General features: G+C 40.6%; 2 protein-coding genes, 1 non-coding gene and 1 pseudogene across 6 annotated transcripts; 2 read left to right on the forward strand and 2 right to left on the reverse strand.

Annotated features, from left to right (window-relative positions):
* Positions 1-8,226: 8,226 nt before the first annotated feature.
* On the reverse strand, positions 8,227-8,298 carry TRNAE-UUC. Its single transcript has one exon. It is a non-coding gene; the product is annotated as a tRNA-Glu (tRNA).
* Positions 8,299-18,779: 10,481 nt separating this feature from the next.
* LOC118622951 lies at positions 18,780-19,390 on the forward strand (annotated as a pseudogene).
* Positions 19,391-32,366: 12,976 nt separating this feature from the next.
* On the reverse strand, positions 32,367-89,340 carry NUFIP1 (nuclear FMR1 interacting protein 1). The gene is made up of 10 exons (XM_036250076.1): positions 88,956-89,340; positions 86,806-86,888; positions 85,540-85,638; positions 84,747-84,809; positions 83,578-83,654; positions 75,027-75,119; positions 67,037-67,230; positions 58,619-58,735; positions 35,093-35,304; positions 32,367-32,732 (listed from the first exon to the last, which is right to left on the reverse strand). The coding sequence occupies exons 1-10, from the start codon at positions 89,335-89,337 to the stop codon at positions 32,616-32,618; spliced, it is 1,437 nt and encodes a 478-aa protein (XP_036105969.1). The 5' UTR covers positions 89,338-89,340; the 3' UTR covers positions 32,367-32,615.
* A 143-nt stretch (positions 89,341-89,483) lies between these two features.
* On the forward strand, positions 89,484-117,185 carry GPALPP1 (GPALPP motifs containing 1). 4 transcript variants are annotated; one of them, XM_036250529.1, is made up of 9 exons: positions 89,489-89,661; positions 91,870-91,999; positions 95,248-95,352; positions 97,467-97,575; positions 104,153-104,284; positions 104,987-105,157; positions 108,682-108,780; positions 115,795-116,013; positions 116,605-117,177. In XM_036250529.1, exons 1-8 carry the CDS (start codon positions 89,574-89,576, stop codon positions 116,011-116,013), a joined length of 1,053 nt encoding a protein of 350 aa, XP_036106422.1. In that variant the 5' UTR covers positions 89,489-89,573; the 3' UTR covers positions 116,605-117,177. The 4 variants fall into 4 exon arrangements, with proteins under 4 accessions (XP_036106425.1, XP_036106422.1, XP_036106423.1 ...); XM_036250530.1 differs by having other exon boundaries at positions 116,891-117,175; XM_036250531.1 differs by having other exon boundaries at positions 89,493-89,661; positions 104,987-105,151; positions 116,605-117,175.
* The last annotated feature ends 26,994 nt before the right edge of the window (positions 117,186-144,179 follow it).

Consider the following 144,179-nt stretch of genomic DNA (forward strand, 5'->3'; position numbering starts at 1 on the left):
TCTCCTACTGCAGGATCCTTTTTCCATTTTAGTTATTTTTAATGCTAGATGATGCTGTAAGGAGAAACATTCTTGTTCAAAAATCTATATGTTTGTCCTTCTCTGATTCTTTCCTTGATGTAGATTTCTAAAAGTAAAGTTACCAGATAAGCCCTGGCCGGTTTGGCTCAGCAGTTACGGAGCGTCAGCCTGGGACCAAAGAGTTGCAGGTTCGATTCCGGCCAAGGGCACATACCTCAGTTGTGGTTCGTCCCCAGCCCTGTTGGGGTCGTGTGCGTGGCAACCAGTCTATGTGTCACTCTCACTTCGATGTTTCTCTCTCTCTCTCTCTCTCTCTCTCTCTGTCTCTCTCTCTCTCCCCCGCTCCCACTCTGTCTGAAGATAAATGTAAAAATATCCTCTGGTGAGGATTATAAAAAAAATTACCAGATATAAGGAAGAAACGTGTATAGTTCTTGATATGCAAGATACACTAAACGGTTTGAAATGTATACCGACTCACCTTTCCAGCGTGTCCCACAATCACACACAAAGCATATGCAAGAAGCTAGGTGCCAACATTGAAACACCCGATTTACAATAGTAGCTCTGGGTCTTTGACTGATTCTTCACATAATGTAGCAAGACCAGAAGGGACTGGAAAATTTGCAGGCTATATTCACCAAGACTTACTTGAAAAGTAGCCTAACAAGCTCCCCAGAGCCTCTACTAGCTATAATACAGTACCTTTGCACAAATCAGAAAAGTCACACCTTCCTCAAGACCCTTTGCTGCCATCGACCAGAAAATTATAATACATATCAGGTCTATGATAACTTCGATGGGCTCAGTGCACGATCGGTGCGCGTAAGATGTCTGTCACTGCAGCGCTACAGGTTTACATACAGAAGTCTGCTTCTGTCACTGCGGGCCAGGTACACGGCAGCACGTCTCACCTTCCCGCCGTCACACGCTCATCACTCTCCTTTCTTCTCCTCGCTCACTGCTTGAAACAGCCAGGCACTGCTCAGTTAGAAACCCCCAAGCCTCCTGTGTGCCTGAAATTACAATTGCCCTCGTAGGTGTCTGCTTTCACAGGTGTTCCAGCCTGGATTTCCTGTGCTCTTAGGTTGCTCCATTTAGATGTCCCTACAGTGCCTCGAATTTGTCAGAGGAGACAAACCTCATTCTCTCTGCCCCACTTCTTTGTCTCTCTGGGGATGCTTATCATCGCGGGGTTGTCAACAAATCATCCCTTCCCTGAACACCCCACCACCGAGCTGTTGCCAAATTCTGATTATTCCTTCTTCACTTCCCTCAGTGCATTGTTCTCTCCGCCTCCTGTGAATCCATTAACCCCAATCAGAACATTAATGAGCACAGGTTATGGAAAATTACTCCAGTTTCTGATAACTGTCAGCTTCATTGTTCCCACCCTGACTCAATGAACGCATCTTCTGCCTTCCTCTACCTGACCCAACACCATGACCACCAATTCCTATATTAGAGCTTAGAATGGAAAACAGCACTGGATGGAGAGGCACCCAGGGGCAAGAAATGGTGGGGGTCGCTGCCTTTGGCAAATGGACTTGCTAAGTTTACACCCAATGAGCGAGTCAGGGTAAAAGGCGATGCAAGCAGACTGCGGCAGGTGTGGGACCAACGTAACTAAAGCCCAGAGGGTGGGGACGGGTCCCTGATAAGAAGGCGGAGTCCTCAGATCCACTGTCAAATGCTGCAGGATCTGGCCTAGATCCTGATAGGCATCCGTTTTCTGCCATCCTGTAACTTTGCTTTTGCGCTTCCCGTGGAATTCCTAGTGCAGGTGGCATCCTTCAAACTAGCCTGCTGTTCTGATGAGGCAGAAATCCTCAGCATCAGACATACCCCGAGGGCCCACTGTTTCCGTCTTGGATCAGAGGCGGTGCTAAGCGGCAGCCAGCCCGAGTGCCAGCCTCAGAGAGAAGCTGCCGTTCCCACGACCACTGCTCGCCCTTCTTCCTGGAACTTCCTCTTAGAAAGTCAGGAGAAGGAAAGGCAGGGCGGCCAGAGCGGTGGGAGCCTCTGCCCTGAACGCTTGCAAACTGTTGGCAAACAGTTTGTGGCAATAACCAACCCCGTCTCCTCCAAGTCCTTTGAGAAGAAAACTAGAGGAACATGGCATAGTCAAGATGAGGAGCTTCCCTTGGACTCTGGGAAGTAATCTGTCATACCTGATAGGAGCGTCTTTGTTCAGGGCAGGGGCTGGCCACACCTCAGAGTGTTAGAGCGGTAGCTGGCCCAGCCAGAAAGACCAACCCTGTGACTTAGGATGAGGTCTCTGAGTCCCTTGTTATCAGTCAACCTAGAGATTGAGTTCAACCACATGGACAATCAATCAATCATGCCTATATACTGAAGACCCAATAAAAGCTTCGATGAGCTTCTCAGGTCGGCAATATTCCATACATATTGTCACACATCACTACTGGGAGGGTAATGTAATCAGACTCAACAAGGAGAAAGGATAACAGAAGTTTGGTATTTGGAACCCTCCCAGCCTCTGCCTATGTATCTCTTCCTCTGGCTGATTTTAATCTGTATTCTTTCAGTGAGTTCTGTGTGTCCCCCTAGCACATCATCCAACCTGAGGGTGACTGGGGAACCCCCACCCCTCCAAACATGCAGTTGGTGTCACAAATGAAGGAATCTTTGGACTATGCTCTCAAACTTTGTGATTCGGCTAACTCTGGGCAAATGGTCTGAAAGTAAAGTATAATGTGATTGAGGTTAGTCCACAGGGAAACTTTATTGTATGACAGTTTCCAAATTCTGAACATGAAGTCATGGAAGCCATGTGAAATATTCTCACCTTCCTGTGAAAGTGTGCTTGGTACTGAGCACAAGCAGAGGACCGGACCAGAGGATTGTCAAAGCCCCTGCAATCCACGGTCCCCTCCTGCGGGTGGGATTCTCTCTGTGCTTAAATCCCCAGAGGTTTTCTATCACACAGAGAATGAAATTCAAACTCCTTACCTTATTTATGTGTGTGTGTGTCTCCCCAACTAAAATGTAAATCGAGATCAGTGCTGGCACACAGTAGGCACACTACAAATGTTTGTAGAATAAATGAATAACTCCAATGAAAGGAATATAAAAATGCTTATTTTGCTAATAAGACTTTATCTCTAGCTTAATTTTTTCATCATTTCTTTATTGAGATATAATTCATATCCCATAAGATTTAGGCTTTTATAATTCGAGGAGGGGGGTTAGTATATTCACAAAATTGTGCAACCATCACTACTATTTAATTTCTCTCGCTCAGTTGTAATCCCTGTTCCTTCCTCTCCACCATGTGCTTCTGCCGAGGACAGCCAATCAGAATACCCAAATGCTGCACCCCTAAGAGAGCACAGGACCCAGGTGAGGCCGCCTTCCTCCCCAGCGCTTCCCAACAGAAGCTGAGAAAGGAAAGACCTGCCCTCTCCCTGGGGCAGCTGTGAGGAATTACCTGGAGCTGTTGGTGCCCAGATCCCCTGCCGTGTGGAAGCAGCTGGTCCATCACAGGTGAGAAGAAATCTGACACACAGAGGGAGGGGACACTGGTTCTGGTCGTCCCTGCGGTCAGCCACACCACTGCACTTCCCACAGCATGGTTCTGTGAGCCAGTGACTCTCTCCTGGGCCTGAACTAGTTCCAGTGGTTTTCTATGACTTGGAAGCTAAGGTGTTCTGTGGGATAGTACCGTTCTTGTCTGGCTCATACATCCCCTCAACACCTGTTTTTTAAGTATGTGTGCAGAACCCTGGCCCTGGAGTGTGCAATCTAGTGGGCCACGGTGTGTGGTAAATTCAATGAGAGGGAAGCGTGAGAGCGAAGCGTCTCATCCCCCGTCAGTGGGTAGGAGAGACTTCCAGAGGAACGTCTAAGCTAACCCCTGAGGTGAGAGAAGAGTTTGTATCAGAACAAAAGTGCCCAGGATGCTAAGGGGAATCAGAAGAGGGTCCCATTGGCTGGAGAGGTCATGGAAGCTACATGAAGTATGCAATGTTTGAATTAAGCTTTAAAGCATGGGAATATGGTGCAGATGCTTAGAGAAAGGGCATAAGAGCATTTCAGTGGGAAAAAAACTGAGAAAAGGCCAGATACAGGACACAATGAGAAATTAACTGGAGTCTAGGGTTCATGGAGGGAAGAGGGAAGAATTCAGCTGCAAAGGTAGGTTTGAAGCGCATGGCCGGCCGAAGTCCTGAATGTTTAGGTGCAGGGAGCAGCATGCTCCGCTCCAAGCGGAGATAGCAGAATGTGACAAGGAAAAGCGGGTTGGGTGGGGGGACAGAGGAACTAGTTTGGTTCCTATTGCAACAGTCCAAGGAACAAAGCAATCTGACTCAGCACAGCGGCAGGGGAAATAGATAAGAACATAGATGTTGAAGGAGACTTGACTTGGTGTGGTGAACACACAATATAATACACAGATGATGTATTATAGAATTGTACAGCTGAAACCTATATAATGTTATTAACCAATGTCACCCCGATAAAGGCAATAAGAAGAAAATATGTGGGTGCCATGGAAGAGGTAGAAATGATCAAACTTGGCACTGTGATTAGAAGTACAGGAAAAAGAGGAACTAAACATGATGATGATGATGATGATGATGATGATAGCAAATAGCATTCACTGGGCCAAACACTTTATAAGCATCTGTCTCCTCTAATCTTCACCACTCTATGAGGTATGTCCGATTATTACCCCCATTTTAGAGTTGAGGAAACTAGGGAACAGAGAAATGAAGTAATTTGTGCAAAGAGAACCTGATTGATACTTTAAAAAATACGGAATCCAGGAAAAAAGGCTTGGGAAGAAAGATGAGGTCAGTTTTGCACAGATTCAGTGGATGCTGCCTCTCTGAGTGAGGCTGACCCCTGAACTTTGGTTTAAATGTGTTATTGCCAGAGGGCAATAGCCTTACCTACGTTTTCTTCATGAGTATACAACAAAATAGCAAACCCCAAGCTTTCTTAGGTTATCTGGACTGCTCCCCCATTCTCCAGGCCCAGTCCTAACAGATTATCTTTTCTTTATTTATTTAATTAATTTATTTATTTTTGTTACAGATGTTTCTCTCCCCCCCCCCCCCGATTCCCCCCTCCCCAACCCTTCCTGCCCTGTCCCCAGCTTTGTTGTCCATGTCCACTGTCCATGCACACATGCATATAAGTTCTGTGGTTTATCTCTCCCCCACCACCCCCTCTTCCGGGGATTGTCAGTCTGTACCCCACTTCCACGTCTCTGGGACTACCCCATTCCTCAGACTGTTATGTTCATTATATTCCACAAATAAGTGAGATCATATGATACTTGTCTTTGACTGCTCCCCCAACCACCATGCCACTCTGTGACAAAAGGAAATTAGATTTATCTGATAAGCTTTGTTTTTCACAAAGCGATGTGGGATGATTACCCAGTACCCTGTGGTCTTTTAGGTGTTTGCAAATTGTTTTTTTTTTTGGTTATTTGTTTCAGTGATTTTCCAAGTATTCAGTGTTTTTCCAAGGTCTTCAGCTTTACAATATGAATGAGTCAAAATTCATATTTGCCTTCTCTTTCCTGTGTTAATATGAAGTTTTAAGGTTGCAGTTATTTAGGATATTTTTTGCATGAAGTATAGATCTCTGAGGGAACATACAAATATATAGAACTATAAATACATATATGGATGGGTATAAGGTGATCTTCACGCGGAATCCTTCCGAATTTATGACTGTATGCAGAAATGGAAACATATTGAGAACATATGGCTATTTCAAATGTCCCAAATAAATGAAGATTATCACTTTCTAGAAATGTTTATATGGTGATTAAAAATAAAAACAACTCAAAACCTCAAAAATAAAAATTGTTGTGTGTTCATGTAGCTATTTTGTGAACACTAACCAAAAGCAACATACAACAGAATTTTTAAAATTTATCTTCTCTCTATGCAATCCCCTTCCCTGGAGCCAGGATTTGGAGGGAGTGGTATCTGGCCAGGACACCATTCAGAGGTTCCATTTTTTTGGTGGATACAATCTAAAGTCCAGTGCCAGCAAATCGGAGGAATAAAATCTAAGCCCTGATGCTTCATGAGGGGCTCTATTAAATGACTGTTAAGGGCCTTTGCAGCTCCAATAGTCCATGCATCTAAAGACTGATTATGAGGATGATTAATGAAAATTATGGCAAAATGTTTTGCAAAAATGCAATACTGCAAAAATCCCAAATATAACTCAAGCAGTCATCTCCCCACAAAGTTAAAGTTTTTAAGTACGTGTCTTTTATGCTCTGAGTCTCAAGTATCATAGGCACCCAAAGTAAGCCTTTGTCCAATCTTTGAAGCCAAGAATCTATTGTATGAGAATGAATGATTAATAGGATGAATGGATTTGACAGCTTTTGTGTGATTGAAACTCACCTGCCATATGAAAGCAAATGCAAGTTTTAAAACAAACAAACAACAACAAAATGCACAGCTCCTTGGTAGCAGCCTCTTTATCAGCTATCCTCTCTCCCCATTAGGCCCTGGAGCCCTGAAGATGGCATTAGTGCTGCTGCTTCCCTAAACACTACATAAACCCTCAATAGTCCCTTTGTTAAACTCTGCTAAGAATGTGTCATCCATTTCCTACTAGGCCCCTGATTAATACAGACATAATAATATTACTTAATAACAAAATAAAGACCAAATTGAGAAAAGGTCTGTAAAGCATTTAGCCTGCTTCGTAGTACATGCTCAGTAACTACTACCTATTATTATTTTTTGTTGTTGTTAATCCTCACCCGAGGATATTTTTCCATTTGTTTTGTTTTTTGTTTAATCCTCACCCAAGGACATGTTTACATTAAAATCTTCAGATAGAGCTGGAGGGAGAGAGTGAGGAAGGGAGAGAGAGAAACATGGATGTGTCTATTGATGTCTCACATTGATTGGTTGCCACCTGCACAACCCCAACTGGGCTGGGGAGGAACCGCAATCAAGGTATGTGTCCTTGGCTGGAATTGAACTCAGAACTCTTTGGTCCCAGCGACACTCTTACCACTGAGTTACGAGGGCAGATGCTCTAACCGCTGAGCCAAACTGGCCTGGGCAAATTATTATTATTATTATTAGTTTTTTATTTTCCTATCAATTCTGTCCTATTTGATTGGATAAATACAAATTACCAACTGATGATCAATTTCTCTTCCAAGCTCTTTATTAGGAATTTTGAACGAGCATATATTTAGCCTAGAATTTGTCTCATGAAGAATGACTTTTGTTTTTGTGTCCCTTAAAATCCCAAAGGACTTAAAAAGACAGCAATTTTCAAACAAAGTTATATGACACCAAGTTTTTTCACAGTCATTTCTTGGTGTTAATGGCAGTCTAGGAAGAAACTGGGAGAAACTTCAAAAAGTCTAACACCAGTGGGAAAGAAATGTGGCTTCCAAACACCTGGAAGTTTTTCCTAATACCAGCTGTTTGGAGAGGTAAGTAAGATAAATGATTATAGCAGAGGCTGCACTTATTTGGGTAACAGTTTGAAACTGACTCGTTGCATCGGTACTAAGATTTCTCATTCTAATTGAGCATATCATGAATTCTTGCCACCCCTCAATATTTGTAATAACTTAATTTTGTTTTTCCTCCCCTGCCGCTGTCGCTCCCCCCCCCCCCCCCATTAACTGGCTTAGTGATTTCTTTGAATTGCAACCACAGAGATTGTACACTGAACTACTCTGCCTGTAACTGTGTGTGTGTGTGTGTGTGTGTGTGTGTGTGTGTGTGTTCTTTTTTCTGGAAATGTTGCTGTCCTTCTCAAAGGAATGGCTTTAGGCAACTTAAGAAGCTCTACAATATCCTAAAATGCATCTCCTTTCAAAGAGGAGCATTCTTTGATCATTTGCCACATATCAACAATAGAAGGACAAATTACTGCAGAAAAAAACAACTGGAACATATATTTTAGCACAGTTCTGGTTGTTTCCCCGTTTTTTCATCTCAGATTTAATTCCTTATTTCAAAAGCTATCTTCACACTGTTTGGAGTTACTACCTTTCCGTCTGGAACTGTCACTCCCGCCCCAGAGGCGGACTGATGCCCTTGGACTCCCTTCGCCTCCACCCCTTCCCGCTCCCGCGCGGCTGCTCTGAAACGGAGTTACAGCCTTTTCCAAAAAGACCAGTGTTTGCCATGCTAAGCCTAAATTAGTGCTTTAAAAAATAAAGGAAAACGTTTGGCGTTCCCACACCGGGAGTCGAACCCGGGCCGCCTGGGTGAAAACCAGGAATCCTAACCGCTAGACCATGTGGGAGACGACGAGAGTGAGCTCCAGCTTAGGCAAATTGAGTCTTTCTCAACTGCTTCCGCCCGCCGCCGCCCTGAGTCAGACGCGCTTCTGCGCCTGCGGGAACCCGGGCGCTTTAACCTGTTCCTGTCCGTTCGCGGCCCTCGCTCCTCGCGGGCCCTGAACCTTCCTACTCCGCCCGTCTCCTGGTTGCAGGCTCCGCGTGCGCGCCGACGGAGACTCCCGCTTGGACGAGTCACCGTTCAGAATGCCTCACAGGAAGCCCTCGGAGTACAAAGGGTGGTGTCTGGCTTTCAGACTCATGAATAAGAAACGGGGGCCGCGTGCGGTCCTGAAACCGCACGGCTGAGGCCCGGAGGTGGCTGGGCCCGGCCCGACGGCGGGCGGCCCCCGAGCGCACCGACTCTCGGCCCCGGTGCGGCCCCGCGCCCGCCAGCCCGGCCGCCCTGGGGAAACGCCCCCGCGGTCCCCGAACGCCCGGGCTGGACCCAGGCCCCAGGCCCCAGGCCCCAGGCCCCAGGCCCGTCCCCGAGTTTGTCTTCCCCGAAGCAGGGCGAGGGCGCGGGAGCCTGCGCGTCCCGGGTTCTGTGGCCTCGGCGGCTGAGGCGGGGGTGTGCTGAGGGGCCTGGAAGCCGGACCGTCCCTCCTGCGGGCAGCGGGGACCGAGGGCGTGCCGGTGGCTTCCAGGCCGCGCTTCTCGAGCAGTTCTGCGGGCCGACGAGCTGGGGTTCGGGACGTGCACGCCGAGGCCGGGGGAGCTGCGCCCGGGGCCGCGCGGCCCGAGCTCCACCGGCGCTGCTGCACCGGCGGCGGGCCTGGAGCCCGGTTAAAAGCCGGTTCTGATTCTCGTTTCTCCCTCCTCACTCCCCACCTGCCAAAGCGACTTAGAAGGTCCTCGCCTTCTCCTGTACCGAGGCCCCCTAAGGCTTCCGACGTGACGTGTGCCAGCAAGAGGAGAGGAGACCCGAGAGAGGAATGATTCTGTTCATTCTCCTCTTGCATCTAACACGGAGGAGAGGCCCTGAAGGGAGGGAGCATGATCCACACCCCTGAAACAATTCAACTCTGAAGAAAAACTACATCCTACTGGTTATAAACCTACTGTGTGTATTAGACACAAGTATGTTTGCTCACTTAATACTCACCTTGTACTTGTGAGATGTCAGTGTGACTGTCTTACCCACATCTTTGGTGGTTCTTCCTGGGCTATCGTAGCATCTTTGAACAGTTCCATTTGTTTGGTTTTAATCACTGAGACAGCTGCCTTCCTCTGGGGGACATCTGGTTTGGAACACTAAGGAAAACTCTCCAAAATAAACCTCATCAACTACAGAATACCCCACATCTGTGGTTCTCAATTTAGGGACTGGGATTTCACATGGACCTTTCAGTTTTGTATCTCCACTTGATGATAATTCTTTTCAAAAGCATCTTAACAGTTTTAAAGATACAAGTTGTCAATGTGACCCATACATTAGACAGGCACCATCCTTAGGATATTGCCAAAATACAACTTTACTTTTGTCTCTTATTATCCCCAAACTGAACTTTGTTCACTTTCTCCCTTGCCACTGGATGAAAACTTGAACAATAACAGGAAGCCCTATGATCACTTTAAATAATAAAGCATAGTCAAGGACAATATACTGGTTTTTTTTTTTTCCTTCTTTATTGGTTTTAGAGAAGGTGGAAGGGAGAGGGAGAGAGAGAGAAACATCCATGAGAGAGAATATCAATTGGCCACCTCTTGCATGAGCCCTACTGGGGATTTTGCCCACAACCTGGGCTTGTGCCCTGACCAGGAATTGTACCAGCAATCTCTTGGTGCATGGGTGGACACTCAACCACTGAGCCACACCGGCTGGGCTAGGACAATGTACTCGAACAGCTTAATCTTTATTCTAGTTCTTTTCTATCACTCCAGCTTGGGCATGATTTCAGGCTAGGAACAATGGTGAGGAGGATGGGATTCTTATTGGTTCACAATTGTGGGCTTCTTTTCCCAACTCTGTTCAGTGACATAACTGGTAGCCTGAGGTGGCCATGATGGGAGCATTTACACCCCAGGAATAGGCAATTGCTCCAAGGCGGCTTTTTTTTTTTTTTTTTTTTTTTTTTACCTTGGAGAGTTGGTGTGCTGGTTAAAAAATAGGATGTCCTGGTTAAATATTTATCAGCACAACACAGCCAGGGTCTGCTGTCTAGGAAAGAGGGTGTGATCCATTTCTCATTTCTTCCTTCTCCTTTTCTCCCTTCAGGGCTCTAAGGTCCTCCAAGATTGGAGTGTAGAGAAAGGGGAATCAAAGTTCTCAGTGGACTGGTGCTGTCAAAAATCAGCTTCTTGCTTTCTGGGCCTGAACATATTTTAGGGCTGACTCTTTTTCCCACTGGGTTCATCAGAGGCCTCCCTGCTTGGACCCCTTAGGCAGTGCCTTCCAGGGGCCAGCAATGTGCTCCCAGTGTGGGTTTCACGCCAGTGATACCAGGACCAACAATGTCCTTAACTGCAAGTTCACTTAGTTTGATTGCACAGTCTGCAAATGAGAACTTCTCGGAACAGGGCCTGGGAGTCTGAATTTTAACAAGCACTTTCCCCCAGAAATTATTCTGTTGTCATCAGAGTTTGAGAAACACTGAACTGCATGATGGTAAGTTCCCTTTGATCCCTAAAAGACTATGATCCCTGAAGCAGCATTTCTATCATTTCTCTTCCTGAAAAAAATAGTTTCTGGTTGCCTGCTGATTAAAATCTAAACTCCCTGGACAAGCCTTCCAGGCTTTCCATAACCCAGCCCTCATGTAGCCTGCTCGTACTGTCCCCCTCAGAGACTACATTCCAAGTCAACCCACTTTTTCTCTGTCCCACTTGTCCCTCGTGCTTTCCTGCTCGGATCCCTCTGTTCCACCTATTTCTGTACCGCCCTCCCCACTCTTCTTTCCAAATCTGATCCCAACCCTAGTGCCAGCTCAGACCCATGAAGCCACTTAGGGTCTTTCTGGTCACAGGTCACTCCCGTTTTCTCCGAATCCCAACATGTGATGGGCTTATGCCTTGCCACCCTTATTACTTAAGTTATTTAATAAGAAAGTCCAGGAATAAAAATCAGATTCCATAATCCCCCTGGGAACCCAGTCCTGCACTCAATCATTTTGCCAAGTTGTCCTTCCTTTTATCTAACGTAAATACTTCCTGCTGTACTTCTGTGTGAGAGCTGCCCCCTTTTAACCACCAGCATGAACAAAATGTTCCTGGGAGGAGGAAAAAAAAATTGTTGAAGTTTAGCCAGACCAGTAAGTGAGCTGCATTTCTTTAGTTCTGCACACACAAAGAAAGCCTCCTTGTTGACACAAGGAACAGCGATTCCTTTCCCATGCATCTCAGACTGACTCTCACCGGGCAGCTCTCCCATTTCATCCACCATTTGATACTGGAGTAAAGCCCCAAACATATTGGACTTGCCTGGCATCTACATTAGCTCAAGTGGTGGGTGCGATTCAGGCCCTTGCCTGCCAGTCGTTTAGGAGTTAGATGGTTTCCATTTCAGTGAGCTGAGGAATCACTCTTTATAAGGGCATCAAAAATAAGCACCAATTAAATTCCACTCTCCCAAGGAGAGCTCCGGCCAGCACAGACCCAGCCTACGGCACGAAGTTAACCTCAAAGCTCTTTTGGGTAACAGCACCTGCCCCAGTTGGGGTGAGTTAATCTTCATGGCCTAACACTAGGCTTAGTTTCTAAAATTGGATCTGAGCTCTGGAGGCCACTGGGATGACAGAGCTTCCTCAGGGCTTGTTTAGATGATATAACTCTGTCCTTCACCTCTCCCCCAAGTCTAGCACCTCCTACTCATCCTATGACTCAGGGAAAATATGCTTGAACTCCCCAAACTGGGTTAGGTTTTGTGGACCTGCCCATCAATCATTGGGCTAGACGAATTTCCCAGCGTCCCTCTCCTATAAGCTCCTAATGTCAGAGTCTGCGTCTCATTCTGTTGTAGCTCAGTTTCCAGCACAGTGCTTGGCACAGATAATCATTTACTGAATGAATCAATCTCTTAAAATATCTTCGCTTCTTTGAGGACCCTCCTATAAAAGTTACTTTTTCCCTTAAATCAGCAAATAACAAGAAGAAAATATTACTCAGCCAGGTACAAAATATCTCCAAAGTGTGGTATCTTTCCTGACACACATCAGCAGTATTCAGTAAATGTTTGAGTGATTGCTTACTCGACTCATTCATTCAGTAATCAATCAATCAATCAATCCCAGAGGAATAGTCTTGGTTTCCACTTGGCACCTGAATGGCAAAGTGACTAACTGAGAGTCTCAGTGGGCCATGATTTTAATATCTGAGCAACTGTAATATAGAACAAGAAACCACATTGTCTCCTAATAGCCTTCTCCACCCCACAGACACTCTCTTTATCCCCCCATACCTTCCCTTCATCTGCTCTGATCACAAAAGACAGGAATTGCTTTGGCAGATCGTCTCCATATTCATCCCTGTTTGTTCTACCAGGGCTCAGCCCTGGGGCAGAGACAAGCTTTTCTCCTTCTCCTGGGGGACCCGCTCTGGAGCTGTGTGAGTCCAGAAACTCCAAGACCTGGCACCTGGACAACATGCCCAGCATTATAGTTTCCTGTACCACATGGCAATTGCTGAAATATTAAAGTATGGCCCTCTGAGACCCTCAGTTAGTTTGCTTTGCCACTTAAGTGCTACGTGGAAATCAAGTTAGACCTTGTATGGGAGGTTAAAACTATTTCTGGTTCATTTCCAGACTTCCCACCAGCAGTTCTGAGTTCAGTGAGCTTTCTAAACTTATTTTCTTTTTTGCCCTGTGAGATAATGTCTCGATTATCACCAATAGATTCACAGCCATCAATAGATTCACAGTCATTAAGGAATTATGTCAAATTCAGTGTTGATCATGTCACCCAGTATATATTTGACAGTGCTTGACATAAAAACAACAGCTATTGCCCAGCCGGTGTAGCTCAGTGGATTGAGCATCATCCCTTGGACTGAGAGGTCCCCATTGGATTCCTGGTTGGGGCACATGCCTGGGTTGCATGCAGGAAGCAGTTGATCGATGTCTCTCTCTCATATCGATGTTTCTATCTCTCTCTTCCTTCACTCTCTCTAAAAAATCAACAAAAATATTTTAAAAAATAATAATAGCTGTCACATATAAGAGTGACTGTGCACCAGACAATCTAAACACTTTACTATATTAACAATTTACTCTCACAATGACCTACTGAGATAGGTACTAATATTATTCCTATTTTACAGATTAGAAAACTGAAACACAGGAAGGTTAAATAAGTTGCTAAAGTCTTACAACTTATTGTTAATAGAAGCAGGATTCAAACCCAGGCATTTTGTCTGTCTGTAATTCAAACGATTAATATCAAACTGGCTCTACTGTTACACATGTTGCATAAAATAGGGGACTGTTTTGACAATAAAAATGATAATGCCTTTAGCAACAATGACATCACACATTCTGAGGCCTGGTGACAACCTCAGGGGAGAAGGCAGATGTTATGGACTCTCTGAAACCAATGGAAATAAACATTTCATGATCTAAGACATCATAGATGCTGACACTGGAACAGAGAAGATGCCCTTGGTCTCTGTTTCCTCATCATCTACCAGTTTTCAAAAATACCACCTTCTTCATGATTGTCCAAAAATACATAAATGTTTTTCCTCTCCCAACCCAGTCTAGGGTTAGAAATCTCATAACTTGCCCCCCTAACTTCTACTCAGAAAAGTCTTCATTATTGTTTACCGGTTGATTGATTGGCTGATTGATTGAGGCAATCAACAAACCAGGCATGAAGATTCATAAGGCGTAAGACATTCTGCCCTTCGAAGATACAACCTACTTGCCATCTGCACATGGATGACTAATGAGCATCTCAAATAAAACATGTTTGAAACATGTCTTGAGAGTCCACCACCCTCACTTCCCCAAACCAGATCCTTCTAGAGTCTTCTCCATTTCCATTCATAGCAGCTCCATTCTCCCAGGTGCTTCAGCCACAAATTCTGGAATCAACCGTAACTCCATTCTCCCTCTCATTCTACTTCCAGTAACTGAGGAAACCCTATTGACTCTATCATGAAAATACATCCAGAACTTGACCTCTTGTCCCTCTTCCTCTTGCCCACTCCCCATCACCTCTTACCTGGAGTCATCTCATTTCTGAAATCATCTCATTTCTGCTTCTGCCTACAAGCCTCCACCCTCTGAGCCTATTCTCAGCACTGCAGCCAGAGGGATTCTTCTAAAACAAATCGGATCCTGTCATTTCTCTCTTCAAACTCTTCCAATGGCTTCCCATCTTACTCAGAATAAAGGTCAAATCCTGACTATGATCTACAAGACCTTACATGACAACCACCTCCTTTGATTAATTATTCCAAACCACTAGACATCCTTGAACAATAATAATATTTCTTTGGAGTTACTCTCAGGATAATAAAACCTTTTTAAAGAGAACAAGGATGTAATACTGAGTACAGGTTAAGTCAACCACTGGTTCCTGATCCAAGACGAGCTAAATATACTCTTAGCAATATCCCCTTAAAATTAAAAAGCTATTTAGACTACATCAAAACAGCACTCTCTCATCGCCTGTTCTATTGAAGCTCATGTTCTTTCCACTGTACCTAAAAGGAAACACTCACCAGCATTTCCTAGTGACCCTCAAAAAACAGACACCCATGGGCATTGCTGTTAATCTCTTTTTCTGATATGTCCCTGGGCAAAGTGCCGAGCAAAGAACAAACAATGTTTGTTAAAGTCGAAGCAGAAATGTAAGGGGGAAGCTCTATGGCAGAGTAATCAGAACCAGCAGCAGCACAATCCCTGTGGAAATAAATGAAGACCAACTAAAGGAGAAAAGCAAAAGCTATTTGTTCAGAGTTGCTAGAGCAAGGGAATCAGCCACCGTCACTGGTGCTGTGGTGGAGACTCAAAGGCAGGCAGAGGAGTGGGAAAGCTCTGGTGGAAAGGGGGAGATCTTCAGGTGTGCCCCGATTGGAGGCTGCTGGCCCGGGGAGGCTGTAGGTGGGCCCACTAGAAGCAGGACATTCTATGTGATTGGTTAAGGGTGTATATTTGGTTTTGTCTGGTTGGTCCCAAGTTGGAAATTGGGATAAAATAGGAAAGTTGTCCGTTAAGAACCAAGTCCTGGCCATTTGGAGGTGATTATTACAGCAGTTGTTGTTTAGCTTCCTGTGTTGTCACTAGACAGGTGTCTGACTTCCAACAGGCTGGCTTCCTGGGTAGGTGATTGGAGATCATGGTTGGGTTTCCCGGGCAGGCTGCCGCAGGTGGTGGGTCGGAGAGTTCTGTTTATGTATGGTCTGGCCATGGCCCATTTGTATAGTGCCTCTCAGCTTCTCCTCGCTCCTTCCTTCTGCTTGCCAGACTGGCCCTCACTAAGGCGGGCTCTTCCCTTGCTCTTCCTGAAACATCCCTCCTACCTTGCCTACTTGAGCGGGAGCTCTCCTTGCACTCAGAGTCACTGTGCAGTCACCCCGTGCAGTCTCTGAGGACAGGCCTCCGGACGCTCCAGTTCCTTCTCTTTCGGCAGTGTTTCACATCGTTTATCTGTTTACAGCACACGTACGTACGTATCGTTCGGGATTAACATAAATAGCAGTTAGGATGCTCTCTCAGGACTGCCTGGGCCTGCAGTGGGCCACACCCAGAGCGGTGTTCAGTGCGGGTTCTGGCTGAGGACTCCAGCTGCCCTCGGCCAGGCAGAGAGCATTTCCAGTCACCCCGGCAGGGAGTTCCCGCTAACCTGTTAAGGTGGGGTGGTCTCTTTCTGTCCTCAGGCCCTCTTTCCTTCTAAATTTTTTTTTATTTTTTTATCCTCACCCGAGGATATTTTTCCATTTTTTGTACAGATAGAGTGGGAGGGAGAGAGAGGAAGGGAGAGAGAGAGAGAAACATCGACGTGAAGGGACACATCGAGTGGCTGCCACCCGCACAACCAACCAGGGCCAGGGACCCACCCACACAACCGACCAGGGCCGGGGACAAACTGCAACCGAAGCACGCGCCCTTAGCGGGAACCGAACCCCGGTCTCTCCAGACCGCAGGCCGACGCTCTAACCGCTGAGCCAAACTGGCCAGGGCTTTCCTTCTAAATTTAGAAACACAGTAAAAGCATCTCAAAAGTGGGTGTACTCACTGTTTGGCAAAAAATTTCCTCAGCCTTGTATGACAGCATAAAATTATTTTATGTACATATCTCATCCATATACTGATTTAATTAAGTGGTTATGATAACTATTAAAGTAAAAGCCATAATAATTAAAATAAAACAGGCCTTCCACGCTCACAGTCAGAACAAAATAAACTGGGTAAGTATGATAAAGGATGATTAACAGCATCCCATTTGACAGTGCCCCTCACTGGGATCAGACTGATGTCTGGGGCACCGCGGACCTTGTCGTCCACCCTGAAAGCCTAATGTGGCATGAGCCTTTGTCCAGTCTCCAGTTCAAGGATGTAAATAAATTCCATTCGGTTAAAATAAGCGGATTTTGATTTTTAAAAATGTTCATTACAAAAATTTGAAATACTTACATGATCAAAGTCAGTCACTGCTATTTCATTTTATTTTCAATATGTTTGTATTGAATTTTTAGAGAGAGAGAGAGAGAGCAACATCGATGTGAGAGAGAGACATCGATCGGCTGCCTCCTGCACACCCTGGGGATCAAGCCTGTAACCCATGTGCCCTGAACTGGGAATGGAACCAGGACCTCTCAGTCCATGGGACAATACTCAATCAACTGAGCCACACAGCCGGGCCAGTCACTGCTATTTTATTTATTTATCCTCACTCGAGGACAAATTGCATAGAGTGGGAGGGAGAGAGGGAGGAAGAAAGAAACATCAATGTGAAAGAGACACATCAACTGGCTGCCACCCACACGACCCCAACCAGGGCCGGGGACAAACTGCAACGGCGGTATGTGCCCTTAATTTTATTTTACTTATTTATTTATTTTATCCTTACTCAAGGACATTTTTTTTTTTCTTCATTTTTTTTGTTCAGAGAGAGTGGGAAGGGGGGGGAGAGAGAGAGAGAGAAACATCGATGTGAAAGGGACACATCAAGTGGTTGCCACCTGCACGACCCAACTGGGGCCGGGGACAAACTGCAAACGAGGCACATGCCCTTAGCTGGAACCGAACCTGGGTCTCTCTGGACCGCAGGTCGATGCTCTCACCGCTGAGCCGAACCGGCCTGGGTGGCACTGCTATTTTAAAACAGCACCAATACATGGCCTCGTGCTCTCTATTGAGATATTTGTCCAATATCTGGGTCTGAATTCTGGCTTCCAAAGGAATGAATGGTCAGGAGGGCCATTATTTGTAAATACCAAATCTTAAAAGTATAAAACTACTCTGTTGATTTTGTAGGCTCAGAGCTTTTACTCTGTTCTTTCTCTCCTCTGAAATCCTCCCTTGGGTACAGAAACCCATCACCTCCCTGGACCTCAGCGAAGAATCAGACAGGATACAAATAATAAATATAAATACTACAGTCGTCCCTGCCACTTTGCCCTTTGACTTTCGTAGCTTCACTCTATCGGGTTTTTTCCAAATATATTCATTAAAAAGTTGATCGAGACAGTGAAACTGATACAGTGCTCGCTCGGTTGTCTGAGTCAATTATACACCCCTGTATTACAATTACAATTAAAATTACTGTACGTATGGACTGTAGGCCTATGTATTCGAGCACCCCAGGAATCCTTCAACACCAGGTGCACCCGCTAGTCTGGAACGGATTAACCGTGATAAAGGAGGGCCGACTGTACTTCTCATCTGCATCGTGCTTTACAGTGTACAAATCAGCTCATATACAGTGAAGCCAAGTGAACCACAAATTGTGGGTGAGATATAATCGAATTTATATAGTGTTCTATCTCTTAAAAGATATCAGTCATTGTGAGGGTGTGAGACAAACACACGAATTTTCACAAGTCTTGGGAGAAGCCCATAAAATTGTACGCAATCTAATCAAGTTGCCAGTGGGTCTGTCCCCCTGGATCGTATCAATTTGCTTCTTCCTGCTTCCATGCAGCATACCCTACAAAAGCCAGGTGCCTGTTATAATACACGATTTCCAGACAGCTGCCATGGCTACCCCTCCCCCCTACTAAAGAAAGATACCAAGTTCAAGTTAATGTCAGAGACTCCTCAGGCTCCGGCCCAACTGCCCCCAGGTAATGAATTGTTCCCTCCTCCCACATTCTAAGCTCTGGTCTAACAGCCTTTGAACAACCCTACACCACGGCAGTGCGACCTGGAGACGCTCACAAAGGCCCAGAGGAGCCATTGCCGAGATAGGCGAAACGCTTTGGGGTTTTTTAATTGACTTTAAGAAAAGTCCAAAACAGACTTGAGGCTAAAAACAGACGCCGCAGGCACGGGGGATTCAGTGCCATGTATCAACAAAAACCACAGCCAGAGTCAGTGGAAGGAAATCTTCCTGCCTTTGTGTTTCCCACGGAGCTAATATTTTATGCAGTTGACTGGTCAGCACAGAAGCAAGTGTTGACTGTATATGACCCCTGGGAGTTTGCCTTGGAGTGCAAGGTTGTGTGTCCTACTCCAAATGAGGTGGTCGTCGATGCGGCAGGTGCTCGGTGTTGATGCTGTGGTGTGGATCTTCAGATTCGTCACAGAGATGTTCCATCCTGTCACTAGGGTGTCACAGACAAATTCCATCTCCAAATTTCCGAGCAAAGCCAGAGGAAATCTTTAGGAAAGAGAGAGGTTGTGGCTACTCCTCTCCCTTCTGCAAAAGAGCAACAAAAAGGAGAAGAGGAAAAAGGAATAAAGGAACCAGCAAAAGCTTCCTTTGGGAGCAGTCTTTTCAACCAGAAAAGAAGTGTCTCCTCAGGACCGAGCTGGCTGACTTCCTGGGAGGGCTGCACTGCAGCCCCAGGCTTCCCGACCCGGGAGCTGCCGCTCTACCTCCGCTAAGTGTGAACCAAAACCCACCGGTTGCTTACATCTTAGGTCTTATCACAATGGCTATACTTAGAACGTGAGCAAGGACTTCAATTGACTTCTGAAGTGAATTTATCTTGAAAATACGAGAAAAAAAAAATCCTAAATGGGTTATTTCTATCCTCAGCGCAGTCCCTTTGCCAGTGGGCTCCCTGTTGGGCTCTGCCAATAGGGGGCACTAGGAGACTGGGAGGCTATTTGCTTTCCGCCCCTGACTCACCATGACCATAACACTTCATGGGAGCAGCAGCAATTGCTTCCACCACTTCCGGAAACAGATGATCACCACCTCCCCTCCCTGATCAGACACCAGCACTAACTGGCCAGCATCTGCCCATCGGGTCTGAGAGCCAGCTCCATTGTCTCCCCATTAAGTTCCTGAGGAAGCAGGACCAGCCGCACAGGATGGCTCCTAGCCCAGAGGTCTGAGTCCTGACTCTGCAGGGCCCTGTCCAAGCTTGTGTCTCAAAAAATACAAAAATAAGAAAGGAAAAAAAAACAGCCTCTTACCTTTGTTCCCCCAGCTTAGAGGTCATTGCTGTTTTCTGTCATTCTAACCTCTGTGTCACCTCAATACCCTCTTTGCCTTTTCTCTTCCCTAATTCCTGGCTAACAGTCTTTTATATTAAGTTCCCTGCCAAAATACATGTGTGGTTTCTGTCTCCAGACTGGCCTCTGATAAAAGGCCAGTTTGGGAATGCCCACTCTGCCCTTCCCACTCTGTTTGTAAGATAGGACCCCATTCATTGCCAGGCACAGTACTTGTGGCTGGAACATGACAGAAAAAAAAATGATAAGGTTTTTACACTGTAAATCCCAGAGCTTACAGCCTGGTGGAGAGAGGCAAATTAAATGATCACACAAGTAAATATGACTACAACTGGGCCAGTGCTGAGAAGGCAGGAACATGGTGCTGAGTGGGCACAAAGCGGGGCCCGACCTAGTTAGGGAGGTCAGGAGAGGCTTTCCTGAGGAGTGATGATCGATGACGATCCACGTTTAAGCAACAACAAGACATTAGGGAAAAGGGAAGCGCACAGGCCCAGGCTGCAGGCTCTATCCCCAGTAGGGGGTGTGCAGGAGGTGGCCAATCAATGTTTCTCTCTCTCTCTTTCTTTTTCTCTCTAAAAAAATCAATAAAGCCCTGGCCAGTTTGGCTCAGTGGTCAGAGCGTCAGCCTGCGGACCAGGGAGTCAGTCCCAAGTTCAGTTCCCGCTAGGGGCATGTGCCTTGGTTGCAGTTTGTCCCCGCCCTGGTTGGGGTTGAATGGGTGGCAGCCAGTTGATGTGTCTCTCTCACATCGATGTTTCTCTCTCTTTTCCTCCTTCTCTCCTTCCTGCTCTATCTGAAGATAAATGCAAAAATGTCCTCGGGTGAGGATAAATCAATAAATCAATAAAAACACACTAAATAAACAAACAGGGTCAAAGAATCTGCACACTGCTTGGCCATGTTCATTAGACTACCGAGCCACCCTAGCCAGCAACTCTGGTCTTCTCTCCACTCAAAACTTTCCACAGGGACAGAGATCCATCAATTGACGCTCACTCCAAAGGAAGAAAATCACAAACATGAAAAAGAAGTACTAAAGCTTGAGCCACAGGAACTGAAGACCTTGTCATGGAATTCAGGTTGTTGTTTCTCTGTGGAGTGTGCCCGTCGGGGCCTGTGGAGTCTCGGGGATGGCCCGTATCAGTAGTACTGAGTGTGGTCCCTCGACCAGCAGCAGCAGCATCTCCTGGGAATGAATTGCACAACCTCAGGCCCCACCCAAGACCTCTGAGTGAGAAATGTGGGAGATGGGGCCTGGTAGTCTGTATTTTAATAAGCACGAGGGTTTCTACTGCTCATACAGTGGTCTATACCAGTGGTTCCCAAACTGCCTGACCATTCTCACCACTGGTGAAATTTGTTAAAATATTCCTGTGCTACACCCCAATATCTACAACAATCAGAATTTCGGGGTAGAAACCTATATTCAGATGATCAGCTTAGTGTGGGAGCCAGTGGTCTACATCAAAGTAATACAGTGTCTGACACAATGAACAATTAATTTTCAAATGCCATTTTTTCCTTGCCAGGTAATTAAGAGTAATAAGTGCTACAGGCTCTACAAGCCAGAGCCAGTACATATCCAGATTGATATCTTCTATCTTCTCAGCCCTCCAATTGTAAAACATTCTCTTTTACAGATTTGTTTTGATGTTTTTTGTGAATATCTCCATCTCAGTCTCATATCATCATATCCAGCAAAAAACCATGAGATCTAATAAGTGCTTATCAGATTCAAATCTTATTTTAGTTGTGCTTTAAAGACCTGTTCTTGAAAATATCCCCAAGTTTCAAAATATCCACAAGAAAAGCACTCAGCCGTGTAATACAAATAAGCATCTTTCTTTTTCCTATTTTGCAAGGAAATAAATTTTCTATCATAGTGATTCAGTATTGTTTTAAGTGGTCATACAAATAAACATGGGAGGAATTAAGACAATATTATGTCTAAACAAAAAACAGGAAATACTTCCAGAAATGAAAGAATAGATATTATCCTAGGATCATCTTCAGACAACTGTTTTAAAGGATTTTTTCCATATCTTAGAATTTATGCAGCTCATCTACAAATAATATTGACTGGCTCACTGTAGGTAAAGCAAGATGAGAATATATGACTTATGTCCCTCAAAGGCCACATTCCCAGAAAAGGAACAAAAAAAAAAGAGTGATGGCTATAACATTTAAAAAAAAAAAAAAAACACCCCTAGCCCTGGCCAGTTTGGCTCAGTGGTTGGAGGGTCAGCCCATGGACCAATGAGTGGTGGGTTCAATTCCGGTCAAGGGCACGTGCCTTGGTTGCAGTTAGTCTCCATCCCTGGTCTGTGTAATGCGGGAAGCAGGCAGTTGAAGTGTCTCTCTCACATCAATGTTTCTCTCTCTCTTTCCCTCCCCCCCTCCTACTCTATCTAAAAACCAATGGAAAAATGATTAACAAAAACAAACAAAAAACGAGGAAGCAATTTCAATAGTTCTAAGAAAATGGAAAAGAGCATAGGAAGGCAGAAAAGGTAGCCCTGGTTAAATAAGTCTTCTCCTGAAGATATTAAAAAGAAACCACTAACTGTAAAATTGCATCATCATCATCATTGAGAAACCCTTTTATAGAGCATGAAACCTGGAAGGCAGCATCAAGAAGGTAAACCACTTTACCTGCAAAAATAAAGGAATTAGAGAAAAAGTCTAAGGTCCTCATCTACAGTTCTACAGATTAGAAAATTTAAAAAAATAATAATAACAGAGCCTGCCCGGCCAGTGTGGCTCAGTGGTTGAGTACTGACCCATGCACCAAGAGGTCGCTGGTTGGATTCCCAGTCAGGGCACATGTCTGGCCCGGGCTGTGGGCCTGATCCCCAGTGGGGGGCATGCAGGAGGCAGTCAATCAATGTTCTCATTGATGTTTAGCTCTCTCTCCCTCTTCCTTCCTCTCTCTCTAAAATCAATAAAGAAAAAAATTTTAAGTAATAAATCCTTATAATATGCAAAATAGATTAAAAACCAAAATATAACATCACAAAAGTATTAGAAGAATGTACATACATATATATGGACGACACAAAGCCCCAAAAGCCATCAAAGAAAAATAGGTCCAACTTCCCCAAAAGTTAAAATATTAGCAAGAGATTGAAATATTTAACAAAAAAATTGAGATCTGTAACAAAATGTTTATACAAATAAAAAAGGAAAAAGACAAGCAAATAACAGGAAAATAAAGGACTAGAACAGACAATGCACAGAATATAATGGCAAAAAAAGGGGGGACGGGCACAACAAAGTGCTTAGCCTCATTAGCATCAGGAAAATGCAAAAAAAAAAAAAAAAAATCCTTTCTTTTACCTGACAGGAACAAACATTACTGTATTTGCTTTTTCCACATTCTCAACAATGTAACTAAATATAACCTATGTTACATTTGAAAGGTCCAACACTGGGGACCCCTGTGCTACTGCTCCAGACGGGCTGCTGAGCACCCTCTCGGTGGGGTGTTCTAAGGACAGCCGCAGCTCCCTACCAACGCCATACCGGGTGTGAAAAGGGAATCCTGAGCTTCACATCCTCCTCCGGCACCTGAATGATAAGCCCCAACTGAACTCTGAGGAAATGTTTACTTTTTTTTTTAAGTCTTACACACTGGCACATTTCATGTATTAGCAAAACCAGGAAAAATATTGGTAAGACATTGGTAAGAGCGTGGGTCAAAAGACATGCTCATGGAGTTGTCAAAGAATAATTTTCGAACAGTTGGAAACATAACATAGTAAGGACAGGTCAAACGATTTATTTAACTTATTAACAAAGGACCTCCAAAGGACAAAAGATACCAGAAAAGAATGCTGGGATAAGATTACAGTCATATGCTGAAGTCGTTAATATACTACAAGGCTAAACAACTGTAATCCCCTTTCTACTAGAGAAAAATAATATGTCAATCTACCAAATAAAAATCATTTGCAGCTTATCGATACTGTATAAGTTAATATCTGGCTTTACAGAGTCTGGGCCCCAATCACTTCCAAACAAAAAGTGTCAGTGAAGCCTTAGATGGTTTTGTTAGACAATGCTCCAGTACAGTGCTTCCCCAAACATTTTGGTCTCAGGACTCCTTCACACTCTTAACAATTGAGGATCTCCAACAGCTTTTGTTTATATGGCTTATATCTATTAATATTCACAGAATTAGAAATTAAAATCAAATTTAAACAGCAATTCACTTAAAAACAATAAACCCATTTACATATTTAAATACATATTACTTTCTAATACAAAAAAAAAATAGTGAGCTCAGTGGCATCATTTAAGTTTTGTAAATTACTGGGATTTCAAAATAATTAACTGATGATCATTAGAGAGGTTACAGAGTCCATAGCAGGCAGGGTAACAAAAAATAGGTAATAAGTACAGCAAAAGTACTGAGAACAACCTGAGTCAATCTCTAAAAACTCATATGTATATCCTCAACCTGCCACCTTGGAAAATTCTAGAAAACACAATAGCCAAGTACACTTCCCATGAGCTGTTAAATAACAGCATTACACATCATGTAGCCTTTGGAAAGCTCTATTGTACATTCATAAAAGAAAGAAAAGTGAAGGCAAATAATGTCTTAGAATTATAAAAATAGTTTCAATTTCACAGATTCCATGAAAAGGTCCAGAGGTTCCTGGACCACGCTTTGAGAACCACAGCTCTAATATGACATTGAATGAGCTCACAGTAATTCACTTTCCTTATTTCAAGTCTCAATAGTTTAAAAAAAAACAAAAAACATTTTAAATAAGAATGTAATTTGATATAGCTTTTTATTTTTTGATTGATTTTAGAGAGAGAGGAAGGGAGAGATAAAAACATCGATGAGAGAGAATATCGATTGGCGGCCTCCTGCATGTCCCCCACTGGGGATCAGGCCCACAACCTGAGCATGTGCCCTGACCGGAAACGAAACCGGCGACCTCTTGGTGCACGGGTCGATGCACCACCAAGCCACGCCGGCCGGGCTGATACAGCCTTTTAAAGGCCATTTGATCTTTGAGCCTAAGACTCTTTCCTACAGAAATATTCATAGGTGCACAGAGACACACAAGAGTGTGTATCATTGTAAATTCAGCAGTGTTTGCAGTATTGTCATCAGAGAAAAATTGGAAACAAACTTCCCCATAGGTGAAAGCATACATATACATACATACGTGTAATGCATACAAATATATTTATATACACATGCACAAATATTCATGACATTGTCAAGTAAAAAATATCTGCAAAGCAGTATCTATGATGTGTCTATTTAAAAACAAAATTGAGCGCTGGCCAGTGTGGTTCAGTTGGATGGGCTTTGTCCTGTGCACCAAAAGGTCACTGGTTCAATTCCTGGTCAGGGTTCATGCCCAGGTTTAGGCTCAATCCAGGTTGGGGTGTGTGTGGGAAGGCAGCTGATTGATGTTTCTCTCTCTCCCTCCTCCCCCCTCTCAAATCAATAAAAACATATGAGCATATTTAGACACTTATAAATATATGTATTTGAAAAGTCTGGAAATATGAGACAAACTGTTAACAGTGGTGTCTCTGGGGAATATGATGAGAAGAGAACAGAGCAAAACAAACCTTACTTTTTAATTTTATATACTACTGGATTATTTGAATTTTCACAATAAGCATATTACTTTTTAAAAATAAAAACAAGGTAACTAAGAGACACAGTGACTAAATGCAATGTGGTATCCTGCACTAAAGGACATTCATGAAAAAAACTGGTGAAATCCAAACACAGCCCATAGTTTAGATTTACACATGAAATAAAAACAATCAGGAAAACATGTAGACACAAAACTGAAAATGCCTGGCCCTACAGTGGCATTACTCGCTAGTAACCAGGGCAGAAGACGCCAGGAACTGGAATGTGGAAACCTTCACACAACCTTGAACGGTCCTGAAGTGAAGACATCGCTTCTATGGGTGCGTACAGACTTCTCAAGTCACCTGGGTACAGATCAGTAGAAGACACCTGTCGCTCTCCTTGAGAAGCCCCAGAAAGTGTTCTGACAGCCACAGTCGGCGTGTCAGAGTCCATGTGCACCGCAGGGCACAATCTAGGGCAACAGCTACAAAGGGCAGAATTGCAATTTGGGGTGCATTCTGAATATCCGTCTTACTACTCCATTCATTCACATTTACTGACTTTCTCTTATCCCAATTTTAAGGAAGAGATTACTTGTTCCCAACGGCACTCTCAAGAAGCCCCCGTCTGTGCCATGCCAACAGGAGACTGTTCTGGAACCAGCCTGCCCCTGAAGCTCCTGCTTCCACCGCGGTTGAAATGGCTCCTCCCTTCCAAGTCACCATTCAGTCCATTTTAGCCTCAACAGTTACTGGACAAAGGACATGGACAGGGCACCTTTAAAATGCTAATTCGGAGTGTGGCTGTGGCGGGTACAAACCATCACAAGAAAACTGCCCTGCCCTGCCCTGCCCATGGCCAGAGCTGCCCCCTCTCCCGACTGTTCTGACCACCTAGCAGCAGTAGTGAGCTGGGCACCACCGCTTTCACATTTAAAATACATTTTTCATTTCAGGACTTAAATGTCTTATTTTTAACGGGGAAAAATAATAGTAAACACAATAAATGAGTTGAACTTTTAAATATGTCCAAAATATAGTTTTCCAATATGGCACTTTTGGTACACGAAACAAGGCACAAGTGGAATGTACACAATGATCTTATTAACTATGTGATCTTCAAAAGTTGCAGAAACTTGCCTTGCTGGTTTTCTCAGTGGTTAGAGCATTGGCCCGAGGACTGAAGGGTCTCGGGTTCAATTCCCAGTCAAGGGCATGTACCTGGGTTGCAGGTTCAATCCCCAGCCCTGCTCGGGGTTATGCAAGAGGTAACCCGTGTTTCTCTCTCTGTCCCTCCCTTCCACTCCATCTAAAAATCAATGGAAAAATGTCTTCAGGTAAGGATTAAAAAAAAAAAAAGTTATAGAAACTTAATTTGTCTGATTGGATCATTGATGACCTTAGGGAATTATTTCTTAAAGGTATGGTGTGTTTTTTTTTAGTCCTTATCTTCTAGAGACATGTACTGGAGTATATAGGGATAAAATGATGACTGAGTATTTGCTTCAAAATACTCTCAGGTGGGTGGGGGACGCTGAGGGGGATGGGCGAGGTATCAGGGAAACAGACAAGGGCGAGCCTGCATGATGGAAAGGCAGTGTTATCCCATTACTCTCCATACTTTTGCCTATGTTTGAAATTTTCCTAAATAAAACTTTTTTAAAAAGGAGAAAAAAATTTAAACAAAGTTGCGTACTTAAAAAACTAAGGAATATAACAAGTGAAGAGATTCAGTTATGCATCTAGATTAAAACAGTATATTACCTCTCTCCTTTGCTCCAAATTCCTTGAAATGATATATTTTAGAAGAACTGAAGAATCACAACAGTGAAAGAATACAAGATTAAGGGTGGTATTAGGATAGGATAACAGTGGTTTTGACAAACTCCTCGTAGGTTCCTCAAAAGGGTTCTCAAAATGTGGTCCCTCAGATAAACATCAAGAACGTCCCCTGGAAACCTGTTAGAAATACAAATTCTCAGGCCACATCCCAACCTCCCTCGGGTGGGGTCACGCAGTCTGGTTGTAACAGGCCCTCCTGGGGATTCTGAAGCACACTGGCGTCTCAGAACCACGTAAAGCTGGTGAGACTGACGGGAAACAGAGGAAAGCCTTGGCGCGCACCAGACCCAGCGACAAGCAGAAAGGTAAAGGCAATTACAGGGCTACTCTAAGCTCAGGGTCCACAAGGGACAGAGAGCTCAGGCCCCCGGCTGTGACAGCCAAGTCCTACCCTGCCCACCTCCAAAACCAGTGGTTGGTGGGAGCGGGCCACAGTTCGGCCTTCGGCCAGGCGCGAAGCGGTCCATCCTCAGAACAAAGAGCTCCTACTCTGGCGAAGAGATGGCAGTGAGGGACAAGCGCCTGGCTCCCCCACCCACTCCCCACCTGCGTATTCTGGAAGGTCTGTGTGCACGAGCCCCCTTTCTCAAAGGAAACCTCTTTTGGAGAAAGGAAGGCGATACAAATGTGGGAAAAATCCACACCAACTACCAATACATCAAGTAAAACTTTCACATGTAAGAGTGATGCTTCAAGAACAACAAATACCGGTGCAGATAATCAGTAAACTGAACAAACAGAAGACTGACAATGAGAAAAAAAACACAGAAATAATTCGAGGAATAGAAAAGAATGTGAAAATTCTCACTGGTATTCTCATGTTACATTTATGAAAAAAAGCAATTAGAACAAGAAAGCAATCAGCAAATTACTAAACTTAAAAAAACTAAACAGCGCCCAGCCAGTGTGGCTCAGTGATTGAGCATCCTCCCACGGACTGAGAGGTCCTGGTTCGATTCCTGGTCAGGGCACATGCCCAGGTTGTAGGCTTGATCTCCAGAGCGGGGCATGCAGGAGGCAGCTGATCAGTGTGTCTCTCTCACATTGATGTTTCTCTCTCCCTTCCTTTGTCTCTAAAAAAAAAAAAAAAAAAAAAAAAATCAATAAAAATGTTTTTAAAAAAACCAAACAGAAAAATTAGATAATGATGTAATAGACACATCTGAGAGGGATTAGTAATCTGGAAGATAGTATCTGAAGAAATCTTTTAGAACAGAGGAAAAACACCAAGACAAAAAATAAAAGTGAACTGACAGAGGCCAGAGTCAGGTCCCAGATTCACTTGGTAAGAGTTCCAGAAAAACAAAGCAGATAAAATGGAAAGAAAACAATTAAAGAAATGATTTTCAAAACTGTCCTTAATCCAAGAATGGTACAATTCTTCAGTCAAAAAACCATGAGTACCCGGCTGGTGTGGCTCAGTGGCTGAGCATCGACCCATGCACCAAGAGGTCAGGGGTTTGAATCTCGGTCAGGCACACGCCTGGCTCACAGGATCAGTCCCCAGCAGGGGCAGCAGGGGCCATGCAGGAGGCAGCTGATCAATGTTGATGTTCCTCTCTCATCAATGTTGTACTCTTTCTCTCCCTCTCCTCTCCTCTCTCTAAAATCAACTAAAAAAAAGAAACCCATGGGGTAAGCAGAATAAATGACAAATGTCCCACATATGTAGCCACATACTGGTGAAATATTAGGGCTCCAAGCACAAAAAGTCCTAAAAGTTTTTCATGAGGAAAAAGAAAAGGTTTTTACCAATTAATAGAATCAGATTGGTGTGTCTGACTTTTAATCTGCAAAACTGGATGCTAGCAAACAATCACTTTACAGCTTCAAAATTCTGAGGGGAAATTATTCTGAACCTAACACCCTAAACTCAATTTTTAAAAATTAATGGAGAAGTCAACATTTAATTATTGATGATATGCTGCAGTAAACCAAAAAATCAACCCTGGGTCCAGCCAGTGTGGCTCAGTGGACTGAGCATCATCTCATAGACTGAGAGGTCCTGGTTCGATTTCTGGTCAGGGCACATGCCTGGGTTGTGGGCTCGATCCCCAGTAGGGGGCATGCAGGAGGCAGCTATCCATGGTTCTCTCTCACATTGATGTTTCTCTCTCCCTCCCTTCCTCTATCTCTAAAAAAACCAATTAAAATACATTAAAAACTAAAAACTAACCCTAGGATGAAAGAAAAGGCAGTAAGAAGGAAACAGTAAAACTCATAGCTGTCTAAGTATCTATGGTATGCATAATGTTAAAACACACAAACCAACACAACAGAGATTAATGTGAAACAAATCCCACAAGATTACACCAGAAGAAGAGGTCTGGGTGGGGAAGTGAAAGAATGTTAAGGTTGCTGAGTTAATTGGGACATTAATTCTAAATAGATAAAAAGGATAACCACTGATAGCAGTAAGTTTAATTAAGCTCCAAAGAACTAAGAGGAAAAACAAAAAAAATACACGATCCTGCCAATAAAATGCTGACTAAAAACAAGCACAATATATGCCCTGGCCCGTTTGGCTCAGTGGTTAGAGCATCGGCCTGCGGTCCGGAGAGACCCGGGTTCGGTTCCTGCTAAGGGCACATACCTTGGTTGCAGTTTGTCCCGAGCCCGGGTTGGGTTGTGTGGGTGGCAACCACTCGATGTGTCGCTTTCACGTCGATGTTTCGCTCTCACTCTCTCCCTCTCACTCTATCTGAACAAAATATCGAAAAATGTCCTCGGGTGAGGATAAAAAAATAAAAAATAAAAACAAGCACAATATAGAAAACACAAAAAAAGATGGCAGAAATAGTCCAAACAATTCAACAATTTGAATGAATATGAATGGATTCAATTTCCCACAGACTTAAAATAAATTGCCCAAAAGCTGTTCTGACATTAGTTGGGGAAAATAAAAATCAATGCAGAGTGTATTGAGAACAAACAACAACAACAAAAACATTTCAGTTATAAATTGCACAACTCACCAACATTTACATATACTTTCATATCTCAGAAATCAACTTATTAACTAAACATTAAAATAAGAATGTAGGTTTGAACAAATAACAAGCTAAATCCAAAACCACATTGTGGTCCCGAGTAGGTAGGAGCACACTTGCCCTTTCCACCGAAGGATGGAGATGCCATCTCCCCGGCTGAGCACCGAAGATGTCGCCAGAGCAGAGCAAAGCAGACCATCGAGGGGTGCAGCAGACCATCGGTCCAGAGCAGATCAGCACAGCAGAGCAGGCCACTGAGGGGCAGACCAGAGCAACCTAGCCAGGGGGGCCTGGCCCCCAGCTGCCAGCCAGAGCCGTCTGGTGCTGCATCACGACCCAGCTGTTCCTTGGTCGTGCTGTTTTCACAGCTACGCGGTGTCACCACTGAGCTGTTGGCACCGAATAAAGTTTCCTTCTTCACTGCACCCCCCCCAAAACAGAATAGCACTCCTCCACCCCCAAAACTTATAGAATACTTACAAATATTGAGCATACATTCCATAAAATAGAAATCACACATAATCTATCTGCTTGAAAATTTTAAACACTTATATAATTCCTGGGTTAAATATAAAGGCAATTGAATCTGAAATTACCCATTAGAAATAAATTACAAGAGTCACCCCAGCTAAAGATTGCCAGACACAGTCAAGGCCATGCTTCATTTATTAGAAAACAAGAAAGACTGAAAATAAAACCTTGCACAATACACCTTGAAGCAATGATTGTCAAAACCTCTGGGGATACGGTGGTGGTTCATGAAAGTAGCCTAGAAGTCTGAATTCATTTATATATTTAAGGCCTGTGGAATCTGCATGCTAACTAGTGATAACCTACAAACTAAGTCAAATTTTAGAATATCAACTCAGTTTATAATACTGGTCACTTCATCCTGATGAGGTGAATTGGGTCAGGAATCACATCTTTGAATAATATAAAAGTTAGACTGAGTTCCCTTTGATGTGTTTAACCTATGCACAGTGGTGCCACATAAGCAAGCACTCAAGAGTATTATTATGAACTGAATTAATGTACTAGACAGATAATTTTCCAAAATGTGGGGCTCGCCGAAGAAACAGTGAAACAGAAGAAAAAGGTCTGTGTGGTGGTTATAAGGTTGGGAAACTGACCTACCCAGGAACTTTAACCTCAGGTCTATGATGCCACAGTGCTACATGACAGGTGTTCCAGATTCAGGGTAGGACTTATGGATGTAGAGGAGTAACAAGAGGACTGAGAGCCGTTATCAAATTCTTGCGTTCCTTCTTGCAAGCAAGATCCATGGACTTCAATAATCATGTCAGATAAAATTAATTTTTCAAATATAAAAAGACTAATTTTTTAAAACCTAGTCCCTTTTTGCTGTATGTGAAAAGGGTAGAGTTCAGCACAGGTGACTAGAACATACCATCAAAGTCTCTGGTAGTATAGAGGACAAAAAGATCTCAGTAGCTTTTATATGTTTAAAATATTTTAAAAGGATTCAATTACTATCTTCATAGAATGAATGCTAACTAAACCTAAAACTGAGGTAACTATTTATTTCACAAACTGTTTCTGCTATAAGAAATTAGTTGAATCTCATCAAGTACTATACTTTACAAACTTTTTCACAAAAATAGGAAAAGGTCCAATCCTGAACCATACCAAAAACAAGCACTTTAATTGAATATAAACATACACAGAAGCTGCATCAATATTAATATTTCAAACGTTCAATATTTGAGCTACTTCAGTAGTAGCAATATGGATTTCAAAATGTTCTTTGAAATAAACAGAGAAAAATGAAATTTCAAGACCTTCTAATTATATTAATTTAATCTGGTTTATTTTTAAAATACTTCCTCCTACAGTTTAAAAAATGATACTTCCTCTCTTGAATAAATAAAAAAATAACTATTTCTCTCTCTAATCTACGGCTTTGCTCAGCTGAAGTAAACATTTTTAAAGCTTTTTTCTTTACTAGTAAACCAGTATCTTCAATTTTTAACTGGTCCAAGAGCAGACTTCCTTACATGACAGCAATACATACAAATAAAAAGAATTCTGCCAGCAAACATCATGTTCAATACCAACAATAAAGACACAGTCTTAAAAATGAGCTACATATTTATTTGCATAGGTTCATAGGAAAGATCTGAAAATCCAACGTAGTATCACATGAAGCTTACCATTTAATTATTAATCCAGTTTAAAAATAAGTTTTCCTCCACTAACTTGAGCATGGCACTATTTTACATGCTTCAGTTATGAGTGCTGAAATACCAGACACCTACACATCTTCAGTTTTTGTAGAAGTACTATTAAGTCCAAAAAAGTCTTTTTTAATGATGTACCGAACACACTGCAAAATCACATTTCTTTCATGCCGAATGTCTGGAGCTAAAAGCTAAAAAACAATGAATACAGAGATTAGCTAGCAAATAAAATATATGCAAGAAATATAATCTAAAAACTAAAATATTATGTGTGCCTTTCCCATATGAAAACAGAACAATAAATATGTACATTATATTTATTAATTATTTTGCTAAAAAATTATGCAAGAACATTCCCTCTTAATTTATAGCAAGACTGTCTAGCTTTTTAAAAAAAATCTTCACCTGAGTTTATTTTTCCATTTATCTTCAGAAAGAGTGGGAGGGAGAGAGAGAGAGAGAGAGAGAGAGAGAGAGAGGGAGGGAGGGGGAAACATCAATGTGAGAGAGACATATCAATTAAGGCTGTCTCCCTCACAACCCCGACCAGGGCCGAGGACGAACCGCAACCAAGGTACATTCCCTTGACCAGAATCGAACTCTTGGTCTGTGAGTTGATGGTCTAACCACTGAGTAAACCAGCCAGGGCTTTTTAAACAGCACAAATACTAACATATGGGGTCCTCTCTAGGAGCATCTAACAAGGGACAAGAAAAATAGGTTTAAAAGTCATAATTCTTGACCTGGTCAGTTTGGCTCAGCAGTTAGAGCATTGGTCAACGGACCAGAGTCCAACGGACCAGAGAGTCCCGGGTTCGGTTTCCACTAAGGGCACGTACCTCGGTTGCAGTTTGTCCCCGGCCCCAGATGAAGTCGTGTGGCGACCACTCAATGTGTCTCTCTCACATCGATGTTTCTCTCTCTCTTCCTCCCTCTCTCCCTCCCATTCTATCTGAAGATAAATGCAAAAATGTCCTCAAGTGAGGATAAAAAAAAAAGTCATAACTCTTTAATATAAAAACCATGTCAAAGAGGAACTTACCAGGCCTGGCCGGTTTGGCTCAGCGGTAAGAGCATCGGCCTGTGGTCCCGAGAGACCCGGGTTCAGTTCCTGCTAAGGGCATGTACCTCAGTTGCAGTTTGTCCCCGGCCCTGGTTGGTCGTGCGGATGACAGCCACTCAATGTGTCCCTTTCACATCTATGTTTCTCTCTCTCTCTCTCTTCCTCTCTCTCCCTCCCACTCTACCTGAACAAAAAAAATGGAAAAAATGTCCTCGGGTGAGGATAAAAAAAAAAATTATGCCTGGCCGGTTTGGCTCAGTGGTTGGAGCGTTGGCCTGCGGACCAGAGAGTCCCGGGTTCGGTTCCCGCTCGGGGCATGTACCAAAAAAAAAACACACACACACACAAAAAGAGGATCCTACCAAACCCAAATCCATAAACAGTATAGAAACTGATAAGTAGATATACTAAAGATAGTAATAAAACTAGTGGTTAAAAATCCAAATATTCCTGGACTTTTATAACTTTCCATTTTTGTGCAAAAGCTAAAAATCCCTGGTATTTGAATAGGTATATAATCAAGGAGTCATACATAATTTGTCAAAAAAAAAACAGAGTAAGCTCAACTTATTTTCTGATGTCCTTAATGTAGTTTGGAAACAACATATAGGAACTTTCAGTAGAAAAATGATTTAATTTGCCCTTATAAATAGGTAAACATTTTAAAAATGCAATTTATGCCCAGATGATGTGGCTCTGTGGATTGAGCATCATCCCATGGACTGAGAGGTCGCAGTTGGATTCCCAGTCGGGCACATGCCTGGGTTGCAGGCTCAATCCCCAGAGAACGTTTGGGAGGGAGCAGATCGATGTTTCTTTCTTACATTGATGTTTCTAGCTCTCTCTCTGAAGATACATGCAAAAATATCCTTGGGGTGAAGATAAAAAACAAACAAAAAAACTCGTGTTGACCTGCACACTGAAGTTTCTAGTTTGATCCTCGGCCCTGGCTGGGGCACGTGCAGGAGGCAGCCAATCAATGTGTCTCACATTGATGTTTCTCTTTCTCTCTCACTCTCCCTCTCTCCCTCCCTCCCTCTCTTTCCCCTCCCACCCCTCTCCCTTCTACTCTCTCTAAAAAATCAATGAAAAAAATATCCTCAGATGAGAATTAACAAATTAAAAATTTTAATTAAAAAAACAAACAGCCCTGGCCGGTTTGGCTCAGCGGTTAGAGCGTCAGCCTGCGGTCCGGAGAGACCCGGGTTTGGTTCCCGCTAAGGGCACGTACCTCGGTTGCAGTTTGTCCCCGGCCCTGGTTGGTCGTGCGGGTGGCAGCCACTCGATGTGTCCCTTTCACATCGATGTTTCTCTCTCTCTCTCCCTTCCTCTCTCTCCCTCCCACTCTATCTGTACAAAGAATGGAAAAATATCCTTGGGTGAGGATAAAAAAAACAAACAAACAAACAAACATGCACAAACCCAGTGTCTCTACCTTTGTGATGTGAGAAGAACGCAAAGATTATAATAGAAAGAAAAATCATTTACCATTTCCAGGAGATATGGATGATGTGTTCTTGGTTCAAATAATGTATGATAGTTGTGATAATCTTTTTTCCTCTTAGGGTTTGTCTTTTTCAAACTTTTCTTTTGGCTCTCACAGTTAGCTTCTGAGAAATTTCTAACAGTTGTTTTGGGAGTATCGCTATGAAGAACCTGGTCTTCCGCCAGAATGTCTGCTTCAGTCTTAATGGGAGCTTCTAAATGTGATAAAAAACAAACACAAAAATTAAAAACAAAAATCTAGGTTATCCTTCTAAAAAAATAACAATAACAAAAACATAATCATTTCTCCCAGCCATAATACTGGCTACTTATTAATTAAAACTAGGCATTTACAATGTATTAGAGTTTTTTTTAAAATTGGGAGTTATAACTGCAAGACTGAGGATATTACCACAAAGAGCTACAGAGAGTGATCCCTGTGAAAGAAATATGTAATACCAGATGGAAACCCAGATCTACACAAATGAAGAATGAAGAGTGCCAGAAACAGTCAGTATGTGTGGATAAATATAAAAGATATCGTTTTCTTTTTAAAAATTATTTTAAAGATAATGACAATTTAAAGCAAAAAATAATAACAATGCATGTGGAATTTATAACATCTGTAAAAAATAAAATCTATGATAACAATAGCACAAAGAAAGGGATGAGAAAAATGTAAATATATTGCTATAAAATTCTTAAATTTATGTGAAGTCATATAACATCATTTGAAAGTATTCTGTGGTAAGTTAAAGTGGCATACTATAAACTCTAGACGAACTCCTTTAAAATAAAACAATGAGGTATAACTTATAAAATAATATTTGCATTGTACTAAAAATACAGAATTAATCCAAAGGCAAGAAAAGAAAAATATAACAAAAACAGATGAAATAAAAAGAAACAAATCATATCAATAATTACAATATATGTAAATAGTTTTAAAAACTCCATTTAAAAGGTTTGAGATCAGCCCAGCCAGTGTGGCTCACTGGTTGAGCATCAACCCGTGTACCAAGAGGTCACTGGTTCGATTCCCTGTCAGGACACACAGCCAGGTTGTGGGCCCAATCTCCAGTGGGGGGCATACAGGAGGTGGCCAATCGATATTTCTCTCATCAATGTCTCTATCTCTCTTTCCCTCTCCCTTGCTCTCTAAAATCAATAAAAAAAAAAAAATTATTAAAAAAAAAAGGGTTGAGATCAGACTATGGTGGTGAGGAAGAACTAGATGTCTGAAAAAAACACTTAAAATTGCTTCATACAATTTGAACTGAAATTAAATCTCAGTTACCAAGGACAGGGAATATCACCAGGGATAAAGAAGGACAATTAATAATGATAAAGAAATCATATATATGTTTTTTGTTAATCCTCACCTGAGGATATTTTTCCATTGATTTTTAGAGAGAGTAGGAGGGAGGGAGGGTCGAGAGAGAAGAGAGAGAGAGAGAAATAGCAATATGACAGAGAGACAGCAATTGGTTGCCTCCCACATGGGGCCGGGGATTGAACTTGTAACCCTGGTACATGCCCTTGACTGGGAATTGAACCCTCAACCCTTCGGTCTATGGACCAACACTCTAACCGCCGAACCAAACCGGCCAGGGCAAGAAATCAATTTATCAAGAACACAGAACACTAACAGCTAATAATAGAATGTCAATATACATGCAGGAAAATCTCACGAAACTGAGAAATCCATCACAAAGGTTGGAGATGTGAACACTCCGCCCTCATTCACTGAAGAACAATTACAGTCGTCCCTCGCCACTTCGCGCTTTGACTTTCAAAGCTTCACTCTATCATGGTTTTTATATAAATAAAGAATGCTACTTCACAGAAATTAATTTATGGTGGTAGAGTGTGGAACTGATTGACCGCGATAAACAAGGGTCGATTGTAGACAGAAAATGAGCAGGGATACAGAAGGCCTGAGTGCCACTAACAATCAACTCAAACCGACAAAGGACACTCAACCCAATATACATTCTTGTCAAATTCACATGAACATTCACCTTGTATTGGGCTATAAAATAAGTCTCAATAAATTGAAAAAACTGAAAGCATACAGAGGATGTTCTCTGACCACAAAAGAGTTAAAGTAAAATCAGTAACAGAAAACTATCTAGAAAATCTCAAAATATTTGGAAACTAAATAGCATACTTCTCAATAATCCACAAGTTAAAGAACAGATCACAAAATAAATTAGAAAATATTTTGAAACAAAGATTAAAAACGTGTCAAATTTATGGGATGCAGCTAAAGTAATGCATGAAAGCAAATTTATAGCTTTAAATATTCATATTAGAAATTAAGAAAAATCTAAACTCAATTATCTAAGATTCCACTGAAATGAGGTAGTGAGGAGGGAAGAAATAACACAGAATAAAAAAAATTGATGAATTAGGAGTAGACAATAGCCAGAAGTTGTTTCCTTGAAAAGATTAATAAAATTAACAAACACCTAGCAAAACTGATCAAGAAAAAAGGGGGGAAAATACCAATTAACATACGAGGAATCAAAGGGACATCACTATATATCCTATACATATCAAAAGAAATGTTATGAACTTTATACCAATAAATTGGACAATTTGGATGAAACAGAAAAATTATTTTGAAAGACACAATTCATAAAAAATGACTCAAGAAAAGACACAAAATCTGAAGAGTCCTATACCTATTCAAAAAATTTAATTCACAATTTACAAACTTTTCCAAAATACCAAGTACAGATAGTTAGCTTCATTAATAAAATCTATAAACAAGAAAAAATGGTGGCAATTCTACACAAACCCCTAAAAAAGAGGTGGAGGAAACAGATCCCAACTCATAGCAAATTCAGACAAAGCTATTACAAGGGAAAAGACAGAGACCAATAACCCTCACGAGCATGAATATAAAAATCCATATTAAAATAGAAGCAAAACAACCCTGGCCGCCTTGGCTCAGTGGTTAGAGCATCGGCCTGCGGTTTAGAGAGAACCGGGTTCAGTTCCCACTAAGGGTGTGCACCTCGGTTGCAGTTTGTCGCTGGCCCTGGTTGGTCATGCGGGTGGCAGCCATTTGATATGTCCCTTTCACATCGATGTTTCTCTCTCTCTCTCTCTCTTTCTCTCTCCGCCTTCAACGCTATCTGAACAAAAAATGGAAAAATGTCCTCGGGGGAAGATTAAAAAAAATTATCAAAATAAATCCAGCAATGTATTAAAAAGGTAACACACTATAATCAATTAGATTTTACCCTAAAAATACAAGGTTGATTTGACAGTTGAAAAGTAATCAATGTATATTCCCATATTAATGGAATAAGAAAGAAAAACCATGTACGACCAGTTGAAAAATCAGAAGTTTTAAGATAGTAAAAAATTAAAAAACCTAACCTTATAAGATAGGAATCTCCTCCTCTCACCTCCTAAATGATTCTTCTTCTTTTATCTTTATTGTTGAATGTATTACAGATGTTCCTTATTTTCCCCCATTGACCCCCTCTTCCCCCCCTCCCGCCTTTTCCCACACTAATGTCTGTGTCCATTGGTTATGCATATAAGTTCTTTGGTTTATTTCTTCCCACCTCCCAAACCCTTTCCCTTTGAGGTTTGTCAGCCTAGCATTGAATTTGTACTTCTTAATCCCTTCACCTTTTTCACCCATTCCCCCAACCCCCCTCCCATCTGGCAACCAACAAAATGTTCTCTGTATCTATGACAATGTTTCTGTTCTGCCTGTTCATTTTGTTTGTAGATTCCATTGTTGATAGATATGTATTCATTGCCATTTTGTTTGTTCATATATTTCATCTTTTTCTTCAAAAAGACCCTTCATCATTTCATATAATAACAGTTTGGTGGTGATGAACTCCTTTAACTTTTTCTTGTCTGGGAAAGTCTTTCTATGGCCATCAATTCTAAACGACAGCTTTATAGGACAGAGTAATCTTGGTTGTAGGTTCTTGCTTTTCATCACTCTAAATATTTCTTGCCACTCCCTTCTGGCCTGCAAAGTTTCCTTTCAGAAATCAGCTGACAGCCTTATGGGAACTCCCTTGTAGGTAACTAGCTACCTTTCTCTTGGTGCTTTTAAGATTCTGTCTTTGTCTTGAACCTTTTGCATTTTGATGATGATGTGTCTTGGTGTGGGCCTCTTGGGGTTCTTCTTGTTTGGAACTATGTGCTTCCTGGACTTGTCTGTCTGTTTCCTTCAACAAGTTAGGAAAGGTTTCTGCCATTATTGCTTCAAACAGGTTTTCAATTTCTTGTCCTCACTCTTCTCCTTCTGGCACCCCCAAGATGCGAATGTTGGCACGCTTGAAGTTGTCGGAGAGGCTCCTTACACTATCCTCATTTTTATGGATTCTTTTTTCTTTTTGCTGTTCTGCTTGGGCGTTTTTTGCTTCCTGATAATCCAAATCGATGGTTTGCTTCTTGGATTTACGTACTCTACTGTTTAATCTGTGTAAAATATTCATTTCAGTTAATGCCTCCTTCATTTCTGACTGTGCATCCATCATTTCTGACTGGTCCTTTTTTATGCTCTTGAGGCCCTCACTAAGTTCACTGAGGTTCTCACTAAGTTCATTGAGCATCCTTATAAGCAGTATTTTGAACTCAGCATCTGTTAGGTTGCTTATCTCCATTTCACTTAGTTCTTTTCTTGGGGTTTTGTTCTGTTCTTTCATTTGGGACCTGTTACTTTGTCTCCTCATTTTGGCTGTCTCCCTGTGTTTCTTTCTGTGTATTACTTAATGAGAGGTGTGGGGCTATCTGAGACCAGATGCTACCTGTTTGAAGAATTTAGGAAAACCTGAAGCAGAATCCAAGACAGGCCAATCCTATGGTTAAGCAACTGGCAACAGCTTGGGTGGGCCTGAAAGTTGGGCGGGGCGGGGCCTCAGGGAATCACCAGGGCAGGGCAACCAGTATGAGCCAGGTTGCTGGAGTCCCAGATATGGAGGCTGTCTGCCACCCAAGGGAAGGGCTCGCCAAAGGAACAAAGGCCTCTGACAGCACGTTTGTCCCTGAAAAGCCCCTTCTCCAGCCCTCGCTCCAATGCCAAACACCTCAGTTCTTCCCTGTATGTCTCTGGTGCCCCTCGAGCTGCCTCCCCTCCAAGCTTAGAGGGAGAGAGTCCAATAAGTCTGTGCACGGGCCCTTTAAGGAGCTGCCTGGGCAGCTTCCCTGAGCCTCAGTTCCCGCTGGTTTTGCAGCCAGAAGTGATGGAGACTTCTCTACCTCACACTGGAACCCTGAGCGGGGCATCTGGTGTGGGACGGGGACCCCCTCAGTCCTCAGATAGGACCTTCCCAGCCAACGTGTCCTCCTTGATTTTTATCTGCCACACATGGGTGTGGGACCAGCCCATCCACCTCCGCCTCCCCTACCAGTCTTGATGCAGCTTCTTCTTTAATTCTGTAGTTATAGGACTTCCATTCAGGCGGTTTTGAATGATGGTTGTTCTGTAGTTTAGTTGTAACTTTGATGTGGTTGTGGGAGGACGCGATACCGCATTTACCTACGCCGCCATCTTGACCGGAAGTCCTAAATGTTTATTCTACATTTTTTTATTACCATGTATTACAGGCTGATGTGATATAGAGTTCTATTCTAGAAGTTGGGAGACTGGGTTCAACTTTCTGGACAAGAGCGTGGGGAGTCTAATCATATCCCTCAAAACCTTTAATACTCAAGCATTAAAGGAAATTGTATTTGAAAGGAAATGTAGGGTAAGTGTTAAAAGCAGACTGACCTTGGTCCCAAGCTGTTTCGTTCAGGTTCTAATTCTAGCACCTACTATCTAATCTTGGGTCAAGTTACTTATCTCTGCCTAAATTTTCTCATAAACAATGGCACCTACTCAATAAGGTTATGGTAATAATTAAATCAGTAAAGCACATAAAACAGGGCCTGACACAGAGTAACCACTATAAAAGAAATTTGCCATGATGATAGTAGTTTTGATGTGCCTTCAAGTGATGAAGAAAGGAGAAAAAAGAGCAATATAACCATAAAAGAATGGAGCTAAAAATTCAAAGTTGTCCAGAGTTCAAAATTATGGGAATAATAATTAAAGGCAAAAAGAAAACCGGCACACCACTTTTTATTCTTCCTTTCCCCTTCAAGTACTGATCTCCCAATCCAAGAATACGGAAGTCAAGTGAATTAGAGTGTATCTATTTGCTGCTAAGGAAGAGGAAACTGGAATCATTTATATTTTTCTCAAGATTCACATTTCCCAGCTTAGTATCATATTTTAATGTAATATTTATCAATCCAGATAAATTTAAAATATAGTCACTGAGTTTTTTCAAACCTAAATCACTCTTTTTGGTTTAATGGTCTTTTGAATGATCTTTCAATTTAGAAGTCATAGCCAAACCAATCTAAAGAAACAACAATTTGGGGGAGGTGTAAAACTCCACTTAATTTCTAATATGGCCAAAAAATAAAAAACAAAAAACCTTAACAGATAAAAACAAACAAACAACCAGAACAGATATCAAACTAACCCCTTTGAAAATATTACTCATTTAAATGTTCTTTCCTATGTACAATGTGAAGTAAAAGTAGGTTTATAGTTGTTTATATGGAAAATAATATTATTATTTTAATAATATTAATAATATTCTTGTATTAATAAATAATACAAGAATAAGCTCTGTGTTTCATGTACTCACAACTAGAAACCTCCTTTTGCCCCACTCTGCAAATGAATGATTCAGACAGTCCCTGAACCAAGCACTGCCTCTTCTTTTACTTCAGTCTTTCTTGAGGTCCCCTTTCCTTGTTTAAAAGTCTTTCCAGAAAAGCATTACTCATGTTTAAGATCCACTATACATTTTTACGTTAATCTCTAGAGACAGATCTTAACTATAAAGATGCAATTCTTAACATCTACAAGACTGCTCCTCTCCATTTAGAATCTGCTTTAATAAGCAGCCTTCTAAATGCTATTTCATGGTTCAGAGAAGGCCCATTTTATTTCCTCGGTTTATTTATTTCAAAGTCTCTATACGTCAGTACTCTATACTACAGCCCAGAATTAACACTGAAAGCTGGAAATCTGCTACTGACCTGGATGGCTTAATAAAGCTGAATTCAAACTGCATAAAATATCTCTTAAGGCTTAGAAATGTGAAGCAAGGGTTTTTCCTTAAGGTAGGGCATTTTGGACAGTCAAAATGAATTCATACAATGTCAAATACATCTTTTAATAGATAATATCTTTTGTTATCTATATAAAAAGAAAAGGCAAAACTATGAATAAGATCACCAACAAATACCATAAACAAGAATAATCTGTGACAACAAAAACATAAGAGGGGAGGGGGAAAAGGTCAGAGAGGACTACTATATATATATGAAAATTTCTTTTTCATAAACTAATTGTAACTACACACAAAAAACCCCAAACTGAGACACACAACTTAAAAAAAGCAGAAACACAGAAAAGAAGTATGGAAATACCACCAAACAGAAACAAAGAAAAAGAACCAATGGAGGCACAGAGTTACCAGAAAAGACAAAATGGCTACAGAAAATCCTCATACATCAGTAGTTACCCTCAATGTAAATGGAGTGAATTCACTAATAAAAAAGCAGAGAGTAGCAGACTGGATCAAAAAACAAAACTCAACCACATGTTGCCTTCAGGAGACACATCTAAGCTGCAAAGACAAAGATAAGGTCAAAGTGAAAGGGTGGAAAATGATTCTCCAAGCAATAGCATCCACAGATATCAGGTGCAGCCATACTTATATCTGAAAAAATAAATCCCAAGATAACAAAGGTAACAAGACAAAGATGGACATTTTATAACGATAAAGAGGATACTACATCAAGAAGACATAATACTTCTAACTATATATGCACCCAATCAGGGAGCACCAAAATACATAAAGTAACTAGTAACAGAACTAAAAGGAAAAACTGACAAAACCACAGTAATAGTTGGAGATGTAACTACTCCACTGACAGTTCTAGATGCAAATAGAAAATCAATAAAGAAGAATCAGCCTCAGCCCGGCCGGTGTGGCTCAATGGTTGAGTGCTGACCCATGCACCAAGAGGTTGCCAGTTGGATTCCTGGTCAGAGCACATGCCCAGATTGTGGGCCAAATCACCAGTGGGGAGCATGCAGGAGGTGGCCAATTGATGTTCTCTCTCATTGATGTTTCTATCTCTCTCCATCTCCCTTCCTCTTTCTCTAAAAAATATCAGTAAAGAAAAAAAAATTTTTTTAAACTAGCCTCAACAAATTTAAGGAGATTGAATCATACCAAGCATATTCTCTGACCACAATGCTTTGACATTAGAAAAGAAAACCCACAAATTTGTGGAGATTAAACAACATACTACTAAACAATGACTGGGTCAAAGGATAAATACAAGATGAGATAGAAAGATATAAAGACAAGACTTCCGGTCAAGATGGCGGTGTAGGTAAACACGGTATCGTGTTCTCCCACAACCACATCAAAGTTACAACTAAACTACAAAACAACCATCATTCAAAACCGCCTGAAATCAAGCTGAATGGAAGGCCTACAACTACGGAATTAAATCAGTAGCCACATCGAGACTGGTAGGAGGGGCGGAGGCAGACGGGCTGGTCCCACACCCACGTGTGGCCGATAAAAATCAGGAGGACACCTCGGCTGGGAAGGTCCTCCCTGAGGACTGAGGGGTCCCCGTCCCACACCAGATGCCCCGCTCAGAGTTCCAGTGCCAGGAAGAGAATCCCCATAACTTCTGGCTGGAAAAACCAGCGGGAACTGAGGCTCAGGGAGGCTGAGGCGGCTGGAGACCCAGGCAGCTCCTTAAAGGGCCCGCGCACGGACTTATCAGACTCTCTCCCTCTAAACTTGGAGGGGAGGCAGCTCGAGGGGCACCAGAGACATACAGGGATGAACTGAGCTGTTTGGCACTGGAGCCAGGGCTGGAGAGGGGGCTTTCTCCTGGACAAACGTGCTGTCAGAGGCCTTTGTTCCTTGGGTGAGCCCTTCCCTGGGGCGGCAGACAGCCTCCATATCTGGGACTCCAGCAGCCTGGTTCACACTCGTAGCCCCGCCCTGGTGATTTCCTGAGGCCCCGCCCCATCCCACCCAACTTTCAGGCCCACCCAAGCTGTTGCCAGTTGCTTAACCATAGGATTGGCCTGTCTTGGATTCTCCTTTAGGTTTTTCCTAAATTCTTTCAAACAAGCAGCATCTGGTCTCAGCGAGCCCCATACCTCTCGTTAAGTAATATACAGAAACAAACACAGGGAGGCAGCCAAAATGAGGAGACAAAGAAACAGGTCCCAAATGAAAGAACAGAACAAACTCCAAGAAAAGAACTAAGTGAAATGGAGATAAGCAACCTAACAGATGCTGAGTTCAAAATACTGCTTATAAGGATGCTCAATGAACTTAGTGAGAACCTCAGTGAACTTAGGGAGGGCCTCAAGAGCATAAAAAAGGACAGTCAGAAATGAGGGATGCACAGTCAGAAATGAAGGAGGCATTAACTGAAATAAAGAATAACTTACACAGATTCACTACTAGAGTACGTAATTCCAAAAAGCAAACCATCGATTTGGAATATAAGGAAGCAAAAAACACCCAATCATAACAGCAAAAAGAAAAAAGAATCCAAAAAAAATGAGGATAGTGTAAGGAGCCTCTCCGACAACTTCAAGCGTGCCAACATTCGCATCTTGGGGGTGCCAGAAAGAGAAGAGCGAGGACAAGAAATTGAAAACCTGTTTGAAACAATAATGGCAGGACTTTCCTAACTTGTTGAAGGAAACAGACAGACAAGTCCAGGAAGCACACAGTCCCAAACAAGAAGAACCCCAAGAGGCCCACACCAAGACACATCATCATCAAAATGTAAAAGGTTCAAGACAAAGACAGAATCTTAAAAGCAGCAAGAGAAAGGCAGCTAGTTACCTACAAGGGAGTTCCCATAAGGCTGTCAGCTGATTTCTGAAAGGAAACTTTGCAGGCCAGAAGGGAGTGGCAAGAAATATTTAGAGTGATGAAAAGCAAGAACCTACAACCAAGATTACTCTGTCCTATAAAGCTGTCGTTTAGAATTGATGGCCATAGAAAGACTTTCCCAGACAAGAAAAAGTTAAAGGAGTTCATCACCACCAAACTGTTATTATATGAAATGATGAAGGGTCTTCCTGAAGAAAAAAGATAAAATATATGAACAAACAAAATAGCAATGAATACATATCTACCAAGAATGGAATCTACAAACAAAATGAACAGGCAGAACAGAAACATTGTCATAGATACAGAGAACATTTTGTTGGTTGCCAGATGGGAGGGGGGTTGGGGGAATGGGTGAAAAAGGTGAAGGGATTAAGCAGTAAAAATTCATTGCTAGGCTGACAAACCTCAAAGGGAAAGGGTTTGGGGGGTTGGAAGAAATAAACCAAAGAACTTATATGCATAACCAATGGACACAGACATTAGTGTGGGAAAAGGCGGGAGGGGGGACGAGGAGGTAATGGGGGAAAAAATGAGGAACATCTGTAATACATTCTACATTCAACAATAAAGATTTAAAATAAAATAAAATAAAATAAAAATTTTAAAAAAAGAAAGATATAAAGACAAATGAGAATGACAAAATGATATATCAAAATTTCTGGGATACAGCAAAAGTAGTAATAAAAGGGAAGTTTCTATTATTAGAAGCCTTTCTCAAGAAACAAGAGAAATCCCAAGTAAACAACCTTAACATTACATCTTAAGGAACCAGATAAAGAAGAACAAAAGCAGCTAAAAAGTTAGCAGAAGAAAGAAAAAAATAAAAATGAGAGTAGAATCAAATGAAATAGAAAAAAGACTATATAAAAATGTAATACAGCCTTGGCCAGTGTGGTTCAGTGTTTAGATCATCAGCACACACATCGAAGCATTGCAGGTTAAATTCCCAGTCAAGGGCACATACCTGGGTTGCAGGTTGATCCCCATCCGGTCAGGGAGTGTGTGGGAGGCAACCAACTGATGTCACTGTCTGACACCAACATTTCTCTCTCTCTCCCCGTCCCCTCCCTTCTACTCTATCTAAAATTAACGGAAAAATATCCTTGGGTGAGGATTAATAACAACAGCAAAAAGCTGGTTCTTTGAAAAGATTAATAAAATTGACAAAACCCTGGCTAAACTCTCTAAGTAAAAAAGAGAAAAGACTCATCAAAACAAAATCAGAAATGAAAGAGAAGTTACTGCAGACATCACAGATATACAAATGATCATACTAGAATACTATGAAAAACTATATGCCACTGAATTTAATAACCTAGAAAAAATGGGTAAGTTCCTAGAAATACATAACCTTCCTAGACTGAATCATGACAAACTGGAAAAGCCAACTAGACCAATCAACAGTGAAGAAATTGAAACAACATCGAAAACCTACCAAATATAAGTTCAGGAAGAGATGGCTTCACCAGTGAATTCTATCAGACATTCCAAGATTTGATACCTATCCTTCTCAAACTCCTCCAAAAAATTGTAGAAGAAGCAATACTTCCTAACACATTTTATGAGGCCAAAATAAGCCTGATACCAAAACCTGGCAAGAGTAACAGAAAAAAAGAAGACTGAAGACCATATCTTTGATGAATACAGATGTAAAAATCCTAAACAAAATACTACCAAATCAAATACAACAATACATTAAAAGATAATACATCACGCCCTGGCCGGTTTGGGTCAGTGGTTAGAGCGTCGGCCTGTGGTCGGAGAGACCTGGGTTCAGTTCCCGCTAAGGGCATGTACCTCGGTTGCAGTTTGTCCCCGGCCCTGGTTGGGTCGTGTGGGTGGCAGACACTCGAAGTGTCCCTTTCACGTCGATGTTTCTCTCCCTCTTTGTCTTCCTCTCTCTCCCTCCCACTCTGTCTGAACAAAAAAATAGGAAAAATGTCCTTGGGTGAGGATTAAAAAAAAAGATAACATCACAAACAAGCGAGGTTCACTCCAGGGGCACAAGGAGGGTTCAACATATACAAATCAATCAACGTACTACACCACATTAACAAAGGCTTAAAATCATGATCTTCTCAATAGATGCAGAAAAAGCATTTGATAAGATACAACATCCATTTATAATTAAAACACTCAATAAAATGGGTATAGAAGGAAAGTACCTCAAGATAATGAAGGTCATATATGACAAGCCCTCAGCCAATACCATACTCTATGGTAAAAAACTGAAAGCTTGTCCTCTAAAATCAGGAACAGTATAAGGATGCCCATTGTCATCAATCATTCAACATAGCTCTGGAAGTCCTAGCCAGAGCAATCAGGCAAGAGAAAGAAAAGGCATCCAAATTGGGAATGAAGAAGTAGAAGTGTCACTTTTTGCAGATGATATGATTCTGTATAAAGAAAACCCTAAAGACTCCATCAAAAAAAGTATTAGCCCAGCCAGTGTAGCTCAGTGGTTGAGCATTGACCCATGCACCAAGAGGTCGCCTGTTCGATTCCTGGTCAGGGCACATGCTCAGGTTGTAGGCCAAATTCCCAGTGAGGGGCATGCAGGAGACAGTCAATTGATGTCCTCTCTCATCAATGTTTTTTTTTTTCTCTCTGCCTCTCCCTTCCTCTTTCTAAAAATCAATTAAGAAAAAATTTTTTTTTTAAATTATTAGAAACAATAAACAAATACAATAAAGTTTGCAGGACACAAAATCAATGTACAAAAATCCCCTGCTGCCCTGGCCAGTTTGCCTCAGCGGTTAGAGCGTCAGCCCATGGACCAGGGAGTCTTGGGTTTGGTTCCCACTAAGGGGAAGTACCTCGGATGCAGTTTGTCCCTGGCCCCAGTTGGGGTCGTGTGGGTGGCAACCAATCGATGTGTCTCTCTCACATCAATGTTTCTCTCTCTGTCCTGCTCTATCTGAAGATAAATGCAAAAATATCCTTGGGTGAGAAAAAAAAATCCACTGTTTCCCTGCATATTAACAATAAAATTTCAGAAAAAAATTTTTTTTAAATTTCTTTTGCAATTGCAACAAAAGGAATAAAATACTTAGGAACAAACTTAACAAAGTATGTGAAGGACCTACATACTGAAAGCATTATTAAAAGAGATTGAAAAAGCCCAGACAGTGTAGTTTAGTGGATTCAGCATCATCCCATGGACTGAGAAGGTCCCGGTTCGATTCCCAGTCAGGTCACATGCCCAGATTGCAGGCTTGATCCCCAGTGAAGGACATGCAGGAGGCAGTCAATGTTTCTCTCTCACATCAGTGTTTCTCTCTCTGTCCCCCTTCTTCTCTCTCTAAAGAAAAATCAATAAAAACATATGTTTAAAAAAAGAGAGAGAAAAAGACACAATGAAATGGAAAGATAGTCCGTGTTCATGGATTGGAAGAATCAACATAGTTAAAGTGACCATATTACCCAAAGCAATATACAGATTTAATGCAATCTCTAGCAAAATCTCAAAGTCATTTTTAAAAAGAAATAGAATTTAAAAAATTATTAGATTTGTATGTAACCACAAAAAAACCCCAAAGAACCAAAGCAATCATAAGACAAAAAACAAAACTGGGGGTACCACAGTACATGACTTCAAACTATACTACAGAGCTACAATAATCAAAACAGCATAGTACTAGCAGAAAAACACACACAGACCAATGGAACAGAATTGAGAGCCCAGAAATAAAACCACATGTATATAAACTATAATTTGTGACAAAGGAGCCAAAAACACACAATGAAGAAAAGAAAGCCTGTTCAATAAATGGTTGTGGGGAAACTGGAAAGCCACATGCAAAAGAATGAAATTAGATTACAATTTGTACCCATGTACAAAAATTAACTGAAAATGAATCTAAACCCAACTGGCGTGACTCAGTGGATGAGCATCAACTCATGCACTAAGAGGTCGCCAGTTAGATTCCCAGTCAGGGCGCATGCCCAGGTTGTGGGCCTGATCCCAGTGGGGGGGCGTGCAGGAGCTGCCAATCAATGTTCTCTCTCATCAATGTTTTACTCTCTAAAATCAATAAAGAAAAAAAGTTAAAAAAAAAAATGGATCTAAGATCTCAAACAATTTATTACATGAAGAAAACATAGGTACTAAATGTACAGACCTTGGTTGCAGAGAATATTTTATGAATTTGACCCCAAATGCAAGAAAAGTAAAGGGAAAAATAAATGAATGGGACTATATCAAACTAAAACGCTTCTGAACAACAAAATCAAAAAGGCAACCAACCAAATGTGAGTTGATATTTGCAAATAATAGCTCTGACAATGGGTAAATAGCCCAAATATATAAAGAAATCATACAATTGAACACCAAACAAACAATCCAATTAAAAATGGGCAGAAGACCTGAACAGACACTTCTCTCAAGACATCCAAATGGCCAACAGATACAAAAAAAGATGTTTAATTTCACTAGCTATTAGGAAAATGCAAATCAAAACTACAATAAGATACCACCTAACACCCGTTAGAATGGCCATTATCAACAAGACAGGTAATAACAAGTGTTGGAGAGGTTTTGGAGAAAAAGGAACCCTCATTCATTGCTGGAGGGAATGCAAACTGGTAGAACCACTACGAAAAACAGTACAGAGGTTCTTCAAAAAATTAAGAATAGAGATACTGTATGATCCACAATCCTTCTTCTGGGTATCTATCAGAAAACATTTATTCGCAAAGATATATGCACCCCGATGTTCACTACAGCCTTACTTTCAGTGGTCAAGCCATGGAGACAACCAAACTGTCCTTTGATAGAGGATTAGATAAGGAACATGTGGTACATATATACTATGGAACACTACTTCAGCCATAAAAAAAGATGAAATACTATAATTTATGGCAATATGAATGGAACTTGAGAATATTATGCTAAGTGATAAAAGTTGGTCAGAAAAAGCTAAGAACCATATGATTTCACTCATATATGGGATATAAAACTGAAACTCATTGACACATACAACACTAAGGAGATTACTAAAGGGAAGGGGGCAGTGGTGTAGTAAAGGGTAAAGGGGGACAAATATAGTGATAGAAGATGATTTGACTTTGGGGGGTGGGCACACAATGCAATATCATCTATCATAGAAACGTACACTTGAAACCTATATGATTTTATTAACCAATGTCACCCCAATACATTTAATTTAAAGAAAAGAAAAAAAAAAAAAGGATATGCATTGCTGTGCAGGAAAACAACAAATTCCACAGAGAGAAAGGCTATAATGGAAGGCAATATAGCTGGCTTCCTTAGACTTTTAAGTCCCTAAACCTAGGCTTTACGTCAGCTCAGCCACAGACTAGCTTTGTAAACTTATCCTCTCTAAGCTTAAGGTTCTATGAAGTGAAGGGGTGGGACCTCAAAGATCCCTTCCAGTGTCTTTTCATCCTTCTAATTAAAAAATGGTGGCAGCCTCAAATAAAGACATGAGTATAAAAGTGTTAAATGTTTTATCTTGAGAGAGAGAAGAAAGCATTCACACGGCTTGTTTTTACTGGATTCAGTAATCTGGTAATAGCTTTCTTTGCTATCACCTGTCATAAATACAACTGATAAGCAGGAAATGTAATATGTGTTTAAAGAATAACTCCATCTTCATATCAGTGTATTGGAAACAAGAGTAAAGAAATAAATACTGCTTTTATTTTTTTAAAAAACAAGAAGAGGTTTCCATCTGATAAAGCCAAAGTAGTTTATATTTCAAAATTCAAGTACCTTTTAACCAGCTACCATAGTAAGCCAGAGCCATTTTAAAGAGAAAAAAATTGTTGTTACAGACAGATCTAAACATTACCTTTCACATTAAAACCTTACTCTTCCTCCTTTAACATCTTCTAAATACACATTGATTATCTCTAGCCTAGAAAAAGTGCTGCATCCTCATCAAAACACATTCAAACCGTCCCATAATTCCACATATTCACTGTTAGACCCTATATTCATTTTTTGCCCATTTACAATGTTTTTTTATTTATTTTATTTTTGTTACAGATGTTTCTCCTTTTTTACCCCATTGGAACCGTCCTCCCAATCCCCCACCCCCACCCCCAGTCCGCGGCTTTGTTGTCCATGTACATTGGTTATGCATACATGCATATAAGTTCTGTGGTTTATCTCTTCCCACCCCCAACACCCCCACTTCTGAGGGCTGTCAGTCTGTACCCTACTTCCACATCTCTAGGTCTACCGTATTCTTCAGGCTGTTATGTTCATTGAGATCATGTGGTATTTGTCTTTTTCTGCTTGGCTTGTTTCCCTTAGGATAATACTTTCCAGGTCCTTCCATGTTGTTTCAATGGATAAGAGATCTTTCTTTCTTACAGCTGCACAGTACTCCATTGTGTATATGTACCACTGCTTTTTTATCCATTCGTCTAAAGATGGACACTTGGGCTGTTTCCAGATCTTAGTTATTGTAAATGGTGCTGCTATGAACATGGGGGTACATATATTCTTTCTAAATGGTGTTTCAGGCTTCTTAGGGTATATTCCTTGAGGCAGGATCACTGGGTCAAATGGAAGTTCAATTTGTAATTTTCTGAGGTAAGACCATATTGTTTTCCATAGTGACTGCACCAGTCTGCTTTACCACCAGCAGTGTACTAGAGTTCCCTTTTCTCCACACCCTCGCCAACACTTGGTGTTTGATAATTTGTTGATGGTGGCCATTCTGACAGGTTGAGGTGATACCTCGTTGTTGTTTTAATATGCATCTCTCTGATGATTAGTGATGTTGAGCATTTCTTCATATGTCTCTTGGCCATTTGTATGTCCTGTTTGGAAGAGGTGTCTATTCAGCTCCTCTGACCATTTTTTAATTGGGTTCTTTGTCTTCCTTTTGTTGAGTTGTATGAGTACTCTATATATTTTGGAAATTAACCCCTTACCTGATGTATCATTGGCAGTGATGTTTTCCCATACAGGGGGTTGCCTTTCTACTTTGATGATTGTACCTTTTGCTGTGCAGAAGCTTTTGAGTTTGATGTAGTCCCATGTGTTCATTTTCTCCTTTGTTACTGTTGCCTTAGGGGATGTATCAGTGAAAATTCTGCTGCGTATGATGTCTGAAATTTTGATGGTTACATTTTCGTCTAGAATTTTTATTGATTCACAGGTCACATTTAAGTCTTTAATCCATTTTTACTTTATTGTTGTGTATGGTGTAAGTTAATGGTCTAGTTTCATTTTTTTGCATGTAGCTGTCCAATTTTCCCAACACCATTTATTAAAGAGACTGTCTTTACTCCATTGTATGCTCTTGCCACCTTTGCAAATATTAATTGAGCGTACTGCCTTGGGTCCATTTCTGGGTTCTCTATTCTGTTCCACTGGTCTATATGCCTGTTCTTGTGCCAGTACTAGCCTGTTTTGATTACAGTCGCTTTGTAGTATAATCTGATATCAGGTATTGTGATCCCACCTACTTTATCCTTCTTTTTCAAAATTGCTGTGGCTATTCGGGGTCTTTTTTGGTTCCATATAAACTTTTGAAGTATTTGTTCTAGTTCTGTGAATTATATTGTTGGTGTTTTGATGGGGATTGCATTGAATCTATAGATTGCTTTGGGTAGTATGGACATTTTAATTATGTTAATTCTTCCAATCCATGAACAAGGTATGTGCTTCCACTTTTTTATATCTTCCTCTATTTCTTTTTTCAATGTCCTGTAGTTTTCTGCAAATAGGTCCTTTACTTCTTTGGTTAAGTTTATTACTAGGTATCTTAAATTTTTAGCCGCGATGGTAAATGGGATTGTTTTTTCAGTTTCTCTTTCTGTGAGTTCATCATTGGTGTATACGAATGTCGTCGATTTCTTTTTTTTTTATCCTCACCTGAGGATATTTTTCCATTTTTTGTACAGATAGAGTGGGAGGGAGAGAGAGGAAGGGAGAGAGAGAGAGAGAAACATCGATGTGAAGGGACACATCGAGTGGCTGCCACCCGCACGAACAACCAGGGCCGGGGACAAACTGCAACCAAGGTACGTGCCCTTAGCGGGAACTGAACCCGGGTCTCTCCAGACCACAGGCCGACGCTCTAACCGCTGAGCCAAACTGGCCAGGGCTGTTGTCGATTTCTTAACCTTAATTTTGTATCCTGCTACTTTGTCAAATGCATTTATTAAGTCTAATAGATTTTTGATGGGTCTTTAGGGTTTTCTATGTATAGTATCATGTCATCTGCAAATAATAACAGTTTCACTTCCTCCTTTCCAATTTGGATCCCGTTTATTTTTTCCTCATGTCTGATTGCTGTGGCTAAGACTTCCAGTATAATGTTAAATAAGAGTGTCAAAAGTGGACATCCCTGTCTTGTTCCTGTTCTTAAGGGAAATGTTTTTAGTTTCTGTCCATTCAGTATGATGTTGGTTGTAGGTCTTTCATATATGGCCTTTATTATGTCAAGATATGATCCCTCTATTCCACATTGCTGACCGTTTTTATTAGAAATGGATGCTGGATTTTGTCGAATGCTTTTTCGGCATCTGCTGATATGATCATGTGGTTTTTATTCTTTTTTTTTTTTTTTTTATCCTCACCTGAGGATATTTTTCCATTTTTTGTACAGATAGAGTGGGAGGGAGAGAGAGGAAGGGAGAGAGAGAGAGAAACATCGATGTGAAGGGACACATCGAGTGGCTGCCACCCGCACGACCAACCAGGGCCGGGGACAAACTGCAACTGAAGTACGTGCCCTTAGCGGGAACCGAACCTGGGTCTCTCTGGACCACAGGCCGACGCTCTAACCGCTGAGCCAAACTGGCCAGGGCGGTTTTTATTCTTCATTTTGTTTATGTGGGTATCACATTTATTGATTTGCAAATATTGTACCAGCATTGCATCCCTGGGATGAATCCCACTTGGTCATGCTGAATAATTTTTTTGATGTATTGCTGGATCAGATTTGCTAGTATTTTGTTCAGGATTTTGGCGTCTATGTTTATCAGGAACATTGGCCTGTAGTTTTCTTTCTTTGTAGTGGCTTTCTCTGGTTTTGGAATTAGAATTATGCTGGCCTCATAGAACGAGTTTGGAAGTCTTCCTTCTTGAATTTTTTGAAATAGATTGAGGAGAATGGGTGTTAGTTCTTTTTTGAATGTTCGGTAAAACTCCCCCGTGAAGCCATCTGGGCCTGGGCTTTTGTTTGCTGGGAGAGTCTTGAGAACCCCTTCAATTTCCTTAGTTGTTATTGGTCTGTTCAAGTTTTCTATCTCTTCCCGGTCCAGTTTGGGGAGACTGTTTGTTTCTAGAAATTTGTCCATTTCCTTAGATTGTCGAATTTGTTGCCATATAGTTGTTCATAGTAGCTGTTAACTATCTTTTGTATTTCTGTGGTGTTGGTTGTTACTTCTCCTGTTTCATTACTGATTTTGTGTATTTGGTTTATCTCTCTGTTTCTTGGTGAGTCTAGCTGAGGTTTCATCAATCTTGTTTATCTTTTTGAAAAACCAGCTCTTTGTTTCATTGATCCTTTGAATTGTTTTTTTGGTCTCTACGTCATTTATTTCTGCTCTGATATTTACTATTTTCTTCCTTCTACTTGCTCTGAGGTTTTCTTTTTGTTTGCTTTCTAATTCTTTAAGTTGTGAGGTTAGACAGTCAATTAGAACTTTTTGTTGTTTCTTGAGGTAGGCCTGTAGTGCTATGAACTTCCCTCTCAGAACTGCTTTTGCTGCATCCCATCAATTTTGTGTTCTGTGTTCATTTTCATTGGTTTCCAGAAGTTTTTAATTTCTTCCTTGATTTCCTCGGTAACCCATCCATTGTTTAATAACATGCTATTTAGCCTCCATGTGTTGAAATATCTTTACATGTTCTTATTGCAATTGATTTCTAGTTTCATGCCATTGTGATCTGAGAAGATGCTTGATATAATTTCAATCTTCTTGAACTTGTAGAGATTTAGTTTCTGTCCTATCATGTGGTCTATCTCTGAGAATATGCCATGTGCACTTGAGAAGAATGTGAATTCTGTAGTTTTGGGGTGTAATTCTCTGCAGATATCTATTAAACCCATGTGGTCTAGTGCTTCATTTAGAGTCTCTGTTTCCTTGCTAATTTTTTGTCTAGAGGATCTATCCAGTGGTGGCAACGGGGTGCTGAAGTTCCTTGCTATGATTGTATTGCTGTCGATTTCTCCTTTGAAGTCCTCCAGAAGATTTTTAATATATTTTGGTGCACCTATATTGGGTGCATATATGTTTATCAAGGTTATATCTTCCTGTTGGATAGATCCTTTCAATATTATGTAGTGGCCTTCTTTGTCTCTAGTTATGGCCTTCATTCTGAAATCTATTTTATCAGATATGAGTATTCCTACCCCAGCTTTTTTTTTTTTTGCTTGGAAAATTTTTTGTATCCCTTCACTTTCAACCTGTGTGAGTGTTTTGTTGTGAGGTGGGTGTCTTGTAAACCACATATAGATGATTCATGCTTTCTTATCCCATCAGCTACTCTGGGAGCATTCAATCCATTTACATTTAAGGTGATTATTGATATGTACTTATTTATTGCCATTGTTGTTTTATGTGGTTCTATTTTTCTTCCTATTTCTTCTACTAATTACAGCAGTCCTTTTAACATTTCTTGCAGTACTGGTTTGGTGCTAATGTATTCCTTTAGCCTTTTATTTTGTCTGGAAAGCTCTTTATTTGACCTTCTATTTTGAATGACAGCCTTGCTGGGTAGAGAAGTCTTGGATTCAGATCCTTGTTTTTCATGACCTTGATTACTTCATGCCATTCCCTACGGGCCTGTATTGTTTCTTGTGAGGAGTCAACTGAGAGCCTTATGGGGTTTCCTTTGTAAGTAACCTGTTGCTTATCTCTTACTGCTTTTAGGATTCTCTCTTTGTCTTTAATTTGTGGCATTTTAATTAGTATGTGTCTTGGTGTGGGCCTGTTTGGGTTCTTCTTACTTGGGGTTCTCTGTGCTTCTTGAACTTGAATGCCTTCTTCCTTCACCAAATTAGGAAAGTTTGCTGTCATTATTTCTTTGAGTATATTCTCTAACCATTGCTCATTTTTCTTCTTCTTCAGGGATTCCTATGATGTGAATATTATTACGTTTCCAGTTGTCCCACAGTTCTCTTAAGCTGTCTTCCTGTTTTTGAATAGTTTTTTCCTTTTGGTTTTCTGATTGGTTGATTTTTTTCTACCCTGTCTTCTAATTCACTGATCCAGTACTCACCTTCCTCTACTTTGCTTTTTAGACCTTCCAATGTGTTATTTCTGATATGTCATTTTTGATCTCTTTTTGGTGGTTTTTAATTTCCAATTGGTTTATTTTCAGCATCTCTATGTCCTTACTCATGCTGTTGAGCATCCTCAAGATCATGGCTCTGAATTCTAGCTCTGTTAACCTGCCTAACTGCTCCACATTAACCTGATCTTTGGTGGAGGTCTCTTGTTCTTTCATTTGGCTTTTGTTTCTGTGTTTCACCGTTTTGGCTATCACAGTGGGCTTTGGAGCCTGTCACGTTTTCCCTGTGGGTGTTGGTGTTCTGCTGTTTGTGGCTCCCTCTCCTGGGTTTAGATGAGCGAGGGAGGACCCACGTTAAACACCACTGTCAAGTCTTATTTTCCTGGTTAATGTTGCTAGCCCAGAAAAGGTAATGTTATCCTCTAGCTTTTTGCCTAGAGGCTAGCAGTCGAGGTTACTTGAAGAGTTTTGGGTTGTCCACTGATTGAAAAAGTCCCTCAGGTGCCCAGCATAAGGGGATTTCCCTGGTTGTTAATGAGCCTCAATTAGCATTTCAATGGCCCACAGGGTGTGGTTAGATATCTGAGGGAGGGGCTGCTGCCTCTCCCCAAAGCCCTGGGAAGGAGCAAGATGGCCACTGTCCTGCGTGGCTACAACTCAGCAAAATCTCTGAGCGCCCTCCAAATCCCAAGTGTCCCCACACAGTTCCAGTCCAGTCCGCCCTCCCTCTGCTGGAGCCCAAGGTGAGTGGCTATGGCTTTTTTAGCCTCTGTTTTGGCTCTGTCCTGTGAAGCTGCTTGGGAGTTTAACTCGAGGGTGCCGCTGCTCACAGCCAAGGCCATTGTAGTCTCTGGGCTCCCAGCCCCCATCTTGAGCCTTCGCAATCCTACCAGGATTGAGTCAGTGTCCTGGTTATATGATCCTTGAAAGCTGCTTTCCTGTTGCTTTTTACCATCGATTTGTCTGTGTTATAGTTGTAATTCCAGTTTGGTTCTGAGAGACGGTCTGTGTAGCTTCCGTTCACTCTGCTGCCATTTTGGAATCTCAGACCCTATATTCTTTTTTTTTTTTATCCTCACCCGAGGACATTTTTCCATTTTTTGCACAGACAGAGTGGGAGGGAGAGAGAGGAAGAGGAGAGAGAGAGAGAGAGAGAAACATCGACGTGAAAGGGACACATCGAGTGGCTGCCACCCACACGACCAACCAGGGCCAGGGACAAACTGCAACCGAGGTACATGCCCTTAGCGGGAACCGAACCCGGGTCTCTCCGGACCGCAGGCTGATGCTCTAACCGCTGAGCCAAACCGGCCAGGATTCAGACCCTATATTCTTATATTCAGTAGTTATTGTTGTGATTACTCATCTTTTCCTGAGATACATACACATGAATTCTCTCATGGTTAGTAAAACCCTAATAAAATCACCACACACAGTCAGATTTCACAACAGCAGAACACAGGCTTATTCACTAAGCATATGCTGAAATTATGATATGAACACTGGGTTAAGAACTGTGACACTGCAACAGATCAATGGCCTACTCACAGCTCTTCTAAGTGGCCCTAAAGGAGATGCTAGAAATTAAGCTGGCTTATCATCATTAAGAGTAAGATATGTCTCTCGAACATTGCTGACTTCTCTGAAAGACTCTTGAAAGGATTCATTTCTTCCAACCTAAAACTAACGTAACCACAAGTATAAAGTTGCTGTGTTCCCCAAATGAGATAATGTATGTAAATCTGCTCTATGAAGAGCAATGCCCCATATACATTTAAGAAAGTATACCATCATCTCTGTCATTAAAACCCTCTTTTCACCCACCAAAGGTGTTAAACATGTAGAGTAGAAAGAAGAAATTAACTTTGTTATATCTTTTTAAAAATTTTTTCTTTATTGATTTTAGAGAAAGTCCCAGGGAGAGAGAGATAGAAACATTGACGAGAGAGAACATTGATCACCCACTTCCTGCATGCCCCCACTGGGGATTCGAACTGGTGACCTCCTGGGTCAACGTTCAACCACGGAGCCACACCAGCCGGCTTTGTTCTATCGTTTAGAATTTTCTTCAATTCCATTAGTCGATATTCTCTCTTCTTCCCATTCTTTCATGGTGATATGTTTGTCTTTTCCCCTCAGAATAGAAAATACATTTCCCCACTTCTTTCCTTTACCCCATGTTAACTTTACTTCTGAATCAAATGAAATAGGAATTTCAATATCAAATAAAAGATGTGCATGACACATTTTTCCTGGATACATACACATAAATGGATGCTACTGATTCACAAAACAAACTGCAACACTAAGGCCATGACTTACCTTCTGGCTCACTCTCTGACCCTGAGACACTGCCATAGCTGTTCATTAGTGAGCACAGGGCTGGTGTCACTTCTTTGGGTATGACAGTACTTTGTGGTTTTTCCTCTTTATCAGACTCTGAAAGAAAAAGGAAAAGAACTGAGAGTAAAACAGTATACCTCAAACATCTACCACCATAACAAGAACGCTGACAGCCTCCCAATTACTCCCGTATGTGTTACTAAAAAGAAAGTAATTTCTGATCATTTTCTAAATCTTCCCAAAGAATAAAACCCAGGAAATCTGAAAAATTCCCCTTGGTTTAAATCTTCATGGTCAGAGAAGCTATTTGCCCCAACGAGAAGACACAGGGGCAAATGGAAGCTATACACAGCTCTGTTATTCACAGGTCATGAAATTTGGGCCTTCTTTAAATCAGTTTAATTATACCATCTTTGTTATTAATCTATTTTATTTATGCTATTAATTAATTTTATTAAGATAGTAGAAAGACCAGAAATTTATTTAACTTCACTGGGTTAGGGTCACTGATTCTGAAAATTAGATTTAAGAATAAAATAAATATATCCACCTTTGTTGTTTTTAAGACTGGTTTTAAGGACAGAAATCATATTTATGCCATTCTATAGGCTTAATCAAAGAATTATGCTGAAATAAATCTGCCCAAAGTTTTTATTATTTGGAACTTCTAAGAACTTAAGTAAACAAGCCAAGCATGAGAATTGAGCAAGTACTCAAGTGCCTGCCAAAGGTAAAGTGTTTGATCAGGGCCCAACAAGCCTAGTTACAGCCCCAGGACACCACCTATTACATTTGCTTTTGGCAGCTCTTAAAATTTATTAAATCTATTCAAAACAACGAATAAAAATAAATCCTGACCAAAGAATGAAGACAATAAGTAACTTGTCTATGTAATGAACTAACTCAACCCACAACCAATATGAAATGTTTCAAGACAGCATATAATGTTTGCTAAATCAGTCTAGGGGAAAGCGAAACATGCCAATAGGAAATGGGAGTATACTCTCCTGTGAATGTGAACCACCACCTTCTGGTTCTAATTGAAATTAAATACTCTCTTCCACCCATCCACACTGCCCAGCATCAAACCCTCCAAAACTGATCCTTGTCAATTTTAGGCTAACTTATCAAACCTTTTCTCCTGGATTAATAAAGGGAAAGGAAAATATGTATTAGGTGGATGGATGGATGGATGGATAGATAGATGGATAGATGATAGATAAGAATTAATTAATATAGATATATATTACTAGTAGATTAAACAGAAATCTACAACAATATTAGCATGGAGACTGTTCAATTCATTGTTTGAATGATGATAGGCAAAATTGTATTATTTCCTTCTAAGACCCAAAGAGAGATACCAAAAAGTACAACACACGTTCTTTAAAAGCATAAGTACATTTCATCCTTATGAGGTATCACTTTCAGTATTAATTACAGGTGATGGAACCAAATTCGGAGAATCTGAGTAACTTTCCCTTCAGGTAACAAAACTGTACAATGGTTGCGTCAAATTTAAGTCCTGGCTATGTGACTCCAAATCCCAATTCTTAACTAGTGGGCTAGAATATCTCCTACAGATATAAAGTCGTCTTCTTAAAATGAAGCCATCCTATCAACATGTCTCTTAGGCCAATAATAATGCTAATAAATGTCTTCTTCCAGCTATAGCTCCATTTTACAACAAAATTCCAAACAACTATCAATATAATTCACCGGGAAATCATCTGGGTCTGAAACTTCCTATAGCTGTCTGACCCACTCCAGCATCTACTCCAGTTTGTTCTTTAGGCCCACACCAGTGAAGTTTTTCCTGCAAAGTTAACCTGCTTCCTCTGTGTTGCCAAATCTAGAGGTCATTGCTTGGTTCTCATCTTAATTTAATGACAACATTTGACAGTAATCATGATTTACTTTTTAATTCTCACCTGAGAATATGTTTTTCTCACTGATTCCAGAGAGAGAGACATCAATCAGTGGCCTCATGCATGGCCCCAAGCAGGGCGGGAGATAAACCTACCTATCACCCAGGTACATGCCCTTGATGGGGAAATGAACCCAAACCCTTCGGTGCACAGGCCAACGCTCTAACCACTGACCCACACTGACCAGGGATAAAAACATTTTCTTCGTGTGGCTTCCAGATCCCTATCACTTGGCTCTCCTTTCCCAGTCTCCCTACGAAATTCTCCTCATTGACCAACTTCCAAATGTTTCAAGCACCCCTGGTTCCAATCTCAGCAAGTTTTTTTCCTTATGCTTCTTCCTCTTATGATTTTATCTCAAATCTTAAAGTACTATGTAGATGCCAGTGAATCATAAATTTATACCTCCAGCCTTTAATTTTCCCCTAAACTCCAGAATAATCTAACTGCTTGTTCAACATCACTATCTAGAGGTCATACTGATCTCAAAGGTTAACAGGTCCAAAAACAAGCATTTGATTTCTGCTCCAAACACACCTTCCAGAAGTATCCATCTCAACAAATACCAACTCTCATAGATACAGAGAACATTTTGTTGGTTGCCAGATGGAAGAGGGGTTGGGGGAATGGGTGAAAAAGGTGAAGGGATTAAGGAGTACAAATTGGTTGCTAGACTGACAAACCTCAAAGGGAAAGGGGTTGGGGGGGGGTGGGAAGAAATAAACCAAAGAACTTATATGTATACAAACATAACCAATGGACACAGACAACAGTGCAGGGAAAGGCAGGAGGGGGGCAGGAATGGGGAGCAGGGATCAATAGGGGAAAAATGAGGAACATCTGTAATACATTCAACAATACAGATAAGTTAAAAAACAAAAACAAAATAATACACACGTTAATAAGAAAAATATTAATGGAAGGATATAAGCAGTGGCTATCTCTGAGTTAAAAAAGTAGGTTTTTTATTTTATGCTTTTCAGTTTTTCCCACATTTTCTGCATTACTTTTATAATCAGAAAATAATAGAAAAATAAAAACAAAGAAATAAACCCTGGAGGAAAGTGTTACCTCACAATTCAAGAAGTGGAGGACAAGGCTTTAATTGGCCTACATAACTCCCCCTTCCCTGCCTCTTGTGTTTTATATTTTGAAACAATTTTAAATGTACACAAGTGTTGCAAAGATAGTACAGAGAATTTTCACATACCCTTCACCTACTTTCCCCTAATGTTAACACCTTACATAACCACAGTACATTTACCATAGCTACCAAATTAACACTAGTGTAATACTACTACCTAACCTATTGACTGTATTGTAATGTCACTAGTTTTCCCACTACTACCCTTTTTCTATTCCAGAATCCTATCTCCCATTTCACATTGCACTCTGACCTCATGATTCCTCATCTGTGTCTTCTCCAATCTATGACAAGTTCTTGGTATTTCCTTCTTGTCTTTCATGGACTTGACATTTTTAAATACTACTGGTCAGTTATTGTAGAATACCCCTCAGCTTGGGTCTGTCTGATGCTTTCCTATGATTAGGCTAACACTATAGATTTTAGGTAGTGCCCTCTTATCATATCATATCAGGGGGTCCATGACATCAACATGACTTATTACTGGTGATGTTAACCTTGATCTCTTGGTGGTCTGCCTGGTTTCTGTACTGTCAAGTGATTGTTTTTCTCTTTCATTATTCTGTTTCTTACAATGAGTCACTACATCCAGCCAACATTCAAGGGGATGGGAATTAAGCCCCACCTCTTACAGTAAGGAATATTAAAAACTTTTGGAGATATGCTAAAACTACCACAGTAATTAATATTTGGGGGAGATAGTCTGAGACCAAATAAATATCCTATTTTACCTTAAAGTGTTGCCACCAATTTTACCATTCATCAGTGGCTCTTGACTGAAATAATTATTACTGTGGTGTTCTAATTACTGTGGTGACTTTCTATTTTTCCCTAACCCTTCTACAATTATTAATTGAAATTCTTCTATAGAAAAGATGTGTCACCCTGGCCAGTGTGGCCCAGGCGGTTCTGTGGCGTCCCATGTACCAGAGGACTGCTAGTCTGATTCCCAGTCAGAGCACATGCCCAGGGTTCAGGCTCGATCCCCAGGGAGGGGTGTGCAGGAGGCATCCAATCGATGTTTCTCTCTCCCCTACTTTCCCTTCCTCTCTCTGGTGAATCAATTAAAAAAAAAAAAAAAAAAAAAGAGTTGTCCCTCCTCCCCCATATTTATTTATATCAGTACGGACTGTGGTTCAAAACTGTTCCAACCTTAGCCACTGGGAGCACTTTCCAGTTGGTCCCTATATCCTTCTGACATGCTCACATCCTGATGTTTTTTGAGCACTTCCTTACTGTCTGGCACTGCATTAGATGCTCTAGGCTTACCTTATGTTTTCCCTGTCCTAAACTTCCATCATTTCTCCAAAAGACTCTCGTCAGTTTAATTGGAGAGTGTAAAACCACAATCTGGGTGCTTGGTGTACTCATTACTAGGAGTGTCACAAAGCTCACTAGGCTTGACTGCCTTCCCAAAGTAAGAGTTAGGAGTTCACACAAATGAACAACTCCTTCCCTGTTTTATTCCCCCGCAACTGTTTTGGAGATCCATCACACATCATACCACTTTGAAAAGGGCACTGTTCTTTTGACAGGATCAGGACATCCTCCACAGTGACTTTTCATCTCAAAAGAGAAAGCTGCTCCCCAAGTCCCCCAGATCTGCCTCACGTTCTAACACAGGCATTTTTAGCAGCTATCCTGGAAAGACTAGGCTGAAGGCACTGTACTAGCCGACAGAAGAATACTCAACCAACTTCACTCGCTTTTTAATAAAAACAGCCCAAACATTTATCTAAAACTATTAACATCAGCATAAAAATAGGAGCAATGAAGATGATAAAAATCAAACTTTAAAATTATAAAATACCAACTCAAATAATTTCTCTTACTGATAAAATACTAGTAGATACTTTCCTTCCAGTAAATCTTGCCTCTCGTATATACATATCATGAGAAATGTGGTTAGCTATCACTAACCACAAAAATAATACAATAATCTAAAAATTATCACTGTACTATGAGTTTCTTGAAGGCAGGGAGATACTTCTCTCAATTATAGTGCTGGGCAAGCAAAATGTAGGACCTCAGTAAATCCCTATTAAAATGAAAATAGAAAAAAAAAATTGCCTTTTGAATGTCTTGCCCAACCCTAAACACTAGTTGCAAAAGCTTTGCATCTGGCTTCTCTCTACAACTTATTTCTTTACTTGTCTTGCCTCCTCCCTCCTCCTCTACCATTTCCTATTGCCCTATGGAACAAAACACAGTTCTATGTTCTAGCCTTGAGAACATTTACAAATTAAGTCTTGTAAAACAAATGCTATCTATTGAAAAAATCACCCTTAAAAATGGGAACTTTGCTTTATGGTTTCCAACTCTCAAAAACAGATATTTAACAAAAGGCATTCATGACAGCTGATGCACTAGGCCAGTTGGTTTTCTTACTCTAACATCTACCTTTGAAACAACACAAGCCCATTTAGCTTATGTCAGTGCATAGTAAGACTGATATCCCAGTTCATTTTCTATGATAATAACTACATTATAAGGAATGACTGACAAATTGGATTCTTTTGTTTTGTGGATGCTGAGGCCCTTCAGTCAGTGATGCTAAAGGACACATTACCGACCAGCTCCTTTTTTCTCCAGCTCAGTTAAAACATATTAAAACCACAGGCCAAGAAAGCCATAAAACATGTTGTACGCATATTTAAAGAACAGCAACAAAATAAATATGGTCCTAACAAATGAGATACCAAAAAGATTAAAAGGAAATCTAGTGACAAAAGGCCATACTTAAAACTGATAAACTGGGGCACTCTAAATGGCGTGCTCTCCCTGTGAAACCATGTCAACCCCTTGTTTAAAGCATTTGAACAATTAGTGACAGTTGACATACTACCCAGTATGACAAAAAGGAGGGCTTAGGTAAAGATTTTCTGAGCATGACATAAGGTTTATAAAGAATGAGAACTGTTGTCTTATCTAAAATGTGAATGCTGATATCTGGATAAGATTCTGAGCCAGAAAAAAAAAAAAAAAAAAAAAAGGCAAAAAGTGTAAGGAATTGGGATGTCTCCATTTTGAAAGTGAGCTCAGTGCTGAAAAGTATGAAGTGCCACGTGAGAGCATGAACAGGCCACACTGTCACCACGCTGCCCTGAGACCTGCACCTGAAAAACAGGCACACAACTGGATTTCACTGGCTCTGGGCCCATGTGAAGAAAGCTGCCTCCAATCAAGTGTTATGTTGGAGAGAGGAGATGCTGAGAATATTTAGGGCATGTGAAAAAAAATGGTGCATGTGGTTTTCTGTAGCTCTACCTGAAATGAAAAGCTGAAGAACCAACGATCTCAACACTAATTTGGAAAAATGTAAATATCCAGAAGAAAACTGAGGTAAAGGATAAGACGAATTTACATGGAATCTTTCCTACAAAATGGGGATGAAAGCTATTTACTACTGTTGCTCATATCTAAAGTGTCTCTTAAAGACCTAGCTACATACAGGCTTAAGTAAAAGGGAGATACACAAATCATTTTTTCATTGGTATTTCACCAGATTAACACATACTAAAATGCTTCTTTAAAGATGAGAAAACAGCCCCAGCCAGGTGGCTCAGTTGGCTGGAGCACTGTTCCATACACCAAAAGGTTTCGGGTTCGATTCCCAACTGAGGGGGCATGTATGGCAGTCAGTCAATTGATATCTGTCTCTGTCTCTCTCTCTTCCCCTTTCCTCTCTCTCTAAAATCAATGAACATATCCTTGGGTGAGTATTTAAAAAAAATTTTTTTTTATAAAAAATGAGTAAACAGAATTACCCATCTACCAAAGATAACAAAACGAAAACAACAAAGACCACTCAATGTTACAGAGTTCTCAAGTGTTCACTCAGAGAACTGTATCAAGTGAAGAATTACATAATTTTCAAATTAGTAGCTTGCTGATCATAATGGCAGTCTTCATTTTTGTGTTTCAAGCATTTTAATGACATGAAAGTTTTTATTTGGATACAGATGATATTTTGTCATCAAGGTCACACATTACAAATGCGAAGAAGTGTAGTCTGTAACATTTTTGAGGGGAAAAAAATCAGTGCCCAAGAGTAAACTCAGCACGGGCCCAAAATGTCATCTGCCTTTTTCCTTGTTATCAGCAAGGGTAAGAAGATGCTTTTTCTAAATTCTCTCCCACATCTCAACTATCCTAGGCTCATGCACTGTCCTTTTTAGACAAACGCAGACTCCACACTTAGAGGAGTACGGTGTGCTAGTGGAGTCAGACTCCTACGTTCAAACCCTGGCTCTGTCACTAACCACTAACTAGCAGCATGACGGAAGTAAATCACTTACCTTGTGTTCTTCAATTCTAAAGTGGACGTAGCAACAGTACATATGCAAAAGGTTTGTCATGAGGAAACAAGTTAACATATATAAAGCATTTGGAGTACAGTAAATCCTTACTCAACTGTTAGTTGGTAATAAATGTTATCTTATTTTTGGCCCAACATTCTCTTATGCCAAGATTGTTTTCTCTCCTAGTTCAGTCAATGAATTAGATATCCCTGTTTCTTGCCAGCCATAAGTTCAATAATGTCATGTGACGTCACTACCTTCCAAGCTGAACAGAGCAAACCTACAACGTAACCTCAGTCCACTCACTAATAACACTCCTTTGCAAAGGAGGACACACATGCAATTAGATAAAGCCTCCCAATGCTATTGGAAGGAAAGGTGGTGGAAATATTTACACAGACATTTTCATTTTTCAGAAGGGGAAATGGAGCCTCAGAGGCTGAATGAGACCTGCACAGGATAGCAGCACTTTGGTCCTTCAATTTTACAACTTATAAGCAAGAGTAAACTTGCCCCATAAGTTCTAGAGGGAATTCAATAAACACACAAATATATTCTATGTCCTGAGGATCAATAGTATTACAATTAAATTAATGAGTTAATATTATTTACCCAGAGATCATGTTCATGCTCAGTAGCATATAATACCAGCTTCCATTGGGATTACTACTTTGTAGGTGGGAAAAATTCACATAATTGAGCAGATTTGAATCTACAGCATCAATACAGTGAGGACATTCTTAAGAAAAGTTCCAAGACTACATCATACTATGAAAATTACCCAACATATATTAGCTTTTTTCCACATCCTGCCTGCCTTATACACCCACCCCTAAGGTTCAGAAAAGGTGTCCTAAAATGAGGTTTTGACAAGGAATTCCTGTTAAAAAATAAAAACAAAAGCATCATTCTACATTTTTACATATTTGCCATTAAACTCTCCACAAACAATGCTGTGAAGAATCAACTTCAGCATCACTGCCTATACCTATAAATAAACACACAGTTTTCCTGCTTAACTTACCAGAATCAGTATTTACCAAGACACTCAGAGGGTCTGCATTAGCCTTGGGTGGACCTTCATGTTTCAAATCACACAAACGATTGTCTGATCCAGTAGCTGCTCTCTGCCCAGCACGGTCATTTTTCCATTTGCAATGTCTGCCAGGACTTCTGATCTTTGCCATCTGTGAATGTCTGGACATTCCCTTCATCTTACTGGAGTTTAAAAAAAAAAAAAAAATCAATTCTTTATATAAAAGACACTGACCATTCAAAAAAATATTTGGAAAGGTCTAGTGAATTCAAAAGAAATCTAAACTGTCAATCAATCACATGTAGCCTAGTTCATTAAAGAGACCATAATAAAATAAATTCAATGGTTTTCAAAGACAGAACTCTATAGAACTTTATAAGAATAGCACACAATATACTGTATTTTATCAATTCCAAGACGCACATTTCCTTCCATATTCTAACTCCTCTGAGATTGACCTACGTTATACAATCAACAGCAGGTGAATTTAACCAGCAGCTTTCTTCCACTCCTATTGTACATAAAATAAAAGTGTTTCTAGACTTTATAAAGTGCGTTAACTTTTGTCTATTCACTTCCAAGAAGCCTTAAAGTTTCAGAAGTATTTACAAATACACTGCGTTGATTTTCATGACAACTCTTTGAAACCAATTAGACAGGTACTATTTCCTTTACAGGAGGGATAAACCTATAGACTGAACACAATTTCACAGCTACCTCAAATCAAGCAGCCTCTCAACCAGTACAATTCCTCTCAGAAAGAAAACAAATACTTATGTGAACATATTCTAATATAAACTATGTGTAGGAAAAAAAGGTCATTTTATTTTCTTATTCTTAAAGTAGTATTTATTGATTTTTTTTTTTTTAGAGAGAGAGGAAGAGGGAGAGAAACACTGATGTGAGAGCAAAGCATCAATAAGGCTGCCTCCTGCATGCCCCCTACTGGGAATCAAACTGGCAACCTTTCAGTGCACAGGATGAAGCCCAACCGAGTCAAACTGGCCAGGGCAAAAAAAGGCCATTAAGAAAAAGATTTATTTCCTACATTCCCAGTAGACTATAATTCAAGGTATCCCTTGGTGCGGCTGAGTTTTCACAAAGATACATATGTTTATCCTAATTTGTCATTTATCAGGAAAAAAAATTTTTTTTTAATTAATAATAGAGGCTGCAGTTAGGAGTATAGAAATTAGAACTCTGGGTTCAAATTCTAATTTTGCCATTTTCTGGTTGTGTCTCTTGGACAATATCAATACCTCAAAATCTGTTTACTCTCTCATCTGTAGAATGGGAATCATAAAGACGCAGAGAAAATTACCTTAGAGTGCTTTGCATCTACAACAAGGTAACACACTAGCTCCTTAATAAATGATAGTTACCAAAATAGTTTCTAAATAATTTGCTAAACCAACATATTGAGTTAATATCTGTGCAATACAGAAGTTCTTTTTTAGATTCACCATAATCTTTATAGTCTCATTCCAAAAAATCATATATATGCTCCAAATTTTACAGAAAACCACAGAACAATTTCCAATTTCCATCCAGAAATGTTGGGCTGATACCACCACAAAGTCATCACAGCTAAAACAAATACAGTTGCTGCCTCTGGTCCGCCATCACCATGATGATAACAGAGATGCCATTTCGCTCAGGTTCCCACTCACAGATGCCTTCCTTGTATCCACTCAGAGATGCTGCCTGTACTTGACTCCAGCTCATTTTTGATTGATCATCTTTAAGGTAATCACTAATTAGTAATGAGTTAGGATGATCTTTTTTTTTTTTAATCATTACCTGAGGACATTTTCCATTTTTTGTTCAGATAGAGTGGGAGGGAAAGAGAGAGAGAGAAACATCGACATGAAAGGGACACATCGAGTGATTGCCACCCACATGACACAACCAGGGCCGGGGACAAACTGTAACCAAGGTACGTGCCCTTAGCGGGAACCAAACCCAGGCTGACACTCTAACCACTGAGCCAAATGGCCCAGGCAAGTGATACCTCGGTTCTCGAACGCCTCGGTTTTCGACCAAATCGGTATTCGACCAGGAGATTCGAGAAATTTTGTCTCGGAATCCGAACAAATATTTGGAACTCGAACTTCCGAGATGAGCCGAGTTGAGCCGAATGGCGTTCATTCGGCCCAGCACGCCTTGCTTGCGTCATCAGTGTGAGTGCAGAGAGAGAGTCACGCTTTGTGGAGTCACGCTTTCCTATTGGGTTTCATTGCTTCGGTTCTCGAACAATTCGGTTCTCGACCGTCCTCCTGGAACGAATTATGTTCGAGAACCGAGGTATCACTGTATTCAGTATTTGCATCCCACTCCACTTTCGAGGGATTAGTTCTGTTACACCAGTGTTTGACAATCATTTAAAGTTTATTTAATCAACACTTAATGTAAGTAAAAATGTAGATGCATTTGAAGTGGAGAGATTAGGAATTATTATAACTAAAAAGCTAATAGAGAGGAAAATATAATATTAAAAATTATTCAATTAATCCAAAAGAAGGCAAGAAGGGAAACAAAAAATTGGAAAAAAATTTAAAAACAAATAGGACAATGGTACACTGAAACCCAACTCTATAAGTAATTACATTAAATGTAAATACACTAAACCCTTGCTAAAAGATAAAAACTTTCAGCCTGGATTAAGACCAAATTATATAGCCTATACAGAAATACACTTTAAAATACACAAACACAAAAGTTTAAAGGCAAACATTGAAACACACTATCCTTTTCCCATGACATCACAACGCACCTTTGTCATAGTCAGGAGATTGTTTATCAGTAGATTTGATATCATGGTATTAGCCAACACTATACTATCTCCATCACTAATTTTCTTAGCTATTCTAGAACCTTTGCATTTTCGTGTAAATTTTAAAGTTTATCAGTACTACCCTCCTGCACCATCCTACCAACCCCTCCTGGAAAAAAAAAAACCAACTTGCTAGGATTTTGATTAGGAGCAATTTGAAAAGACTGATATAATTATATTGAGTCTTCCAATCCATGAACATTATATATCCTTCCATTTATGTCTTTAATTTTTCTGAACAATGTGTTATAGTTTTCAGTATAGAGGTCTTACAAATCTCTTGTTAGATGTAGTCCTAAGTAGATATTTTGATGCTACTGTAAATAGTATCTTTTTTTCTTTTTATTAATCCTCACCCGAGGATATTTTTCCATTGACTTTAAGATAGAGTGAAAGGGAGAGAGGGGGAGAGACACCGATATGAGAGAGACATATCAAATGCTTGTCTCCCGTACCTGACCCGGTCCGGGGATCGAATCTGCAACCTAGGTACATGCCCTAGACCAGAATCGAACAAAGACCCTTTAGTCCACAGGCCAAAACTCTAAGTGCTGAGCCAAATTGGCCAGGACATAAATAGTATCTTCTAAAATTTCATTTTCTAATTTTTGTTGCCAATATATAGAAATACTACTGATTTTTAAAATACTGGGTTTTTTGTTTTATCCTCACCCGAAGACATTCCTTCATTTTTTTTGTTCAGATAAGAGTGGGAGGGAGAGAGAGGAAGCGAGAGAGAGAAACATCGATGTGAAAGGGACACATCGAGTGGTCGCCACCCGCAGGACCCAACCAGGGCCGGGGAAAAACTGCAACCAAGGTACATGCCCTTAGCAGGAACCGAACCCGGGTCTCTCTAGACCTCAGGCCGATGCTCTACCTGCTGAGCCAAACCAGCCAGGGATGATTTTTAAAATATTGATCTTATATGTATTTGGCACGCTTGCTAAAGTCACTTATTAACTCTAACTGCAGATTTGTTTGGGTTTTTTACACATACAATTATGTCAACCCTAAAAATGGCCAGTTTTAATTCTTTCTTTTCAAACTTTATATGTTCTAATTTTTTTTCTTGCTTTATTACACTGCCTAGGATGTCCAATATAATGCTGAATAAAAGTGGTAATAGGCTTGGCCAGTATGGCTCAGTGGTTGAACGTTGACTCATATACCAAGAGGTTGCTGGTTCAATTCTCAGTCCGGGCATATGCCCGGGTTGCAGGCTCGATCTCCAGTAGGGGGTGTGCAGGAGGCAGTCAATAAATGTTTCTCTCTCATTGATGTTTTTATCTATCTCTCCCCTCTCCCTAAAAAGCAATTTAAAACATTTTTTAAATTGATCAGTATTTCACTATTAAGTATGATTTGGCTGTAGGTTGTTTGTAGACGATCTTTATTAGACTTAGGAAATTATCTTTTATTCCTAGTTTGTTGAGAGTTTCTTTTTCATAAATGGAGGTTAAATTACATCAACACTTTTCTCATTTATTAAGATAATCCTATTACATTATTCCCTCATTCTATGTATGTGGTGAATAACGTTTTATTTTCAAACACCAAGCCTAGTCTTGCTCCTGATATAAATCCCACTTGGCTAACTACTGCAAATCAAGAAAAGCAACCCAATTAAAAAACTGGCCAATGACTAGAAATAGTGAATCACAAGAGAATATCAAAATGGCCAATGAGCATAAAAGAAGGTGTTCGATATCATTAGTCATGAAGAAATGGTAACACACAAGGAAAAGGTATAACAATACCAAGCACTGGCCAGGGTACACAGCAATTAGATGCAGAGTCAGTGGGAATGTAAATTGGTACAACCATTTTGGAAAACTGTCTGGCTATATCTATTAAAGTTAAACACATGGATGCCTTATGATCTGGTATATATAATATATATATATATATATATATATATATATATATATATATTCTCTCCTTTGTCACCTGAGAGGCACAGGTATCAGCATGACAGCGCTGCCTGGTCAAAGAACCAAAGTTTCGTTTGACAACCGAGACATTTTTTTCTGTGAACAACTTGGTGGAGAACCAAACTGTTCGAGACGGTAGATGTTCAAGAATCAAGTTTGACTGTGTATGTGTGTTTGGAATATATACCGGGGTGGGCAAAAATAGGTTTACAGTTGTGAGTATGCAAAACACAGAGTTTAACTTTGTAATATTATTTATTAATTATTGTATTATTTTCCATAAGAACTATAAACCTACTTTTGCCCACCCCTGTAAAAATGAGTACTTACATCAATAAAAAACGTGTAAATGAATGTCCACAGCAGCTTTATTCATAACAGCCCAAACTGGAAACAACCCGAATGTCCAACAGTGAGAAGATATATTTTCTCACAATTGAGTTTTACACAGCTATAAGAATGACTGATTTATAGCTGCTACATGCAATCTAAATGAATCTCACAAAATAATTTTGAGCCCAGAAATTACACACCAAAGAATACATAATGTATGATTCCACTTATGTAATGTTCCAAGAATAGGTAAAATAAATCTATGATGACAGAAATCAGATAAGAGATTAACTTAGTGGGGAGGCACTTAACTGGGGAGGGCATAGGAGAACTTTGTGAGGTGGAGACTTTCTGTTCACAGTCATGAGCTGCATAATGCCATTTCGGTCAATGACAGACTGCATATACAACAAGGGTCCCATGAGATTATAATAGAGCTGAAAAATTCCTATGATCGGAGTCATCTAATATCATAACACAACACATTAGTCTCATGTTGTGGTGATGCTGGTATAAACAAACCTATGTGCTGCCAGTCATATGGAATTATATACAACTATATACAGTACCTGCTTGATAATGGTAAAAAATAACGATACTGGCTTTTAAAACTATACTATATATATTTACTATACTATACTTTTTAGAACATACTTCCTATAAAAAGTTTTCTGTAAAACAATATGCTGTGTTATGTTAGTGGAGCCTCATACATCTGTGTTTACCACATCTCTTGATTGTATCATTTTCTCTTGCACTTGATCTAATCTTTATAAAAATAAATTTAATTTTATAAATGTATAAAAGTATACCGTGGTGTAATGTGCTAGGCTTTCATTCACTCATCACTCACTCACTGATTCACACAGAGCAAGTTCCAGTCCAGCAAGCTCCATTCATAGCAAATGTCCAATACAGATGTACCATTTTTTATCTTTTACACTGTTTTCACTCTACCTTTTCTATGTTTAGACATAAAATACCTTTGTGTTACAGTTGCCTACAACATTCAGTACAGTGACATGCTGTACAGGCTTGCAGCCTGTAAGCAGTAGGCTATACTATACAGCCTGAGTATGTAGCAGGCTATTCTACCTAGGTTTGTAAGGGCACTCTACGATGTTGACATGGTGACAAAATTGCCTAACCACACATTTCTCAGAACATATCCCATAGTCAGGCAGCACATGACTGTATTATTAATCTGTATGGAGGTTACATGGGTGTGTAGGTGTACAGTTATGTGTGGATATGTGTGCATAAATCTATCAAGTTATACATTTAAGATCTGTATACTTTACTTATATTAAAAATATATTTCAGCCCAGCTGGTGTGGCTTAGTCATCCCATGAACTGAGAGGTACCTGGTTCAATTCCCAGTCAGGTCACATGCCCAGGTTGCATGTTTGATCCCCAGTAGGGGGCGCACAGGAGGCAGCCAATTGATGTATCTCTCTCACACTGATATTTTTATCTCTCTTCCTCTCTCTCTAGAAACTCAATAAAGACATTTAAAAAGTTAAAAAATAAAAATATATTTAAATAAAAAATAAAATGGAAAAAAATCTGAAAAAAGTGCTATGAAGGTGAGGAATAGTGAAAATAGGGTGTCTCATACATTGCTGGTGGAAGAGTAAACTAGAACAGCTTCTATGATAGATATTTGGCAGTTAGTTATCAACATTACAAATATACATATATCTTTTGACTCAGCAAATCCACTTCTAGGAATCCATCCTCAGAAATAACTGCACATGTGTAAAATGTATGTATAGGGCAATAATGGCAACTTTTTATTAGTAAAAGATTGGTAAGAATTTAAATGTCTGTCAATAGTTAAAAAAAAAAAAAAAAGACCCCGTGGAATATCCTTAAGCTTCCAACACATCCTTAAAAAATGAGGAGACCTGTTATGTATTAATATGGGACAATCTCCAAGTATATTATATGGCTAAAAAACCAAGGTATAGAACAGAGTCAAAAAAAGAAAGAAAAAGATTATTATCTATGTGCTGTACACATATGGAATATCTCTGGAAGGATAAAATAGATTGTCTTTGGAAAAGAGAACTGTTTAGCTGGGAGACAAAGAGAAAAGACTTGGTAATTATAAATCTTTTTGAAAACCATACAAATATAGGCCATTAATCATTTTTTAAAATTTTTAAGTAAAAGAACTACAAAAGCAAAGATTTTTGAATTGGGAGTAGAGATTTTAAGATTTTGGTGTGAGTGGAATACTATGCAGTTGTTAGAAAGAAAGATCTCTTACCCTTTGAGACGACTTGGAAAGTATTATGCTAAGCAAAATAAGCCATTCAGAGAAAGACAAGTATCACATGATCTCACTTATTTGTGGAATATAATGAGCAAAAATAAGCTGACGAATAAACAGATCCACAAACATGGAAGTAGAAACCAGAATGACAAACCTCAGAGGGAAGGGGGCAGGAGAGACAGGAAGAGATAGAACAAAGAACTGATATGCATATACCCATAACCAATAGACACAGACAACAGTGTGGTGAAGGTAGGGGGGATAGGAGCGGAGGGCGGGGTGGTGGAGGGTGTCAATGGAGAGAAAAAGGAGGGACATCTATAATACTCTCAACAATAAAGATAATTTTAAAAGGGGGGAGAGGATGTAGAGCATAGGGCTCTATTCCAAATGTCTTAAAGGCATAATCCCATCTTAATCATGCCCATGCCTACTACTGCACACGAAACAAATTGTCCCTCAATCATTGTGTGCTAAATAAAAAACAGATGCTACAATAGCAACAACAAAAAATATTTTGGTTTATGCTCTTTTTTTAATTTATAAGTATACTTGTTTAAAATAAGCAGTGAGAATGCAAGCAATTTTAAAGAACTTACCCATACTGCGTCGTTGTCAATACTGCACCTCTCTTTTCCTTTTCAAGTTTTAACTTTTTCTTCCTTTCAATATTGGCCAGAGTTGGGTAGTTTCTACAAAACAAAGTTTAAAAAATTATAAAAGAACTTTTAGAATACAACTTTAATTACACAAACAAGCAATTACTGCATTTTGCAATTTTTGTTTAATGACTAGTACCATAAATCATAATTATATAAACCTTCATATAAAATTTATATAAACTTTAATTCCTTCTAGAATCTTTTTAAGGGGAAAAAGAAGACTATAACAATGCTATTCAAAGTGTAGATGAGCTGAGTTCACAAACTTTGCTACCAGTCTGTGAGTAAGTAAGGAGCTTTACACTAGAATTTAAATCAACTATATCATACAGTGTGCTCACAAAGGTCTAATGCATCTATTTTGGTGTGTACATACCTGTAAACACTATAAAAAAAATGTAAGTCTATGCAATTACTTGCGCAAATACATAATATGTACATCCAAAGTTACCATGATGAGGAAGATACTGTTCTCAAACAAAGACAGTCTACCAGGAAGGATAGGAAAAGCACATAAACAGCTTTAAGAAAGAGTAAAATATAGTAATCACCCCAAAGAATATAAAGATTGGAGGGTGAGAGGAAAGATCACATCAAGCTGGAGAAATTAAGAGAGAAAAGAACATGAAAGAAATTGGTCTTGAATGGTGTTAATAGACAGAAATCTGAAAGCAGAACAAACAATGCAGACAAACCAAGGCCTCTGAAAGTGTGAGAGAGGCCAGGGAATGACAAGTGGTTCATTTTGTATGAAACATAGTTACAGGCAATTGGACCAGGAAGGGAAGCTGAGGCCAAAATGTGCCCTGAATGAAAGACTGGAAAGTTTATATTTAACTCAGTGGAGATGGGGAGCCACTGCAAGTTATGAACAGGGAGAGAGGTGTACAAGGCAGTGATTAAGATTAAGCTGGACAGCAGTGTCCAAGATAAAATGCTCTGACAAAGCTTTCTTTGTTCCTTGCCACACTTGTGTAGAGATGCAGGCACCAAGCTCTGGTGGTGAGGGGAATAGATCTTAAAAGTATCAAAAGCACAGAAGGAGGGGAACACAGACAGATCTCTACCACTCAGCTGGGCTGCTCATTAGAGTAAATTTGAAGAAACATCAACAAATCTTGTTCTGCCATTGTTTCTACCTCCTTTGTTTTTTTTCCTTTTTAACACCTAACTTGTATAGCACAGAGAATATGAAGCCTATTGGTTGACCATGTTGGAAGAATTGAAATGACATTAAGTGAAGTAATCAGAAAAAAAGGCAATGAATTTCAATGAGACAGTGCAAAGCAATCTATTCAGCCAAGAAAAATAAACTCCATAAATAAAAGATGATGAATACACAAGCTATAAATAAATGTAAGAGGAAAAGATCAAGGTCATAAGGAGATAGAAATCTGACAGCCAGTCAGTACCATAAGACTACATTTTTAGAAAGCAAACATAATCTACAGTTATGTGAGATGAACCCTGGCACATGTTCAAGTGTGAAATCTTCCTCTCACGATACTCAAAAGTGGTCAAAACTCTCAGAGCAGTGTCCAGTTTTGTATTTCTAAATTGAAAAGGAGAGTTGAGGAAAAGTAAAACTTGGAACAGATTCAGGAGAGACTCAAAGATGATCAACAGGATGAAAAATAAAACCTCTGAAGAAAGATGAAAAGAACTGGAATTATTTGCAGCCTTTAAAAGAGGAAGAGACGCGACAATAAACGATCTCACTGTGAGGATGGAAGCCAGCTGTTCTCAATCTGAAGACAGTATATACAAAAGCAGAAATGATGAGAGAACACTTGATGACTTTCACAGGCCCCAATGTCTAGGCATGTAACTCACAGCTACTCAACACCTCTTCACATCTCTGAAATTCACTTATTCATACTGCTTATGGGTCTTCAACATTTTTCTTCTGAGTGCTGCAGACTGTTAACATGTTAGGCCATATGCTAAACAATAAGATTTGGTGCTCTAGTATACATACCATGTACACGCAAGTAGATGCTACTTCAGTGCTTCTCAACAATAAAGAATGTAAACGTTTGTTACAGCAAGTGATTTAGGTGAGATGTGAAAAGAATTCCTTATACAAGATATCAAGAAAGTTATGGTAACTCCTTTGGTAGAAGTCCTAAAACAGCTCCCTTTCTCTTTCTGGGAGACTCAAGTATCACTTTCCTAAAGTTAAGGGATCTTTCAATATCCCTTGCAAAGCTATAAGATTCTATTTTTTCAGTGCTTAAATTAATAAAACCTTGGTCCAAAATGTGTACCATTCTTATTTACACAGAACCTAGAGACTAAAAACTAAGGATAACAAGGATATTAGAAAGGAAATTATCCCAAAACAGGGACAACAGAAATATGAGACAGAGTTAAACACAACAATCAGGAAGCCCCTCTCAAAATGTAATACTGAAATAAAATATAAGAATAAGGAAAAGCCAGAAGCTTTGGTAAATGTCACAGGTCAGGTTCCTAAGTACAAATGAAATAACCAATTTAAAGTCTGTTCGAAAAAAAAAAAATCCCAAATTATCTTACGTTACACAATTACATACAGATAAAACTTAGCCCGGTATCTCCTGTTAGAGACTGGATGCTATGAAGTTATAGACTGGGATAAGTGATATTTCCACAGTTGGTTTCTTTATTATTATCTGCTAAAACCACTTTTCTTCCTGTACGTCCATCTTTCCCCAATACCCCAAGAGGAACTGGCCCTGAAGCCATAAGCCCTTTTTCTCTCTTCTTCCTGGTTCACATCCCACCTCCTTACCTTCCCCTACCCTATACTTTGAGCCTCCAGTGGCAATCCTTAAGCACTAGGGTCAATAAATGAGCAAAACTGTGTCAACCATAATCTCAGCACATATCATTCTGGTTACATTCTTATACTCTCTAACTCCTTCCTTATCCCTAAATCACCACCCACTTCGTGTCTTCTCCCCTAAGCTTGTTCTCTAAAAATCATAATCCCTCTTTACACTCACTGACCCACAACTGCTTCAACACAAGTCCTACCACTGTATTTTTATTTCACAGTCTTTCTGAACTTCAAAAAGATGTAGCATTCTTTAGGAGCTGACCCCCTCTGATGGAATTCTGAAATAACTGGGGACACAATTTCAAAGAATTTCCTCAGAACTACAGCAACTGTTGAAATAAATGTTACAAAACGACTCCACCTAGTGGACTCCCATTTGCTGTGAAACACGTCTCCAGTTTCCAAAATCCAGGTTTGGGAGACAAACCTGGACCACTCATTTTCCCTACTGCCAAATCACACAGCAGTTCTACCTCAGAGCTCAGGAATAAAGAATCGCTTTTTATTTTTATTTTGGTGGAACTTTTTTTGCAGGTTATTGGTGGAAAGCCTTAACATTTTTAATTAAATACAGTGGGCACCTGAGTTTGGCTAATCTGAAAAAAATAAATCCGAAGGAACAAAGGCAAAGATGTACTTTCTTTAAAAGAGCAAAACACCAAGCAAATCTTTAGCATTTTCAACTCTAAAATTCTTACTCGATGAAAAATGTTTGTAAGATTTTCTAACGTAGCAATTACAAATTCTTTCCTCCATGTCAAAAAATACAGTGGCTTCCTCAGAAAGAATATAGTTCTCACCAGAAAGATAAAATTCAGGACATAAGGACTCTGTCATATCAATGGGCAATTTACTCTTTTCAGGAGTTCAAATAACTTTCTTTTTTAAATTGAGGGTAACAGAAATTTAGAAAATAAATGTATTTTCATAATAGGTTTTTTAAAACAGCTAGTGGAATGTTAGTGTATTTTTGAGAAATCTATCAAATGTGCCAAAATAAATGTTTCTCATACTTTTTATTAATAAAGTTCACTTATGTAAATAATGTCTGAATATGTTAAAGAACAAGATGTAGGAAAGCAAGATATGGAAGAAATTCAGATGTATTTAGCAAGCACCAAAAGGTAATTTCAGAATATTCTGTTTACAAGGCAATAGTATAGGTATAAATAAACATCCAAAAATGTCATCCTCACCCAGTTTCTTCATTCTCTTTAAACATTTCATAATTTCACAAATCTGCAACCTCTCTTATTCACTCCACAGATTTTTCCCCAGTCTTCTTCCAAGTTACTCTGTCCACTGTCATAGTCACTCCTTCAGCCAACATTTTAGAAACCACAACTAGATTCTCTCCCTTCTGCCCCCACCTAGCCTACACGAAAAGAATCACCAGTAAGCATTTAAACCTTTAAAAAAAATTTTTTTCTTTTATTCATTTTAGAGAAAGAAGAAGGGAGAGGGAGAGAGACAGAGCCATCGATGAGCAAGAACATCAACTGGCCGTCTCCTGCATGCTCCCCACTGGGGATCTGGCCCACAACCCAGGCAGGTGTCATGATGGGGAACTGAACCGGCGACCTCTTGGTGCATGGGTCGATGCTCAACCACTGAGCCACACCGGCCGGACACCAGTAAGCTTATTAAACACTTGCTCATCTACCCTTTAGTCAGGATACAGCAGCTTACAAGTATCACTTAGAGTTTTACACATCAACAATCTTTAAATGTTCCCATCAAGCACTGAGACAAATGCTACTCCTTGTTCTCCCCTTTCCTTAACAATTTTGTTTGGGGCTATTCCATCAAATCTACTGTCACTAAAGGTAGCTAAGCAACCTACTTCAGTGAGAACTACATAGAAGTCTCCTAGGTTGGAGCTCAAAACAAAGCTATAGTTTTCCTAAAGAAAAGGGGCAAACTTGGCTGTGTGCATTTTGCCTTTTACTCTTCTTCCTGTCTAGAATGTGGGCTTAATATTTGGATATGCGGGAACCTTCTGCTGGACATGAAAATGAAACCACCGCCCTGGCCGGTTTGGCTCAGCGGTTAGAGCGTCGGCCTGCGGTCCGGAGAGACTTGGGTTCGGTTCCTGCTAAGGGCACGTACCTCAGTTGCAGTTTGTCCCTGACCCTGGTTGGGTCATGTGGGTGGCAACCACTCAATGTGTCCCTTTCACATCAATGTTTCTCTCTCTCTCTCTCTCTGCCTCCCCCCACCCCCCATTCTATCTGAACAAAATATCGAAAAATGTCCTCAGGTGAGGATAAAAAAAAAAAAAAGAAAATGAAATTACCTACTATGGAGTAACAGGAGGGAGCCTGTGCCTAATGGTGCTGTTGAGCAGAAACAGTAGCTCTGGATTTTTTCTACTTGGGAAAAATAAACCTCTTTGTGCTAAGCCACAGTAGTAAGGTTGCTGTTCACTTAACTGGAGCACAATCTTACCTGATGCAAGCACCAATGCATCCTAGCTGTCCTCTTTAATCTGGCTGCTTTCTGCGTCCAACTAAGCATATCTTTTTTCTCTTCTTGTTAAGACTTTTTTCTTTTTTTTAAATCCTCACCCAAGGATTTTATTTTGTTGCTTTAATTTTTTTTCTTTATTAATTTTAGAGAAACAGGAAGGGAAGGGGAGAGAGAGAGATAGAAACATCGAGGAGCCCTGACCGATTTGGCTCAGCGGTTAGAGCGTCCGCCTGCAGACCAGAGTCCTGGGTTCGGTTCCCGCTAGGAGCACGTACCTTGGTTGCAGTTTGTCCGCGGCCCCAGTTGGGACTGTGTGGGTGGCAACCACTCAATGTGTCTCTCTGGCTCTCTCTCCCTCTCTTCCTCCCCCTCTATCTCAAGATAAATGCAAAAATGTCCTCAGGTGAGGATAAAAAAAAAAGAAACATCGATGAGAGAGAACACTGATTGGCCGCCTCCTGTATGCCCCCTACTGGGGATTTGGCCCACGACCTGGGCATGTGCCCTGACCAGGAATCGAACTGGCGACCTCTTGGTGCATGGGTCGACACTCAACCACTGATCCACACCAGCTGGGCCGAGGATATATTTTTATTTATTTTTAGAGAAAGAGAAAGGGGGAGGGGGAGGGGGAGGGGGAGGGAGAGGGAGAGGGAGAGGGAGAAACAGAGACAGAGACAGAGACATCAATGTGAGAGAGAACATCAACTGGTTGCCTTCCATACATGCCCTGACCAGGAATCGAACCTGCAACACAGGTATGGGCCCTGACTGGGAATTGAACCCGTGACCTTTCAGTGTATGGGATGATGTTCCAACCAACTGAGCCACCAGCCAGGGCCCAGTTAGGTATATCCTGATTTTAAAACTCACCTCCTAAAAGCTTTGGCAGTTTCTTATAAAGTTAAACATATGCTTATCATTTGACCAACCAACACCACTCCTAGGTATTTACCCAAGTATAATGAAAAACCTACATTCTAAATAAAAATCTGTACATCAATATTTATGAAAACTTTGTTTGTAATAATCAAATACTGGAAACATCCCAAATGTCCCTCAACTGGGAAATGGATGAACAAACTGTGGTATATTCATATATAGGACATCCATATGGGTCAGAATAATAGCAATAGAAGGGAATGAACTACTGACTCGTGCAACAACAGAAATGAATCTCAGATGCACTGTGCTAAGTGAAAAAGACAGACTCAAAAGCTACAGACTGTATGATTCCATTTATATAATGTTCTGCAAAAGTATGAATATAAGAACAGAAAACAGATCAGTGGTAGCCGGGGACTGAAGTTGGGGGAGAAGTTGACCACAAAAAACATGAGGAATTTGGGGTGGGGAGTGATAGAATACTATTCTATATCTTGACTACAGTGATCAAACAACTATATACATTTGTTAGAACTGTCTTAAAGGGGTGAATTTCACTGTATGTACAACACACCTTAAAATAAATGGAGGAAGGGGCAGGCACTACACCTCTTACAAGCCTGGGAAAACAAACTGATGGTTCTGCCCTCCAAAGATTCAAGTATACCTTGACCAGATATTATTATCCTTCCATGATTAAACTTAATGCTTCAGTTGTCTATGATCTCATGTATATTTATCCTATATCTCATATTAGAGTGAGGGTATTCAAGGCAAGAGTCTATTCTTATCTGCCTTCAGTAGCCTTGGTCATATATAGTAAAATCTTTGCCTTTCAAATACTGAATGATTACCTCTAATCTTCAAGCTAAACTGTCAAGAAGTTTTTCAAAGATATCACAATGTACATTAACAGAAATGCAAGAGATGCTGAGATTTCTCACTAACATTAGAAAAATCAAATTAGTCTTCTACCAGAGACATTATATAAACACATGCTACCCAAGCTAGTTTGCATCTTCAAATTCCTTAAGTTTCTCTAGCCAGTAGATTTTTTTTTTTCCACTAAAGCACTGGTTGCACAAAACCACAAGGGGGAATAGTTCACATTCTTATGGGGAAAGCTACTTTAGAAAGTATTGCATTCAAAAATTTGATTTGATTGTTCAATGAGATTTACTGTTCAAAATCACAGCAGTTTAATTAGTATTAGTTATATTAATAATTTACAACCATAATTATTAATCAGATAAACACATTTCTGCCCAATATCTTTTTTTCTTAATCCTCATCCAAGGACATTTTTGCATTTATCTTTAGATAGAGCAAGAGCGAGAGAGGGAGGAAGAGAGAGAGAGAAATATCGATGTGAGAGAGACACATCGACTGGTTGCCACCTACATGACCCCAATTGGGGCCGGGGACAAGCTGCAACCAAGGTACGTGCCCTTAGTGGGAACCAAACCTGGGATTCTCTGGTTTGCCGGCCGATGCTCTAACTGCTGAACCAAACTGGCCTGGGCTACCCAATTTCTTTTTTAATCTTTACCTGAAGATATTTTTCCATTTATCTTCAGATAGAGTAGGAGGGAGGGAGGGAGAGAGAGAAACATTGACGTGAGAGAGACCATCAATTGTGTTGCCTGCTGCATGACCCTGACCAGGGCTGGGGACAAACTGCAACCAACGTACATGCCCTTAACCGAAATCAAATCTGCAACTCTGTTCTGCGGGGCCGACACTCTAACTACTGAGCCAAACCAGCCAGGGCCTGCCCAATTTCTTTAAAAACAATAAGATACAGTTTAAAACACGAATTAAAAATGTATCTCAGCAAGATTTCTCCAACCACTTACTTGTATGTGCCAAAATACAATTACACACACATAAAATCCAACCTCCATTTTTACATAGTATCAACATTTATAAGATCCCTTATATCTATGGCACCATAGGATATAAACTGCCACATAAAAGATGGTTCTTACATTTGTAAAGCCTATAAGTCATTTAAAAAAAATATGCAAAGTTCATCATCAACAGGACCATAAGGGACATCTATGCTATGAGGCAGAGCAGACACCAGATACCGTATTCAAAGAAGGGCAAGATATTCCTGTAGGCAGGTGAGGAAAACTATGCCCAAAGTGGAGGATTTCAGTTGGGCTAGAGCTATGAGCAGAATTTCAAAGAGAGAGAAGATACGATTTTCTAGAAGCAGCAGCTTGAGCTGAGTCGTCATTTTGAAGCACTCAGCCTTACCACAGTAAAAAAAAAAAAGTTATTTCAACTGGTTTTAAACTCTTTACTCACTTTCTTCTTTCTTCTCTCCATCTTGCAATCTCCTCTGGAGTGTCTAACTTGATCTTCTTCATACCAGGAGCATGCATCTAGGGGGAAAAAGCCTGCTAAACATCAGGAAGCATATATATGCTTTTGATTAAATCTCAAGCATTAGGGGGGATTAATGGAGACTCTATACCCAATAGTTTACAACTAAGTAAGCATGCTCTGGCTGGTTTTTCTCAGTGGTTAGAGCATCAGCCTGCAGACCAGAGAGTCCCAGGTTTGGTTCTCACTAAGGGCATATACCTTGGTTGCAGTTTGTCCTCGCCCTGGTTGGGGTCGTGTGGGTGGCAACCAGTCGATGTCTCTCTCTCACATCGATGTTTCTCTCTTTCTCTCTCTCCCCCCTCTCTGTCCTACTCTATCTGAAGATAAATGCAAAAAACAAACAAACAAAAAAACTAAGCAGGTTTTATCCATCCTTATAATTTTTTCTTTAAAGAATAAAGAGTAGTTTCTGTATATTTAGATAAGTGCTGTTGATAAGAAAAAAAAGGAGTAACATAATTTTGGTTACAAAGTAAATGTGTCACTTACTTTTCAATTGACATTAAATACCCAAATTAATGACCTAAGAATCAAAATTGAGGGAGGTAGGTAAAGACATAATGAGTGCACAAAACAATTTGAAGCAACATGGTGTAGAAAAACCACCACAGCCCGGCTGGTGTGGCTCAGTGGTTGGGCATCAACCTATGTACCAACAGGTCGCCAGTTTGATTCCCAGTCAGGGCACATGTCCAGGTTGTGGGCCCAATCCCCAGTGGAGAGCATGCAGGAGGCGGCCAATCAATGTTCTCTCTCGTCGATGTTTCTATCTCTCTTCCTCTCTCTCTAAAATCAATAAAGAAAAAGAAAAACCACCACAGAATTTAGAGTTAAAAACTCAAATGCAAGAATCAGTTCTGAGGACCTGGGCAAATCACTATTTTATCTGTTACATAGGGTTAATATTAATTTACTTTACACAGTTGTTTATGAGGATAAAATTGAATAGTCGATGTAAAATTGCCTATTGTACAAAATAATGCATGAATGTTATTTATTATTAAACTATGCAAATGAAGAGCTGTTGAAGATAACTGATCAATGAATTGAAAGGGCATGTATCAAAAAAACCCCACATTAGAACTTACATTTCTCCAGTGGAATTGGACAATCTTCTCATGTGCACTAAAAGAACAATCTAATTCCGGACACTGTAAGAGTAAACAAGCAAACAAAAAAGACTATCCAATGTGTTCCAAGTTAAGTATACCCTATTACTACATATACAGACATATTATAGTTATATTACAAAGTTATCTCATCTATGGTGTTATCACTGCATAGTTATGTCAATAGTAAAACAAAGATCACTCCAAAACAGAGTTGAATTAAAAAAAAAATGACATTTTCAAAGTATATAATACCATAATACATATTATTTACTTTCCATGTTGTAAAATGATCTTTATTCCTCTATAAACTCAAAGAGAACCATTTCAAACTAAGAACTTTCTCTTTAACTTTACTCCTCAAATATTCTGGTTAAAAAAATTTTTTTAAGTACTTAATAAGGTCCAGACCATCCTTACAGTGTGATGGGCTATGGCAAATTGCAGTGTGGTTAAATGGTCAAGGGCAGTCTTAAAGGAAAATAACTTACAAAGGTGCACAGAGCAACTAGAAGGGAGAACCAGCCTTCTTACAAAGCAGAGGTCCACACATTTAACAGCTGCCAGACCTTCCTTCTTTGCTGCCCTCTTACCTCTTCCTGAAGGAGTGGGCTCCCCACCCTCAAACTACAAATCCCAATGTCACTGTCCCAATTTACCAGGTCATCGAATATGTCTATGAACTATAAACCCTTAAGGAAAAGAAGCTCAGAATTTCTACCAAATATACCCATTTTGCTAAATAAATTTGAGGACAATCAAGAAAACCTACCTTTGTATGTTCAGACATGTGTTTATCATATTTTTCTTGATTTTTAAAACCACGATCACAGGTATCACAAAAATAGTGAAAAACTGGTTCTTTTCTTTTCTGCAAACAAAAATTAAGAGGCATTAGGCTTTTGGTGAAAATCTTTAATCGATAATAAAAATATAACTATTTTTCCATACTTTGATTTTTCACATAACCTTTATATGTGGAAGGAAAACCTGAAGACATTACTAATGAAGGGATAATAAGTATAAATACAATATAAATATATTTAGTATAACAAATATTAACATATACATATTTAAAAGTACAGAGGGGAGCCAGCCAGTGTGGTTCTGTGGTTGAGCACTGACCCATGCACCAAGAGGCTGCTGGTTCAATACCTGGTCAGGGCACATGCCCAGGTTGTGGGCCAAATCCCCAGTGAGGGGTGTGCAGGAGGCAGCCAACCAATGTTCTCTCTCATCGATGTTTCTGTCTCTCTCTTCCTCTCCCTTCCTCTCTCTAAAATATCAATAAAGAAAAAATAAAAGTACAGAAGGGGAAAAATAATTATTTAGGTAAAGATTAGTTATTTTTTATCCTAATTTGCTACTTTATGCTTAAAAATAAAACAAAAAAGATTATTGCAATGATAAACTCTATTGGAAATATTTAATGTTGAGATGTTAATAAATATAGCACAGTTTCACAATATTTTGTTAATATTAGCTACATATTTTCATGCCAAAATAAAGAATCTTATTCAACTTATTCTAAACTACTGACATTATTTATACACTTTAAAAGTTGAAAGACCAGATTGTAAACTACATCAGAATGAAGGAAGCCCATTTTAAGACTTGGTTTCTGAACATAACCAAAAGTTGTTCCTCCTCCTCAAAAAAAGACTTTAATTCCATCTTCCCTACCAATCTTCTAGTAATAAACATATATAATTTATATACATTATATATTTTTTACTACATCAAGATTTAATAAAATTTACATTTACCTGTAACCATAATTCTCCATAACATTTACTCCTGATACTATATTGAAATAAATTCATATTTCCTTTTTCTATAATTTTCCCATTTATTTTTCAAAAAGATTTTACTTTAAATTCTTACTTAAGCCAAGCTCCTTAAAGATCCTATTATATAACAAGGCTCTACTGTAACAATTATGGATACAAAACACTGAGAGAGTTAAGATAGAAGCACAAGATATGAAAGAGTAACACAGGGGCCAAAATGTTACATTTAAGAACATCTTCAAAAATACCTTTTTTTTATGTTTTCTACTGGGAGGGAAGTTGAAGTCAGTAAACTTTGCATCATATTTTTGTGGAAAAAAAGAATGTGTAACTGAAAAACAAAAAAGAGATCCATAAATGTTTACAACTAAACAACTATTTAAAATTTTATTTGCTATAGCACGTCACAAGTACTTGAGTAAAACAGTGGTAAAACGCTCCTTCTAAGAAGAACAGTAGTTAGGACAAAGGATCAAAGATTAGGACTAGTCTACCAAATAAACATTTTTCAAATTAATACACAGTGGTAAGATGAAGTGTCCATAGATGCTTCTTTAGAATTTAAGCAATGGACGACCTAATATGATAAAAGGCCTTATAGTTGTTTCAAACATTTGAAACACAAACAGTAAAACCCCTAAAACAGCTCTTTCAACATCAATTTTACACCAGGAAGAAATCTTGTAAAATACATTTTCTCTCAAATTCTTTTCCTTTCCTATTGCCGAGACCCAGCTCTGAAACCCTGATCTTTCACCTAGATTACTGTGACAGCCTCCCAAATTGTTTTCCAGTTTCTACGTCCCCTCTTCCAACAGACCCTGCAGACTGACACCACAAAAATAATCCTCCAATCATCAAAACTCTGCTCAAAATCTGCAAATGGCTTCCTAGAGTCCTTCAATGAGATCCCAGTTTATTTTCTCACTCTTTCCCCATACCTTCCACATACACTGCTTCAGTCACACTAAAACACTGCAGTCTTCAGAACTCACAATGTACTGACTGATACCTCTTTGCCTCTACCTAAAAAGTATCTCTTAAACATTTCCCAAGACACTCCTTCTAAAGGCTGTTCCCAACTCAACACTCCAAAATCACCCTTTATATGCCTCTATCACCAGTCACACTGAATTGTGATTTACATTTATGAACCCATCTCACTGACTTAGGACTGCCTTATGCACATTCATATTCCCAGCATTCAGCTCACAGTAAACACTGATTTAGATTCAATTTAATGTAAACAGAATCTTATACAGAGTTGAAGAATGGTGAACAATCTCATGGCTTTAAATATGATCTGTATGCTGCTGATACCCAAATTTACAACTCCAGCCACAAATCTCCCCTGAAAGCACAAAATAGCTAACAGCCTAGCCCATTCAATATCTCTACTTGACACACAGATTACAAACTGACTCCTGGTCTTCTTTCCACATCTGCTTCATCCATACCCTTCCACTTGTTTGGCAAAAAACTTTTAAGTTACTATTATCTCCTCTTTACTTCACACCCCATATGTGATCCTTCAGCAAATCATTTTGGTCCTATCCTACCTTCAAAATATATCTAGAATCCACTACTTCTCATAACATCCTGAGCTCTGCCCTGGTCCAAGTCCCCAATATCTCTCACCTGGAAAACTACAATTACTTCCTAATTGGCCTCCCTTTCATTCACTTCCCATTGGTAGTCACACTGATTCTTTAAAAACATAGATCAAAATCATGTCACTATCCTACACTATCCATATCACAACAGTAAAATCAAAGTCCCATCAACTACAAGTCCCTCACAGGTATGCCCTCTTCCCCAATTCTCCACAATTCTACCTCAGTCCTCTTGAGCCACACTAATCTATCTACAGCTTCTGCCTCAAGGCCTTTGCAGTTGCTGGTCTTTCTACCTGTATCCCTATTCCGCTAGATGTATCCACAGATTTGATCCCTCCTTTCCTTTAAGTCTTTGCCGGAATGTCACCTTCCTTATTATTGACAATGACATTTAAAACTGCACTACCTAGCCTTCTTTGTTTTATCTCCCTCCATAGCACTCACAGCCTTCTAATACACACTGCATTTTGTTTATTGTCCGTTTCCTACACCAGGATGTGTTAAGCTCCCTAAAGATCAGGAATTTCGTATGTTTTGTTTACTGCTATATTCCCAGTTCCTGACACATAGTTGGAATTCAATAAATCACTGCTACATTGAATGAAAGGGCAAGGGAAACATTTCTGTCGGACAAATTGTGAGACATTAATGACCAGACTCCAGGAGTGCCGCACAAAGTCAGAAGTGAAGAGGGGGATGGGAGGGAGGGGACAAAACTGGAGAGTGAAGAAGGGGAGAAGAAAAGTAAAGGGGGGGGTGTACGGTGAGGAGGTACAGCCTACCCGGAGTGTTGTGGGATTTCTGATGCAGAGGAAAACTGCCAGGAGACTGTCTCCAGTGCCACGATGTCGCAGGCTGGAAACTCCAGGAAGGCTGGCCGTTGATTTGAGGCTGAGAATCAAGGCGGGACTGCGTGTCGAAGAGGGTCTGAGCCGCGGGAAGAACCTGGGTCTCCACGGGGGGCTGCGCCTGTGAGGAAGGCTCTGACCCTGCTGCGGGAGCCGACGACGAAGGCGGTGGAGGCGGCGGCGGCGGCAACATTGCCCAGAGCATCCATTTGTGCGGCAGCGAGGCCGTGTCGCTCAGAGGTCCCAACGTGGGGACCAGCTCGGGAGCCGAAAACCATCCCGCGGGGGTCACGAAACCACCGGCCGGCTCAGCCATGCCGCCCCGCCAGCTAGGAAACCCAGCGTGCGAATGCGGGGCCTGCCGGACGCGTCACTTCCGTTATCGCGATTCACCGGCTCAGCCAACCACAGGCTGCGGCGTCAAAGGTCCGCGCCGGAAAACCTGCAGCGGGGGCGACGGCTCGCGGGCTGTTTAGGGGGAGGTTTGAGTCTGTGTGCATAGATGAGTCTGTGTGGCTAGACTTGCCTGCGTGATTTTTTCGGCCGCCGCGCATGGCGAGGGATCTGATCGGGCCGGCACTGCCGCCCGGCTTCAAGGCCCTCGGGACCGCGGAGGGCGAGGAGCGGGACGCCAGCCCCGGTAAGCCGCGCGTCCGCTGCCTGCCGGGCCCCTGCCCCTTTTCCGCCCGGCCTCGCTCTCAGTGGAAGCCTGAGGCCTGGAGGGCGGGGAAGTGGGGTGGGCTCGGGCGACCCAAGCTGACTTTCCTTCCCAAGCCGTAGCAGTGGGGGAGGAGGCCGTGGGGGCCTCGGAGACGAGTTTCGGCCTGGTAACTACGATGATGATGTATTCCCGTTTAGCGCTAAGTGGACTCGAGGCTGTGCGAAACTGTCGATACACATTCAGTCATGTAACCCTCCGAGCAGTCGTGTAAGGTACAGATCTTGCGCAAAGAACGTCCAAACCTGTGCAAAAGTTTTATGAGACTGTTTGAGCCAAATTTTTGTGGACATGCCCCAAAAGCAAGATCTCAGCAGATTGAGAAAATGCCCTGGAGAAGGGCAGTTTTGCAGTTTTTTTGTTTTGTTTTTTGTTTTGTTTTTTTTCAGGTAGAGTGGGAGGGAGGGAGAGAGAGACATCGTGTGAGGGCCACATAGACTGGTTGCCTCCCCGCAGGACCCCAACCAAGGCCGGGGACCAAACCGCAACCGAGGTATGGGCCCTTGTCCGGAATGGACCTGGTGACTCTTTGGTCCGCAGAGTCCAGGCTCTAACCGCTAAGCCAAACTGGCCAGGGCTGCAGTTCTTTTAATGTATTTAGAATCAAAGGAGAAAATGTAAGAAAGGTACATGAAATCCACTAATGGTAGATTAAGGGAGTGGGGAACAAAGGGGAGCAATCTCTAGGATTGAATAAAAAGCGAAGTGAAGAAACATTTCTTTCACATTGGTAGGTACAGGATAGTTAATTAACATTTACAGTACATAAAGATGGTATTCAAGGAACAAGATAACAATGAGAGGTTGTGTGGTCTCTGGTGGTCCTATGTTCTGGTGCCTGCAAGTGTGCCTTTGAGGGGTCTAGAAAAGAAAACTACTCTACATTTTAAAGGTCTTTTATCCTAGATGCATAAGAACAATGGACCGGGCTCACTTAAGGTAAAGATTGACTCTTGCAAAGGAAGCTATAGGCCTGGGGTGTGACTACTTGCTAAGACCTGCCCAGAAGGAATTTGTGATCAGACCATCGTGAGTGGTTACTTTTGGTCACTGAGCTTATCAGGCCTGCCACGTGGCCCTGGTGACCTTGTAATGTTATTACATAGCCCCCTTTTTATTCACATTTCCATGTTATAATTGAGGACACTGAGGCCCAGGCTATTGCCCAGATCACACAGCTAGTGAGTGGTGGAGCCCTATTTAGAACAAAGCTGCTACTCTGTGTTTTACTGCCTTCTGATACTCAGTGTCTCTGGCTCTTGGAGAGGATACTTTGCTTGCTAGCCTGATCTGCTGTCCTAACTTCTAATTCTGTCATTGCATCTGACACACAGCCCAGTGCTCAAACCATTAGTTTCTGGCAGCTTCTCAATTCTCTAAGCTCCTTCCAGTTTTACTCTGCACTTTCTAACATATCGGGCAAACCTACTACCCCATCCTTGAAAGCCCAGCTAAAATGTCACTTCAGAGTAGCCTTTCCCAAGCTCTCCCAAGCATTGTCACACCTACCTCTTTACCCATGGGTTTTTTTCCTACTTAATTACATCATGTATTTAATACATTGTTTTGTTTGTTTATTTATTTTTTTATTTATTTTTATTGATTTGAAGAGAGAAGAAAGGAGAGGGGGAGAGAGAAAAAAAAACATTGACCGGCTGTCTCCTGCACACCTTCTACCAAGGATCAAACACACAACTTGGGCATGTACCCTGACCAGGAATCCAGCTGGGACATCTCAGTCCATGGGGCAATGCTCAGTCCACTGAGCCATACCAGCCGGGCTACCATATGCTCTTTATAAGGGGGGGAAAAACCATGAAATTGTTTCGGCAGTTATACCAACCAAAATTGTAACCAATGCAAAAATTGCAAGATGTCAGGGAAAATACATGTTATTGTTACATTTATAAGTTTGGGTATTAACATTTTTGTGAACCTCACAGTTATACTACACAAGACACGAATTCTTCCTTCCTAGAAATGTACACAAAGCAGAAGCAAATAAGATTAAAGTCCATAATAAATGATAGTCAGCCAGTGTTGTGAATTCAGAAGAGAAAGTATAAAATGTCAATTGGGGGTTCATTGAAAGAGTTGTGGTTAGTTATGACATACCCAAGAAATCTTTAGTTGCAGGACCAGCTCTACCACCTGATTATAAAAGCAGTAGTTCAGAGTCATCAGACAGCGATGAGGACAGTTCTTTGTACGAAGAAGGAAATCAAGAATCTGAAGAAGATGACACTGGTCCACCTGCAAGGTCAGTCACTTTTTTTTTTTTTAATCTTTATTGTTGAATGTATTACAGATGTTCCTTATTTTCCCCCCACTGACCCCCTCTTCCCCACTCTTGCCCCCTCCCGCCTTTTCCCACACTATTGTCTGTGTCCATTGGTTATGCATATAAGTTCTTTGGTTTATTTCTTCCCACCCCCCAAACCCTTTCCCTTTGAGGTTTGTCAGTCTAGCAATGAATTTGTACTTCTTAATCCCTTCACCTATTTCACCCATTCCCCCAACCCCCCTCCCATCTGGCAACCAACAAAATGTTCTCTGTATCTATGACAATGTTTCTGTTCTGCCTGTTCATTTTGTTTGTAGATCCCATTGTCGATATATATGTATTCATTGCCATTTTGTTTGTTCATATATTTTCTCTTTTTCTTCAAAAAGACCCTTCATCATTTCATATAATAACGGTTTGGTGGTGATGAACTCCTTTAACTTTTTCTTGTCTGGGAAATTCTTTATATGGCCATCGATTCTAAATGACAGCTTTACAGGATAGAGTAATCTTGGTTGTAGGTTCCTGCTTTTCATCACTCTGAATATTTCTTGCTACGCCCTTCTGGCCTGCAAAGTTTCTTTTGAGAAATCAACTGACAGCCTTATGGGAACTCCCTTGTAGGTAACTAACTGCTTTTCTCTTGCTGCTTTTAAGATTCTGTCTTTGTCTTGAACCTTTTGCATTTTGATGATGATGTGTCTTGGTGTGGGTCTCTTGGGGTTCATCTTATTTGGGTCTCTCTATGCTTCCTGGATATGTGTGTCTGTTTCCTTCACCAAGTTAGGGAAGTTTTCTGCCATTATTGTTTCAAATAGGCTTTCAATTTCTTGTCCTCGCTCTTCTCCTTCTGGCACCCCCAAGATGCGAATGTTGGCACACTTGAAGTTGTCCCAGAGGCTCCTTACACTATCCTCATTTTTTTGGATTCTTTTTTCTTTTTGCTGTTCTGCTTGGGTGTTTTTTGCTTCCTTATAATCCAAACCAATGGTTTGCTTCTTGGATTTACCTACTCTACTATTGAATCTGTGTAAATTATTCATTTCAGTTAATGCCTCCTTCATTTCTGACTGTGCATCCATCATTTCTGACTGGTCCTTTTTTATGCTCTTGAGGCCCTCCCTAAGTTCACTGAGGTTCTCACTAAGTTCATTGAGCATCCTTATAAGCAGTATTTTGAACTCAGCATCTGTTAGGTTGCTTATCTCCATTTTGCTTAGTTCTTTTCTTGGGGTTTTGTTCTGTTCTTTCATTTGGGACCTGTTTCTTTGTCTCCTCATTTTGGCTGCCTCCCTGTGTTTGTTTCTGTGTATTACTTAATGAGAGGTGTGGGGCTAGCTGAGACCAGATGCTGCCTGTTTGAAGAATTTAGGAAAAACCTGAAGCAGGATCCAAGACAGGCCAACTCTATGGTTAAGCAACTGGCAACAGCTTGGGTGGGCCTGAAAGTTGGGTGGGGCAGGGCCTCAGGGAATCACCAGGGCGGGGCTACTGGTTAGAGCCAGGTTGCTGGAGTCCCAGTTATGGGGACTGTTTGCTACCCCAGGGAAGGGCTCACCAAAGAAACAAAGGCCTGTGACAGCACATTTGTCCTGGAGAAAGCCCCCTCTCCATCCCTCGCTCCAGTGCCAAACAGCTCAGTTCTTCCCTGTATGTCTCTGCTGCCCCTCAAACTGCTTCCCCTCCAAGCTTAGAAGGAGTGAGTCCGGTAAGTCCGTGTGTGGGCCCTTTAAGGAGCTGCCTGGGGCTCCAGCCGCCTCAGCCTCCCTGAGCCTCAGTTCCCGCTGGTTTTTCCAGCCAGAAGTTATGGGGACTTCTCTTCCTGGCACTGGAACTCTGAGCAGGGCGTCTGGTGTGGGATGGGGAGCCTCCTGATTTTTATCCACCACATGTGGGTGTGGGATTAGCCCGTCTGGCCTCTGCCCCCCTACCAGTCTCGATGTGGCTGCTGCTTTAATTCTATAGTTGTAGGACTTCCGTTCAGCTTGATTTCAGGTGGGTTTGAATGATGGTTGTTCTGTAGTTTAGTTGTAACTTTGATGTGGTTGTGGGAGGACGCGATACCGTGTTTACCTACGCCGCCATCTTGACCGGAAGCCCTCAAGGTCAGCCTCTTTCTAAATCCAAGCTTCAAACCTGGTATACGGGTTGGCTGGAACAGATAGCTACTAAGGGGAATGTCACGTCTTCATTTGTACAACACAGGAAGAAATCATTTCATGTGACATTTCCTCATGAACTATAGCTTTTACAAAGAAATTTATTCTAGGAGTACATAGATGTCGCAATATCTAGAATTTCAATAAAATCTCATAGAATTTTTTCTTAAGGTATTGTTAAAGTGACGCAATATTCTTAAATTATTAAATTCGTATAGACTTTTTCCCTAAGATATTATTAAAGTGACATAATATTCTAAATAAATCATAGAATTTATTTTTTTTAAATTACATATGCAGTGTTTGTTTGTTTGTTTTTTAAATTAAATGATTTCCCTCTAGCCTTACCACAGGTTCTTGTAAATAATATGTTGAATCTTTATTATTAAGTAGCAAGGGTTTTTCTTGATGTATTTTAAAGATTATGAGACAAATAACAACATAAAACTCTTCCTTAAATGAGATTAAAAGCCAAAGTCAAAAACAGCTAGTAAGCAGACTGCTATTGGAAACTTCATTGAGTGGAAGCTTTAGCACCACAGAAAGTGTAGAAAATTGATATATTATTGCTGTAAAAAAGTAACCAATCTCTTAACTATTTTAGGCCAAAAATGAATTCCAGGAAAATATTTGTAGAAGACTGTGGTATTCCTTCTTTGTTTTGTTTTTCGTTTGTTTGTTTGTTTTTAAATCCTCCCCTGAGGCTACCTTCCGATAGAGTAGGAGGGGGAGAGAAAGAGAAACATCAGTGTGAGAGAGACACATCAATTGGTTGCTTCCCGCACAACCCTGACCAAGGCTAGGGACTGAACCACAACTGAGTTATGTGCCCTTGACTGGAATCGAACCTGAGACTCTTTGGTCTGAGGGCCAACACTCTAACTGCTAAGCCAAACCAGCCAGGGCCATTTTTTGGTGTTTTGTTTTGTTTTGTTTTGTTTTATTGTTAACTTGGCAAGATTAACTTACTTTTTCAGTATTTATACAACTAGTTGAAGTTAAAAACTAAAATTTCTGTGAAAATATTTTTGACATATACATAAAGTTACACTACTATGTTTCCAGAAAACAGAGGAGAAATCAAGATGATGATGATGATGATGATGATGAAGGATTTTTTGGACCAGCCCTTCCTCCTGGATTTAAAAAGCAGGATGATTCTCCTCCAAGGTGATAATGTATAATATTTCAGGGTAGTCTTTATGGTAGGCTGGGTGGAACATTATTCTTCTTTCCCCTTTCTGTAAACAGATAAGGTTGCACCCATAGTAAGTGGTAGACCTAGGATATAGGATAATGGTATTTGACTTTTAATCCAGACTTTTTTATTTCATATTTATATATGTATACACACGTATGTGTGTCTGGTATGGTGCCTGGCACAGAGTAAGCGTATAATAAATATTGATTCCTTTCTTCTTCTTGGAATTACAAAATTTTGAAATGTTGAATATGAAATTGCACACCCAATTATTTATAATTCATAACACTGAATACCAACATGTGAGAACAAGTTTTAAAGATAGGCTATTGTACATTTCATATTCAGAGTTTATCATCAAATTTGTCAGCTCCTAATTTTCAGAAATAACAGTGATAGACAGTCTACTGTCTTATTTCTGGATGGCCTCCAAGCTAATAATGATCTTTAAAAGGTCATTAAAAAAAAACAAACACAAATATGCAACAGAGACCCAAGTGTGGCCCTCAAAGCCTAAAATTTCCTTTCTGGACCTTTATAAAAATTTTGCTAAGAATATAATATGCCTTTCAAGAAAATAAGTATTTAGATGTATAGCAGTTTCTTTTTTGAGAATTGTGTTTTGGCAGAAATTAATAGGCGGTAGCATATAATGTAGGCAGAATCCTTTTACACAGCCATACCATGCCATGTTATATTCCTTTACTATATTTTAAGACTTCATGTACCAGTAATTTTATCTCCACAAATTCCCTGAGGCCAGAGAATTTAGCTGTAATTGCACTTGTAGATCTGCTAATAATTGTCCTCAAGAAAATATTCCATGTACTACTTTCTTATATCTTATGCTAACTATTTGTTTGTTTGTTTGTTTGTTTTATCCTCACCCGAGGACATTTTTTCCATTTTTTGTTCAGATAGAGGGGGAGGGAGAGAGAGGAAGAGAGAGAGGGAGAGAGAGAGAGAGAGAGAGAGAGAGAAACCGAATATCGATGTGAAAGGGACACATCGAGTGGCTGCCACCCATACCACCCAACCAGGGCCAGGGACAAACTGCTACCAAGTTATGTGCCCTTAGCGGGAACCGAACCCAGGTCTCTGGACCGCAGGCCGACGCTCTAACTGCTGAGCCGAACCGGCCAGGGCTGACAACTAGTTTGATCTTTCTAACAATGCCAAACTTCCCTGTTTTTTATATAAAAAGTTTTTTGCCTCCACGAGGTTATGAAATGGCTAGGATCTGTATCTTTAGTACTGTTTTTCCTCTGCCAGGAAGCCTGTCTGTGAGGCTCTAATTGAACACAGTGCAATCTGGAAAATTCAGCTTAGGACTTCAGTACCATCTTGGTTGGTAATACTGATACAGTGACATCTCTGGAAAAAGTATTAGTATGAAAGAATAAAGAAACTTAAAAGTATGAAAGAGTAGAAAATATCTTTTCTCTTATTTTTTCTATACAAAGTAAGCCTTTCTCTTTTTAAGACCTAGAATTGAAGCAGTTCTCCCTTCTGGACTGATGACATTTCCCTCAGAATGTAGCAATAGGGCAGCTTGAAAGAAAGTGAACTTTTCATCACGTAGACCAGGATTCAAACTCCAGCTCTGCCGCTTACTAATTTGTGTTGCTCTTGGGCTCTGTTTTGCTGACGTAGAAAATGGAGTGGCTTATACCTGGCAGGCTTATTTCATGGAAACAAAAAGGTGTGCTGATTGAAAATGTGCTTAGCATGGCACCTTTTCCTTTTTTCTCAAATGAACAATTTTCTTTCTTGTACACTTTGGGTTATTAGGACAAGGCTTAGATTTTTATACCACCTGGGCACGTGTAGCCATAAATTGCTTGACATCTGCTGTATGCATGTGCTATAAATTTCCTTCAAACTCAGTTTATATTTAAGTAGTTCTGACTATAATTACAGTGTCCCTAAGGTATTTTTCAGTGGACAGTGAAGATCAAGACTGAAAACCAAGGCACAAGATAGAAAAACATCTTCACAGGTTTTAGTCCATAGTAATTCTTTATTCTGAAAACTGCTTTTTTTAAGTCAAGGGAAAATGACCAATATACATTTTATTTTTCAGGCCTATGATAGGTCCTGCATTACCACCTGGTTTCATTAAATCTACTCAGAAAAGTGACAAAGGCAGAGATGATCCAGGACACCAAGTATCATCGTGTTTCAACTCTGAGGTTTGGAAAAAAATTTTAAATATTTGTATTGATCTTTTAGAGAGAGGGAAAAGGAGAGAGAAATGGAAACATCAATGTGAGAAACATCAATCGGCCACCTCCTGCATGCTCCCCCAGTGGGGATCAAGCCCGCAACCCGGACATGTGCCCTGACTGGGAATTGAACCAGGACCTCTCAGTCCATGGGACAGTGCTCAGTCCACTGAACACACCATCCAGGCTGGAAGTTTTTTTGTTAAAAGATAAGCTGTAACAAACTCAAGGCTTTACATAGCAATGACTACAGTTATTTGACTAAGATGTGATGTAAGACAGTCATATTCAGATTAATTGAGTATCATAGCATAAGTAGATAAATCAAAGCTTATTATTTTAGACCTGAGGTTTTATTAGAAAAACAATATGTAATGTTGGAAGGGTACTACCTATTCATTCTTCCCATCCTTGAAAGGAAGCTTCAAAGTGCTAGGAAATAGAACATGATGAAAATTTAAGGAATTGATGTAATTTTATCTAGAACAGAGAAAGCTGAGAAATTTTTAAATAATGATCTTCACCTTGGAATTAACTGTCTCCTGCCTAGCTCTGGTACCTGTATATAGCAGAGGCACTGGCGGACATGTAGTTTTTATGAAAACATAGATTGAATGATTTTGGAGTCAAGTGTGAAGACTGTTTTCTTGTTGGAAGCCAGGTGTTCAACCATAGCTGAGATTTGTGCAGTGCTTTATAATTTGTAATGCATTTTACTCACATATGTATATTACTTTTATCTTCTCTACGGCCTTATGATATAGTTATAATCACATCTTACATTTGCTAGAAACAAGAAAAATTGGGTAACGTACCCAAGACTGCATGGTTTGTACTTACTAAAGCCCCAGTTCTTAAGCCTTTAAATCCCCTGTTCACTCTTTTATTCTGCATTGCTTCCTGTATGCTTATCTTCACTGAGAATTCAACAGTTACACTGAGGTTGTTAAGAAAATACTATGCAGTGATTAAGATTATGAACTTCAGAATCATTTATTCATTGTTTTACCAATATTATAGAGCACTGCCCTGGCTGGTTGAGCTCAGCGGTTAGTGCGTCGGCCTGTGGATCAGAGAGTCCTGGGTTCGGTTTCCGCTAAGGGCACATACCTGGGTTGCAGTTTGTCCCCAGCCCCCATTGGGGTTGTGTGGGTGGCAGCCACTCGATGTGTCTCTTTCACATTGATGTTTCTGTCTCTCTCTCCCTCCCTCCCTCCCTCCCCCTTTATCTGAAGACAAAAATATATAATAGAGCTCCTACAGTGTGTGAGGCATATAGTCACAGAAATGAATCTGTCAACAAATTCTTTTTGTTCCTGCCTTCAAAGACATCCAGAATCCAGCCACTTCTGTTACCACCCTGGTCCAACTCAACGTCATCTTTCACCTGATTTATTGGTTTTTCATGCTTTAGTCTTTGTTCCTCTACTACCTCTTCCCAACACAGCAGCTAGAGTGGCCTGTGTGAAACAAAGTCAGATCATGTCACACTCTCAGAACCACAAACCACTCCTCCTCTCTCTTCATATAGCCAAAGTCTTCATAGGGCCCTCTACTACCCGGCCTCCATTAGCTCCCTGATTTTCTCTCTCATTCGGATCCAACCACACTGGCCTCCTTGCCATACCTCCTCAAGTACAGGGCTTCTACCCCCGAGCCTTTGTACCTGCTAAGTCTCTCCAAAATAGTCTTCCCAAGATATCTTGTGTCTTACATCCCAGACTTTTCATTTTTCTGCTGGAATATGACCTAAAATAGGTCATTTCTGACCTAATTTAAAACTGCTGACTCCTCTTCCCTTTACTCCTATCCCCTTCCCTCCTTCAATTTTCTCCATAGCATTTAACACTACCTAAGATAACCACTTATTTTACTGCTTCTTTTTGTTTACTACTGACCTCTCCCCACAAGACTGGGAGTCCGTTGAGGACAGAGATTTTTGTCTTATCTCCAGTAGACATTCAAAATATTTGCTGAATGAATGAATAAGTCAGACACAGTCCCGGCCCTCATCGCACACACAGTGTAGTGGGGAATATGTACAATAAACCATACTATCGTATTAGAGTGATTCAAAAGGGGAGACAAAATATAGTGGAGCTGTGGCAGGGAAATCTTATCAGAAGAAATGAGAAAAGGTCTTTTTCTCTGAGAAAATGTCTAAACTGAAGATTGATGAGTTGGAGCTAGCTTAGCAAAAAGGACAGGAAAGATTGTTCTAGAGAGTACCAATAGCTTATTTTAAGACAAAAAAGTGTGGAGAGGGAGAAAGTTAGGGTTCTAAATAATCTAGTATGGTTAGAGTGAAGAGAACCAGGAAAGGGGTAAGAGAAAGGGAACGAGGTAGGCAAGAACCACTCAAGCTTTGAATCCTGGCTGAGCTTAGTTTCATTATTAGCATGCAGGTCGTTATCTTACAGACTGTCATAAGGATAAATGAGAACAGTATGTATTCAGTTTATGATAGCTCTTTTTATTGTTACTGCTAATAGTAATATCACCACCTCCACTACTGATGCCTTGAGAGTGACTTGGAAGAGTATAAGGAATGCTTTCTATCTGAGTTGTTAAATATAGGAATAAATGACCAGAGGTACGACTTCAGCCCTATGGAAGACTGAGCTGACAGGTTCAGGCTTGGCTTTCCCCCCACATCACAGAGGAATGCTGGGGAAAAATAAGATAGCAGCATAGTTAATACATAGCTAAGCTTAGAAGAAAGAAAGGGAGCCCAACCAGTGTGGCTCAGTGGATTGAGCATCATCCCATAGACTGAGAGGTCCCAGTTTGATTCCCAATAAGGGCATGTGTCTCGGTTACAGGCTCAATCCCCAGTAGGGGGCGTGCAGGAGGCAGCCAGTCAGTGTTTATCTGTCACATCCATGTTTCTATCTCTCCCTCTCTCTAAAAAAATAAATTTTAAAGAAACTTATTTTAAAAAAAGAAAAATAAAGGGAAATCCATGGGAGCTAGTATCATTGAAAGAATTCAAAGCCAGAGCAGTAAACACAAGTTGCACAGCAGAGGGCCACAGTAGTCTTAGAGGAACCAGCCGTGAGCCCTGGAGGATTGGGCACAGGGGTGGGAACTGTAGGTTCAGACTCACTCAGGCAGAGGAGAGTGAATTGAGCCTGCTGAGTAAAACCCACAGCCTCAAAGCACTGCTCTGTCTGCAAAAAGAGTACTAGAGAAATGGAACCTACTGTCTTTAGGGAAGTTTGCTTCAATTTCGGGCCTTATCATACTATTTGTCCCACTTTCAAATCATCACACACACAAAAGGTGAGGGTATGTCTTTCCAACTGTCTATCTGCCTCAGAGAAAGAGGGGTAGGGATGGGGAAAGAAAAATAAATGTGGTAAAATGTTAGCAATTGATGTATTTGGGTGAGGATGCAAGGGTGGTGTACTTGTCTTGGCACTACATTCTTTCAAAATAAAATTTAAAGATGTAGCATAATTCAACTTTATTCACACCTGGAACTTGGTCCTAACTCACCTAGGCAGCAAATGGGTAGTTTATATAATTTCCCTAGTGGTATCTATTCCACCTTATCTGGCTACTCTTAGCAAAAGGGGAGGGGTGAAGGTGGTGTAGAGATTACACCATAGCATACCTGTTTAAGGTTCTCTTGGTTCTAAATTCTTTGTTTTGTAATTTCCCTTTCAGCCTTTTTCAAAAGACGCTTTTTGTTTTGTTTTCATATTCTTCTTCCTCAAAGAAAGGCTTCTCTTAGTCCCTCATTCACAACATATACTCCAGATTAAGGCATACGCAGTAATACTAATGGTTAACATTTGCTGAAGCACTTGCCACAAACCAGACACTGCAGAGTGCAACATAAACTCATATTTGCATGAATTAATTATCTTTGCATAACTGCATAAACTTAATTTAATCCAAATAACAATCCTGAGGGGTAGCGTGTCAGCTAGAATGCTTCTGCTATAAAGAAAATCCAACTTATAATGCAATTTTGTCTTAACCTATGTAGTTAGCAAATGGGTTGTTTGTATAACTTCCTGGCTGGTATAGGATCTATATTCGCAAAATGAAAGTGTGTTTCATACATAGTAAGAAGTCTACAGATGGGGTCATTCTAGGGTTTGTTAATTCAACAGCTTAATGAGATCATTGGTTTTTTTTCCATCTTCTCTATCATCTACAGTGTGTAATTCCTCTTAGGCTGACCCCTTTTTATGTCAAGAATCCTGCCAGAGTTCTAAGATGCACATGCAGATAGCAACGTCCAGACATAGAAGGGGATGGTCCCTGCCCTGTGTTCCTTGCAGCGGTTCTCTCTGTACCGCAGGCTGACACTCTAACCGCTGAGCCAAACCGGCCAGGGCCTTGCAGCGGTTCTCAACCTGTGGGTCACGACCCCCTTTGGGGGTTGAACTACCCTTTCACAGGGGTCGCCTAAGACATACAGTAGCAAAATTTAGTTATGAAGTAGCAACGAAAATAATTTTATGGTTGCGGGTGACTACAACATGAAGAACTGATTAAAGGGTCGCGGCATTAGGAAGGTTGAGAACCACTGCTTTATAAGAAAGAAAGCCTTCCAAGGTTTTCCATAGACCTCTTCTCAGATTTCTTTGGTCAAGACAAATGAGACCAAAGTGTTTGGCTTAGAATTATCAACATTTCCCCCCAGGAGTTAGAGAAAGTCAGCTTCATCCAATAACTACTCTGTTAAGAGACCACTAGTTTTGTTCATCCTCTTTGGAGCTGTGCTCTTCTCGGGAAACTGGGACCTTCTCTAACTCCTGGGGGGAAATGTTGCTAATTCTATGCCAAACACTTTGGTCTCAAAACCAAGGCCTAGAAAGGTTAAATAACAAGCCTGAGGTCATAGGGCTAATACAGTGGCAAATTGAGGCCTCGAAGCTCAGTCTAACTCTGCAGCCCAAACTAGAACCCAGTAGGGTACATAATGTCTATCATATTTCTGAGTAAAATAACTCACCTTTTTGTTTTTTAAAAATTAACTCTTCCGGGACACCAAAATTACTTAATACCTAGATTGAATTTGGGCTTATGATTCCAGCTTCTCGTTTTCAGTTTAGTGTGTTGGACCTGATTTTCTATTTGCTCCTCTATACAACCATTTAGTTAATGTCTCCCAACATCCCAGGTGATTTTTATTTCTAAAACCTTCAGGCATCGTCCTACCATGACATGCTGAAATTTACCTTTATAAAACCATCTTTTGTTAAGTAAAAATACCATTAGCTTATTCCATCATCTTAAACTTCAATACCATGTTAATATGTCTCTTATAGTTTTAAGAGTTCATTATATTTTTTATATTTGCTTATTTATGTCACAAAGTATTATATTTGTAGGGTGGTTATAAACTGTTTAAGATAATGTCTTCGACATCAAAGAGCTACTGTTGTAGAGATAAATTGTAAACACTTAAATCTTTAACAGTTGAAATAAAGAAAATAATAGAGGGGCTGCTGAGTTATAAATACTGTCCTTGATCTTAGAATATATGAATCTTAAACGCTAGTTTTATAATCGTGGACAAGATGTTTAACCTTTTGAAATATTAACTGAAGTTTCCTCAAAAAGAAAACAAATAATATTGCCATTTCACAGTGTTGTTATGAGGATCTAATTAGGCATGGTACACACAGTCCATAGTTACTGGGAGAGAGTATATGGTTTAGAGTAAGGCGCAAGACATCATATAATTATCTAATTCTTTGTACCAGTAGCAATTGCTATAAGGGTTCAGAGAAGAAACTACAAATAGAAAGGTACCTTTGAGTGGTTAGTAGGGAAAATGTAAACAGTACAAATGAACTCCTGATCCTGGCAGTAAGAAAAAAATAAGAAGAGGCTGCCTATCAGAGCTGGAGGACAAACATATTTTATTGTTCATCTTAATATGTCATTTTTTGGGACAAGGACTACTTGAAACCCTACTGTATATAGCATCTAATCCAGAGTCTTACATGAAAACCCTTTATTAAAATGATTTAAGAAATTGAATTCAGTAATTATAATATTGTTATATATTTGGGGTAAATGTCGTACTTGGGGAACCAAATTAACTCATTCCCGTTAGCATTTGTGAAATGCACAGCATTTCTGTTTTCAGTGGAATTTCCTGAATCATAAAAGCTTACAAGAGTGTCTCACTTGTGTGCTTCTTACTCCAAAGAGCTCTTTCTGAACCAGGAATGCAGAGAGTTTCAACTCGTGCCATCTCTGACCTATTGGTAATAATGACCTAGAATATCACTTTGAGAAGAATTGTGAGGCCGCCACTGTCCACCAGGAAGAGAGCTGAGATTAATTTAACCTCCTTGGAACGGGAGGTAGGACAACCCACATGCCATGGGTTTGTCATCTCTGTACTGTGCACTAGAGGAAGGCACGGCAGGCATCCTTGTTGCTCAGCAATTAGCTAGCAACATAGTTTGCTTTTTTGTTTTATTGTCTCTAAGTTATCAGATTCAGTTAAATTTTAAGTAATTTTGCATCATTTTCTATAACCTCTTGGTTTAAAGGTAATGTCTTCTTTCAAAAGGAAACAAATAGCAGTGACGATGAGGACATTGTTGGACCAATGCCTGCGAAAGGACCAGTTAACTATAGTATAACAACAGAGTTCGAAAAAAGGGCCCAGAGAATGAAAGAGAAACTGACTAAAGGAGATGATGTAAGTTTTAAATATGCTATATGCTGAGAAATAGACTAAGTTAAAAATCTAAATTTTAAAACTAGACATTAAAAAATACATATACAGAGTGGGGTAAAAGTAGGTTTACAGTTGTGAGTACACAAAACATGTTTTTTTGTATTTTTTATCCTCACCCGAGGATATGTTTATTGATTTTAGAGCGGAAGGGAGAGAGAAACATTGATCAGTTGCCTCCTATAGTCGCCTCAACTGGGGGTCAAACTGCAACCTAGATATGTGCCCTGAACAGGAATCGAACCTTGCGGTGTATGGGATGACACTCCAACCAAGGAGCCCCACCATCCAGGACTGGTTTATTCTTGTATTCTTATTTATTGATTTTTAAATTATTTTCCATACGAACAACTGTAACCCTACTTTTGCCTCACCCAGTAGAGAGAAAATTTTGGAGCTGGGTAACCCAGAGCTGGGAAAGGAAAGACCGCAGATTTGCCTGAGTGTTTTAGTGTGGTAAAGATAAAGTCAAAGGAACAGTAAACTAGATGAAAATATTTGTGACACATGTGATAAAAACATCATTTCTTTCTATTAAATCCTTTTTCTTAAAGTCTGTTACTTAACTTTAAAGCCTCAACTGGGAAACATAGTCACTTATGACAGTATTTTACATGCACGTGCACTCTTTCCAGGTTTTTTTTTAAACTTTTGTTTCTCTGAAAGGATTCAGCCAAACCAATTACAAGGGAGTCGTGGATGACTGAGCTTCCTCCGGAACTGAAAGCCTTTGGTCTTGGGCCCAGAACTTTTAAGAAGAGAACCGATGACAAATCTGGAGATCGATCAGTCTGGACAGATACTCCAGCTGACAGGGAAAGGAAGGCCAAGGTGAAAGTGTGTGTTTGTGTATTTCTGTCCGTGTTGGCTCTATTTTGAAAAGACATAAGGCAAAATTATTTAAATTATGATTCAAAAGGGAAAATACAGATTTCCCCATGAAGGAAAGTTGGAAGGAAGGAAAGTGACATCAGTTTCTTACTATTTCCCAATAAATTGTATCAGAACACCCTGGGGCATCGGTTTATTGATCTTATTTTATAGGAGAAGCTAACCTCTATGAGGTCGATTTTTCTGGAATTACAGTGCTGGTAAGTGATGAGCAATAATTCTATTCTAGAACTTTCTAACTCCAGAACTGGTCCTTATACAGCATCATACTATTACCATGACAGGGTAGCTTTTAAAATATCTTGGGGAAAAAAGCCACAGATTAACCTAGATAAATGATGCATAAAGACTCATTTTACTATCAAGATAGGCAAGAAGCACTTCAGTGCTAAATGCTGTATGTTCTCACTTAACGTGGAATCTAAATAAAGAACAAGTTCATGGATATAGAGAAGAAATTGGTGGTTGCCTGAGGTGGGGGGGTGGACAAATGGGTGAAGGAGGTCAAAAGGTGCCGATTTCCAGTTATAAAATGAATAAGTTCTGGAGATGTAATGTACAGTATGGTGACTATAGTTAATAACACTGTACTGCATATTTTAAAGTAGCTAGGAGACTAAATATTGAAAGTTCTCATCACAGGGGGAAAAAATTTGTAACTATAGTGACGAATATTAACTAGATTTATTGTGGCGATCATTTTGCAATACATTACAAATCATTATATTCTATACCTGAAACTAATATAATGTTATGTCAGTTAGACCTCAGTAAAAAAGAAGCACTTTCATCAACACATTAAATAATTTACAAAATATATACCCAAAAAAAAGTATGCATAAAATACATTATTTTTAAATTGTCTTTTGAATCTTTTCTGTTTATTATGAAATACACCGTTGTAAATTAGGAGTTGGACCAGTGTCCCCAGCACTACTCCTTAAATTTACCCCATCCAAAGGTTTTAATTTTCTTAAGGTATCCCATTCAAATCTTAACTGCTCTCCTAATAAACCTTATGCTTACAGCTTTATCAGTTCTGACTTAAACAGTTGCACACTTAATTCATTCCCCTCACTCTGTTTATCTTGTTCATTAGTAGCTAGAATTATGAGGATTCCTGTTTTAATTCCATAACTATAAATTGTGTTATAAGCATTCTGTTGCAGGTAATAGGAAAATAAGAAAGCTCCCTCAGGAGCTTTTATTTTAGTGGAAAACTGCTTGTGAAATAGTGTCATCCTTAAAATGTGGATAGTATGTTGAAGTCGTCACATTTTAGCACCCTACCCTGAGTGTGGTGGCATCATGAGTTCTCTGTTGCCCTGAAGATGAAAGGGGATCTGAGAGCTGTCATAGGGAGGTGAAGTGCACCAACATGCCAGGGGCAGAAGAGGCAACAAAGGATGTGGTGGAAGACCTGTCTAATCTTTCTTAACTGGTCTCTTATAAAAATAATATACTATTAGCATGTTTATAATTTAGCCGTTAACGTTGTCTCCAAAAACACAATTAATTCCCTTACATATGTGGACTTTTTGTATGTGCTGCATTTACTTAGGCACTTTTCTGTCCTCCTTTTCCTCATTGTAGATGAATAGATGTCTAGCTTATAGCCAGATGTGTAGGGAATCCTCTTTAGAGGAAGGTACTAACAGGAAAAGGCAACACATAAAAACGAGTCAGTACAGTCTGAATGTAAGTGTGATTGTAGGCCCTGTGACTGAGCTCTTTAGATCTGGTCCTTCTTTTCAGGGCTAAGAATGTATTTTTCAGTGTTTACAGTGGACTCAAGGGATTTACAGTACCTATATTACAACGGATAGTATCACGGACTTATACATATTTGTGGTGCAGACTATATATTGTCACAGCTATTTGTTTTCTGATATTTTTAATCCTGTGTAAAGTTCACGACTAATATTTTATTTTTGTAACAGATCTTAGTCCTTTTTTTAAAATTTCCTTTTTAATATGTTCTCTTCACCACTTCCTCTTACTTTTTTATATTTGATTCTGCAGCATACATTGCCCATATCACTAATGTTCTCACATTCACTTAGCCAACATTACCTAAAAGAAGTAAAATTGCTCTTCAGAAAGAAAGAGAAGGATGATACATAGGTTAATTGGTTAAGATCTGTTATGTTCTCACCTCTCAGTCTTGACTAGATCTATTAACTCTTAAATGATCAGGTTTTTGTCTCCATCTACCATAACATCATTTTTCTCTGAATATTTACAAGTAGAAGCATCTGTTTTCTGGGAAATGTTTTAAGGAAAAATAAGACTTGAGCTATTCCCATGTTTTTAACATACTTTATTAAATACAACATTGTCTTAGTCCATTATTAAGATTAAAATTGTATAAGAGCCTCATTGGTTTTCTTAAGTAAATAGCAACAATATAAAAAATATGCTTTGAGCCCTGGCCAGTTTGGCTCGGCAGTTGAGCATCAGCCTGTGGACCAGAGAGTCCTGGGTTCGGTTCCCTCTAGGAGCACATACCACAAAAAAATATATATATATGCTTTGAAAACAATGGTTTTCAATTTTTTTTTTTCTAACTAAAATTTGTTGGAAATGGACCTAAGTACATACTTCATTTTTGTGTGTGCTATGGTAAATGGTTGTTTTTTATGTTCATTTCAAATTCCAGGTGTTGATGCCGGTATATTTTGTATGTTGGCCTATGTTCTACAACTTTACTGTACTTATTAGTTTGAGGAGTTTTTCTGTTGATTCCTTGGGGTTTTTCTACATAGACAGTTTGTCATCTGTCAATGTAGTTTTCTTTTTCTTTTTCAATCTACACCTTTTATTTCCTTTTCTTAATTCATTCCCTCAAGAGTGATTTTCAAGTTTTGAAAACAAAATGCATGATTTTTTGAGGCCTTATTTTATATTTTACTTTTCATTATTGTTTGTCAGACTCATGTCTGAGTTCAAGAAATAGGTGATTCTGCCCTGGCCGGTTTTGCTCAGCGGTTAGAGCGTCGGCCTGCGGTCCAGAGAGACCCGGGTTCGGTTGCCGCTGAGGGCACGTACCTCGGTTGCAGTTTGTCCCCGGCCCCAGTTGCAGTTGTGTGGGTGGCAGCCACTCGATGTGTCCCTTTCGCGTTGATATTTCCCTCTCTCTCTCTCTTCCTCTCCCTCCCTCCCACTCTATCTAAACAAAAAATGAAAAAATGTCCTCAGGTGAGGATAAAAAAAAAGAAATAGGTGATTTTTCCAGTTAGTTGATTAGATGGAGTTGTGGTTGTTGGGTTTTTTTTTCTTGTTTTTGGGAAAATCTTAGAATACTAAGACCTCTTATTGTGTATATTAACATTTCTAGTGGCAAGAGTTTCAACAAGTCTGGCTTAGTTTTATCTCTAATCACTCATTCTGACTAAAAATAAAGATATTTATTTTTTTATTTTCTCTTAATTATATGGTTCGGTAATGTGTTATCTGCGTTCGTTCCTCAGGAGACACGAGAAGCAAGGAAGTCATCCAGTAAGCAGGTTGAAGAACATGTCTTGTCAGGAAGGGAGAAACGATTGGCTGAGCAGGTGTCCTCATACAATGTAAGTCAGAGAATAAAATATTCAACCTTTAACTTTTTTCTATCTTTTAATGTTCCTCATTTTTTCTTTTTCTTGTTTCTCTTTCTTTTACATGTCTGAACTCTGTTGTGTATGTATTTATGTAAAATCCTTTTGTATAGGGTTTTTTAATGTATCTTATGTAATATTCTTAGTTAATTTTTTTACTTAAATCATATATCAGAAATTTAATTCCTAGAGATTGGTAGCATGTGATCAGAAAGTAAGAGCCCTACTAACTCCGAGAGAACCTCAATTCATACAATTTAAATTATAAGCACATGTGGAATGTTTGACCTAAAGATTTAAATGTGGGAAAAAATGTTTTTAAAATATGGTTCAATCAAAATTTATAAACTGAATAGTCAGTATTCATTTGACATATCATTATTTTGTTATATTCTTTTACTAGAGAAAAATAAACTGGTGTTCCAGCTCAAAGAATAAACATCAGTCATTGAACACATTGGCCCATGAAAAGTGTTCAGGTGTTCAGGAAAATTACCTTCTGTTCCCAAAATATTAGTTAACAAATATTTCAGAAACATTACAAATATAATGAGAATGATTTACTGGACATATGTAGACCAGTACCACAAACAGTGAAGCACACCTGAAACATTTTTTTTTTAAACTGACCAAAATCTCAACCTCCATGAAATATTTATGAAAACTGATGAGTTCTAAAGTCACATGTCAACAAAGTGAACGTCACAATCATTCAAGCTGTATTCCCTGACTACAGGGAATTTAAGTTAAAATTCAGATAACTTAAAAGTCTTATACAACAAGAAATTAGAAAATTCTTAAATTTAAACTTTGCATCAAAGAAGACATAATAATGAGGTTAGAGAATACCTAAACCAGGCCCGGCCAGTGTGGCTCAGTGGTTGAACATCGACCCATGCACCAAAAGGTCGCTGGTTCAATTCCTGGTCAGGGTCTGATCCCCAGTAAGGGGGTGGGGAGGTTATGCAGGAGGTGGCCAATCAATGTGCCTGCTCATCACTGTTCTCTGTCATCGTTGTTTCTCTCTCCCTCTAAAAATAAGTAAAGAAAACAAAATTAAAAAAAAAGAAAAGGCAAATACAGTCATCCCTCGCCACTTCGTGCTTCAACGGTGCCCATCAAAGAAAAACCAGACTGTCTACAATGAAATACTACTTAGCAATAAAAAGGAACAAATTACAAATATGTGTGACAACATTGGTGTTCTCAAATCATTGTGCTGAGTGAAAAAGTCTTGTATAAGACTTCCTACAGCCCTGGCCAGTTTAGCTCAGCGGTTAGAGCGTCGGCCTGGGGTCCTGAGAGACCCGGGTTCGGTTCCCGCTAAGGGCGCGTATCTCGGTTGCAGTTTGTCCCCGGCCCTGGTCGATTGTGCAGGTGGCAGCCACTCGATGTGTCCCTTTCACATCGATGTTTCTCTTTCTCTCTCTCTGTTCCTCTCTCTCCCCCTGTTCCTCTCCACCCCCCCCCACTCTACCTGAACAAAAAATGGAAAAATGTCCTCGGGTGAGGATAAAAAAAAAAGACTTCCTACACAAATCCTACTCTCTGATTCCATTTACATGAAGCTCTACCATATGCAAATCTATGGTGGAAAAAGCACAGCACTGGTGCTGGAGTGGGAATGTGGGGATTGAGTGGGAAGGGGCGTACGGAGCTTACTAGGGTGATGGAATTGTTCCAGATCTCGATAGGAATTTGAATTTTAAAATTTAGTCAATGTAATATTAAGATTTGTGCATTTCAGTGTGTATAGATTTACCTTTAATTTGCATGTAATGATTTGTGCAACTGACTTTAAAATACATAAAAAAATTAGGGTTTTAATCTCATACTGAAATTCTGCTTACCTATGAGATACACTTTTCAAAATATTAATATAGTTTTAAGACAACCACCTTATAATCCTTAGGTTTTTTGGGGGGGGGGGTTTTTTTAATCCTCACTCAAGGACATTTTTTTTTTTTTTGCATTTGTCTTCAGACAGAGCAGGAGAGAGAGAGAGAAACATCGATGTGAGAGAGACCCATCAACTGGTTGCTACCCACACGACCCCAACTGGAGCCTGGGACAAACTGCAACCAAGGTACATGCCCTTAGTGGGAACTGAACCCGGGACTCTCTGGTCCACTGTCCAACGCTCTAACTGCTGAGCCAAACTTAGTTTTGATCAGTTGAACACTATTTAAAATATTACCATGAAGAGAAAATAAAAAACAAGCTAGAACCTTAGCATGAATTTTCAAAAGTTACTATACACTATCCCATTTAACATAAATTACTATGGCTTTTATAAATTTTTATAAAACACGTTTTTGTTAAATGATTAAGTTGGGTAAATCAGCAAATTGGTGGTTTAGCAAATTGATCTCTACATGAATTGGTTTTCAGTGTGATTTTTAGTGAATTGTCTGTGTCTAGGTATTTTTACTATTGTTTTTTTTAACAGTCCTAGTAGTAGTTTGGTCATGTGTGTCACAATGTACAAATGATGCTGAACCAGACAGTACACCTGAAACAACAGATAGAACAAATTTGAGACCTTGAATTGTTTGAATTGATTATAATAGTCCAGTGATTTGATGTATTTCCTGTCTTCATTAATGTTTAATTTACTAAAACAGATACTCCCTGACTTTCAATGGGGTTATATCCCAATTAACCCATCGTAAGTTGACAATATCATTTAGTCAAAAATGCATTAATACACTTAACCTATCAAACATCACAGCTTAGCCTAGCTCACCTTAAATGTGCTCAGAACAAGTACATTAGCTTACAGTTGAGCAAAATCATCTAACACAAAGCTTGTTTTATAAGTGTTGAATATCTCATGTAATTAATTATGCATATTGCTTTCACACCACTACAGTCGAAAATCGTAAATTGAAATATATGTCGGGAACTGTGTATTGAGGATCAGTACATTAAAGTCTGCCATCTTTATTTCTCCAGTTTCGTTTGCTTTTTGTTACCTTTTGTACAGTTTTGCTCACCCTGTTTTTCAGTAGGGGCTCTGTATAAAGTAAGGCATCTACAACTTCTTTTTTTCTCACACCTCCTCCAAACTTTGTTCTGTTTTCTCCAGCTTTTTTTTTTATATCTTCAACTTTCTCTTCCAACTCTTGAGAGGCTGTCTAGACACCTTCATTATTGTTATCTCATTAATGAATTATTATTTTCCCATTAATAGGGAAAGAGGAAAATGTGGAGAAATAGTGCTAAAAGATGTAGTTTTTATAGTAGTGTTTTTGTATCTACATATTTATATATATTTGTATTACATTAAAGTTTACCATCCTAAAATTAACCCCACTCCACTTCTCTGTTGTGTTATTGTTCTCTGTTCTGTCTGTTAATACCAAACTCCCAGAAAGAATGATCTACATAGTGGGTTGTGCATCTGATGGGTACCCTGTATAAGAACCTGGGTGATTTTTTAAAGTGCAGGTTGCTGAGACCCACAGTTCACAATTATCATTCACTAAATTGACAGTAGGGCTCAGGAACCTATTTCTGTTCAACCAGTCAGTAATGGAGAACAGAGTCTTCAAGTGTTTCTACTTGGTGTCCCATAAAAGAAACTTTACTTGACATCTGAAATTTTTCATTGTTTCAATAGTTACCAAAGATGAATTTTTAGCATATTATAATTACTCTAGTAAATGTTTCAAATGGAATTTAAATACTATCTCAATTCAATATGTATTATTATCTATTAAAAATATAAATGAACAAGTGCTTCCTTAACAGTTGGAAATATATTTCATGCTTTTTTCTCCTTGAATTCATTTTATTTCTCTTCTGCCACAGAGTTTTATCCTAATGGAATTTACTTTTATGATTATATTTGATAAGTCCTATTTTACTGTAACAAACATGTATACATAAATTGAAATTGAAAACTTTTTTTCAATTTGTCTCTTAATGTTTACACTTCTTTTTACTTGTGGAGTAAGTTATAATTTCAGTTGACCAAAACAATGTAAACATATTGGAAATTTTGATAAATAGTTTTTAAATGTAAAAAACTGAAATGTAAATTTAATTTAATCTCTTAAAGACCTTTTTTCCAGTTAGTTTCTGGTCTTTCGATGAAAGTTGCTAGAATAAGACAAGTTTAAGTATCAAATATGTTCTTTTGTTTATTTGGGGGGTTGTTTTATTTTGTTTTATTGAGAGAAAGTGGGAGGAAGAGAGAGAGAAAAACATCAGTCAATTGGTTGCCTCCTGCACATACAACCTGGATATGTGCCCTGACTTGGAATCAAACCCGTGACTCTTCAGTGCATGTGACAACACTCAGCCAACTAAGCCACACCAGCCAGGGCTGTTCATTTGTTTCTGTAGTTAAGAGTTTTATAGTTAAGAGTTAAGAAACCATGTGTACATAAAGAAGTGGATGAGATGGAACACAATTTGTTACAGCAATGTAATTCAGTTCTTTAATCAATTTCTGAGTTATTTACTCTAATCTCATAGTGATCTATTAAAAAGTTAATCTTTCTCGATTATCAACTATCAACTTCAATTTTTTTTAGATAAAGTGGAAGGGAGGAAAAAGGAGAGAGATAAACATCGATGTGAGAGATACACATCGATTGGTTACCTCCCACACAACCCTAACAGGGGTTGGGAATCGAACTTGCAACCCAAGTACATGCCCTTGACCGGGAATCAAACCCACAACCCTTTTGTCCGAGGGCCAACGCTTTCTAACACTGAGCCAAACTGGCCAGGGCTCAACTTCAGTTTTTTTCACATTTTTATTCCATTAGTTCATTTTTCTTATTCTCTCTTTCCAAATCTGTATATTGAGAATTATCATATTTAATTTATATAGATATCATGAAGATTGCAATATAGTAAATACTCAGTAAATCTTAACATTTCTTGGGAGATTCTTATGTACCCACACTGTACTAAATCCTTTGTGTTCATTAGATCATTTAACTCCTCTCTTCACCCAAATATTTAAAAATTATTACCGTTATTTTATTAAATGGTAGTTACTAGTACCATTTTACAGCTGAGAAATTGAGGGCTTAACTTGCTTAAGTTGACTTGACTTGCTTAAGGTCACCAGTGTTAGAAACAGTAGGACCATCATTGCAACCCAAATTTTTCTGAATTCAGAACTTAAGTTATTAGCTATTTCTCCATGCTGTACATATTGACAACCTGGTGTTTTGTTTTTTTTGTTTTTTTACCATTATTTGAATTTTTTTTACCTGTTTCATTAAAAATTAAGAACTGGAAAGTACTGGAGTTGCAAATCAATTTGTTTCTAAAAACTTTACCAAGATTTATTTATGAAATTAGAAGGATTGGGAAAATGGAAATGAAAACTTAAATATTTAGTAATATAGCATCTTTTGTACATTTGCTAAAAATTTATAGCTCCAGATTGGGCTCATTCATTTATAAGAAATAACTACAACATAACCTAATTGACAAAGTCAGTTCTGGTCGTCAAATCAACCAAGTCAGACTTACTTTCTGTCAGAAAGTTTGACTTCATTTTCCCACTCAAACAGATGTGTTAATGGTCATTCTTATAACACTGCTGAATTCTGAACAGGGTTGGTGGATACCAGGAGTTTGTCTCTTGCATGAAATAAGATGCTACCACCTTCAACATTTCTTACCACTGCCTTGTTATTTGGCTTTCACTGGACTGTCTTCATGAGAGTCTTTGCTCTCAAGTACATTCTTTGACAGGGCAGGGCCTGGAAGAGAAGAGGTATGTTAAGCAAAAATTGTTCTTTCTTCCATTGCCCCACTCTTTAGTATATTTTAACTCAGAACATTCCAACAAGAGCCAAAACACCCATTTCGAAAGGACATTACACTCTTAAGAGAATTGTGTTTAAATCAAAAAGGACACAGAGCTCTTCCTTGATTAGAGGAAGTTTCACTCATACTAGTATTTCAGATTTTTTTTGTTTGATGCCCTGGAGACTTGCTCTCTTACACAGTATTCTGTAGTAAGATGCTGAAAGTCCTCACCTTTGCTACATAGGAAGAGGCTATAAAATAAGGGGAGACAGTAACCCAAGATGCATTACTGGGCAAATCAATTTTAAATAAGCCTACCTGAAGAAGTTGAGAATCATGGGTGGCTAACCTTAAAATTATCCATGCCTTTATACCATGTGGAATCCATTCTGTGTAGCCCCTAGGGACACATGTACCCCAGTCTGAAGGCTGCTAGTCTGTACTACCTGTATCTACTCCTGCAGCTCCCTCCCTGTTTCCTCCATCCAGGGCCATTCTGTCTTTTACTTAAATCAGGACCTAAAGGTTTATAATGAATCTCTAATTTATGAAACCAATTGCCTTTGCTCGGACCTCATCCTTTGATATATATGTTAAAATGTGAACACCTGCCCCAACTAAGAAGGAAGAAAATGTCTCCAGATTGGGCTCCAGGTAAGAGAAAGAACTGAAAGGAACAAAAAGTCTTGTGTAGGGACTATGCCAGCGTATCCTGCACAGGCCTTGAATTGTGTCCCCTCTGTGCCATTATTTTCTGGTTTGCCCTTATTTTGCTTCAGCCTGGCTGTGCCCTTCCCTTCCTAGTCACTTGGGTAGGCTTCAGGGACCAGCACATCCATAGAGCTTTAAAACCAGGCTGCCAAGTGAGAATGAAATTGCTCTTTCTTTGTCGCCCATTGTCTTGATTTGGACTCTAACTTTGAAACATCACACAATGCTTTTCTTTATGATTGTTTTAACATTTGCTTCCTTTCTGTCTTGCTCTTTTTGTGTGTGGCATGTAGTTAGTAGATGTCTTCATTTTGGCTTAATTAAATTAGCCTCTGATACATGTTTTCTCATAGATGCTGTCTTGGATTTGGAAAATTCTATTGGGGTTTGTAGATAGCCCTCAATGTTCACCATTACTATGCAACTGTTTCACTATCATGTTCTGTCGATAATCTATACCAAATAAGATTTTTATTTCTACTCTCTTACTTTCCCCAGGAATCAAAAAGATCAGAATCTCTTATGGACATTCATCAAAAAAAAATAAAGAATAAGGCTGCTGAAGATAAAAATAAGCCCCAAGAAAGAATACCATTTGACCGTGATAAGGATCTCAAGGTTCATCGGTTTGATGAAGCTCAGAAAAAAGCCCTAATAAAAAGGTCTAGAGAATTAAACACAAGATTTTCACATGGCAAAGGCAATATGTTTTTATAAGTAAGTATATTTCAGTGAGATATATTTTTATATTGATAAATTTGAACTTCCCTAACAAATTTTGTCTATAAATAATTATGTACAAAAATCTCTTTCCTTTTATAATAAAGTGCATTATAAATCCTGCAAATCTTTTTTATAAGTAAACTGATTTTTTGAAAATTTAGCCTTTTAGGCTTAAAAATGTGGTTTATGGAAAAGTAGCCTTGTCCTCATAATAACCTAACAGAGTATCACTATTAAAAATGCTATAATAAAAGTTTAGTTTATGAGAAATGGAGAGTGTAAAGAATGAAGAAAGGAGGTTTTTTAGTAGTCTTATGTTAAATAAGATCACAATAAAAAATGTTCACTGCTTTTGCAGGTTCTAAATAAAAGGTTCAAAACCATCACATCATTTATAGTCCAAACTGACAAGGGTTCATAGTGGTGATTTAAGAATTAACTCAAAAACTAATGCTACTTCTTAAAAATATGATTTTTTTTTAATGGTATGAAAATCTACATTCATAATAAAATGTAGCTTTAAGGAAAATACAGTCAAAGTTAGAAATATTTTCCAACTTACTGAATTTTCTTATTCTTATTCAGGGGGATCTCTCTGTGCAATGAAGATCAGTTGAAGAATACTTTTTATCTGTCTGTCCACTTTATTCCTTCATTCTAAATTTCTTAAGACTAGAGATTACTTTAGTCTTAAAAACCATATAAACTCACCTTGTTCTGTGACCTGTAAAGTCACACAGAAACATAAAATTGGTGTTTCTTATGTAGAATAGGTTATGTCTTTGGCTTCTGAGAAAGTGTGGGCTTTTCTTCAACTAATTATTCTGAGGATTCCCCCTGCCACGCCTTAATTTTTGTGATGTCTCACAAGTGTTCCCTCAGACCTGGTCAGGACTGTCCACTGAATCTCTGCCACAGCCTGGACCTCTCCCTCAGATGTACCAGCCTGCCCTGGAGCCAGTGTGCCAGGTCCTGCCAGTCAGTCCGGGACTTTGAAATTGTTCAGGTATTCCCTTTCAACTGCAGCTGGTGAATACAGAAGATTCAGAGCTTTGACTGTTTCATAAATGGTTTGCTTGTTTGGGCAAACCAGGGCTTTTTATTTGTTGTTTGGGGGGGGTTGTTTTTTGGTGTGTTTGGGGTTTTTTGTTTATTTGTGTTTTTAATGATTTTTTAGAGAGAGAGGAATGGAGAGAGAGAGAGAGAAACATTCATGTGAGAGAGAAACATCAGTCGGCTGCCTCCTGCATACTCCCTACTAGGGATCAAGCCCACAACCCAGGCATGTGCCCTGACCGGGAATCAAACCGGAGCCTCTTAGTTCATGGAACGACACTCAAGCCACTGAGCCACACTGGCCGGGTGGTGTGTTTGTTTTTAAATAAGAGGAATCTCTGTGTCATCTCATGTGCTAAGGAAAAAGTATTTGATTTTTTTCAACTTTATTAAGTTTTTCTAGGGGAGACAATCTGAAGAACAAGACATGCCATTGACCCTGGCTGGGTTGTTGGTTGGAGCATCATTGCTCCAATAGCCAAGGTTGTGGGTTCGCTCCCCTGTCAGAACACATGCAAGAATCTACTAGTGAATGCATCAAAATTGGAACATGTTTCTCACTCTCTCTAAAATCAATAAAATAAAATTTAAAAAGACATGCCATTAACCATGAGCAGTGTGAAGTCTCTTGGCTCCCAACCAGAGCTTTCTAAGTCTATAAATTCTGCTTCCAGATTATTTCACTTTACCCATTTATATTTAGCAGATTTTTAGCTAATTTATTGGGGACAGATCTTTTATATCAGTTATAAATGGCCTTTTTTAAAAAACCAAACAAAACTGTAATCACCGTAATGGAGCATTTTAAGTTTGTAATGCTGTAAGTACTTCCTTTTTAGATCTTCAGTAGAAAACTCTTAAGTAGTTAAAGCCTAAATTCAAATTCTGTAAGCTATATCGTCTTACAGATTAGTACTAACTGTTCTGCTAGTTTTGTGTTCTTTGTTGATAAAGCACAAGGTTTTAATGGGAAAAGATCCTGATTCCTAGTTCATTTAGGCTTTATGAAAAATTGAGTAAACTATTCCAAGAATGCTACAAATTATTCTTTTTGTTTTGTTTTATTTTGTTTATTGATTTTGGAGAGAGAGGGAGGGAGAGAGAAACATCGATGAGAGAGAACATCGACTGGCCGCCTCCTGCATGCCCCCCATGAGGGATTGGGCCCACAACCCAGGCATGTGCCCTGACCAGAAATCGAACAAGCAACCTCTTGGTGCATGGGCCAGTGCTCTACTACTGAGCCACACCGGCTGGGCTACAAAGTATTCTTTTAATCATAGCAGTACAGTGATATTTTCCTTATCATCTGTGTAAATAGTAGCTCAGTCAAGAGTGTTGCTATTAAAAAGATGAATTATTCATGAAAAGACTTCTTGTGTAAACAATTGAACAGAGCTACGTTTTGACTAAAGATACCTTTTTCTGCGGGCGGTATTGTCTCAGAATAAACTTTGTGCAAGAGCATCCATTGCTTTCATTTAATGTCATAATTTTTTTCCTCAGTGAAAGGAAGGAATGTTTTCCATTTCCTAATCCTTCTATAAATTCCTAACATATTTTGGAAAATCTGTAAAAAAGTAAAAAAGTCATCTTTGGATAGATACTTATTTTTGCTTTGCTTTTATCCTAAGAGCATAGGGATATTTCTATATTACATGTTTACTATTTCTTCCCTCATCCTTGGAGTGTTCATGACCTTCGCAAAAGGGGGTAAAGTCTCTTCCTTCCCATGAGTTAGCATCTTCCTGCCACCTCGCATCTGATGCTCCTTCTTGCCACCCTGAGTCCACTTTAATAAAATGTGAGGCCAGACCAGAGGTTTTTTGCCCCATGGAGAGACTAAACCCAGTATAACAACACTGACAGTGAACGAGCAGAGGAACCGTCTGCACGGAGGGAAAGGTATTCGTTCCATCTCTCCCACACCGCACGAGGCCTGGTTAAATCAAGTCTCCTCTCCATCTGGTAGAGAAGTGAGATTGTTGGCATTTTCTAATAAGAACATTTTAATGTCCTGCACTTCTTGGCCAAGTTTTATAGAACTGTGACCTCCTTTGAAACAAAAATGAAGAAGAAAAAGAGCACTAAGTTCAAAAACTGTTGAAGGTGATATTTGAGTTTATTGTACCTAAATTATATGATTTTGTTCACTTTTCTAAATTGTCATTTGAAATAAATGTAGGTGCTTCAAATAGTAATCATATGACTGTTAAATAGATGGTGACTTTCGCAATGGCGGTGGGGGGGGCAGAAGATGAGAGAGGGTGGCTAAATCCATAATAAGACTTATATCAGATAAATTAAATTCTTTTTATATTGGGCAAAACATCATAAATTAAGCCCTGCTCTAAAAAAAAAAAGCCATGTCTTACTAAGCATTTTTAATCTTGTTTGGATGTAGGAATCACATGAACATTTAAAGCTTCTTTGAATTAATGGGTTTTTTTTTAGAAGTGAGGTTGACATGTACATGATACTGAGGCTTACGTGCTTCAGAACACATAAATGGTTATTATATAAGTTATTTGTTTCTTATATAGGGTGGATAATGTTAATATTATTACTCAGATATGTATGATCAAGGGAGATCATTTTTAAACTATTTACAAGCGCCCTTATGCCTCTCCACTCTCTCATGATAACGTGAGGGAAAACATTCTCTGTGGAGTTACATACCTAAGACGAAGAACTGACGTGGGGGGCAGTGGTTAGAGATCGTACCCATGTGGCATCAGAGCCAAGTCTTCTATTCCAGAATATGGATTTAGTTTACTCTGACTTTTGATACCATGATGTGATCTAAGTCTGCAGTTACAAAATGTCATGCATTTTCTATTATAGAGAGGTATATTTTTTGCAGCTTAGGCTAACTGACTGGAGTATGTACAGAATTAAAAGGCTATCTACTGCCCCTTCCAATCTTTTCATTTTGAACTTAAAAGACTTTTTAGAATAGAGTTCCCGAGGTGTAATTTTTTTATGTATAAATAAAGTATCATCTATATCTGAGAAGTTGTGGTCTTCTATTTTTGTTTTGTCTTAGTTTATCTCAAACAGGCAATATTGATAAAGAGAATATCCTGTAAAGATTATTCTGTCCAACCAGATCACTGCGGGCTATTGTGGAAAAAAGTCTTTAACCCCAACTTACTTGTCAGGTTTTCCTTATCCCACTATAACTGCATAACTGTTTATTTAGAAATGCAAGATGGACTTCCAGTCAAGATGGTGGCATAGATAAACATGGTATCATGCCCTCCCACAACCACATCAAAGTTACAACTTAACTACAGAACAACCATCATTCAAAACCGCCTGAAATCAAGCTGAATGGAAGTCCTACAACTATGGAATTAAAGCAGCAACCACATCGAGACTGGTAGGAGGGGCGGAGGTGGACGGGCTGGTCCCACCCCCACGTGTAGCAGGTAAAAATCAGGAGGACACCTCGGTTGGGAAGGTCCTCCCTGAGGACTGAGGTGTCCTAGTCCCACACCAGGCACCTCACTCAGGGTTCCAGTGCCAGGAAGAGAATCCCCATCACTTCTGGCTGGAAAAACCAGCGGGAACTGAGGCTCAGGGAGGCTAAGGCGGCTGGAGCCCCAGGCAGCTCCTTAAAGGGCCCGCACACAGACTTATTGGACTCTCTCCTTCTAAGCTCAGAGGGGAGGCAGCTCGAGGGGCGCCAGAGACATACAGGGAAGAACTGAGCTGTTTTGAACTGGAGCGAGGGCTGGACAGGGGGCTTTCTCCGGGACAAACGTGCTGTAAGAGGCCTTTGTTCCTTTGGTGAGCCCTTCCCTTGGGCAGCAGACAATCGCCATATCTGGGACTCCAGCAACTTGGCTCACACTGGTAGCCCCGCCCTGGTGATTCCCTGAGGCCCCGCCCCACCCAACTTTCAGGCCCACCCAAGCTGTTGCCAGTTGCTTAACCATAGGATTGGCCCGTCTTGGATTCTGCTTCAGGTTTTCCTAAATTCTTTCAAACAAGCAGCATCTGGTCTCAGATAGCCCCATACCTCTTGTTAAATAATACACAGAAACAAACACAGGGAGGCAGCCAAAATGAGGAGACAAAGAAACAGGTCCCGAATGAAAGAACAGAACAAAACCCCAAGAAAAGAACTAAGCAAAATGGAGATAAGCAACCTAACAGATGCTGAGTTCAAAATACTGCTTATAAGGATGCTCAATGAACTTAGTGAGAACCTCAGTGAACTTAGGGAGGGCCTCAAGAGCATAAAAAAGGACCAGTCAGAAATGATGGATGCACAGTCGGAAATGAAGGAGGCATTAACTGATATAAAGAATAATTTACACAGATTCAATAGTAGAGTAGGTAAATCCAAGAAGCAAACCATTGGTTTGGATTATAAGGAAGCAAAAAAACGCCCAAACAGAACAGCAAAAAGAAAAAAGAATCCAAAAAAAGAGAGAATAGTGTAAGGAGCCTCTGGAACAACTTCAAGCATGCCAACATTCGCATCTTGAGGTGCCAGAAGGAGAAGAGAGAGAACAAGAAATTGAAAGCCTGTTTGAAACAATAATGGCAGAAAACTTCCCTAACTTGGTGAAGGAAACAGACACACATGTCCAAGAAGCATAGAGAGTCCCAAACAAGATGAACCCCAAGAGACCCACACCAAGACACATCATCATCAAAATGCAAAAGGTTCAAGACAAAGACAGAATCTTAAAAGCAGCAAGAAAAAAGTAGATAGTTACCTACAAGGGCGTTCCCATAAGGCTGTCAGTTGATTTCTCAAAAGAAACTTTGCAGGCCAGAAGGGAGTGGCCAGAAATATTCAGAGTGATGAAAAGCAAGAACCTACAACCAAGATTACTCTATCCTGCAAAGCTGTCATTTAGAAGCGATGGCCATATAAAGAGTTTCCCAGACAAGAAAAAGTTAAAGGAGTTCATCACCACCAAACCGTTATTATATGAAATGATGAAGGGTCTTTTTGAAGAAAAAGATGAAATATATGAACAAACAAAATGGCAGTGAATGCATATCTTTCGATGCAATGGGATCTACAAACAAAATGAACAGATAGAACAGAAACATTCTCATAGATACCGAGAACATCTTGTTGGTTGCTAGATGGGAGGGGGGTTGGGGGAATGGGTGAAAAAGGTGAAGGGATTAAGAAGTACAAATTCATTGCTAGACTGACAAACCTCAAAGGGAAAGGGTTTGGGGGGTGGGAAGAAATAAACCAAAGAACTTATATGCATAACCAATGGACACAGACAATAGTGTGGGAAAGGGCGGGAGGGGGGAGGAGGGGGTCAATGGGGGAAAAATAAGGAACATCTGTAATACATTCAACAATAAAGATTTAAAAAAATAATAATTAAAAAAATCCAAGAAGGACAGATGCTCTTAGGAGCACCATGGCACAGGAGGGTCCGCACTGGGTTACCACCAAGATTTCATCCTTCTGTGTGTCCTAGGTTGTGTAACAGTTGGTAGTGTTTTACTGGATTGGCTGCTTATGAGCTCTTTTTCTTTCTGTATTTCCTAAATTCTTTCAAAAAGCATGTATTTTTTTATAGTTTGCAAGGGAAGAGGATGAGCCCTTTTTAAGTCCTAATTTTTTAATTTTTTTTTATTTTGCTCAGAGTGGGGTGGGGGGAGAGAGAGAAACATCGACGTGAAAGGGACACATCGAGTGGTTGCCACCCCCACAACCCAACCAGGACCGGGGAAAAACTGCAACCGAGGTATGTGCCCTTAGCGGGAACCGAACCCGGGTCTCTGGACCGCAGGCCGACGCTCTATCCGCTGAGCCAAACCGTCTAGGGCTTAAGTCCTAATTTTTATTGTGTAGGGTCAGTGTTAGAAGCTGAACTATGAGGGGGACTACTGAGGAAGTGACGAGAGGGATACTTTGCAATAAAAAACTAAGCATGAAATGACAGGAATCTGATCATTTCCCTATAATAACATTTGTTGAGGAAATAACATGTTTGTTCATTCATCGGTAAACTAGTAAACAGCTAGGTGTGTGCAGGGTGCTAAGAGCACAGTGGTGAACCAGTCAGCTGCAGGCCTCCAGAGGACGTGCTGTGCTGGTCGCTGCAGGGTGTGCACAGGTACACCCAGATTCCCTGCCTCATGACTGTACATTCCAGTGAGCAGAAAAGGATCTCATTAAGAAGATGGAGTGAGTGTACAACGTCGTGACTATCGCTCTCACCGCTGTGTGATATATAGGAAAGTTGTTAAGAGAGTAAATTCTAAGAGTTCTTGTCACAAGGAGAACATTTTTTTGTTTTTTCTTTTCCTTTTTCTTTTTATTGTACGTACGTGAGAAGATGGCTGTTAGCGGAACCTATCGTGCTAATCATTTCACAATACAAGTAAATCAAACTCCGTGTTCTCCATCTTACACTCAAAACTGGAAAAAAAAATCAAGTTATTGAAAATTGCGGTAGATATCATAAAGAAAACTGGCCAGTGCCCTAGCTGGTTTGGCTCAGAGGTTAGAGCCTCGGCCAGAGGACCAAAGGGTCTCAGGTTCGATTCCCAGTCAAGGGCATGTACCAGGGTTGCAGGTTCAATCCCTTGCCCTAGTTGGGGTCTTGCAGGAGGCAACCAATCAATGTGTCTATCTCTCTCCCCCTTCCCCCTTCCATTCTATCTAAAAATTGATGGAAAAATATCCTCAGGTGAGGATTAACAAAAACAAAAACAAAAAACTGAGCAGTGAGAGTCTTAACAGGCAGTTGAGGAAGGGAATCCCATTTAAGTGGGGTGATCAGGAAAGTGTCTGAAGAGAGGTCTTTTAAACTAAAACCTAAATGAAAAAGGAGCTTGCTAGCAGTGTGAAAAGGCAACACAGGCAAAGGTCCGGAAGCATTAGTTCCGTGGTGTTTGAAGAACGCACCCATGTGGGTGGTATGTAGTGAGAAACACGTTCAGGAGTGGCCCTTGCTACTGATAGTAGGAAGCCCTAGCCTATGAAATCATTTAATCCAGTCCTAGAAGGTGAGGAGCTTCCCAGAGGAGAGTACTTCTTAACCAAGTCATAAACATCATTTAGGGGTCGATCATATTGGTCCTACTACCAAAGGTCTGCCCTACTGGCCTGCCATAATTCCCCAAACGTCTGAATTCATGCCCGAGGCCCCTGCTCTGAAAACCCGTATGTTAACTCCTGACAGTCATCAGTTATCAGAATATTAGTACATTGAACTTATGCCTATATTTTATCACCAAACTGCAATTATCCAGGTTGAGCTGTTTTGCTTTTTCAGAATTTATTGTAAATGATGGTTCAGCCCAGCTGGTGTGGCTCAGTGGTTGAGCACCAGGAGGTCACTGGTTGAATTTCTAGTCAGGGCACATGCCCAGGTTGTGGGCCCAATTCCCAGTGGGGAGCATGGAGGTGGCCAATCCATGTTCTCTCTCATCAATATCTCTATCTTTCCCTCTTCCTTCCTCTCTAAAATCAATAAAGAAAAAAATTTTTAAATTATGGTTCAGTTCCTCTTCTTAGGCCTAATTATTGAGAATTATATACTTTTTTTTTTTAAATCCTCACTCAACAATATTTTTCTTCTGATAGAGTGGGAGGGAGACAGAGGGAGAAAGGGAGAGAGAGAGAAACATTGACGTGAGAGAGACACATCAGCTGGTTGCCTCCCACACGACCCTGACCAATGCTGAGGACGAACCACACTGAGCTACGTGCCCTTGACAGAAATGAACCTGAGACTCATTGGTCCGCAGGCCAACTTTCCAACCACTGCGCCAAACCAGCCAGGGCTTTACATTCTTTTAAAGAGTTAAATAGCACCAGGTGAATTCAGTTGATATCAATTAATCTTTAGAATTCCAGGACATGGCAGACCTTTTCGTTTAGGGACTGGAGACTACAGTAGAGATGTTCCTTATTTTGTAATCCTTGCATCACCTTAATAAGAATCCCTGGGGAGCTTGTTTGAATGCAGACTCCCAGATCCACCACTACTGAATGGGAATTAGAGTCTGTGGTTAGAGTCAGGAAATCATTTTTAACTTTTCCCCCATCTGTCTTTGTCAATTCAAGTTAGAGAATCATTGCACTTATTATATATGTTTTTATAAACAGTCCCCTCTTGTTACATGTTCCACTTTCCTTTGTTAAATATTCTTCTTCCCCATGTTAATATTCTTTATTCACAATAATTTTCTGTTGCATAGCTCTAATCACCAGTAAAAATAACACTTGCATTATGAAGCATGGACTATCATTTCTATTGAGTGAACTGATGCCTAAACGTTTTCATTCTATGAATATTTTACCAAGCAGCTACTACAGAGCTCCAGATTCTGCTGTCGGTGGTAATTCAGTTTCATTACACTTTGCCTTTTCTTTTTTTTTTTTTTAATCCTCACCCGAGGACATTTTTCCATTTTTTGTTCAGGTAGAGTGGGAGGGAGAGAGAGGAACAGAGAGAGAGAGAGAAACATCGAGGTGAAAGGGACACATCGAGTGGCTGCCACCCGCACAACCGACCAGGGCCGGGGACAAACTGCAACCGAGGTACGTGCCCTTAGCGGGAACCGAACCCGGGTCTCTCTGTACCACTGGCCGACGCTCTAACCGCTGAGCCAAACCGGCCAGGGCCACTTTGCCTTTTCTAAGGCACCTTTTAAAATAGAAAAGCCCCTAGGAGGATTAGTTAGTTACAAGTTTCTTGTCCCTGGCTCACTGGGGCCCCATGAGACCAATGTCCACCCTGGAGTGCAGAATATTGAAAGGGCGAGGGCCACAATGAGACGCTAATGGGGAGCTCCAAGGGTGGTCTCTGCCTTACCAACTACTTCCCTTGGGGAAGTTGATCAGTTAATGTTACTGAAATACTTTGAGGTCTTAGATCCCTGTCCTTTGGCAGCTAAGGTATCACTTTAAAGCACTTCAAAAGCTAGTGAGTTGACTTTTAGATCTCAGTTTCTGTGTTTACAAATAAAAGAAAGACAATAGATTTAAAACGTCAAAAAAGCAAAGGTAACATGATTGTTTTAAGATTGGAAATTTTTGCCCTGGCCGGTTTGGCTCAGCTATTAGAGCATCGGCCTGTGGACCAAAGAGTCACAGGTTCGATTCCAGTCAAGGTCACGTACCTCGGTTTCGGTTCAATCCCCAACCCTGGTTGGGGCCTTTCCGGAGGCAACGGATAAATGGAAAATTATCCTCGGGTGAGGATTTAAAAACAAAACAAAAGACTGGAAATGTTCAAGGAGCTATGCCAGAATATTGAGAAGGATTTCAAGTGTTTTTGATGACCACCTTGCCACAGTTCAGCCCTTTAGAGAACTTCCATTTGGTTTCTTTAGAACGGGATAATGTTGGCCAGGCAGGCCATTTGATAAGGTATTTAAAATTTTCTCTTCATATGATCAGTGCTCCCCTGAGATACAAATAAACTTGCTCCTTTTATCACTGGACACAAAAGAAGAAATAGAGATACCTATGTATATAACTTTTGATGATTTTTATCTTTTGAGGTAATGGCTGAAAGCAACACATTTTGCTCAACTCAACTAAGAATACATAATACTATATTTCATTCACACTATATACTTAAAGAAAGCAATTTATTAATCTAAGGTTGCTACTCTTTTACAACAGGTACAGACAATTAATTTAATATTGGCCAGAAAATTGTGGCCATTCTTCAGTCTTCATTTAAAGTGGGTATGTTATGGTCTTTTAAATTGGTCTTTTTTCCTCCAACAGCCTTGTATACTGGTTAATAAAATTGTCATGTTTGAAAACTGAGATTTTCAGAGTTAAAAATGTTTGCCAGTCAAACCAGTTTATTGGTAAAGACAGGATTATAACTCACCTGTCAATTTATGAGATGTTAGTTGACTCATTATATTGTGATCCTTCTAAGAAAGTAACATGAAAAGATGGATTCAGAGATTTCCTTTTACCAGCTAATCATAAAGAGCTTTTAAAATAACACATGTCCCGCCCTGGCCGGTTTGGCTCAGCGGTTAGAGCATCAGCCTGCGGTCCACAGAGACCCGGGTTCGGTTCCCGCTAAGGGCACGTACCTTGGCTGCAGTTTGTCCCCGGCCCTGGTTGGGTCGTGTGGGTGGCGGCCACTCGATGTGTCCCTTTCACATCGATGTTTCTCTCTCTTCCTCTCTCTCCTTCCTGCTCTATCTGAGTAAAAAATGGAAAAATGTCCTCGGGTGAGGATAAAAAAAAAAATAACACATGTCCCTTATAATGAGTGTGTGGCAACACCCAGAAGGACTGCATCTTTAGTTCAGCATTTACCAGAACTGAGTAATACCTAGGTTTACAGGATAAGGGACGCTAGTTGGACAAATAGGGTGTGGACCAATTTAGTCAACAAAAACTAATTTATTCTTTTTTAAACTTTGATGTTCATCAGAATCCCCTATGAGCTTACTAAATATATAGATGTCCTAGCCTTATTGTCAGAGACTTTGATTCTATCTTAGGTTTGAGGTTGGACCCAGGCATCTATTCTTGTCAAGTTCCCCAGGTAATTCTAATGCACTCCAAAGCATGAGGATCAAACTCGGTTTAAATGTGGCATATTAACATTTCTGGAGTCAAAAAGTCACATTACTGTCATATCAGCCTGTGGCCACTGAGCCTTTTGATTCAAAGGATAGAAGGCAAACTTATTTCCCAGCTTCCCTTGCTGCTAGAGCATAGGTGTGTGGCCAGGGCTCTACCAATCAGATGTGCCCACATGGGATTGGGACTCCGAGGGGAGACAAGTGAAGAAGCAGACGTTCCCAGAATTACCTGGTGGGCGCGGTGGTCAGACCAGCAGCAGCAGAGTTGCACTCCTGGTACTCAGTCCCAAGCAGCACTGGCGTGAGCTCAGGTTGGACACCCATGGTGGGTATGCAGGGGTGGTGACCCCGGTGCTCCGAGGAGAGCATTGCACATAGGTGGACAGACCCTGCTGGTAGAGCTTCTGAGCCTCCCTGAGCTGATATTCTTTTGTTTGCAACTAAGAGCCCTGACTAGCATAAGGGAGTTCTATTAGTTAAGAGCATAAACTTTGGAGACAGCAGCCTAGAATCAAATCTTGGTCCTGCCACTAGCTGTGTACACTTGAGAAGTTTCTTAACCTATCTCAGCCATACTCTGTCTTAAAATAGGGGCAATAATACCTTCCAGGGTGTTATGAAGATTACACAAGAGATACATTTAGGCAATTAGCACAAAATCCAGCAATAAATGACAATTGTCATTTGGATAGTCAGCCGACTCAAACAAGTTTTGTAGACAGACACATTCTTATGACCTCAGAAAATTCCTGACCCTGCAATTCCGCTTCTGGGTATATATCGGAAGAAACCCAAAACACAAATTCGGAAAGATATATGCACTCTTATGTTCATTGCAGCATTATTTACAATAGCCAAGATGTGGAAGCAACCCACATGCCAATTAATAGATGAGTGGATAAAAAACAACTGTGAGATATATACATATATAATATATATATGATACACACACACACACAATGGAATATTACTCAGCCATACAAAATAGTGAAATCTTAAAATTTGCAACAGCATGGATGGAACTAGAGGATATTGTGCTAAGTTAAATAAGTCAGAGAAACACAAATAGCATATGATTTCACTTATATGTGGAATCTAAACAAAATAAACAAACAAAACAAAAACAGGCTCAGAGATGCAAAACATGAACTGACGGTTGCCAGATGGGAGGAAGGTTGGGGGATTGGGTAAAATAATTGTGAAGGGATTAAGAAGGACAGATTGGTAGTTACAAAATAGTCATCGAATGTAAAGTACAGCATAGGGAATATAGTCAATAATGTTGTAATAACTATGTGTGGTGCCAAATGGGTACTTGAATTATCAGGGGGCATCACTTTGTAAATTATATAATTGTCTAATCACTATGCTGTACACCTGAAACTAATATAAAATAATATTAAGTGTAATTTTAAAATAAATATATAAGTAAAGAAAAATTTCTATACTTATCAGGACTCTTGGAGTCAAGTGATAGAAACCTAACTCAAACTAGCTTAAGCAAAAAAAAAAAAAAAAAAAAGATAATTTATTCACTTCTGTAATGAAAAGTCCAGAAGGTAGCCCTGGCTTTAGGTACAACTGGCTCTGGAGACCTAAATTATGTCATCAGGATTCTGTCTGTCCCTCAGTCTGCTTTCCTTTGTGTGGACACAATCATTAGAGTTTTCCAGGTGGTGACAGATGTGGATAGCAACACCTCTAAAGTGACATCCCACCTGCTTAGCAACCCAATAAAAAGAGAGCTGCCCTTTCCTCCCAGCTGCAGCCAGAGCCAAAAGACTGATGCTAATTGGCTCAAAGGACCAGCTTTGGTTATTGTTCAACCCTGAATCAATCATATGATCAAGCGACACAACACCCAATAGCCCAGGCTGGTTCTTGTTCCTACTCATGGTGCTACAGGGTGGGCGAAGCCACACAGACTAAGGATTCGGCAGGGTAGTTCCCTAAAAGAAAGTGGACGTGCTATGATTGGAAACAAGGTATGACATATTACAAAGGCAAAAATATCTAATGCTTGCGATAGCCCCCATCTTATTTTTTATTAATTTTTTTTCTTTATTGATTTTAGAGAGAGAGGAAGGGAGAGGGAGAGAGAGATAGAAACATCGATGAGAGGGAACATCGACTGGCCGCCTCCTGCATGCCCCCCACTGGGGACCCGGCCCACAACCTGGGCATGTGCTGTGACTGGGAATCAAACCAGCGACCTCTTGGTACATGGGTTGACGCTCAACCACTGAGCCACATTGGCAGGACCCCATCTTATTTTTTATTTCCAACAATTTTCCAATAAGAATACAAGTATTTTGTTTACCAGAATGGAATATCACCCACCCACCTGTCAGTTCACCACAGGTTAAGCAATGTTAGTGTCTGGCCATTGTATATCCCCTTTCCCCTAGGTATCGTCTAGTCCAATTCTCGTGGTTATGAATATTTGTGTGGAGGGTGAAGGGAGGGAGCATGCATACACTGATGTGCTCCGGGGATGACTTAGCAGGGTGGGTTCTGCTCAGTAAGACAGTACTGCTTGTCTCCTACTTACTTGCTTCCACTAAATCCTCTGGCATTGCCTGGCTGGTGTGGCTCAGTGGTTGAGCATTGACCCCTGCACCAAGAGGTCATGGTTTGATTCCCAGTCAGGGCACACGCCCAGGTTGGGGTACCAGTCCCCAGTGGGGGGCATACAGGAGGCGGCCAATCGATGTTCTCTCTCATCAATGTTCTCTCTCATCGGTGTTTCTATCTCTCTCTCCCTCTCCCTACCTCTCTCTCAAAAATTAAGAGAAAAATAATTTTAATCCTCTGGCATCTAATTTTAATCCTCTGGCATCAAGAGGAACATTTAACCCTGGCCAGTGTGGCTCAGTTGGTTGGAACATCATCTGGTACACGCAAGGGTGGCGGGTTCAATCCCTGGTTAGAGCACATACCTGGGTTGCAGGTATTATCCTTGGTTGGGGTGCATACATGTAACCGATCGATGTTTCTCTCTCTCTCCCTCTCACTTCCTCTTTCTAAAATCAATAAAAACATATCCTCAGGTGAGGATTTTTTTAAAACTACATTTAGCACAAAGTAAGTAAGAAATGAGGCCATCAGAGTTATTCACCACATTCTGCTTCAATTTATAAATCACAATACAGTTCAAAGTGATTTACTTAGCCTTTCCATTTACAAACAAGACAAGAAAGGGAAAGGAAAACACATGAGGAATTACTAGCTTCAACCCAATCAATAGCAAAGCTTGCCTGACACTGCCAATTAATCATGTACCTTTGATAGAAGGTGCCCAAAGTCTGAGGCAGCCCTCCAGAGAGATTAGCCAAAGTTGGGGCCGAAAACCCCCAAACACAAAACTAGGTGGAAGCAGGAAGGGTAATGATAGTTTCTCAGATTCATCTCCTTAGCACCTGGAGATCTGATTGAGTGACATCCTGTGCACCAAAAGGTCACTGGTTCAATTCCCCATCAGGACACGTACCCAGGTTTTGCATTCAATCCCTGGTCAGGGTGAGTGCAGAAGGCAATTGACCGATGTTTCTCTTGCTCCCTCTCTAAAAAAAAAAAACATATTTTTAGCCCTAGCCGGTTTGGCTCAGCGGTTAGAGCGTCGGCCTGCGGTCCGGAGAGACTCGGGTTCAGTTCCCGCTAAGGGCACGTACCTTGGTTGCATTTTGTCCCCGGCCCTGGTTGGGTCGTGTGGGTGGCAACCACTCGATGTGTCGGTTTCACGTCGATGTTTCTCTCTCTCTCTCTCTCTCCCTCTCACTCTATCTGAACAAAATATCGAAAAATGTCCTCGGGTGAGGATAAAAAAAACAACAAAAAAAAACATATTTTTAAAAAAGCCACGTCCACCTGGGAACCTCAGAATGTGACCTTATTTGGAATAAGGGTCTTTGCAGATGTAATTAAATTAAGGATCTCAACATGAGATCATCCTTGATTTAAGGTGAGCCTTACATCCAATGACTGATATTTTTATAAGAGAAAGAAAAGGGAGATTTGAGACACAAAAACACACCTGTCAGGCCTTGTGAACATGGAGGCGGAGACTGGAGTTCTGTTGCCACAGAGAAGTCTACAACCACCAGAAGCTGGAAGGACTCTCTCCTGGAGCCCTCGGAGGTGGCATGGCCCTGCTGACACCTTGATATCACACTTACCTCCAGAACTGGGAGGAAAAAATACATTGTCTTAAACTACCAAGTTTGTGGTGGATTTTTGCAGCAGGCCTAGGAAACTAATATATAACAAGACAGAAACCAATTCGCTTTCACTTCTTCAAGCTCAAGGTAGGGCCTGGTGTTCACTTCTAGTTAACCGTGGTCGTTGGACGCAGGTGGGCCGCTCTAGGCCTCAGGCTTCCGGTCTCTGTGCCACAGTGGTTCTCTGAAGGACCCTGGAGATGTTGTTACCAAAGGAAGTAATTATATTCTGATCAGACAAAAATTTGAAAACAAAATAATTACAATCAGTAAATAGCCTGACATGGATTTTTAAAGTGCTATTAAGTGGAGGTAGTTCTTTAATAAATAATTGTTTACAATTAGCAATCAAATGTTGCCATAGCGCTGCTGGCCTTCTGTACATGCAACTAGATCATTTGTAAATGTATCTTTCTAAAGAGAATAAAAGGTGTGGGGGGTCCCTACATAGGTAACTACTGCTAAACGAGCCTTGTCTGTGCTGCCCTGCAAGCCACTGCGCTTCCGTGTGGCAGTAATGACATCAACTTAGGCATTAACAACACAGGAGTCATTTAGATCAACTCAGCATGTAGCTATAGCGCAAAAAAAAAAAAAAAAAAGAGCTAGTAGTAAAGTATTTGGTAATATTAGAGAGAAAAGAAATTCAAGCCCTGGCAGGTTTGGCTCAGTGGTTAGGGTGTTGGCCTGTGGATCAAAGGGTCACAGATTCAATTCCCAGTCAAAGGCATGTGCCTGGGTTATAGGTTTGATCCCCAGCCCTGGTTGGGATCATGTGGGAGGCAACCAATCCATGTGTCTCTCTCACTCGATGTCTCTCTCTCTCTCTCTCTGCCTTTCACTTGCTCTCTGGTTTAGGGATGCAAAAATAACAATGACATGGTTCTCAACTCCACGGTCTAATGGGAGAGACAGACACACAGAGAGTAATGGCGATGCAGTGTGTCAGGCACAGGACGGGTGGCACAGGACCTCATCAGTCACAGCAGAGTCCCCAAGCCCGCCTAGAGGTGAGAATAAACAGAGAGAGAAGCCAGCAAAGGGCGGCGAGGTTGCCGTTATGTGTATGTAGGAGAGAGAAAGGCCCTCTGAAAGGAAGAGCCGTCAGGGGAGAGCTGGGGTCACCAAGGGGAAACAATCTAGCTGAAAGGCTGGAGTCAAAGGACAATGTATAGGGGTGACCCTGATAAACGGGAAGAGGAATCCCACATCCTCCAAAAATAGAGAAAAGAAAATGAGGGCAGTTATGGGTATAGACACATTTTTAGGCCAAGGTCAAAAAGTTAAGGGAGCCCGGCCAGTGTGGCTCAGTGGTTGAATATCGACTCATGCACCAAGGGGTCACCGGTTTGATTATAACCAGGTTGTGGGCCTGATCCCCAGTGGGAGGCATGCAGGAGGCAGCCAATCAATGTTCTCTCTCATCGATGTTTCTATCTATCTCTCTCTCTCCCTTCCTCCCTCTCTAAAATCAATAAAGAAAAAACATTTTTTAAAGTTAAGGGACAATGTATCTGGCACACTTAATTTGCTGAGGTAGAGATTTTTCTAACCTTTTGGGTGTTGCAAATCTGAGGAAAACTATGGGTATTTCATCTCTCAAAAATGCACATTACGTACCCAAATTTTTACATAGAATTTCCATTTCCCAACCTCCTGAATCCCAGTCATGAGCTCCAGGTAGAGAGCTTGCGAAACTGCACTCGGAGAAACAGGTCATTGCTGAGAGGAAGGGCTCAGAGGCTGGAAGGCTGGGAATGAATCCCGAAGAGCAAGCAAGGGGGACCTGAACAGGACGCACAGCGGCGAGATGGTTGATTCAGGTTGGGGGTTTCGAGGAGTGGAGTGCCCACGAGGGAACACAAATGATGAACCCACATTTTAGTTTGGATGGGGAAGAAGAGAGGCCAGGACAAGACTGACAGACTGGGAGGGAGGGCAGGAGCTGGAAGGGAAACTTGCATCATGTGAAAGAACGTGCTTGAGGCCCTGGCCGGGTCACTCAGTGGGTTATAGCATTGGTCCAATACACCAAGGTTGTGGGGTGGATCCCCAGTCAGGGCACACACAAGAATCAATCAATGAATACGTAAATAAGTGGAACAACAAATCGATGTTTCTTCCTCTCTCTCTTTCTCTCTCTCCCCCTTCCTCTCTAAAATCAATCAATCAATAAAAAAATTTTTCTAAAAAGTGCCTGAATAATTGAAAAACTTTTGCTGGAGGTAGGCACAGCAATCAGCTCTTCGGATCTTTCATACTCTGTCCTAACTATCTTCTCGTGGCCCCATTTGAGTCTCCTCCACCCATCTTCGCCACTTGCTCTTCTCCCTCCACATACAAACACACTCAAGTCTCTCCCATACTCAAAAATAAAACAACAATAAGCAACAAACTTTCCTTCAAGGACAAGATCAGGAATGGAAGTAAGGCTCATCTGTTATAGAAAGTTCTAAAAGAGACACAAATATAAAGAAGGCATTTCAAAGCAGTGTGTAGTGGGGAGGGGAGGAGGATGGGTTACTCAAAAAGTGGTGTTGACCCCCATGTTTGTAGCAGCACTATTTACAATAGCTAAGATCTGGAAACAGCCCAAGTGTCCATCAGTAGACAAATGGATAAAAAAGCTGTGGTATATATACACAATGGAGTACTATGCAGCTGTAAGAAAGGAAGATCTCTTATCCTTTGAGACAACATGGAGGGACCTGGAAAGTGTCATCCTAAGCGAAACAAGCCAAACAGAGAAAGACAAGTATCATATGATCTAACTTATTTGTGGAACATAATGAACATAACAGTCTGAGGAATGAGGTAGCCCCAGAGACGTGGAAGTGGGGTACAGACTGACAATCCCCAGAAGAGGGTGTGGTGCGGGAGAGATAATCCACAGAACTTATATGCATGTATGCATGAACAATGGACATGGACAAAAAGGCTGGGGACAGGGCGAGGAGGGAGGGGGAAATCAGTGGGAGAAAAAGAAGAAACATCTGTAACAAAAATAAATTAATTAATTTAAAAAAAAGTAAAAAATAAAACTCCTAATAACAACAACAACAACAACAACAAAAGTGGTGTTGAGGTTCCTAGGTAGACATGGGGGGGAAATAGGTTGATCTTTGTCTCACACTGCAGAGCATAATAAATTCCATATAGATTAAAACATTTTAATGTAAAAAAATAATAATAATAAAACCATAAAAATAGAAGAAAATGTGGGATATTTTACTTTTATTATCTCAGAATGGGCAAGAACTGCCCAGGGATAACATAACATCCAGAAGCCCTAAAATAAAGCAATTCTGCAAAAAAAGCACAGTCGAAAGACAAATGAATATTTGTAACCAACATCACAGACAAATGGCTACTTTCTTTAGCATTTAAAGAGCTGATAAGAAAAGTTCAACAAGAGCCCTGGCCGGTTTGGTTCAGCGGTTAGAGCGTCGGCCTGCGGTCCGGAGAGACCCGGGTTCGGTTCCCGCTAAGGGCACGTACTTTGGTTGCAGTTTGTCCCCGGCCCTGGTTGGTCGTGTGGGTGGCAGCCACTCGATGTGTCCCTTCACGTCGATGTTTCTCTCTCTCTCTCTCCCTCCCACTCTATCTGTACAAAAAATGGAAAAATATCCTCGGGTGAGGATAAAAAAAAAAAAAAAAAAAAAAAAAAAAGTTCAACAAGAAAAAAATCAGCAAGCCAATAGATAAATAAGCAAAGTTTATAATCACAAGATTTACAGAAACAAAATGGTTTTTAAATATATGAAAAGAAACTCAGTCTTACTCACGAAAAAGAAATGCAAATTAAAATTACAATGGGAAGTCATTTTTCACTTAATAGATTAGCAGAAGTCAAAAAAATGTTAAAACACTGTTGGCAAGGGTGGTGGGAAATGCAATCTCTCATACATTGCTGGTAAGAATATGAATTGGTGTGCCTCTTTGGAGGGCAATTGCCAATATCCATAAAAATTACATACAACAGAACTATAATTCCACTGCTAGGAATTTATCCTATAAATGTACTCACATAAATATAAAATTACATGTCATTTTTAATTGAGCATTGTTTGTAATAGAAAAAGATTGGGAATAACCTTAATGCCCATCAGTGGGGGACTGGTTAAGTAAATTGTTGCCTCCATTCCCTGGAACACACCACTGCTGTTCAAAAAAAATTAGTTCTATATATCCTGGTGTGTGTGTGTGTGTGAAATATAATCTCCAAGATATAGTAAATGAAAATATTGAAGTGCAGAATAGTGTGTTACCAAATATATATATATATATATATATATGAAAAAAGGAGGGAGAAATGAAAATGAGAGAGTATGTGTTAGCGTGTGTGAGTGTGTGTGTGTGTTACTTAGAATATCTCTGTAAGCATAATCAAGAAACCTATAAAAGTGGTTGTTGCCCTGGCTGATTTGGCTCAGCGGTTAGAGCGTCGGCCTGTGGTCCAAAGAGACCTGGGTTCGGTTCCAGCTAAGGGCACCTCGGCTGCAGTTTGTCCCCGGCCCTGGTTGGGTCGGACGAGTGGCAGCCACTCGATGTGTCCCTTTCATGTCGATGTTTCTCTCTCTCTCTCTCTCTCTCTCTCTCTCCCTCTCTCTCCCTCCCACGCTATCTGAACAAAAAATGAAAAAATGTCCTCAGGTGAGGATAAAAGAAAAAGTGATTGCTTCTAGGCCTGTAGAGAGGAAAAAATTTTTTGCTTTATTTTTATTGCTGACACTTACAGGTGTCCCCATTTGAAGTCCCACCCCCTTCCCTCTAGCCATCACCACATTATTGTCTGTGTCTGCCAGCTATGCATATATGTTCTTTGGCTAATCCCTTCACTTTCTTGTATCCAGTCCCCCGTCCCCTCCAGAGAGGAATATTGAATAACTAGGGTAATAAAATGAGAGAGACAAACTTGTTGGTACCTTTTTAATTTAGTGATTTCTAAAATGTAATTTGTTAAAAATCATGTATCTTTAGTTGATGAAACCAGTACCCCCATAAAGCTTTCATAATGTTAAAATAAAAACAAAACTTGCTTCAACTTGTCATTCCTAAGCAGTCCATTATAAGTGTCATTGAGGTTTTCAATGACATTTTTTAAGCTAAATCTAATGTCTTTTCCATCTTTTCAGCAACATTTTGGCATGATTACTCCCTTCTTGAAGCTCTTTCACTCCCGTGACCCCAATCCCCAGCTTTGTCTCCTACTGGTTATGTTTGGTCTAAGTCTCTTTATAGTATTAATTAGTACTCCTGTTGGCAAGAGGCAGAAACCCACTTCAAATAGGGGACTTTTGCTGGAGAAAGCCTGGGTCACGTCAGAGGCTGGAGGGAGAAGTGAAGGCAGAGCGCAGGGGGTGCGGATGCCTCTGGGTGCAGGAGCCGCTGGAATCGGTGTCTGGAGCTCTGGGGACAGTTTTCGTTCCAAGTCTGCTCCCCTTCAAGTCTGTGTGTCATCCACCTCAGCCCCAGCAGACTGACCTTCTCCAGGTGGTAGAGGACATGGCCATTAACAACTTTGAACTTGGCATCTTACGGCTTCACGCTCACCATTTCGGCATGAAAATCCCCAGCGGGGACAAGCTGGCCCTGGCTCTACCCGGGCCTGGTTTGCTGCCCTCTGGCTATGCTGGTGCTCCCGCCCTGGCTCCGGCTGTGCCAACTGATCCTCTCCTCCTGGTGAGGTAGAGGCTGCCGTGGGGGTGTGCTGCAGACCCCCGGCTTCCCAATTCCACCCTCCCAGAGGGCTTTGAGCTGTGTCCCCAGTTACCCGCTGAGCACAGGAACACCTCCGGACACTTACCTCCTGGCACTCTGAACTGGAGCGTCGAAGACCAAGTGTGGCTGCCACACATGGAGGGATGGATGTGTTCTCCTGGGTTTCATCAGCAAACAAACCCATCTGGCCAGACAGAAGAGTTTCCTGTGTAAGGGGGGTGAGGGGATTCACAAAGGAGCCAAGTGAGCCCTGATATCTGGATCCTGACATTTGAAGCTCCGATCTGGGCTTTCTAAGGGTCTATACTGGGAGTGAAAGGTGACTGAGCTATTTACCTCCTCCCTGGGGACAGGACAAACTAAAGTACATGCCCCCCTACTCCTTCCCCCCCCCCACCCCACCCCTCGTCCCCAAGCCAGGGTATATGAATGCTGTGCATTGAAATTTAAAAATGTTTTATCTTATAAAAACGTAATTCCTGGAGGTGGCTTACACAGCTTCCCTAGCCAGTGGGTCTCTCCCTCTGTCCTTGTCCCGTTAACTTCTCTACTGTTGGGAACTGTTCACTTGTTTTGTCCTCTCCCCATACCCAGATTTGAGCTCTGTGAAGGCGATATCTTATCTTTTTTTATTAATGTTATTTATAGGGCCTAGATGAAATATAATAGATACTCAGTAAAATTTGTGGAGGAAGGGAGATGGGGGTGGATGGATGGATACATTAATACATGGGGAAGGACTGCTTTTGCTTCCTAAATACTAGTAGGGGACAACAACTTTTTTTCCCTACAGGGTGAGGTAAAGGTGGAAATGTTAGAGACGCCACAAGGAGGCACTAGAATTCCACATGGGTCCCTCTGCCAAGCAAAGCCAGCTCTGCAGCAATCTCTTGACCGGAGCTGGGGCTTCAGAACAGATGCCTGGTTGAGACAAAATGAGCCCAGAGATGATTTGTAAAGAGGACTGTGGGGAAATTAATGCAGCGAGACCACAGCGCTGCTCCTGCCGAGATGAAAGACACTGTAAATGGACTCAACCCAGAACGATCGCCACCTCTGGACAACATCCACCCTGCCCCCGGGGCCACATCCAAACAACGGCGCGTTGTCCCTCACCCCGGTTTTCCTTCTCCACTAATTGAGCAAAATACTCAAGCTCACAATATGGGGATTTCATTCCACTGCCACAACATTTGCTCATTGAATTCTCTCTTCCTCATTCAACGATAGATGGACTGTCACAAATATTATCATTCCCCCTTTTCTTCCCAAAAGGTCACTGAAACTTTCATCCCAGACCTTCAAACTCTAGATATCTATGTAAGCTGGGGAGAAAGAAAAGCTTCTTTGAAATTTCAAGTGTGTGTGTGTGTGTGTGTGTGTATAGCTCCCGTGAGAGACCGGGAGATGTAACCATGGAAACTAGAGCATGCCTGTAACCATGGAGACCCACTTACTCCAGCTATGCCATTCCCATCTCGAAGCCAGTAGGGCTATGGGTGTCAGAAGAACAGTTCATATGACTGTGTGATTTCAGTTGTTTAGGTGATTGTCTTGCAGACATTTAGGTAATTTCTGGGTTTCGCCTATACTTTAAAATGTTAGAGAGAAAGACTTTAATAGGACTTCCTCTGTTAAACTAATTTCTTAAAGAAGCCCCCAAATCTGCCCTGGCCGGTTTGGCTCAGTGCTTAGAGCGTCAGCCCGTGGACCAGAGAGCCCCGGGTTTGGTTCTCACTAAGGGCACTTACCTTGGTTGCAGTTTGTCCCTGTCCCCGATTGGGGTCGTGTGGGTGGCAACCACTCAATGTGTCTGTCTCTCACATCGATGTTTCTCTCTCTCGTCCTCCTTCTCTCCCTCCTGCTCTATCTGAAGATAAATGCAAAAAATGTCCTCAGGTGAGGATTTAAAAAAAAAAGAATCCCCCAAATCTTTCTCTTTCACTCTGACCACACCTGCAGATTCATCACTTAGTCATTCAACAAACACATGTTAATCACCTTGGTGTGCCCAGCACTGTGCTGGACCCACCAGATAAATGTTCCAGACAATATACATTATCTGTCCCAGCGGCTTGAATGCTGAGGCAAGTCCCTAAATAAAGGGTCCGCTTACCAAAAGTCTTCCTTACCAGAATCCATCAGGATTCGGTTTTGTGTTTCCAGTACGTGAGATGTGACCCAGCCTTTTTTCATTTCGAAGGAGACTTACTAGCCGATGTCACAGAAGTGCTTCCCAAGGTCAGATCGTTCCGTTCATCCCAGTTCTTTTGCTCTCCCAGGCTTGCTACCACCCTGTCATCACCCCGCAACCGCAAGCCTGACGGGTGCTGTGTGAGGCGCGCTGTGGTGTTTGTGCACCAGGGCAGTGAAAAGGCAGAGCGCCGGAGCGAAGTCACTACCGGCTGCCACCTGCCGCTGTGTGACCCCAGGCAAGTGACTGGACCTCTCTAAACCTCAACCTCCTCATCTGGAAAAGGGAAATAAAGCCTATGACTTTAGGTTGTTCAGTGATAAGCTCACGGGGCGATGCAGACCGCAGGCAGCACTGTTCCTTCCCGGCCTGATCTGCACGCATCGGGCCGGCAGAGCCTTTCACGCTTAGTCTCCTCTCCTAAGACCTGGGTCAGGGCTTGACAACCTCGGCATGTGCCCGGACCCCTCTGGCTCAGCGGATAGCAGTGGTAGAGATGATGGTAATCCTGTAACAACAGTTGTTAAGCCCTTCACATATTTTGACTCATTTAATTCTTACACCCATCCATTGAGGATTACTATCAAATCCCTTCTACAGATGAGGAAACTGAGGCACATGGTCATAAGCTAATGAATGGTGGAAAGAGAATGTGAACCCCAGAGCACCTCTGGAATCTGCCCTCTCCACCACTGGATCAACATCAAGTCACTTGTGTCCCAGCGCCTGTGAATACAGCCCGGGGCTCCCTCACCCGTCTCCTGTTTAACCCCTTCTCTCACCGTACCGGCCAAGGTCTTCACCAGCACCGTCCCAGGGGTCCTCCTGCACACTTCAGAGGAAAGGGTCAGCCCCCCCCCACCTCAAGCTCTTTGCTCCCTTAATTTTCTCCTTTCGTCTTGACCCTCAGTCTTCCCTCTTTTGGCACCTGTCAGTATGTAAGATCTCCAAGTCTGTCCTCTTTTTTGTTTTTTTAATGTGACTTTGTCATCCTCTCTCTTCTTTTGACAGCCAAGCCTCTACAAAGTTCTCTGCCTTGTCTTTCGGGTTCCTGACACATCACTCCACTGCAATGCTCTCCAGGGCCCTCGGAGCACTTACAATACCTGGTCCTGATTCTGGTCCTCGCTGCGGCACGTGAGACTGTCACCTCGCCATGACCTGCTCTTGTCCTTCCGGCTTTTCCTCCCCGTCTCCTTGCGGTTCCTCCCGCGCCGCCTAGTCCTTGCATTCCGGAGCCCCGTGTCCCCTCTCTCTGGGGACTGTCAGTCCCATGTCTGTACCTTCAGCCAGAAATTTCTCCTGAGCTAGATAAAAATGATTATTAACCACAGTCAGAGGGAAACAAATACCACACGATTTCACTTATACGTGGAACCTAAAAAATAAATGAACAAACAAAACAGAAACAGACTCACAAACACAGAGAACAGACCGACCGTTGCCAGAGGTGGGGAGGTAGGGGTGTTGAGGGACTGGGTGAGACAGGTGAAGGGATGAAGTATAAATTGGTAGCTACAAATAGTAATGGGGATGGAAAGTACAGCATAGGGAATATAGTCAATAATATAATAACTGTATGGGGCCAGCTGGTTACTGGAAATATCCAGGAGAACACTTTGTCAAGTATATGATTGTTTAACCACTATGCTGTACACCTGAAACTCATACAAAATAATATTGAATGTAAACTATAATTGAAAAATAAAAAATAGCCCTGGCCAGTTTGGCTCAGCTGTTAGAGCATCGGCCTACGGTCCCGAGAGACACGGGTTCGGTTGCTGCTAAGGGCATGTACCTCGGTTGCAGTTTGTCCCCGGCCCTGGTTGGTCATGCGGGTGGCAGCCACTCTATGTGTCCCTTCACATCGATGTTTCTCTCTTTCTCTCTCTCTCTCCCTCTCTCTCCCTCCCGCTCTAGCTGAACAAAAAAATGGAAAAAATGTCCTCGGGTGAGGATAAAAAAAAAAGAAAAAGAAAAAATATTTTTTAAATGACTATTAACCATCTTGACCTGAGAGGGTCCATGGGCTCCTCATCTTCAACTTGTCACCGCCCTCCACCCAGGGGCCCAAGTCACCAAACCGGAAGTCGTCCTCCAGTCCAGCCTGATCCCTCGTATATATGCATCTTAAATGTCAGGAGACATTAGTCTCAGCTCTCATCCTTTCTCCCCTAAAAATATTAAAATCACCTCCTGACCAGTCTCCCTCTGCCCTAAGCCTCAACCTCCGTCAACCATAATGATACCAGCAAGGTCTTTCTAATGTGCCTATCGACACATTGCTCAAAATTCCCCAAAGATCCTCAGTGCCAACATAATGGAAATTAATTCCTTGCATAACAAGAAAGGCACTAGAGGACCGGACCTGCTCCAACTCTCCAGCCTGGCGGTTGCCTCTCCACCTCCCGCACCACCCCCATTCCAGCCCTGTGGCTACAATACCGGCCTGGATGTAATGGCCCCAAGCACTGTGCTCATACTTCCTCACTGGGCACCTGCCATCCCCTCCTTCTGGGACTGCTTCCCCAGCTTGTCCATCGTGCAGACTCCTCGTCAGTCTTCCCTGCTTCTGCTTTGCCACCACCCACACCCTCCCCCACCGCCTCGCAGCCCGGCCTCCCTGGGCTTTCTGCATACTCCCAGCCCACAGCCATCTCGCTGTCCTGTAATTGTTTGGTCCATCTCCCCTCCTAGATTTACTAGTTCCTTAAAAGCACATACTATTTATTTTTGCCTGATATTTTTGTCTTGCTGGTGCCTAGCAAAATACCTTCATAACAGAAGATATTTACTAAATATTAGAAACTAATACTGTTATGAAGAGGATGGCAGAGAAATTCCCCAGCAGCTGACACTTCCCGTCATCATCACTATCAACATCAGAAAGCACAGAATACATGGTGATGGAAGGAGACTAGACTCTGGGTGGAGAGCACACAATGGAGTATACAGCTGTCCTATTATAAAGTTGTACACCTGAAATGTGTATGATGTTATTGACCAATGCAACCTCAATAAATATAATAAAAACAAAAAGAAAGAAAGCACACGTGAAATGCTATTGATAACTGAACAGAGAGTCGACTTTGCAGCAGCGTAGAGCTGGAGGGATGTGCTAGTATAGAAACCTATGAGGCAGGGTAGTAAGAAGCTAGGACAATTCCTTGGCAGGTGGAATGGAGAAACAGAGACAGCTGAACGAACTGGGCGAGCAATTTACAGCCAGATACAGGAGGTCATCTGCGTGGAAAGCCCCGGGTGCCTAGCAACGGGCAAAACTGGTGCCGAAACTCACCCCCAGGGTGACCTTCCATGTTGATGGTCTTGGGGTTTAGATGCCCCCCTGACCTTTCCTCCTTAGAGATGACATCTAGACCTCAGTTATATTTCAGTGCCAGACCCAGAAAAGCAGCAAAACCAGGCTGGTGATGCCAGGACCAATTGCAGTGACTACGGACCCCTTGCCCTGTTGCTGACCAATCAGTGGAGACCACAGCCCTGAAAGGGCACACCTGGAAAGCTGATGAATATTCTATTGCAATCCTGCCCTGAGATCTCCCCTAAAAATCCCATTGGAAACAGATAAAACCTCTTAACCAGCGAGGAGCTCCCTCTGGAACGTGCCCACACCTTATCTTCGCGTGAACTTTCTGTTTTCTTTTTCCTAAACTCTCACTGTCCCCAGCTTTAGTATGTACAGTCTTGAAGTCACCCAGACTTGCGCTGTGAAATCTTTCCTGCACGAAGTCAAGAACTCACACACCACCAGCCAGCCCGAGGCAGACTCCGGCTGGTCCCAGTCTGGTGACACCAATGTGTATGACATACACTCATGGGCATACAGACATCACCCATTCACACCCCAGGTGACGGGCCACAGGCCACTTCACACTCTGACATTCTGTGAATGAAGGCATTCAACCAAGACATCCATTCAAATCAACCAGCATGAGTGCCGACCAGGTACAAGCTGGTTCTCTAAACACTGTTGTCGGTGGATAGGAATGAACACTTACCAGTATTTAGATAAAAGACAAATAGAATTAACAGTCATTTGCACGTCAGATTGAGGTAAATAGGGGGAGACACAGGATTATCCTCATGCAGTTTGTTCAGCTCACCTATGTTAGGGCCCAGCTTTTTGGCCAGCACTCTCAGCTGCTGGGTGTAACAGCGAAACCACACGATATGCCCTGGGCATGCTCCTGGCCCAGCAAGGCAGACAGACAATAACCATCACCCAAGGGTACAGGGAAACTGTAACTAATCTGTCTAAAGAAGAAGCACAGAATGGAGCACAGGTCTCTGTAAATTCCCCAGCATTTGTTCTGGCTCTTGAGGGGCTAATGAGTTTTTTCAAGTGGAGAAGGGAGAGTTCCACACCGAGGGAACAGAATGAACGGAAACAC

Source organism: Molossus molossus, unplaced genomic scaffold (assembly GCF_014108415.1).
Source record: "Molossus molossus isolate mMolMol1 unplaced genomic scaffold, mMolMol1.p scaffold_m16_p_9, whole genome shotgun sequence".
Lineage (NCBI taxonomy): Eukaryota > Metazoa > Chordata > Mammalia > Chiroptera > Molossidae > Molossus > Molossus molossus.

Bases quoted from the DNA above. Each gene is read 5' to 3' on its own strand.
- GPALPP1 (XM_036250529.1), top strand. From the start codon at position 89,574: ATGGCGAGGGATCTGATCGGGCCGGCACTGCCGCCCGGCTTCAAGGCC. The intron at 89,662-91,869 runs GTAAGCCGCGCG...AGAAATCTTTAG, and splicing joins GGAGCGGGACGCCAGCCCCG to TTGCAGGACCAGCTCTACCA. The intron at 92,000-95,247 runs GTCAGTCACTTT...CTATGTTTCCAG, and splicing joins GACACTGGTCCACCTGCAAG to AAAACAGAGGAGAAATCAAG.
- NUFIP1 (XM_036250076.1), bottom strand. From the start codon at position 89,337: ATGGCTGAGCCGGCCGGTGGTTTCGTGACCCCCGCGGGATGGTTTTCG. The intron at 84,810-85,539 runs GTAGGTTTTCTT...TTACTCTTACAG, and splicing joins ACATGTCTGAACATACAAAG to TGTCCGGAATTAGATTGTTC. The intron at 67,231-75,026 runs GTAAGTTCTTTA...TTTAAACTCCAG, and splicing joins TTGACAACGACGCAGTATGG to TAAGATGAAGGGAATGTCCA.